Genomic DNA, 144,179 nt, shown 5'->3' with positions numbered 1-144,179 from the left:
CAGGAGTCCAAAAAATTTTCAATGAACTTATGAACTTTCAGAAGGTTAAGGTCTCTATTCCTGTTTCTCAGGGAGTCTTTCTATAGCTTTAACAAACTCAGTAAAAGTTACACCCATCAAATATGTTGGCATTTACAAGACAACTGTGCCTACAAGAAACTAGGCCTATATTTTCACTTGTCTAACTGGAGTTTGACATTATAAAACAGTGATTCAAATTTTTCTATCAAATAATGCTGCTAGTTTATTTATAAGAGTGAGAGACTTGATTCCAAAATCACAGCAATTTGGAGAATTTCCTTTTTCAAACATCAGGACCTCAAAGTATGAATACATTAGAGCTTATACAGTGACAGAACTTCCTTCATAAACTGTCTTCTTTTCATTAAGACTTTGTGATAATTATGTCAAATTAAGTACCAAAGAATGTTTCTTTCCAAAAAGTTGTATCTAAAATGTAAACTGAGTCATCTAACTTTTTTGAAGGAGTGAGCCTAATTAGCTGAGGGCCATCCTAATGATGTAGTAAAATTTTTGTCTGATTTATTGCTTGTATTTTTATTGGGTCTTTTTAGAGATGCAATACAACATAAATCTTCAGATGGCCCCAAATTCCATGAAGACACATGAAACAAGTGATCATCTTACTGCCTCCTAAAGGGAGAAAGGACAAAAAACTTCCCAATGTACTGCAAACACTCTCCAAAACTCTCTCCTCAGAAATCCCCTTCTCTTTCTTTCAGGGTTTTTTCTCTTTAGCCTTCAAAACCAGTGTTGCTTCATTAGAGCTTAGATTAAACCTAAGAAATTCTGGCTTGGCTGTCTTTATGGCAATGTAGATGTCCAGGCTGTTGCTGGAGAGGGGCCCATCATCTCCATGGTACACATGTTAAAAGGAAGTCTCTTCCTCCCAGGAACCTAAGAAATGCTATCTGATACCTAATTACTCTTCCACATTCTTTTGTCCTGCAGCCCAGGGAAGAGTATAATCTATAACTGTTCTGGAGCTGGAGGATTCAGTCATTCCAGGGATCTCCCCTCTCAGGCAATGGAGAGAGATGGGTTCGGTAGGAAGGACTGGGCTCTTCCACATCAACCATTGAAACCATGACCAGTTTATGATCAATTTTACGCTTGCACTTCACTGACCACCAGTCCAAAACACTCTCCAAGGGAAGATAATAAAAGAAAAAAGAGGCAAAGGATTATGGCTGGAAGTGGAAGGTTTTCCAGCTCCTTTGGTATATAGAGCAGTGAAGTCTCAACGATTCTTCAAGCAAATCAGTACAACAGAGAAGTAAAGTAACAAAACCCGAAAAGAATGGGAGCATATCAGATAAAGGGAGCATGTTCTTCAGCCTGTGAGGCCATTACACTACCTCTAAAATCACAAGGGGTGATTTGTTTGTAAAGTGTGACACAATAAATTGTCAAAGTCACCTGAAAACATACCCAATTCTATCTCTGATTCTGATGTCTTCAATTGTGATCAAAATTGAAGCTATCTTCCTTGAATAATCATTCTTTCCACATTGCAGTTTACACAAGGCAAGAGTGTGTTTATAAACTTCTTAATATTGTCAAACGGAAAAACATAGAATAACTCAGTTAGCAGTCTCTGTAATTTTGTGAGCTAGTTATAAAAAGAGAACATTGATTTTTATTTCTTATGTACTTGGCACAAGTTAAAATGATGTGGCATAAGTTCAGCATCTAAGTCTGGAGTTTTCCCCAAATTTATCAACACTGACCTCCTTCCATTGGTCTGCTGCTCCTCCCTCCATTCAACCTCTGATACCTCAAATCCAGTGTTTCTCAAACTTCAGAAGTGCACTAATCCCTTTCAGTGGAAAAAAATTATCTTTGAGGCTTTCTGGTGTTGACAAATTATTTTTATTATGATGGTGGTTAAATATGTATAAACACAAAACTAAGCATAAACTCCTTATGCTTAGAGCTTTAATTCTACAACCAAAATGAGTTAACAATGTATACAAACAAAATTATGAAAGCAATAAAATTCAAATTAACAACATTAATTTAATTGTGAAACATGAAGTTATTATACTGTAATGAAATGTAAATATAATACTTAACTGCTTCAGTAAAGGTTTGTCACCTTATTTCAGAATGCTTATACTATCCTGTGATATCTGATGACTCAAGTGTTCTAAGATTTTTCTCTATTAAAACCATTGTGAGCCCCACCTCCCATGATTCAGGCCCCTTCAACTGAGCCCTAAATTCCTCAGAGCTAGAGCAAAGGATCCTAACAAATCAGCTCCTCTTTCTTCCAGAAATATGATGGGGAGAGAAGACAAGATGGTGGAGTAAAAGACCTTGAGTTCACCTTCTCCCACAAGAACACCAATATCACAACTAACTGCTGAACAACCAACAATAAAAAATACTGGAAACTATCAAAAAAGATATTCTACATCCAAAGACAAAGAAGAAATCACAACAAGACAGCAGGAGGGGTGCACTTGTGACATAATCAAATCCCATACCCCCATTTTGTGGGTGACCCACAAAATGGAGAATAATTATATTGCAGAAGTTCTCCCATGCATGGGAGTGAGAGTTCTGAGCCCCACGTCAGGCTCCCCAGCTTGGGGGTCTGGCATCGGGTGCAGGAGCCCCCAGAATACTTGGCTTTGAAGGCAAGTGGGTCCTGATCGTAGGAGCACCACAGGACTTGGGGAAACAGAGACTCCACTCCTGGAGGATGTACACAATTTTTAGCAGTGACATTGAATTAGTAATTTAGAAAACTCCCAGCTAATAATAGTCCAGGACCAGATGGCTTCACAGGGGAATTCTACCAAACATATAAAGAAGAGCTAATACCTATTCTAAAAAATTGAAGGGGACAGAACACTCCCGAATCCATTCTACAAGGATGGATTACCATCATTACCCTCATATCAAAATCAGAAAAAGACTGCAACAGAAGAAAATTACAGGCCAATATCTTTGCTGCATAGAGATGCAAAAATTCTCAACAAAATATTAGAAAATTGAATCCAACTATATATAAAAAGAATCATACACCATGGTGAAGTTGGATTTATTCCAGGAACACAAGGATGGTTCAATATTTACAAATCAATCAATGTAATACATAACATTAGCAAAAGGAAGGATAAAAAATCACATGATCTTCTCAATACAGGCAGACAAAGAATTTGACAAAATTCAACATCAATTCATGATAAAAACTGTCATCATAGTGGGTATAGAGGGAAATATCTCAACATAATAAAAGTCATTTATGACAAACCCACAGCCAACATAATTCTCCATGGTGAAAAGCTGAAAGCCTTTCCTCTAAAATCAGGAACAAGACAAAGATGTCCACTCTTGCCTCTTCTATTTAGCCTAGTATTGGAAGTTCTAGCCACAGCAATCAGACAATAAAAAGAAATAAAAGGAATCCAAATTTTAAGGAAAGAGGTAAGTAAGACTTACCTTGTCACTCATTGCAGATGGCATAATACTTTACATAGAAAACCCTAAAGTCCTCACCCAAAAACTATTAGAAATAATAAATGAATTCAGCAAAGTTGCAGGATATAAGATTAATATACAGAAATCTGTTGTTTTTCTATACATTAATAATGAACTATCAGAAAAAGAAAGTTTAAAAATTCCTGTTTAAAATCACATAAAAAGTAATAAAATACCTAGGAATAAACTTAACCAAGAAGGTGAAAGACCTATACTCTGAAAACTATAAAACATTGATGAAGGGAATTGAAGATGATTCAAAGAAATGGAAAGATAACCCATGCTCTTGGATTGAAAGAACTAAAATTATTAAATTGACCATACTACCCAGAGCAATCTACAGATTTAATGCAATTCCAACCAAAATACCCATGACATTTTTCACAGAACTAGAACAAATAATCCTAAAATTCATATGGAACCACAAAAGACTGATTTCCAAAGCTATCTTGTGGAAAAAGAACAAAACTGGAGAAATCACCCTCCCAGACTTCAGACTATATTACAAAGCTTCACTCATCAAAACAGCATGGTACTGGCACAAAACAGACACATAGATCAATGGAACAAAATAGAGAGCCCAGAAATAAATCCATGCACCTATGGTCAATTAATCTATGACAAAGAGGTAAGAATATGCAATGGAGAAAAGATGGTGTCTTCAATAAGTGGTGCTGGGAAAACTGGAAAGCTACACATAAAAAAATGATACTAGAACATTTCCTCACATCACATACAAAAATAAACTCAAAATGGTTTAAAGACCTAAGTGTAAGACCTGAAACCATAAAACTCCAAGGAGAGAATATAGGCAAAACACTCTCTGACAAAACAAATAGCAATTTTTTTGGATCTGTCTCTTAAGGCAAAATAAATGAAAGCAAATATAAACAAACAGGACCTAATTAAACTTAAAAGCTTTTGCACATCAAAGGAAACCATCAACAAAAGGAAAAGACAATCTACTGAATGGGAGAAAATATTCTCCCTGAAAACATTCAGGGAGGCCTGAATAGACATTTTTCCAAAGAAGACATACAGTTGGCTAACAGGCACATGAAAAGATGCTCAACATTATTCATTGTTAATCATCAGAGGATGCAAATCAAAACCACAGTGAGATATCACCTCACATATGCCAGAATGCTATTGTCAAAAAGTCACCCCTCTGTTTCCCATAAGAATATGGGAGTAAAATCTCTAAGTGGGGAATGAAACAGGAGGGAAGGGGCAGGGCACAACCTCTAAAAGAATGATATAGCCCTTGAGGATATGACATAAACTGGTTAGAACCAACAAGGTCCAAGATGTTGAAAGATTAGACTTCTAGGGAACCTCATTATAGCCTCATTATACACTCACTGTAATACATTAGCATCTAAATGATACACCCACAGGTGCCATGATACAGTCTGAGGCTAAACATAAAAGGTCAAAAAGTGGGCAGTGGCCCAATTCCTGGAAATCTCCTCCCCTTCCCCAAAATAGTTGGAATAATCCTCCCCCTTCTTAACCTATGAAATTATCCAGCCTATAAAAACTAAATACTCCATATTTTGGGGACAGTCTCCTTCTGAGATGGCCCACACTCTGTCTGTGGAGTGTGTTTCTCCCAGGGCATTCATTCTTGCCTTTTGAGACAGACTGTATTCTGTCTATAGAATGTGTATCTAAATAAATCCACTTCTAACCTAAAAAAAAAAAAAAAATGTCTACAATAACAAGTGTTGGCAAGGATGTAGAGAAAAAGGAACACTTTTACACTGTTGGTGGTAATGTAAATTGTTGCAGCCACTATGGAAAACAGTATGGAGTTTCCTCAAAAAACTAAAAATAGAACTACCATATGATGCAACAATTCCAATCCTGGGTATAAATCCAGAAAAAAACAGAAACACTCATTCAAAAAGATATATGCACCACAATGTTCAATAGCAACACTATTTACCATAGCCAAGATATGGACGCAATCCATGTGTCCATCAACAGACAAATGGATAAAGAAGATGTGGTGTATATATATACATACACACAATGGAATATTATTCAGCCTTAAAAATGAATGAAATTCTGCCAGTTGCCACAATGTGGATGGACCTAGAGGATATTATGCTCAGTGAAATAAATCAGACAAAGACAACATATATCAGTGATATGTGGAATCTAAAAAATAAAGTATATAGCAAAACAGAAACAAACTCACAGATAGAAAACAATATAGTGGTTACCAGTGGGGAGAGGGAAGGGAGGAAGGGCAAGATAGGGGTATGGGATTAAGAGGCACAAACTACTATGTATAAAATAGATGAGCAATGTTGAAAAACCCACCCAAGGTAAAAGCAAACTGCCAACTGTCACATCTTGTTTCAGGTTATAAGTTGTCCTCTGGATGACCCAAAATAATTTCCTTACATAATATTATAAAATTCCCACCAAGCTCTAGGACTTACGATTCTTGACCTATTTGTATTTTAGCCTGTATATTTATACACGTATAGAATTACTCTAAAATGTCAGTAAATAGAATCACCATCAGAAAATATTTGCCGGTTACCTAATTGACTATGATACCATACAAAAGACACATAAAATTTACTGCAGAATCAATGTTGTATTGTAACCTAAGATCTGGATATATGCTCCCACAAAGCAGTAATGAGAATGAGATAGTCTGTAAACTGGCATCAGTTTAAACTAATTAGTTTAAAATGACATAGCAATTTAGAATCAAATACCATCCTCGGTCTACTATAAAAACATTTATTGTACACCTGTTATGTGGCATGATTTTTTTTTAATTTATTTAATTTATTTATTTTTGGCTGCATTGGGTCTTCGTTGCTATGCTTGGGCTTTCTCTAGTTGTGGCGAGTGGGGGCTACTCTTCGTTGCGGTGCGTGGGCTTCTCATTGCGGTGGCTTCTCTTGTTGCAGAGCACGGGCTCTAGGCACACGGATTTCAGTAGCTGTGGCACGTGGGCTTAGTAGTTGTGGCTCGCGGGCTCTAGAGCACAGGCACAGTAGTTGTGGTGCACAGGCTTAGTTGCTCCACAGCATGTGGGATCTTCCTGGACCAGGACTCGAACCCGTGTCCCCTGCATTGGCAGGTGGATTCTTAACCACTGTGTCACCAGTGAAGCCCTGGCATGATCTTTATAAAGTTCCATCTCGGGTTAAGTACAATGTGTGCTTTTTCTCCCTACCAGTATACAGGTTTAATGGGCTCCAGCCAGATTCTCTGGAAAGTAAACTTTTGCCAAGAGTGAAGAAACAAGAATGATTTTAAAGCCAAATTCTAGTTTGCTACAACAGAAAATTAAGTTTCAAAATAGTTCACATTTCAGTTTCTTTTTAACCTCTTCTAGCTAGTTCCTGCAAATGTGGATCATCTTTAATGTATGCACTTGTACATTCACCTTTCTCTAAGAGGCAGTATTGATTAAGACACCAACCTAGAATCAAGTTTTCCTTTGACTCCATATTGTGTTGAAAACTAGTTGTGTTGCCTTGGGCAAATTATCTATCCTCCCTATAACCCGTTTCCTCATTTGCACAATAGAGATAAAAATAATAGTTCTATTAGCTTTTTGATGGGTAAATGAGGTAATATGGAGAGAGCTTAGAGCAATACCTGGCACTTGGTAAGTTCTCAGTTAGTTTTTGCTATAATTATTTGACACATTATAATGAGGAAAAATTAAACGATTATAAAAAACAACAGATGAAGATTATTGAAGCCACATTTTTAAAACATTACTGGATATTTGAAATGAGAGGCATTATTCTGCCAGAAGTAAACCATTTTCTTAATTCTCTCTTGGCAATAATTCAGCTGAAAATATGCCCATTTATTATTTTTTAATACATTTTTTTCCATTAATTTAAACAAACACTCACTGAGCACATGCTATGATCCAGAGCCAATGGAGTCAAGGGTAGAAATTCAAAGATAAATAAGGCAGAGGCTGTGCCCTCAAAAAGTTACTGGTCTAAAGAAAAATTGATATTGGCACAGAACCGAATTACACATCAAAAAATTGCTTTAGCCCACTATCTGATTCACAGGCTTACTTTAAAAATGTGTCAGTGAATAGCCCATAGTCAATGACAATGCAGAGAAAACAAAGAGCAAAATAATTGTATTTTTCACACATTTGTCTGTCAAGAACTCTCTTTATGAAGAGAGATGTTGATAATAGACCAGGGGAAATCATTGCAAGCTTCCTCTATGGGTTCATAACACACACACACACACACACACACACACACACACACACACTACACTTAAAACGTACAGTATTTTTCTTTTAATCCTCACCTAATGTACAATGAAATACTTGGCAAAGTTTCACTTCAGTAAGGATGCCAGTGAAATAGGTGATGGAAATCCACCCCAGTACAGAAAAGACAAAACAGAGGACTGAAATTTTAAGCCTTGCATTTAGAACACTCTAGCTATTTGCTTGATTCCCCACAGGTTTGTGAATGAGGCTTGGTCTGCAAATAGTCTGTATTTATAGTCCTACCTACCTCCTGTAATGCTAGGCTTTGTGTGCTAAGAATCTCAAAAGGAATAACATTGTGGAGAGGTGAAAATGATAAAGTAGATCTCTGTGTAGAAGGCTAAGAGCCTAAAACTTTAACTAAAAGAAAAACAGCGACAACAACAAAACATGCAATTATCCTATTATAATATTTCTTGGCGGAATATTTCTACCTACAGCTTTCAAGTCATTATCCTTGCTTCTGTTATATTTATAATAACAGTAACAAGGCTGTATGACTTTTGGAAAAAAAGAAACATTTTGGTATCATCACTGATAAATAGTTAAGGATGGTCCACTTTTTAGTGTCATTTGATTCTAAATATAATAGGAAATCAACCTCTTGTATCTGTTAAGAACTGTGAAGGGTTTGAGATTTTTACCCTACTTGCAAGCTTACAAGTTAGCCTGCCATAGTTTCACGGGCAGAGTTTCAAGACACTATGCTCCTGAGTCAGAAACAAAGCACAATTTGTTACTCATAGTACTAGCAGTAGCCAGAATATCATTATTTTTGCTCCAGTTCTCTGAGCCCAAATTTCCATGAGTCACTGCAAAGAGGGCTGCGTATACCTGTACACAGAGCAGGGTACATTACAGGAAAGGAACTCTGGAATTAGGAAACCCAAATATCTTGTAATGGGCAGTAAACCTGCTTGAACTTTGCCCCAGAAGCAGATGTTATCTTTATTATAGTGAACAGTAAACCAACCTGCCCTTTGCTCTGGAGCAAGACATTGTTCTCCTTTTCCAAGGATGTTTGCTATACAAACATCCTTAAACAGATAGTCTAAGATAAGGCAGACAGTGACTTGTTTCATAAGACATTTAGAAATGCATGAGACCCATAGAAAATTGTTGAAATAAAAAATGTGAAGCATCCAAACCCAAACTGAGCTAAGCTATGACTATAGTTCATGTTTCTTTGAGGACAATTCAACCACAAATATTCATTCCCATTCATTAATTGAAATCATAAAAAACTTCAACAGGGGCTTCCCTGGTGGCACAGTGGTTGAGAGTCCGCCTGCCGATGCAGGGGACGCAGGTTCATGCCCCGGTCCAGGAAGATCCCACATGCCACGGAGCGGCTGGGCCCGTGAGCTATGGCCGCTGAGCCTGTGCGTCCGGAGCCTATGCTTCACAATGGGAGAGGCCACAACAGTGGCCCGCATACCACAAAAAAAAAAAAAAAAACTTGAACGGATGTTTCCTTTATTTCCAGTAGATCTTATTTTGACTTGTGTAGTACCTAGGATTTTATACATCCTTTAGTTGAATTTGTTGTTGGGAGGAAGAACATACATTCTTCTTTTCATATTCCTTCCCACTCCAATGATAATGCTAGAACGGAAATAGCTTTGGTCAAAAGCATACATATACACACATATACATACATATATACATATTACATATATACACATATACATAGATACATATAAGCATATACATGCATATATATACGTATAAGCATACATATATATAAATGTGTGTATATATATATATACATATATATAAAGCCATTTTTGTATGGGTTTATGTGTGTATGTGTGTGTGAGATAAGGAATAAAAGCTCTGAAATACTGAAAACTATCAGAACTCAAAACTCGTCCCTACCCAGAGAGACTAACTTATTTTCCACACAGTCCACTATGCAAGAATTAATTATTGCATTTCTATCATCCTGAAGTCCACTACAGAGTAAGTACCTAATGTCATGCAATAGGAAGCTAGTCAAGGAAGAACTCAAAGATTCTTCTTGAGAAAAACTAAATGGATTTCCAATTTCTAATTAAGTATTACCTTTCCTAGACAACCAGGACTTCATTTTCTTTCTCTTTGTATTTCAAGTTCCTAACAAAAAAATTGAAATATAAGTGCTCAAGGCAGTGTTGTTGAATAAAATGAAATTTAAAAGATACCCTGTAAATATTTACATGACCGTGTTGACATAAGTCCAAGTGACTTAACATATTAATAAAAATGCTTTTTTACCTGGGATAACAGTTGCACTATTGAGATAGATTTCACACTACTTTGATCCTATTAAATGACAAAAAGGTGGTGATACTGTGTAGAGGCTGCATGGATTCAAAATTGAGAGATTCAGTCCATGCCTTCCAACAACTAGCATGGCAGAAGGCTGGGAAGAATATAGCAAGTATACACAAACCATAATAGAAGGGAGAAAAAGAGAACTATTGTACAATAAGAGATAAATAAAGTTTTATATAAAGCATCAATTTCATCAAATTAGAGCAGGCTGATTTTAGTAAATGTCTGCTTCATGGACTTTGTTAAAGATTAATGATTGATTTTCTGCTCCATAACGGCTAACGGACACAAAAACTTACTTATGCACCCTCCTAAAATCCTCAAAAGTATGGAAAAATATAAAACTAAGGTCATGTAGCAAGGAACTTGAGTCCGAGTAGTCAGAATACAATTTTGATCTATTGTTATTCTTCTTCAAAATAGGCTGCCATTTGAAAGATTCTAGCCACTTCTATTCTACCAGTGCAGACAATAAATCATCTTAAATCAGGGAAAAAACATTTGACTATAAGCAATGACAAAAGTAGCACCTGACAGTACTGACAAAATTAGAAATTTCTCTTCTTTTCAGCCCAGACCTTAGAATATTTTTTTTTCTTTTACAGTAAGTTGGAAAATTCAGGGTAACAAAAGATAGAGAGGAGACACACAAAAGAACTTATACTATACATTTATTTCCTATCCAAGGCAATGCCAAGGAACATTCTGTCTATTCTTTCTGCTGCCATCTTTCTTCTAAAGTTGTGAGTTTTCAACCAGAGTTATCTAGGACTCTTAACTTGCCTAGCTCACTGGGGTCATAGGAGCAACACAGAGGTCTGCCAACAACCCCTAGCCGGGCTCTATGTTCAAGTTCAGTGGCTGCTTTAAAAGTAGAAAGTATTTCCAAACGTTTTTATTAACACCCTGGCAGAGATTGCATGATCTTGGTGACAATTCAATTATAGCCCTCTTAAATCGTTTCAGGTAGGTTCAATGGTCTTACCTCATTTAGAACACCGAGGGGAAAGACCATGTCTCTTCTATAACAGAAATTAAATAGCAAGCTGGCATAACTTCTGCACAATAAAATACTTCTCAAAAAATTTTACAAACATTACTTGTTAAATCCTCTTGTTGCAGTACGTATAATAATTCCATCTCTGGAAAGATACATAGCAGGTTTTACCCAGGAAAGATAGTATGGTAAATTCATTTGTTTCCTATGAAAAAAATGAACTGACATGTCATATTGTTAAAGAGCCCAGAGATTTTTCTGAAGCCCTCATATAGAGCTATAGACCATTACAAATATTATGCAAGATATTAATTTGCTGAAGAACACAGTGAAGGAGAAACAGTTCTTCATTCCTATTCCAGCTGCCCAGTTCAGGCCATAAAGCTTCATGATTGTGCAATCTCAATAGCCTCCAAACTAGGCTGATGGCTTTCAATTATTCTTCACAGGCCAGTAATCACCCACACTATTGCCACCATCTTATTTTTAAAAATGCAGCTCTAGGAATATTATTAATCCACTTAGATTTTTTTCAACTACTCCCTACTACTTATGGGATGAATTTCAACTCCTTAGCATGATACTTCAGACCCTTCTATGACCTAGGTCTAATTCACCATTCCAGTTACATTCTCTTTCATTCTCCACCAACCTTGTCAAGCTGAACAACTCACACTTCTCCAAAAAAAAAAAATCCATTTTCAAGTCTCTATTCCTTTTATAATACTCTTACTTGGAAATTATGGGGTTTGTGCTAGAGATAATTTATCAAATCATGTGACTTTTGGCCACAAAATAAGTCTAGAATGCAGGTACAAACAAATAATATGTATGGATATTGACAGACCAGGAACACCAAAAGTTTATAAGAGTGAGAGAATATGATCCAGTTGCTAGAAGAGTCTATGTTGAATAGACACAGGTGAAATCTAGAAATGCCTGGAGGACTAGATTAGTAATGCAGTGAAGCAACTGATGGTCAGGCCAAGGAAAAGAAAAAGTTCTGTGGCAGAAATAAAAGAATGAACGTTTGAGATCAAAGACATGAGATCTTTCAAGTTGAGCAGTTGTAGGTGATGAAAAGTTTCAAATGTTGAGTGGGAATTGATGAACTTGATCAGATTTCTAAGATTTTTAAACTAAAGTCAAATGACCATAAGGCTAGGGTTTTGAGAAGGTGAAACATATCAAATGACCCAAGCAAAGGCAGAGGACAGAATGAAAAGGAAAATCTTGTCTTGACTGCCAAAATCTTTCTTGAATATGGAGGAATGTCCTGAAGGAGGTGAGGATGATGGTTTTGAAAAAGAATAAATTATGATATAAGTACATGACATGGACCTCAGCTCACTGAACGACCTGAAACCAATCTGAAATTTATCTAATTTAATTCCTTTAAATAAAATATAGCTTAAGATAATTACTATCCAAAAACAATTCCTCAGAAGTGTACTCACAGAGTTAATTTGTATTTTTATTGGGGTTTTTTTGTGGAATCTTTTTATTTATTTTTTAACATCTTTATTGGAGTATAATTGCTTTACAATGGTGTGTTAGTTTCTGCTTTATAACAAAGTGAATAGGCTATATATAAACATACATCCTCATATCTCCTCCCTCTTGCATCTCCCTCCCACCCCTCTAGGTGGTCACAAAGCACTCAGCTGATGTCCCTGTGCTATGCGGCTGCTTCCCACTAGCTATCTATTTTACAGTTGGTAGTATATATATATGTCAATGCTACCCTCTCACTTCGTACCAGCTTCCCCTTCCCCCCACCCCGTGTCCTCAAGTCCATTCTCTACGTCTGCGTCTTTACTCCTGTCCAGCCACTAGGTTCATCAAAACCTTTTTTTTTTTTTTTTGTAGATTCCATATATATGTGTTAGCATACAGTATTTGTTATTCGTTTTCTGACTTACTTCACTCTGTATGACAGACTCTAGATCCATCCACGTCACTACAAATAACTCAATTTCATTTCTTTTTATGGCTGAGTAATATTCCATTGTATATATGTGCCACATCTACTTTATCCATTTATCTGTTGTTGGATACTAAGTGTCCAACAACAGATAAATGGATAAAGTAGATGTGGCACATATATACAATGGAATATTACTTCCATGTCCTGGCTATTGTAAATATTACTTCCATGTCCTGGCTATTGTAAATACTGCTGCAATGAACATTGCGGTACATGTCTCTTTTTGAATTATGGTTTCCTCAGGGTATATACCCAGTAGTGGGATTGCTGTGTCATATGGTAATTCCATTTTTAGTTTTTTAAGAAACCTCCATACTGTTCTCCATAGTGGCTGTATCAATTTTCATTCCCACCAATAGTGCAAGAGGGTGTTCTTTTCTCCACACCCTCTCCAGCATTTATTATTTGTAGATGATGGCCATTCTGACTGGTGTGAGGTGACACCTCACTCTAGTTTTGATTTACATTCTCTAATGATTAGTGATGTTGAGCATCCTTTCATGTATTTGTTGGCAATCTGTATATCTTCTTTGGAGAAATGTCTATTTAGGTCTTCTGCCCATTTGTGGATTGGGTTGTTTGTTTTTTTGATATTGAGCTGCATGTTCTGCTTGCATATTTTGGAGATTAATCTTCTGTCAGTTGCTTCAGTTGCAAATATTTTCTCCCATTCTGAATGTTGTCTTTCATCTTGCTTATGGATTCCTTCGCTGTGCAAAAGCTTTTAAGTTTCATTAGGTCCCATTTGTTTATTTTTGTTCTCATTTCTATTTCTCTAGCAGGTGGGTCAAAATGGATCTTGCTGGGATTTATGTCATAGAGTGTTCTGCCTGTTTTCGTCTAAGAGTTTTATAGTGCCTGGTCTTATATTTAGGTCTTTTATTCATTTTAGTTTATTTTTGTATAGGGTGTTAGGGAGTGTTTTAATTTCATTCTTTTACATGTAGCTGTCCAGTTTTCACAGCACTACTTATTGAAGAGGCTGTCTTTTCTCCATTGTATATTCTTGCCTCCTTAATCAAAGATAAGGTGACCATATGTGCATGGGTTGATGTCTGGCCTTTCTATCCTGTTCCATTTATCTATATTTCTGTTTTTGTACCAGTACCATTCTGTCTTGATTACTGTAGCTTTGTACTATAGTCTGAAGTTAGGGAGCCTGATTCCTGCAGCTCTGTTTTCTTTCTCAAGATTGCTTTGGCTATTTGGGTTCTTTTGTGTTTCCATACAAATTGTGAAATTTTTCGTTCTAGTTCTGTGAAAAAGACCATTGGTAATTTGATAGGGATGGCATTGAATCTGTAGATTTCTTTGGGTAGTACAGTCATTTTCACAATGTTGATTCTTCTAATCCAAGAACATGGTATATCTCTCCATCTGTTTCTATCATCTCTAATTTCTTTCATCAGTGTCTTACAATTTTCTGTATACAGGTCTTTTGTCTCCTTAGGTAGGTTTATCCCTAGGTATTACATTCTTTTTGTTGCAATGGTACATGGGAGTGTTTCCTTAATTTCTCTTTCAGATATTTCATCGTTGGTGTATAGGAATGCAAGAGATTTCTGTGAACTAATTTTGTATCCTGCTACTTTACCAAATTCATTGATTAGCCCTAGTAGTTTTCTGGTAGCATCTTTAGGATTCTCTATGTATAGTATCTTGTCATCTGCAAACAGTGACAGTTTTACTTCTTCTTTTCTGATTTGGATTCCTTTTATTTCTTTTTCTTGTCTGACTGCTGTGGCTAAAACTTCCAAAACTATATTGAATAATAGTGGTGAGAGTGGGCAACCTTGTCTTTTTCTTGATCTTAGAGGAAATGGTTTCAGTTTTTCACCATTGAGAATGATGTTGGCTGTGGGTTTGTCATATATGGCCTTTATTATTTTGAGGTAGGTTCCCTCTATGCCTACTTTCTGGAGACTTTTTTTTTTTTTTGCGGTATGCGGGCCTCTCACTGTTGTGGCCTCTCCTGTTACGGAGCACAGGCTCCGGACACGCAGGCCCAGCGGCCATGGCTCACGGGCCTAGCCGCTCCGCGGCATGTGGGATCTTCCCAGACCGGGACACAAACCCGTGTTACTGCATCAGCAGGCGGACTCTCAACCACTGGGCCACCAGCGAAGCCCCCGGAGACTTTTCATCATAAATTCGTGTTGAATTTTGTCGAAAGCTTTTTCTGCATCTATTGAGATGATCATATGCTTTTTACCCTTCAATTTGTTAAAATAGTGTATCGCATTGATTGATTTGTGTATATTGAAGAATCCTTGCATTCTTTGGATAAACCCCACTTGACCATGGTGTATGATCCTTTTAATATGCTGTTGGATTCTGTTTGCTAGTATTTTGTTGAGGATTTTTGCATCTATGTTCATCATTGATATTGGCCTGTAGTATTCTTTCTTTGTGACATCCTTGCCTGGTTTTGGTATCAGGGTGATGGTGGCCTCGTAGAATGAGTTTGGGAGTGTTCCTCCCTCTGCTATATTTTGGAAGAGTTTGAGAAGGATAGATGTTAGCTCTTCTCTAAATGTTTGATGGAATTCCCCTGTGAAGCCATCTGGTCCTGAGCTTCTGTTTGTTGGAAGGTTTTTAATTTAAAAATCTTAAATCAGTTTCAATTTAAGTGCTTGTGATTGGTCTGTGTTTAGTTTTCTATTTCTTCCTGGTTCAGTCTCGGAAGGTTGTACTTTGCTAAGAATTTTTCCATTTCTTCCACGTTACCCATTTTTTTGGCATATAGTTGCTCGTAGTAATCTCTCCGAATCCTTTGTATTTCTGCAGTGTCAGTTACTTCTCCTTTTTCATTTCTAATTCTGTTGATTTGAAAGTTCTCCCTTTTTTTCTTAATGAGTCTAGCTAATGATTTATCAATTGTGTTTATCTTCTAAAGGAACCAGGTTTTAGTTTTATTGATCTTTTCTGTCATTTCCTTCATTTCTTTTTCATTTATTTCTGATCTCATGCAATTTTTATTTGTACTTTAAGAGGTAGTATGATTATCCACAGATGATTAGCGTCCCCTTTGTGCATGAGGTTTATCTTATTACTGCTTCACAATAACCCTCAGAGAAAGACATGAGACATGAAACAAATTTCTGGTCTTAGAGGGAATCATGAAAAAAAAGCAGTGGATCCACCACTCATTGTGAAATTTAGGGCAAGGGTCTTAAACTCTCAGGGACTCTGTTAGTTTTTTGTAATGCTTACCTCCTACTTTTGTGAATAGTAAATGAAATAAAGTTTGTTAAAAATTAAAGTGCTAGTGTCTGACTTTGAGAAAGTGCCCAATAAATGACAGTTTATATTACTGTTATTATATAAATAAAACTAACAAGTGAGACAGGATGGGTGGAAATGGACATAAAATAGAATGTATCAGGGATAAGTGTCAGCAATAGATATAAGAAGTGTTGCAGGAGTTCATGGTAGGGAGACAAGCCAGTAACAAGGCAATTCCCCAGAGATGTTTTCCTTGAGATCTTGCTGTTTGGTTGGGTTTCAAAGGCGGAGGAAAACTCACAATACAGACGAGGGATGGAGGTTCACCAGACATGATGAAGGTTCCTGGAGCACGGGTATATGGTGTGTTTGGGAACCCCCTTAGTGTGGCGAGAAGAATTCTCTTGAGGAATATTTTGGGACCTGCAATCGAAGCACAATGTAGATATAAGATAGGAGGAAGCTGTAAATGTCGAAACAAGGAGTTCGGATATATTCATCCAATGAGAAGTGAATGAAGTTTCCTAAAGTCAGAATTTTTGTACAGGTGTATTTATGAACACTGCTAAGTTAATTTATACAGATTGCCAAAAGTTATTTAGTGAGATTTCTCAGATTGGTTCTATATTAAAAGTTGAAAATATAAGAAAACTCCTACCCTTCCTGGCTCTTAAACTAGCAATTAATGTAGTCCACAAAGCCCAGCACATAGTAAATATTCAATACATGGTTCTTAAATTTTAAATGAATTTTGGTTATTGATAATAATGGAAAATAAGTATTTATGCATAAAATTTTATCTTATAACCCTAAGCATTATGTTGTCCAAAGGTTTAACCTTCCCTTATTCTAGTAGCCAACAAGGATGAATGGTTAGAATTCATCTTCTTTTTCTTCTTCTATGGGGCATACTAATGAGCAGAGAAATAGCAAAAAAGTGGGATGATGAGCCAGAGGAGAAGTCAGTAAATGACAAAGAAGCAAGTCACAAGAATGGATAATCACTCCCTTAGTAATATAAGTTGATTATTCAGTATTATGGATAAGTATACTTTCAAAAGCATTTTAACAGTGAAAATCATTTGCAACCAGCTACCACTTGCATAGTCCTAAGGGCTCACATCCTAACTGCCCCTAATTGTACTTGTTACTGCCAAACTAATGCATGTATTACACAGGGCTGGGGTCTTCCATTAATGTCAAGGATATGACTGGGGCACATGACAGTCCATCTAGTGTTAAATACTATTGGGAGGCATAAAAAGTGGATAAATGTATAGACACAGGAGCCAGACATCCTGCCTCAAAGCATGACTCTACCAGTGACTAGCTGTCTGAACTTAGGCAGAGTTTCTTAACCACTCTTGCCTGTGTTTCTCATCTGTAAAATTTGGATAATCATAATGCCTTCCCATAAAGTGTACATAAATTTATACATGTTAAACACTTGTGGGAGTATCAAAAACATGATAAAATCAACAAAAGTTAACAATTAGAATTAGCTGTCTTAACAGATGATAAAGGATTTCCAGAACAGGAAGTAATCACCTCTCTGTATAGCAAGGGGTGGGAGTCAGGAAAAACTTGGAAGCAGATATAATGGTTAGGTCTGAAGTTATCCTATTAAATAAAATGGAGAAAGGGCAATTCAGGAAGGGAAAAGCAGAACAAATAAGATCATGGTACATGAAGGTGCCTGGTGTACTCCAAGGGTGGGGAGTAGACCTGTCATGGTGCAGAATGAACCCAGAAACTCGGAGGTTGGGATTCAGATGAGTAAGGACCTCAAACGCCACCAAACTTCAGACAGTTTGAGCTCTTGGAGGTTTTTTTAAGTTTGAGAGAGACTTGGATAGACATATTATATAGAAAGAACGTGGGCAGCATTATAAAGGCTACTCAAGGTAAAGATGAGATAATTGTAGCAGCCAAATTCATTGAAAGATGGTAAGTGTACTTACACAGCTATCATTGCTAGCCATTTAAGGCATATTATGTATCAAACACTGAGCTAGGAACTTTATACAAAACAGTTCTAAATTTCCTAGCATGAGTAATGAGCTTCTGAATGAAAGAAGGGTGTTTAATGAGAAAGATAACGAGAAAGTCAGTTTGGAGATTTGGTGGGTCTGAAGTGCATATGAGACATACATTTGGAAAGATCCAACTGGCGTGTAGAAATAGAGCTTGAAGCTTAGCAAAGCGATTAACCTGAAGAGAGACTTTTGAGATATCAAGCTTTGAGTGACAGTTGAGCATAAGGAAAGAAAGGTTTGCACAGGGAAAACATGTAAAGGAGTAAGAGAAAGAGAAGGAAGAGCTTCTGTTAGAGATATTGGATTAAGTCTTTAGTCCTTGAAAAAACAACAGTTTTAATCCATGTAACAGTTACTCTACTGTGCCAACTACTGTAGTGTCATAATATCCATTAATGACAGACATTTTTCAGTCTTTGACTATATTCTCAGTAGTGAAATGCATTGAAAACATGCAAAGCATTGTGTAAATTTACCAAACACCCTCTTAAAGAATTCTTTGATCATCAAAATCTCTTTAAGAAAAAGGAAAGAATAGCAATACCAGCCATAGATTAAAAGTTTGTGATGCAAAATAGGAGCTCTGCAAAGTTACTGATAAAGCTGAACATAGATTCAGCTCTCTTGATTCTCACTCCAGAGCATTAGTCAGTGAAGTGACTGCCTCTGTCGACACAGTGAGCATCTGCCTCTCCTTGGGACTGAATAGAAACCACATCAGTTCACACTGTTGTCTTAATAGCTCTAAAATTATAATTGCTATTTAATCACTACTAAATTGGACTTGGCCTTGATTTCCTGGCAAGTTTTATTTAATTAGCAATTAAATAAATTTCTTTCTTTTTTTCTTACCTTTTACCAAACATCTCTTTCTAAAATGACAACATGCAAAGTATCATTTTCTTTAATAAAATTATGACTACAGCATAAGGCAAATAAGATTATGGTTAAGTACCTTTTTAAAAAAATTTTATTGGAGTATAGTTGCTTTAAAATGTTGTGTTAGTTTCTACTGTACAGCAAAGTGAGTCAGCTATACATATACACATATCCCCTCTTTTTTGGATTTCCTTCCCATTTAGGTCACCACAGAGCACTGAGTGGAGTTCCCTGTTAAGTACTTTTTTCATTTAACTAAAAGAATGCTATCATTAAGTATCATAAACATATAAGTCAAGTGTAATACTAGTGAAAGTCTTTTCCAAGCACAAATTCCCTTTTGTATGGCAAACCAACTTCACTAATATATAATATGTAAATTATGAAACTAAAATTTATCTCACATTTGTGCTTAAATTATATAAAATTTCTGCTTTAAAAAACACATTATGTTGCTTCCTTGGTAATTACATTCTTATACCAGGTGTAGAGAAAGCATTGCCAATAGTCTGATAACAAAAAATAAAAATTGTGGTTTGATTGTGCTTTTTTATACTTATTTAGGAATAGTGAATCATGCATGCATATTAATTTATTTCAGAATAAAGAGAGTTTTTAATGTCATTAAAGCATAAAGAATTAAACTGTAATCTTGACTGAATCACTCCAACTTCTAGCCCTCAATTTTCTCAACTATAAAATGAGTTACTCTAAAATAATTTTGAAGCCCTTTCTAAATCTAATATTTCAATATGACATAGCAGTGCCAAGGCCTAGAATAGGAGAAGCTTTAAACCAAATTTGCAATAGGACTCAAGACTACTCCCAAATGAACTGACCAGTGAAGTAAAAACGGTGGTCTACTATGCAAGTGCAATATGATGCCAAGTTATAACACACCCACCCAGCAAGATTGCTGGCCCCAGGCTTCTCTGATGTAGACATTCTAGAGCTGAACTGCTCACACTCTATTCTTTAGTTCCAATAATTATTATATATATTGATTGACAAAACTTGTACCAGAACAAGTATTTGTCGATCAAGGAATATTTTAAAGCACACTTTCCTAATTATAAAAGGTAAAAGAGCATTTTATCTTCTTTTCTATATTCTGAGACAACTAAAAGAAATGTTATAATTTTCTTTCCACTATGCACATTTTGGATTTTCTTCACTCCAAGACTATACCCACAGCTGTGGTTTAAAAGTTTTTGGTATGTTTCCCAGGAGGAGACGAGTTCTGCTAATAAAACTTTCCTTTCAAGGTCACTAACACACGCAATTGAAGCACTTGGGAGATAATTCTGTGTTTGATTTAAGAGACAGAAGTTGAACTAAAATAAGCATGTTAAGAAGCACTAGATGCTAAATTCGCTCAGGTTCTGTAACCAGAAAACTGGAATTAGCTGTTGCCCTGGGCACTGATACATCAAAGTTTTGATATAAAAATTCTGCTTATGACTTTGCCCTGATGACTTCTTGTCACTCATATGCCAAAAAAGGCCATATGGCAAAGCACACCATGGTCATGGGCAGTAAGTAATTAACTGCACCTCACTTAAAATCTTTTATCATACAAGGCAGAAGCTCTGTCTCCCAATGACATTAACTTACTTAAAATGAATAATACATGGCAAGGAATGGGTCCCTAAAGTTCAGAAAGGGGATTTGACTCTCTTTTAGTGCATTGTGCAGACAAGGCAAGAGCAATTCTCATTAAAGTGCTGAGCACAGTCATAGATCGATGAGGCACAGAATAATTACACATAATTCCCAAAAGACAAAGGACATTAATAATGTTACCTCATACATACCTCAAGGAACAGTACTGAAAGAAGTGATTACAGCATATAGCAATTGTCTCTAAATGTTCCTGCCATGGATATGATTAAATTTTTATGATATTCTGCAAGATTCTTTCCATTCATATATTTGGAGAAAATACTGACTATATAATGGGCTTCTGGGAAGATGAAAATAAAGGGGGGAATAATATTTATTCCTTTCTATTAAATAATTCCATTGATTTATTAAGTATATAATATATTTATTTCATCATTAAATATCTAATATATTCACTTAAATAATATCAAGATATATATTTTAATGGGAAGCTACTAAACAAAATCAAACTGAATACTAATTTCAGTTACAAGGTAACCGATCTGTTTCCTTTGAATACTGCATTGGCAAATTTAAGCATATCTTAGACAAGGTGTTAAAGATTTCTGCTGTGAATATTTTATAATGCTCACTTTGGTGTTTTAGTATATCTAAATGGTTTACAACATAACTGTTTTTCACTGGGGTTTTGAACAATTATGAGCAGTTAAAATAGATCTTGTATTCAAAGCAGCCATTTATTATAAATTCACATATATTTTAACAGGAAAAATATTTTTCTGTTTTGGATAATGTTCTAATATAAAAATTAATGTACATGAAAAAATAATGAAAAGAAATCCACAGGAATATATTTTTAATTCAAATATTATTTTAACGAAAAAACTTTAAGTATTCTTTGTTGTTTTACTGTCTTTTCTTAAAGAGGATTATCTGAAATTTGTCATAACAGTAATATATCATTTAGTCAATAATCTCAATGAGATACCTAAAACTTCAAAATATAACTTTATTACTTTTTATGAAATCAAAAGTGATTAAAGCATAAATTTTTCATACAACCTCCGAGGGCAAAGACTTCCTACAGTTCTCCATAGCAGTTATACAAGTAAAGATATTCAATGTCAATTTGTAATATGAATGGCTACATTTTTTAAGAGATGAGATTTTAGTTTTTATAAAAAATATATTTTACAAAAGGAACCAAGGGCTCTAATTTAAGTAAATATGTAGGTAGACATAGGTGTATGTGTTTGTGCATGTTGTGGGTTTTAAATCTACAGTATAGAAGTTTCTTCCTTGTGTGCTTGAATTAAATTACTTTTATTAAATTATTTTTACTTTTTTTTCCAATCCAGAGACCAAATGAAGGGGTTGCTAAACCAAATGCAGAAAATTACTTTAGCACATTCTGTAAATTGCTGGTCAAGGCATTCATGTTCACCTAACCACACCTCCTAGCTACCTTCTTACCCTCATGTATAAGCTAAGCTCAATGCAGAAGAGAAGACTTTCTCTCTCAGCTTCATACCATCCAGTGCTTCAAGGACAGTTCAACCCAGGTGGTTATAGAATAAACAAGTTAACAGTATTTATAGATAGAATGAATTTATTACATTAGTTTGTCCTGGAGAATGGTATTCTAGCACAGGACATGAGACAGCGGAGAGGGAACCCAGGTATGTGGTCTACAGAGCAGCTTGTTGATATCACACAGCACCCAGCACCCAGGTTAATAGCTGTTAGTTTGTCATCACTGGAAACTACCATCAGAAATTCTAATATTTACTTAGAAAACTGTTTTCTTGTTTCCTTTTTAAATTTCAAAGGAAAAACAGAGAGAATGGTTGTGCTTTCCTGTCATCAGGTATATTGTTTGAATGTAAAAATATTGAAGCACTGGTAGACAACTCATTAAGCACCAATATGTGAAAAGAAACCTTGATTAGTTATTAGAAAGAGATATGTTTTGTGTGATCATATTCCCCCACTCTAAACTGGCATTGTTTTAATAGAGACTGAGAAATGACAAATGATAATTGTTTCCTTTTGAACATCTGGACATATATCACATCCAGCTTTTGATTCATTATCACTGAGTTTTAGTACAACTACCTAATTCATTTTCTCCTTTATCTGAAAAAAAAGGTACAGAATGAGGCTTTAGTCAACCAAAACAGTTTGGGGTTAGATAAACAATTTCCATTTTTAATTGGATCAATGAAATGCCTGAAAAGGTCTTACTCTGATAAGCTCAGTTGTACAGATATCTGCACAGGTGTTGAAATACTCGTCTATCTTTAGAGACAGCTATCTTACATCTCAGGTAAGATACTCTCCTTTCTCTGTACAAAAAGCATGTTGAGTGTATCTTTATGCAGCTTTGAACATTAGGTAAAGCCAGTCTGGTGTATTACCAGCAGAGGGTTAATCTAAAAAATTTAATCTTAAAGAGATTAATCTCAAATAGCTAAAACTCTCCTAGAGAGCTGGTTACAAGGACAGTTTTCTGGGTTTTACCCTGAGAGATTCTGATTCAGTAGATGTGGGGTTGGATTCAGGAATTTGCTTTTTTTTTTTTTTTTTTGCGGTACGCGGGCCTCTCACTGCTGTGGCCTCTCCTGTTGCGAAGCACAGGCTCCGGACGCACAGGCTCAGTGGCCATGGCTCACGGGCCCAGCTGCTCCGCGGCATGTGGGATCCTCCCCGACCGGGGCACGAACACATGTACCCTGCATCGGCAGACGGACTCTCAACCACTGTGCCACCAGGGAAGCCCAGGAATTTGCTTTTAATAAGTCCTTCAAGTTGCTGTTGACTTGGGGGTCATACTTTGAGAAGTACTTTTATAAAAAGCTGGAATCAACACCTGGATAACTCATACAATATCAATCTATTTATATTACTCACACAATTGCTTAGATTAAGACTTTTTGAAGTATATTAAAATTATGAAAAACTTTTGTAGAAAGCATGATAACCTATTCAATGTTTACTGTCAAATTGATTAGTTTGTCAGAGGCTTCAGGCTTTCTTTCTTGTTTCTCTCTCTTCCTATGTGTGTGTGAGTGTGTGTGTGTGAGCACACTATTTATTTGTTAGTTTATTTATTTATTATTCCATTTAAAATGTTTGAAAATCATAAGTCACAACTTTCAAAATTACTGACATGGGGATTTGTGCTGTAAGAGGAGCAGCTGGCTTTGTGAGGTATTTGAGTAGCTGACTTCCTTTCTATTAATCCCAACTGAAGTAAACCAGAAAGTATAAAATGTAACAATATGCATTGGAAAGTAGGAAAAAGTACTTACCAAATCTGAAAACTTCAAAAAGCCTTTATTAGATAGTGGGAAGATGGAAACAGGCAAAGGATTTTATGTCCAAAACATGACAATTTAAGTGAAATGAATAAATTCATGGAAATAGAACTTACAAAGATTGGCTTAAGAAAAAAATAGAAATTCTAAATAGTCCTATATCTATCAAAAAATTGTATAATTAAACACTTTAAACAAAGAAAATTTCAGGCACAAAATACATTACCAATTAATTCTAAGAAATATTTTAAGAAGAAATCAAATATATTTTATGCAATTACTTTCAGAACAGAAAATGAGACTGCTTGGATTCACAATACTAGCATAACTTTGATAGCAATCATTGAAAGCTACATCAAAAAAAGAAATTTATAGGCAAGTCTCTCCCAAGAACACAGGTACAAACTTCTTAAACAGTGTATTAGCAAACTGATTCTAGTAAGATATAAAATGGGGGAAAAAATGACAATGTTGCATTTATTTCAGGAATGCAAGGTTATTTTAATTTGAAAATCAATGTTTTTCACAACATTAATATTCTAAAGGGAAAATATTACATCATGATCCTAATTTAATACCCATTCGTAATAAAAATTAGTGAAATTAAGAGGAGAAAGATCATTGTTAATATAATGAGAATCCTTTGTAAAAAAAAAAAATCTACACTGTACTTAAAGGGAAAATATTGAAAACTTTCCCTCATGAAATTGGCAATGAGTGTGATTATAATTCTTTCTAGACTGTAATGAAGATCCCAGCCAGTGCCACAAGATAAGAAAAATAAGATGATTGGAAAAGGATTAATCTGTAGTGGTTCACAGATAGATCCAAAAGATGATTGTGCACATAGAAAATCTAAAAGAACTCACAGAACAACTATGAGGCGTAATATGTAAATTTATTGTGGCTATGGATTAGAAGGTCAATGTTCAAAAAATTAATTTATTTCTGAATAATGACAACAAACAATGAAAATTTTTTTAATTTTTAAAATGTTACTTTTACAGTAACATCAAAAATAACAAATATCTATGAACAAATCTAACAAAATATGAACCATATCTCTATAAAGCATTAATGAGAGAAAATAAAGAAGACCTAAATAAATGGAGCAATATATCAAATTAATGAATTCAGACTTAATATTGTAAAGATTTCGGTTTTCTCCAAATTGAGGTATAGATTAAATTCTGCCCTCATAAAACTCCCAATAAAATTTTTGTGGAAATATTACAAGCTTATTTTAAATTCTACACAAATATGCAAGGAACCATAAGTAGCTCTCCAGGATTTCTCAACCAGAGTTTTAAGAGAGGATTAAACTCTAATGCCCTAAAAGTTCCATTTCATGAGTTAACGTCTCTCCTGTGCATCTAGAATGGTGGCATACTTGAAAGAATTGAGAAAATTATCACTCAAGTCATTTTTTTATTTCCTCTGTTCAGATGAGAACATCAATTGAGAAAGGCTGGCAGAAAATTTTGAAGAAACAGAACAAAGAATGATATCACCAGATAATAAGATTAGTTATGAAACCACAGTAATTAAGTCAGGGGGTTATTGCAGGGAGAGACTAAACAGACTAATAGAATGAAACAGAATGCCGTGAAACAAGCTTGCACATTTATTGACCATTAATGTATGACAAAGATGACATTGCAGAATAGTAAGAAAGAATAATCTTCAATAAATTCCACTGGGTTAATTGGATGTCTATCTATGTCTTGTCTAAGGATAGTTATAGAAAGAAAGATGGTGATGAGAAGGAGGATGAGGATGATGATGGATAGATGGATGACAGATGGATAGATAGATAATTTCACCCCTATTTTTCTCTATTGACCAAAATCAATTCCACATGGTGTGTAGATCTAAATGTAAAAGATCAAATAATAGTAAGTAACTTTAAGAGCATACCATAATTAACTTGGAACAGACAGTTTTTAACAGAACTCATAATTAACATGAATGAAAATTTTAATAAATTAAGCTATATTAAAATTAGATACTCATGTTCATCAAAAAATACCACTAAAAGTGTGAAAATACTGAGAGGATAAGATATCTGCAATATATATAACTACAAAAGGGTTCTGTAACACATGCAGAGATGTATATCCCCTTTAAGAAAGGACTCACCTCACTACTAGGAGTATGGTTAGCTGTCAGCCTCCAGCTATTAACACTTTCAGAGTCTCCTTCAGCTTTTGAGCTAAAGTCATGCTATTTTTAGGGTGATACCTACCAAGAAAGTAGTAGCCCAGGTCACATTCTTCTTGGTGAGGCTCCTACCTAGTGACTTTACAAAGTGTTACTCCTTAATAAAATTGTACATTTTTCACTCTCAGTATCTGCTTCCCTAGAACATAAGCTGTGACAGATTCATGTACAAAACTACACAAGGAACTTCTAAAACTCAATAAGAAAAGGACAACTCATTTTTTAATGGGCAAAACTCATTTTTAAATGGGCAAAAACATGAATAGGCATTTCATGGAGTGGAGAAAAGGAACCCTTGCACACTGCTTGGTGGGAATGTAAATTGGTACAGCCACTGTGAAAAACAGTATGGAGGTTTCTCAAAAAACTAAAAATAGAACTACCATATGACCCAACAATTCCACTCCTGGGTATTAATCTAAAAAAACCAAAAACACTAATTCAAAAAGATACATGCACCCCCATGTTCATGGCAGCATTATTTGCAATTGCCAAGATATGGAAGCAACCTAAGTGTCCATCAGCAGATGAATGGATAAAAAAGTGGTATATATATATATATATATATATATATATATACACATATATATATACATATATATATATACATATATATATATACATACAATGGAATACCTCTCCACCACACACACACACACACAAAAAAAAAATTTTGCCACTTGCAGCAACATGGATGAACTTGGAGAGTATTATGCTAAGTGAAATAAATCAGACAGAGAAAGGCAAATACTGTATTATTACCACTAATATGTGGAGTCTAAAAAATACAACAAACTAGTGAATATAACAAAAAAGAAGACGACTCATAAATATAGAGAGCAAACTAGTGGTTACCAGTGTCTGGCGGGTGATATGAGGGTAGAGGAGTTGGGGGTACAAATTATTAGGTATAAGATAGGCTACAAGGATGTATTGTACAGCATGGGGAATACAGTTAATATTTTGTAATAACTGTAAATGGAGTGTAACCTTTAAAACTGTATAAAAATAGAAATAAATAAATAGAAATAAAAAGAGCAAATGTGATCAGAAAACTAGTTTGACTGTAAAATTATTTTAAAGCATGAAAATGGCAACTTACACATGTAAGTAAAATTTTTTAAAATATTTTCATTGGTGTTGACCAATTATCAGTGCCTACTCCTTCATGGTCATCCTCCTCAATAGTCAACCATAGAATTATTTCATTTTCTTCTAAAGGATTTTGATCAGCATGAGTAATAGGGGAAAAAAGCAACTTTATGATTATAAGGAATCAAAAAAATCTGGATTTCAGTGCCATCTTTTACAATAGAAAAAAAAAATGTGACCTCAAGCAATTTACTAGCCTCCTAAAGTATTCATATTTCTCATCTGTAAAAATGTGGTCTAAACTATACTTTGTTAAATGCTAATATTTCTAGGTTTTAAAACACTCTATCTGAATCATTAGTAATGATTAACGAAATCATATCTTACCTAAAGAATCTTCTATAGTCTGTACGAGATAAACCAGCTATTAATAATCCCTGATAATAGAGAAACTAGAAGAGAAATAAATGAAATAGAAATTATCAGAAAAATGAGTTTACTGCTTAATAGATTCATTTGAACCTCTCAGAAATTTAATTTTTGTCAAATTTCCTAAGGATTCTGTAAATAACTTGAAAATCCAGGCATTTATACCATTTACTGATAACATTATTTATTCTGATATAGTATCATACCTAGCAAAGCTGTAGCGACTTTAACATAGCTTGCAAAGACTGCCCCAATTTTGTTTTACAGCTTTTTAAACTAGAGGTTTCATAAATACTAGATAATAAATACTTTTTTTTTTTTTTTGCTGTACGCGGGCCTCTCACTGTTCTGGCCTCTCCCGTTGCAGAGCACAGGCTCCGGACGCGCAGGCTCCGCGGCCATGGCTCACGGGCCCAGCCGCTCCGCGGCACGCGGGATCCTCCCGGACCAGGGCACGAACCCGTGTCGCCTGCACCGGCAGGCGGACTCCCAACCACTGCACCACCAGGGGACCCCGATAATAAATACTTTTGATGAGAATCTACTCTTCCTTAATAAAACAAGATACTATAGTAAAATAATACTATGCTGTACATTTTAATGTTACACAAAATTAAATTAAAAGATTTTTTTCTTCCAATTACATAGGAATAATCTGACATTATCAACAACAAAATTTAAATAAAGGGTAAACATATGCATTTTTGAAGTTGAAAGTCATATTTCACTAGGTCATTTGAAATGTTTCAATTCCTTAGAAATAAAGGAGGAAAATGTCTGTCAGATTTACATGCAAATATAGAACATTATGTTTGAAAGATCCCTGAACATCCTCCTACCACTGCTGTACTCCTTACAAAAATACTAGAAGATAAATATATACACCTCTCTTCCATTAGCATCAATTAAATTCCCAGGCTATTTAGTTGACAGCTTAAGAAATGTCAGAATTGTTGAAAATAGAAAACCCAGGAAAAGTAAATTTTGAAAATCAATAAGTCTGACAATATAAACATCTAGTTATCCTGGGCCAGGAGGAAGTGGTATATAATTATGTCAATAAAGTTATAATCAGAGATTATATTATATTACATATATAATTACACATTATATATTACATAATATATATAGTGATATTTAAGAGACTAGGATTTTCCAAAGAATCAAGAAGAGGTTGGCATTCTAGACCAAGGAAAAATATGTGCAAATATATGGTATACTCTAGAAAATCTATGCAATCCCAGATTGCTGCATTAAGTCTGGGATGGTATTTGGTTTTTCTAGGAAGAAGTAAGTACAGTGCTGGTGAAAGAGCTGTTCATGTGTTTAACTGTGAGTGCCGGACTGGCTAGGAAAACAATGGACATCAGAAAAGAGCTGTTGAAGTGTGAGATAATGGACAACTTGATACTGAATCTGAGACTTAACGTATCAGGTTTAGGTCTGGTTGAATCTGAAGAAATAAATTAATATTAGCTTAAACAAAGTAGAGTTCTTTCCTTCTCTCATGTAAAGCAAGTCTAGAAATACATAGCCCAGAGCTGATAAGAGCACTCTATAGAATCAGGGAACCAGTCTCCTTCTTTCTTGTCCTTTACCATCTTCAGCTCATGCTTTCCTTCTCATGGTTCAAAATGGCTACTGGAGCTCCAGGCATCACATTTGTTGTCAAGCCAACAAGAAGTAGGAAACAGGGCAATCTCTTGCCCCAACCCCCTTTAAGGACAGTTTTACACAAATTTTTGCTTATGTCTTATTGACCAGAACTAAGTAATTTGGCTAAGACTAGCTGTAAGAGAACCTGGAAAACATATATATATATTTTCTGGATAGTCATGTTTACCACAAAGCATGGGTTTTATGCTTAAGGTGAAGGAGAAAAAATATTGAACATAGGTAACTAGCAACCTTCACCACAGTTCTGTTCGTATTTAGCATTTTAGAGATAGAGCAGTTCTGGATGATGATAATGTTCAGGCGTATTAATCTGCTAAAGTGTAGAGAACATAAAAGACTGAGGAGTTTGGAAATACTTGAGGTGAGGAAGTTGGATGGATTATGCACATGGACATTGAAAGTACTTAGGATAATAGTAGGATTTGCAAAGAATGGATACTGAACCCATTTCAATATCCTCACTGAATTTTGGGAGAAAATTGAAAGTCAATCAATAACTATATAATCATAGACTGTGAATATTCCTTGGTAGAGTGATTTTGTGACAGTATGAGAGAATCATGGTATAAAGTTAGCAGACTTTTAACTTCACCCCTCCAAGTCAGGGATGCAGAAGTTAAGGGTGAATTAAGAGCTGTGAGCAATACTCGTAGTGAAAGAGCATAGTTCCACAGATTTGGGGTTTAATTACAACTTTGTCATTCACAAGTTTTGTGATTATTGGCAAGGAACAAAACCAGCTTGTTTCCCCATTTATGAATTGAGAATAATTCCTAACTCAAAAGTGTATGGTAAAGCTTAAACAAAATAACATTAAAACATTGCTGAACTTAGTAGATTCTCAAAAATATTTAACCACATGCTCTCCTCCATCTTACATTCTCCAATCTTTCTGTAACAAAAGTTTTTTTTATTTTTGAGATTATAGTCTTTTCTAGAAAAATTTTGGACAGAAAAAAAGAGTACCACGGATTAAAAAATGCATTAAATAACCTTCAATTATAAAGGTTCATATTAGACATAATTTAGGATGAATGCGGACCCTGTGTTAGGTCATAAATACAGCCACTTGTTTTTCTTAGTACTCTCTACGAGACATTAGGAGAGAGGGTGCTGAGAGTCTCAATGCCACGTACGAAGAGTAAGCAAATATCCTCCCAGGGTGCCACTTTGCTAAAAGCCTACCATATGTCCACAAAACAGTGAAGCATTAACAGCACATCTCATTTTATATCCCCACTTGACAAGCACAGTGTAAAAGCAAGGATGAGCTTGCACTACATGTGCTTATCTAATTCACATTACTGCTAATTATGTGCACACAGCAGGAAGACCACAGCTCTTCAGAATATGACTTACTTTTTAAGAGAGAGATTATGAAAGTCAGTAAACTTTCAAAATAGTAAATGATTTCTTACATTTATTAGCACTTTATGTAACCGTGGATATATTATTTTATAAACTTAACTCTTACTCAGCTCTGTCCGTATAACCCATACGTACTTTCAAAAAACAACATCATCTTTAATCTATTGCCTGGCAAGACCTGGAGACAATTTGTCTTCATAAAGAAACCTCCATTTTCTGAATTTCAGGGTAGAAAAATTGTCTCAAGGCTAAGATGCACCAGTGAAAGGAATGAAATACATAAAAATAAAAACCATTCTATATGTTTTTATTTGAATTCTACTAAACTAGAGCGTTTCATTTTTAAAAGGAGATAAGGAACCTTTAAACAGATTTCCAGGTGATTTTCTATTCTGATCTTTCTGTTTATACAAGGAAGTATTTATGAAATTCTTCAGCCATAACAGCACAATACATGACATTATAGGGTACACTACAAACACATTTCTCTGTGCAATTTCCCCCAGGAATTTATAATGCAAACAAGAGGATCTAACAATTTTTTCCAGGCCTTCACCCTGGATTACATACTTTTAAAGTGTTTAAGAGTTTAGAACACTGGAGAAAAAGTGTATTTTGATAAGATGTGAGAACACATTTTCAAAACTGCAGAGCTTCACATCATCCCTATAAACTGAGCATATTCTTGCACCAAAATCTGTCTATATTTTAAAGAAACCCATTTTCCTGTGGAATATCCAATAGTAAAATAAAATTTCTTCCCACACCGCAATACAGAGAGCAAAATAAGCCAAAATCCAATACTTGGAGATACATGGAATTTACATTTACCTCTTTACCCCTAGTTGACTGAATACATCATTTTATTGTTATCCAAGTCCCAATTCAACTCGCAATCTCTGAAAATTGCTTAACGGTACAATGCCTCTTGCCAAATGATCTTTCAGCAGATTTCTAGTCCATGGAAATTCTTGAAGTTTCATGTTTTGAGCCTATCCTTTTTAAATTGTATCATCAGGAGTGTTTGAAGGATTTTAATGGAAGGAAAACTCTGTCTGCCAAATGTTGCCTTTAAAGTAAATTTTCATAAGGGTGTGTCCTCAATCAAGTGAAGCAGCGTGATTACTACACTCAGTTCACAGAGAAGGTAAATAAGTGCCGCAGGGGAAAGAGGAGAGACACAAGTTCAAGTTCATGCACAGTATGGATTGAACAACTTTTCTTTTTAACCTTGTCCTATTCTCTTCAAATTATACATGATTTCATCTCTGTCGTCCTCAAAATGGAAAAATAGCAAAGACAAAAACACATGCTTTGTCTTATTTAGCTGGTTAAGTCTTTCTACTGCTGTCAACAAGCGACAGTACGGAAATCTCAATTCAAAAGTAGGTTTACTATGAATATAAAACTGACCCCCAAACTCCAATTAATTATAGCAGTTGTACTTTTTCTTTGAAAGATTCAGAAGATGCACTCCTAAATACTGAGAGAGCATCAATGATTATTTGGCCCCCCATGTCCACCCCAAGTGAGCTCCAGAAGCTGCTCCAAGCTAAAACGAAAATAATTTAATTTTCTATGGGACAGACACATAGATATCTTGGAAATAAGAAAAAAGTGTATTTTCTGGATCAGCATTAGGACTATTCCTAAAACTGATCAGCAGAGCATTTTCCCATCCAATAGCCTAGAGTCAATTCACTAAGCTGCTTCCACAGTTGAAGATAAAATGTGAATGCAGAATGAGTGAAAATGTTGAGTTTCTCCATACTGCAGGGTAAGCAGAATAAGAGTCCAAGAATGAACAAATAAAAAGCAATTGTGGACTAGCAAGACATTCTTCTTAAATTGTATAAGTGCAAAATAAAAATTTTTTTAAAGAGGACTGGAATTGGTTCAACCTGGCTGGTTATTCCATACAAAATTGGGATTAGTTGATGTTTCTTTTTAAATGAATTAAATAAACACTTATTAATTGTTGGGTTTACAAATTAAGCTTCTGGAAAGAGAGTAAACAAGCCACTATAAATGTGCGTGAAGATGTCCCTCATTAAAGGGACAGCCAAGCTATCTGGCTCTACCCTAGCCTTTTGACTCATATTATTGAACCATCTGCCAGTCTCTCCCTGGAGGATAGCCATTAGGCTGCTGGCTAAGTGGCAGGAATTACAATATAAACAACTTTTTCTACGTATTTCTTCCCTGTCTCTTTAACAACCCTAGAGTGCCAATAGTTTTGGGAAACAAGAAAAAAAGGGAAAAAGGTTAAAAAATTAATGTGATTTCTAAACAAAGATAATTTATATTCCATTCATATAAGCAGATTTGCAGAAAAAAACTAGACTTTCCCCTCCTTACATTTGTTATTAATTGAAATTTGTCACAGGAATTTACTCATTCTATCTACGTGTTAGATGTTACTGTTTCCTTTAAAAAAAAAAAAAAAGAGCATTTACTAGCTGAAGTTCACAAACTCCATTCGTGTCTCAGCAAAAATTCATCCTTTTTTGTGTGCCCCATAATTCTGATTCTGGCATCAAACAACTATCGAAATTCAAAACCTGGAAGTCACTTTTTTTGCCATTCCATTCACACTTACATCTAACCTCAACCTTCCTTCCTTTTCCACTGGAGTTACTCTCATTCACCTGAGAGCACTGTGGCTCTCAGGTCCAGTAACACCTCCAACTGCAACTCTGATTCTCATAAATGCATTGTGCATATTCATAAAAGAGTACCCTTTTCATGTCCTGCTTCTGGTTATACTCCCTGCTCAAATGACTTCAACAATTCCTGAACACCTACAAAATAAAGTCCAAGTACCTTGGTAAGTATTCAGTGACGGCATTCAAGTACACACTCAGATCTGACCCTAACTTCTCCCATAATTTTTTCCCACTGCTTCCTTCAAATCATGCTATGATCCCAACAGTTAAATGCTCTCTTGGATCTGTCCTGCAAACTTCTCCTTCTCTTGCTGAGTCCACTGTATATACTGCCCAAGATTCTTTTCCTGTGGTTGGCCTCCTCAACAATACCATAAACTAACCCCTTGCTAATTCCACTTATCCTCCTTTAGGTCTCTGCTCAGATTCATCTCCCCAGGAAAGACTTTGTTAAAAACCCAGAGTAGGTTAGGTCTTCTGTTTCATACTCTCCTGACAATGTGTTTCTCCTTTGTATTGTTCATAGCATGTATGATTAAATATTTGACTAATTACTTGTCTACTTCTGTTTCTGCTACAAAACAGTAAGCTCCATAAAGGCAAAGACTGGTATCTATTTTTTCTCTGTATTACCAGAACCTGTAGCAATTATTCCCCCTTCTTACCTCCTATGTGCAAAGTTTCTAGAGGAGTTCTCAAACAGAATGTGCACTGCAGTAATATGAAATGATGATGTGTGTACGCATCTTATCTGCAGCCTTCTTGTTCTGTTCACCTTTGTCTCTCTGACAGCACCTTGCACAAATCTGTGCAGCTAGTGTTCAGTAAATCTTTGTTCAATCTAATTGAGTGGAAAAATCATTAAATGAATGCTTTTTACACACTGTAAAACCCACATGTAGGAACTGACCTTTGCAAGGTCAATTGACCTTTGGAAGGACCTTTGGGATTATTAGCTCTGACTTCAGATAATCAGTATAAATGCTTGTCTAAGTGAGAATAAATGAAGTTTACATTTTCTGCCATTTCATTAAAGTGAAGGTCTTAAACCCTAACTTAATCATTTCTAGATAAATTCATTTTGATTTTATTGTGTTTACCCTGCAAATAGAGTTTATTTCACATTTGTATAGTTCAAGTTCCTTTCAAAGTCTGTTAAACTTTTTCGCATGTAAATATACTAACTTCTTCACATAGAAATACGTCAGTTTGCTAAAAGGCCAATTTTTTTTCAGCAACATGAAATATTTGCTAGATATGTGGCTCTCCTCATGTCAAATCAGTCCAACCAGCTTTTCTTGAGGGCTGACAATGTAACAGCGGCTCTAGAATTTCCACAGAAGCTCACAAATTTCTATATGGAAGTATAACAACATGGTTGAATATAACTACAGGACTTGTCTTAAAGGTATGATTTCATAATAAGTGTGTTATTTTTATTTAAACTCTATGTCCCTTTGGAGTGGCTTGGATGGAAGCTGATGTAGATTGTGGGGAACATACTCTCATACCAACAACTGATGGCACCGCCAGTCAGGTCAGGAAAGATGTAGTGTTACTATATTTAGGGACAATTTTTCACATTGCTTTAGAAGCAAAAATTAGGCAATCATTTTTCCCCAACTTTATTCAGGAATAATTCACAGATATAATTGTACATATTTAAAATAGACGGCATGGTGATTTGATATACATTGTGGAATGACTACCCATATTGAGATAATTAACACATTTAGCACTTCACATAGTTAACTTGTGTGTGTGTGTGTGTGTGTGTGTCTGTGTGTGTGTGTGTGTGTGTGTGTGTGTGTGGTGAGAATGCTTAAGATCTACTCTCAGCAACTCTCAAGTATACAATACCATATTATTAACTATAGTCACCATGCTATACATTAGATCCTCAGAACTTATTCTTATAATTGGAAGTTTGTACGCTTTGACTACATCTCCCCTTTTCACCCTCCTCCCAGCTTCTGGCAGCTACCATTCTATTCTCTGTTTTTATGAAGACTAGCTTTCTTTTTTTAAGATTACACATATAAGTGATACCATACAGTATTATTTGTCTCTGTCTGTCTTATTTCAATTAGCATAATGCCCTCCAAGTTCATCCATATTATCAAAAATGATGGCACAATTTTCTTCTTTATAATGGCTTGCTAATATTCCATTATTTTTATATATATATATATATATATATATATATATATATATATATATACATCACATTCCTTTTACCCATTCATCTGTCGAAGGACATTTAGGTTGTATCCATATACTGACTACTGTGAACAGTGCTGCAATGAACATGCATGTGCAGATATTTCTTCAAGATACTGATTTCATTTCCTTCAGAGGCAATCATTCTTCATTCTTGTAAAGGGGGTAGTATATTTACTAATAAGGAATTGGTTGCTCTACTACACCTTGGGTCAAACTGCTTATACAAAGTTCAAATTTAAAATAATTTTTATTAACAACAATTGTTTGAGAACTATCCAAGTGTGAAACGGGATCTATTGCAGGTACAATTTCGTGATAACTGTCTTCTCTTACAAATAAATGAAAGCCTACTTCTTTTATTTGGAGAGGCAGTGCTTTCCTGATCTGCATCAACAAATAATATATAGGAAATCATCTTACAAAATGCATGGTTTCTCTCATTCTTATCCACCTAATAAAATCCTTTGTAAAAGAAAAAGGAAACTTAATCAGTGCTGTTTCCATTCACTAATGACTACTGAACCAAATTTAAATAAAAGAGAGAAGAGAGCTGTGCAGAGCTGTAGGGCGTGTTGCGCCCCTAGTGATTATCTTTCCAGTCCTTCCATCCTTCACAACCAATTGCCCAAAGAAGTGTTTCCCAATTAGGGTATATGAGTTCTATTCAAGTTAATTTTTAAATTTGATATGTTTATTCTGCTAATAATCTAAAATTTTATACATACGCATATTCTGGATATCTGCCTTATACTTGAGTGCAGCTGTATTATTTCAGCACCTGTTGAATTTTCTGTACTATCAAAATGAAACTAAACAGTTTGCTTTATTTGTTGAAGCTAATGACAAAAGCACAGATGTGAACTTAATATACAAATAATATTTTCATGCCAAATGAAGGTTAGATGGATATCACTAAACACTCTCAAAACAATGGTTATGAAGCTGTTTCAATGAAGAAAAGTGAAGGAAATTTTGAGGTATCCGTGAGCATATGGTGATATAGGCAGGTCAAATTTAATAGAACCTGCCTGTGTAGCAGCTGGTTTCATATTTATATTATGAGCAATGATTCTGTTTCAGCAAACAACATCATCTGTCATAATAAAACAATGTTTTTAAATACAATTTTATGTTCTCTTTTAGTTCTGTTTGCATTTGATTGGTAAGATTATTTTGAAGATTATGTGGAAGAGTTGTATGGAGATTGTGGGGAACTACTCTCCACCCTCGGCTACCAGTTGACAGCCGCATTGGGTAGAAAACTAGAAACACAGTATTACTGTACTATTACATGTAATTTTCCATGTTGTTTTAAACCAAGAAACAAAAAATAGTGATCATGTTTCTATTCTTCCCCATTCAACAAACTTATAAAAGAAGGTAGTATATTTCTTAATAAGCACAAAATGCTTGAACTTTTTAAAATATTGAAAATAGTGATGAATAAAAATAATTTTAAACTACACTGAGGAGGGCTGTGATCATTTCTTTTTCATTTAAAAGAGGCCATGCATGTCTCAACTTTGAGGAACACTGTTCTTAGATACCCAGCATCTTTTATCCTACCTTTAGTAATAGCATCCCACTCTTCCCTTGGAAAACTATTCCTCTATTACATGTGGTTCTAGTAGAACTATAAATCATGCTGCTACTTTTTCCCTTATCCAAGGTATGGACACATAACTCACATTAGAACAATCAAAATTCTCTCTCCTAGGAATGTGACTATTGGATGGAGCCATATAAAAAGTGGAAGACAGACAGAACTGAGTTATGTCCAAGAAAAATGATTATGGGTCCTCACTACTGAGATCCCTGGAGCAACAGTGGGTTTCTGTTCTTTCGCCTATGTTGTTGAACCTACCATTTTCTATTATGAGTAATACATTAGGCTTCCTTTAAATTCCTTTTTTCTTTTTTGCTTAAGTTAATCAAAGTCAGTTTCTATTGGTCACCGCCAAGAATCCTGATACACTAACCTAAACAAAACAAGTCCAAACACACAAACATCAAAGGAGAAGACCAAAAAGCACTCAAGAGTTGAGAAAAGGATAGAAAAGAGTAAAACAAGACTGTGCATAACATTTTATTCCTTTCTCTGACTTTGGATTCACTTACTAATACATTTTAAAATTGGCATGTATTCATCTCTATAATATATCACACATGACTAAAGGTTTCTTGAAAGCAAGAATGAAATTTTAGTCATATGGTATCTCTAGCCTCTCACAAAATGCTTGGCATACATAGCAGGTAGTCAATAAATATGTTTTGAACTGACAAATATTCACAGATATAAGAATATGTCAACAAACAAAGACCTTTTAAAATTCATTGAGTTCGTTGAAAAGAGAGATACAGGTGAATTTTCCAGTTATTGGAGAATGTTCTTTAGAAAAGTAATTATTGCTATCATGAACATCCTTCACTCTATAGTAAGCTCCTTTAAGTAAGCTCCTTTATAGTAAGCTCCAAAAATAGAAAACCATTTCTACTTTTGTATTTCCAGAACTCTAAAAGTGTCCAGTACATAGCTGTCATTCAATAACTATTTGTTTAGTAAATTAATGTATATTGAAAGTAGATACAGCACCCTAGAATTTTCATGATATAAATTAATGTGACTTGATTTTGTAGACACTCTTTGTATCCTACTCTAGTTCACACCTAACGTTCTGCCCAAACTATCTTTATTACTTGCCAAATTTTCTCATTAAGGCTATCACATATGTCATACAGTAGCACAAGTTCTTCCAATTCTCTAACAATATACTAGGTCTGTTGAGGTCTAAGGTGAGAACCATGGAGCACTGAATATTAAATTAATTAGTAGCACTGATTTCTGTCAGAAGTACTGCCATTATCAACAGCTTTATTAAGATATTCTCAGTCCTTTTTGCTGAAGCACATGATCCAGAAATCACTATAACATATGTAAAATTTCTGTGACCTAGGTTATTCTTTCACAGAGCTTTAAGAACCAGCTAGCCTTACACTTACCTCTACTCCATCCCTATCTCACCATCCTGAGCCAAATGGATCACTTTCACGAGACGCTCAGCAGAGTTGAGGCTTAGTCTTATGTATATTACGTTTCACTTAAAAATGGATGTTGGTATCACTAATTATTAGAGAAATGCAAACCAAAACTACAATGAGGTATCACCTCACACCAAGCAGAATGACCATCATCAAAAAGTTTACAAATAATAAATGCTGGAGAGGGTGTGAAGAAAAGGGAACCCTCCTACACTGTTGGTGGGAATGTAAATTGGTACAGCCGCTATGGAGAACAATATGGAGGTTGCTTAAAAAACTAAAAATAAAGTTACCATATGACCCAGCAATCCCACTCCTGGGCATATATCTGGAGAAAACTATAATTTGGGAAGATACATGCACCCCAATGTACATTGTAGCACTATTTACAATAGCCAAAATGTGGAAGCAACCTAAGTGTCCATTGACAGAGGAATGGATAAAGAAGATGTGGTACATATATACAATGGAATATTACCCAGCCATAAAAAAGAATGAAATAATGGCATTTGTAGCCACATGGATGGACCTAGAGATTATCATACTGAGTGAAGTAAGCCAGACAGAGAAAAACAAATATCATATAACATCTCTTATATGTGGAATCTAAAAAAATGATACAAATGGACTTATTTACAAAACAGAAATAGACACACATAGAAAATAAACGTATAGCTACCAAAAGGGAAGAGGATGGAGGGATAAATTAGGAGTTTGGGTTAACATATACACACTACTATATATAAAGTAGATAACCAACAAAGACCTGCTGTATAGCATAGGAAACTCTACTCTGCATCTTATAATAATTTTAAGGGAAAAGAATCTGGAAAAGAATATATACATATATACAACTGAATCACTTTGTTGTACACCTGAAACACACACCATTGTAAATCAACTACACTTCAACTTAAAAAAGAAGAAAAAAAGTTAAAAAGTAGTTAGTAGTAATAACAAAAAAAAGAAAAAAAAAAGAAGGTTGATTAGTGTTTGCTTAGGCCTGAGGGGAATGGGAGGGATAGGGGAGTGATAGCTAAAAGGGATGTGGTTTCTATTTGAGGTAATGAAAGTGTTTTAAAATTGACTGTAGAGACAGTTGTACATACATGTGACTACATTAAAAACCATCAAATTGTACATATGAAATAGGTGAATTCTATATATGTGAATTATATCTCAATAAAACTGTCATTTAGAAAATGGATGTTGGTGAGAAAGTTCTAAAGGAAGTGGTCCCCATAACTGAACAAAGATGTGGCAAGTATACTGTACTTCTGAACTTAGTGAAGTCACTCTACCCCTTGGAGCTGTGGGATTTGAAATCCAAAGCAGAAATTAAAGACTCCATGGGGCTTCCCTGGTGGTGCAGTGGTTAAGAATCTGCCTGCCAATGCAGGGGACATGGGTTCGAGCCATTGTCCAGGAATATCCCACATGCCATGGAGCCACTAAGCCCATGCACCACAATTACTGAGCCTGCGTGCCACAGCTACTGAAGCCCATGCGCCTAGAGCCCATGCTCCGCAACAAGAGAAGCCACCGCAATGAGAAGCCCGCGCACCACAACAAAGAGTAGCCCCCGCTTTACCACAACTAGAGAAAGCCCGCGTGCAGCAACAAAGACCCAACGCAGCCAAAAAAAATAAAATAAAAATAAATAAAATAAACAGTTTCTGTTAAAAAAAAAGAAATTAAAGACTCCTTACCCTGAGGCATCTGATTATCAAGACAAACAAAAAAACTTTGTTCTATATGTATATGTGTAACTGATTCACTTTGTTATCAAGCAGAAACTAACACACCATTGTAAAGCAATTATACCCCAATAAAGATGTTAAAAAAAAAAAAAAAACCTCAAAGTAGTGGGTGGGGGATTAGGGCACAAGGAGGGTTTTCACTATACCTGTTATTTCATTGTTATATATTGAGAATATAATCATGTATTACTTGTATAATGGAAAATAAGTTTAAATTGTCTCTTACTGATTTTAAAGAGGTCCTGCCAAATTTAATTTTTAAAATAAACACAGAATTTCAATCATAAAAAAAATCTTTGTTCTAGTTCTTTCTTTGCCATTAACTATATTTATGACCTTGATCAAGTTATTTAATATCTCTGAAATTCAGCTGCCATGCCTATCCACTTTGGCCATATCATGTTTTCTCTGGCCTTCATACTTCTGTACATGCTGAAAATGTTCTTGCCTCCTGATGATTGCCTTGCTAATTTTTTATTTAATTAGCCCACATTCAATCAACACTCATCCTAGAAGCCTCCCAGACTGCCTTAGTTCCCCTTGCCATGCTCCCATAGCATCCTGGACATGTCTCTCTCACAACTCTTATCATACTACATCATCAGTGCTCTTGTTGATCTATCCATCTCTTCTTTTGGATTAAGAGCTCTTTGAGTGTCTGGACTGTGTCTTATTCCTAATGCTATTCTTATTAATTTACACAGTGCCTGTACATATTAGAAGCTCAATATGTGAATTAATGAATGGACAGATGGATGAATGGATGGATGGATGAATAAAATAACAGATTGTTCTAATACTGGTGGCTTTTTAATGACCAAATGGCATATTTGATAAATAGTATTCTACAGATATAAAAACCCCTGGAATAATACTTGGTCTCATTACAATACAAAATGTAAGTGAAGGAAAGAAATCCAGCTGCATCCCTTCCTGACAAAAGAGGACTACACGCAGGATCTATTGTTTCTGTGGTCCTTAGATCAGCTTAATTATAATGGAGGTATTTACATAAACATGATTATGCTATCTGCAGTCAATTCACTATAAATACTTTCTTTTGATGAATGCAGAAGTTAACAGAAAAAATGAATATCATCATAGCAATTTTTATAATGAGTTTTGAATAATAAATTAGCAGTGTACAACAGTAAAATTTAAGAGCCATTTACAAGGAATATTGTTTCATATTTTTTCATTGTTTTATCAATAAAAACAGTGTTTAATGTCACATAACAGAAAAATGCCAATGTTAACAATATCACTAACATTTTAGTTTTGGAACATATTTTAATAGAATTCCATTTCAAGTTTTCTTTAGTATAAATGTAGTAAAATCAAGTATATCTTATTTGAAGCCTAAAAAGAAATCACTTACTAAAGTTTCAAATATTTGTTATTGGTTGGAATTTTACCACAACAAATAAGGCATACCATTCACGTTGATGTTTGTTTTTATCATTCCTCTATATTTTACTATTGGAAGAAAATATGCTTCATGGTCTAAGCCTGCATTGCATTGTTTCCAATATCTCAAAAACTTACGTATCTGGAAACCAAGAGTGTGTTGACAAGATGCTATTTTATTTTTGACAATGGTTATAAATAGAAGAAAAAGAATAGCTGAAAATTTGAGAATCAAAAATTTTTCTTCCTTATCAAAGCAGCAAACGTGGTGCCCACTGTCCTAAAATTTCAGTAGATTTTATAAATTTCCAAAAGAGCAATGCAAAAGCAGAAAACAAGGGAGAAGATACACAACCAAAAAGCTTATTTCTTACAGTCATTACAGTTTTTCTGGAAAAGCTGAGTAATAATATAGATGCTTTTGGAAAACTTCTAAAAGGCAGTCAACGTAAAGAAGTTTTCAATTACAATTTATTCTTTGGCCTTGTATATTGTTCATATTTGTGTTTATTTTCGATTTTCATATTTGTTTCTTAAAATGTATCAGCAAATGAGTTGATTTAGGGATTACATATATTTTTCTCTAACACTTGGGACAGCTCGGAGCAACTATAAGTTTGAGGAGAGGTGTGAAGGCAGCAAATCTGATTGTACAGATTATACAAAAAGAAAATGTCATGAATGAACAAGTAAGAGTACAGTGAGTCACTACTTTATACAGAATTTAATTGACAATTGCAGTTCAAAACGACACTGGGTTCTTACCTAAAGAAATTCATGGCCATTGACTTAAAAATAAAAATTTTTACCTCTTCTCAACAATCATCAAAGGATATTGATAAGTCATAAAAATTACATTGTCACCATTTGGCTTTCACAGTTCTGATAGTTATCCTCTTGGCTCCCCACAAGGAGAGTTTGTTTACATGATAATTGCATGTTTTAGACAGATTGCTAATGAAGTCTTTTTCAATATGGTAATAATAATCTTAACCAGAAATCGCTCTTTAATTACTTACATACAAATTTTATGTTTTCTTGAATCATGTCATCAGTTTTAGTTTACTTCATTTTAACTATTTATTCTTAAATTATTATTTAAAATAGTAGCTTTTTGTGGAGTGCTTACTCTGTCCCTAGGACTATACCAAGAATTTTTTGCAGATTCTCTCATTTAATCTCTACAAAAAACAGATCAAACAGGTGCTCTTATTAACTTCATTTTAAAGATGAGATAACTCAGGCTTAGAAAGGATTTCTTGATCTGGTTAGCGGCAGAAACTGAGCCTGTCCCAGATCTGTCTGATTTCTGAACTTAGGCTCTTAGTCACAAACTCAACTGCTTGAACAGAGAACATGATCGTACCGTTCAAAGTCTCATTTTAGTCACTTGTTATTCATAAAATGTTCGTTTTAAGTTAGACTATAAACAGGATTTTATTTTAAGTTAGACTATAAACAGTAAAATGAAATTCTGAAATGCAGAAAGAAGACGGAGCAAAACTGCTGTTAAATCTTGATCTTTTCAGAGTATTAAAGTTAGCAATTTATACCAGATTCATAAACATCGTGTACCACAGGTCAGAGCAAGTTTTTCAGTTCAACTCAGCTTATTCCATAGAAATAGATGCTTTATTAAAATACACATGCCTAATAATTACTAAACATTAATTTCTAAATTACAGACACCAATACATTATTTAGAGCAGAAGAGAGAATCTCAATCTCATAAGATCAAATCTCAACAAAAACACATTTCAAACATTACATAGTTCTGCATAGTATTCTCTAAACTTGATAACGTCTAATACATCCTAAATCTCTTAAATCGTACACAATATATCCCATGGGCTTCCCTTGATGCTCTAATTTACAATTTTTTTAATCTGCTTTACATTAAAAGCGTTTTCAGTTATCTTCCTGAGAACTTCTGAATGCTATCTAACTATATACTTAGAACTTACCAAAGAATACAACCTCAGTTATTTGTACAGTATCTACACCTAACCTAACTCTTTCCAAATCCACAAAAATGGAAAATTAAGAAGCACCATGAAAATCTAGCTCTTATGGAAACCGCATGATGGTCTATTGTTTCCTTATCAATATTGTAGATGGTTATTTTCCCCATTTTGAGAAGCTTCATCTCCTTTTTTCCTGACTCTTACTTTTGCCGACAAACAGTTAACATGCCACTACTGTTAGCAGGCAAGATTTTGTGGTCAGGATTTCCACAAAGATAATATATATTTTTGTGGGACCATTCTCCACTTGTCCAGATCATAATACCTTAAATTATATTTTAATGTAACATACATTTTTTAAAACAGAAATTTAAAGTAGTTTATCTATATTTGTCTAAGACCTCCTTACACTGAAACCTGTGCTTCAGACTGGTTGATCCTTTTACCAGATTTTAGTATCCCCACGTTTGCCAGACACAAAGATGGCAGAGTTGTATAGCACTATACTCAGAGGCTAGAGATATACCTAAACAAATTGATTCCCTCATAATGTAATAATGCATAATATAATAGAGTCATTCCCAAAATGTGCTATACTTAATACTAAGTACTTGATATGGTTTAGCTAGTACACAGATAAACATTTTTAATTTGAATTGTAATGTGTTTATTAAATATATATATCAAACCATATTACTAATACATCAAAACTGTCATACTATTATAAGGAAAAGGCTAAAACATTACTTAGGTTTTATTTTCTTTTTAAGAGAGTCATTTTAACAGAACATATTAAGCAAATAATAGGAGAGGAGGTAAATGGACAAGTCAAAACTTATGAAAACTCTATAAGAATTACCTAAGTTTGAAAAACAGATATAATGTTTAAATAATTGAAAGTTGACTATGGTCTCAAAAGAAGCATCAAAATTAGGCCAACCTAAATTACTGTAACTAATTCATAGTTGTTATTGAAGTTTAAAAAAAAAAGAATAATTTGGTTCCATATTAGAGGGTAATATCTTCAGGCATATCTCAAAGCCAATGTTTTATTCAATGTGACATTGTAAGCATTAACTTTTACGAACCAAGCAAAGAAATAAAATCTGCAGCTTTTTAAATAATGTATAATATTTACAGATTTTTCTCCCACTCAAATGTGTGCTTTATTCTGTAAAGACAAAAATACCAAGGGCCCGAAAAGATTTATAAATGCTTTTTAAAAGGCTTTGTAGAAATTTATTTGAGACAGAAATATGAGGAACCATGTAAAATAAAGGAAAACTAGGAGTAAAGTAGATTCCATTCCTGATGCTACATTGTAATACGAATGTGAGAAAAAGCAGGTTCCATTTAATAGGTACAAAGGTGAAAGTGGTACAAATAATTTCTGTAAATCAGATTAGGTAAAGTTTTGATTCTATCCACTCTTAGCTCTCTCAAGTTGTGTGAATTTGTGGCTTTTTTATTTAGTAGAGGGAAATTAAATAAAATTAATTCTCAAAAATAAAATTTTTAAAATGTGAATTATTTCTCTTGTTTTACTTTTGGATATAAGCTTCCACTTTGAGCCATTCTTTTTAGGGGAAAAATGTTAAATTATACATACTATGAATATTAAGTAAATACAGACTACATTAAATTATTCCAGATACAAGTGCTTCAATACCAAAAGTCAACAGTATCATAATTCAGAAGCAAATAACACATACATGATTCTACACATAAAATTTGTATAGCTTACTGTATGTAATGATACTTCAATAAATAAAACTGACTGAGAAAAATTATAGAAAGATATGTAGTAAAACTGAAAGGAGAATTAGCCAACTCCTGGTAATGGTGAGCACTGACTAAAAATTATTTCATGGAAGTAATCCAAAAATGACAAATTATACTTTAAAAGCCTTTGTCATAAAAATTGTGACAGACAGTAGCTGAGGGGAAAATTAGAGAGCTGAGCCTCAGGCACACTGGTCTGTTTGTAAGATTAGTCAAATATATGTCCAGTGAGACAAATGTATACATTTTCAATACAGCAAAGGGATAGGCAAAGCCACTAAGGCTAATTGTTAGAGAAACACAACATGTACACACAACAGTCATCAGCAGAAATCCATCACCTTGATCTCTCTGCCACTATTCCCAGAGGAGGGGCCAGTTAGAGGGACTGAACACCAAAGTTCTGTAGGCTTCAATTTATTTATTTTTGATCAAAGTACAGTTGATTTATAATATATTAGTTTCAGGTGTACAACAGAATGATTAGATATTTTTACAAATAATACTCCATTTGAAGTTATTATAAACTACTGGCTATATTCCCTGTGCTGTACAATATATCCTTGTAACATTGTAGTTTATTTATTTTATACATAGTAGTTTGTGCCTCAATCCCCTACCCCTATATCTAGCCCCTCCCTCCTCCTTTTCCCCACTGGTAACCAGTAGTTTGTTCTCTTTATATATAAAGCTGTTTCTGTTTTGTTATATTCATTCACATGTGTTATACTTTATATTCCACATATAAGCAATAACATACAGTATTTGTCTTCTCTGTCTGAATTATTTCACTAAGGATAATACCCTCTAGATCCATCCATATTTTTGCAACTGGCACCGTTTCATTCTTTTTTTATGGCCGAGTAATATTCCATTGTGTATATATACCACATCCTCTTATCCATTCATCTCTTGATGGACACTTAGGTTGTTTCCATATCTCAGCTATTATAAATAGTGCTGCATGAACATTGGGGTGTTTGTATATTTTCAAATTAGTGTTTTCATTTTCTTTGGAAGTATACCCAGGAGTGGAATTGCTGGATGATATGGCTGTTCTATTTTTAGTATTTTGGGTAAACTTTATACTGTTTTCCACAAGACTGCACAAATTTACATTGCTGCCAACAGTGTACAGGGTTACTTTTCTCCACATCCTTGACAACTTCTATTATTTGTAGACTTTTAGATGATAGCCTTTCTGAGAGATGTGAGGTAATAACTCATTCTAGTCTTGATTTGCATTTCTCTGATGATTAACAATGTTGAGCATCTTTTCAGGTGCCTGTCGGCCATCTGTATGTCTTCTTCAGAAAAATACCTATTCAGGTCTTCCGCCCATTTTTTAATAGGTTATTTTTAAATTGAGTTGTATGGAATGTTTTTATATTTGGGATATTAACCCCTTATCCATCATATCATTTGCAAATATTTTTACCCATTCAGTAGTTTGTCTTTTCATTTTTGTCAATGGTTTCCTTTGCTGTGCAAAAGCTTATAAGTTTAATTAGGTATCATTACTTTATTTATTTATTAATTTATTTTTACATGTTTATTGGAGTATAATTGCTTCACAATATTGTGTTAGTTTCTGCTATAAAACAAAGCGAATCAGCTATATGTATACATATATTCTCTCCCTCTTGAGCCTCCCGCCCACTCTCCCTATCCCACCCCTCTAGGTGGTCACAAAGCATGGAACTGCTCTCCCTGTGCTGTGCAGCTGCTTCCCACTAGCTATCTATTTTACATTTGGTAGTGTATATATGTCAATGCCACTCCCTCCCTTCGTCCCAGCTTACACTTTGCCCTCCTCATGTCCTCAAGTCCATTCACTATGTCTGCATCTTTATTCCTGTCCTGCCCCTAGGTTCTTCAGAACAATTTTTTTATTTTTGATTCCATATATTTGTGTTAGCATATGGTATTTGTTTTTCTCTTTCTGACTTACTGCACTCTGTATGACAGACTCTAGGTCCATCCACTTCACTACAAATAACTCAATTTCATTTCTCTTTATGACTGAGTAATATTCCATTGTTTATATGTGCCACTTCTTCTTCATCCATTCATCTGTCGATGGACACGTAGGTTGCATCCATGTCCTGGCTATTGTAAGTAGTGCTGCAATGAACACTGTGGTACATGTCTCTTTTTTTTTTTTTTTTTTTTTTTAACATCTTTATTGGAGTACAATTGCTTTACAATGGTATGTTAGTTTCAGCTTCAAAACAAAATGAATCAGTTATATATATACATATATTCCCATATCTCTTCCCGCTTGCGTCTCCCTCCCTCACACCCTCCCTATCCCACCCCTCCAGGCGGTCACAAAGCACCGAGCTGATCTCCCTGTGCTATGCGGCTGCTTCCCACTAGCTATCTACCTTACGTTTGGTAGTGTATATATGTCCATGCCTCTTTATCGCTTTGTCACCGTTTACACTTCCCCCTCCCCATAGCCTCAAGTCCATTCTCTAGTAAGTCTGTGTCTTTATTCCTGTTTCACCCCTAGGTTTTTCATGACATTTTTTTTTTTAAATTCCATATATATGTGTTAGCATACGGTATTTGTCTCTCTCTTTCTGACTTACTTCACTCTGTATGACAGACTCTAGGTCTATCCACCTCTTTACAAATAGCTCAATTTCGTCTCTTTTTATGGCTGAGTAATATTCCATTGTATATATGTGCCACATCTTCTTTATCCATTCATCCGATGATGGACACTTAGGTTGTTTCCATCTCTGGGCTATTGTAAATAGAGCTGCAATGAACATTTTGGTACATGACTCTTTTTGAATTATGGTTTTCTCAGGGTATACGCCCAGTAGTGGGATTGCTGGGTCATATGGTAGTTCTATTTGTAGCTTTTTAAGGAACCTCCATACTGTTCTCCACAGTGGCTGTATCAATTTACATTCCCACCAACAGTGTAAGAGGGTTCCCTTTTCTCCACACCCTCTCCAGCATTTATTGTTTCTAGATTTTTTGATGATAGCCATTCTGACTGGTGTGAGATGATATCTCATTGTAGTTTTGATTTGCATTTCTCTCATGATTAGTGGTGTTGAGCATTCTTTCATGTGTTTGTTGGCACTCTGTATATCTTCTTTGGAGAAATGTCTATTTAGGTCTTCTGCCCATTTTTGGATTGGGTTGTTTGTTTTTTTGTTATTAAGCTGCATGAGCTGCTTATAAATTTTGGAGATCAATCCTTTGTCAGTTGCTTCATTTGCAAATATTTTCTCCCATTCTGAGGGTTGTCTTTTGGTCTTCTTTATGGTTTCCTTTGCTGCACAAAAGCTTTTAAGTTTCATTAGGTCCCATTTGTTTACTCTTGTTTTTATTTCCATTACTCTAGGAGGTGGGTCAGAAAGAATCTTGCTGTGATTTATGTCATAGAGTGTTCTGCCTATGTTTTCCTCTAAGAGTTTGATAGTTTCTGGCCTTACATTTAGGTCTTTAATCCATTTTGAGCTTATTTTTGTGTATGGTGTTAGGGAGTGATCTAACTTCATACTTTTACATGTAGCTGTCCAGTTTTCCCAGCACCACTTATTGAATAGGCTGTCCTTCCTCCACGGTACATTTCTGCCTCCTTTGTCAAAGATAAGGTGACCATATGTGCGTGGGTTTATCTCTGGGCTTTCTATCCTGTTCCATTGATCTATCTTTCTGTTTTTGTGCCAGTACCATACCGTTTTGATAACTGTAGCTTTGTAGTATAGTCTGAAGTCTGGGAGCCTGATTCCTCCAGTTCCTTCTTTCGTTCTCAAGATTGCTTTGGCTATTCGGGGTCTTTTGTGTTTCCATACAAATTGTAAAATTTTTTGTTCTAGTTCTGTAAAAAATGCCAGTGGTAGTTTGATAGGGACTGCATTGAATCTATAGATTGCTTTCGGTAGTAGAGTCATTTTCACAATGTTGATTCTTCCAATCCAAGAACATGGTATATCTCTCTATCTATTTGTATCATCTTTAATTTCTTTCATCAGTGTCTTATAATTTTCTGCATACAGATCTTTTGTCTCCTTAGGTAGGTTTATTCCTAGATATTTTATTCTTTTTGTTGCAATGGTAAATGGGAGTGTTTTCTTGATTTCACTTTCAGATTTTTCATCATTAGTATATAGGAATGCCAGAGATTTCTGTGCATTAATTTTGTATCCTGCCACTTTACCAAATTCATTGATTAGCTCTAGTAGTTTTCTGGTAGCATCTTTAGGGTTCTCTATGTATAGGATCATGTCATCTGCAAACAGTGACAGCTTTACTTCTTCTTTTCCGATTTGGATTCCTTTTATTTCCTTTTCTTCTCTGATTGCTGTGGCTAAAACTTCCAAAACTATGTTGAATAAGAGTGGTGAGAGTGGGCAACCTTGTCTTGTTCCTGATCTTAGTGGAAATGCTTTCAGTTTTTCACTATTGAGGATGATGTTTGCTGTGGGCTTGTCATATATGGCCTTTATTATGTTGAGGAAAGTTCCCTCTATGCCTACTTTCTGCAGGGTTTTTATCATAAATGGGTGTTGAATTTTGTCAAAAGCTTTCTCTGCATCTATTGAGATGATCATATGGTTTTTCTCCTTCAGTTTGTTAATATGGTTTATCACATTGATAGATTTGCGTATATTGAAGAATCCTTGCATTCCTGGAATAAACCCCACTTGATCATGGTGTATGATCCTTTTAATGTGCTGTTGGATTCTGTTTGCTAGTATTTTGTTGAGGATTTTTGCATCTATGTTCATCAGTGATATTGGCCTGTAGTTTTCTTTCTTTGTGACATCCTTGTCTGGTTTTCGTATCAAGGTGATGGTGGCCTCGTAGAAGGAGTTTGGGAGTGTTCCTCCCTCTGCTATATTTTGGAAGAGTTTGAGAAGGATAGGTGTTAGCTCTTCTCTAAATGTTTGATAGAATTCGCCTGTGAAGCCATCTGGTCCTGGGCTTTTCTTTGTTGGAAGATTTTTAATCACAGTTTCAATTTCAGTGCTTGTGATTGGTCTGTTCATATTTTCTATTTCTTCCTGATTCAGTCTTGGCAGGTTGTGCATTTCTAAGAATTTGTCCATTTCTTCCAGATTGTCCATTTTATTGGCATAGAGTTGCTTGTAGTAATCTCTCATGATCTCTTTTATTTCTGCAGTGTCAGTTGTTACCTCTCCTTTTTCATTTCTAATTCTATTGATTTGAGTCTTCTCCCTTTTTTTCTTAATGAGTCTGGCTAGTGGTTTATCTATTTTGTTTATCTTCTCAAAGAACCAGCTTTTAGTTTTATTGATCTTTGCTATTGTTTCCTTCATTTCTTTTTCATTTATTTCTGATCTGATTTTTATGATTTCTTTCCTTCTGCTAGCTTTGGGGTTTTTTTGTTCTTCTTTCTCTAATTGCTTGAGGTGCAAGGTTAGGTTGTTTATTCGAGATGTTTCCTGCTTCTTAAGGTGGGCTTGTATTGCTATAAACTTCCCCCTTAGAACTGCTTTTGCTGCATCCCACAGGTTTTGGGTCGTTGTGTCTCCATTGTCATTTGTTTCTAGGTATTTTTTGATTTCCTCTTTGATTTCTTCAGTGATCACTTCATTATTAAGTAGTGTATTGTTTAGCCTCCATGTGTTTGTATTTTTTACAGATCTTTTCCTGTAATTGATATCTAGTCTCATGGCATTGTGGTCAGAAAAGATACTTGATACAATTTCAATTTTCTTAAATTTACCAAGGCTTGATTTGTGACCCAAGATATGATCTATCCTGGAGAATGTTCCATGAGCACTTGAGAAAAATGTGTATTCTGTTGTTTTTGGATGGAATGTCCTATAAATATCAATTAACTCCATCTCGTTTAATGTATCATTTAAAGCTTGTGTTTCCTTATTTATTTTCATTTTGGATGATCTGTCCATTGGTGAAAGTGGGGTGTTAAAGTCCCCTACTATGAATGTGTTACTGTCGATTTCCCCTTTTATGGTTGTCAGTATTTGCCTTATGTATTGAGGTGCACCTATGTTGGGTGCATGTCTCTTTTTGAATTATGGTTTTCTCAGAGTATATGCCCAGTAGTGGGAATGTTGGGTCATATGATAGTTATATTTTTAGTTTTTTAAGGAACCTCCATACTGTTCTCCATAGTGGCTGTATTAATTTATATTCCCACCAACAGTGCAAGACTGTTCCCTTTTCTGCACACTCTCTCCAGCATTTATTGTTTGTAGATTTTTTGATGATGGCCATTCTGACTGGTGTGAGGTGACACCTCATTGTAGTTTTGATTTGCATTTCCCTAATGATTAGTGATGTTGAGCATCCTTTCATGTGTTTGTTGATATCTTCAACAATCTGTATATCTTCTTTGGAGAAATGTCTATTTAGGTTTTCTACCCATTTTTGGATAGGTTGTTTGCTTTTTTGATACTGAGCTGCATGAACTGCTTGTATAGTTTAGAGATTAATCAGTTGCTTCATTTGCAAACATTTTCTCCAATTCTGAGCATTGTTTTTTCATCTTGTTTATGGTTTCCTTTGCTGTGCAAAAGCTTTTAAGTTTTATTAGGTCCCATTTGTTTATTTTTGTTTTTATTTCCATTTCTCTAGGAGGCAGGTCAAAAAGGATCTTGCTGTGATTTATGTCATAGAGTGTTCTGCCTATGTTTTCCTCTAAGAGTTTTATAGTGCCTGGCCTTACATTTAGGTCTTTAATCCATTTTGAGTTTATTTTTGTGTATGGTGTTAGGGAGTGTTCTAATTTCATTCTTTTACATGTAGCTGTCCAGTTTTCCCAGCACTACTTATTGAAGAGGCTGTCTTTTCTCCATTGTATATTCTTGCCTCCTTTATCAAAGGTAAGGTAACCATATGTACATGGGTTGATCTCTGGGCTCTCTATCCTCTTCCACTGATCTATGTTTCTGTTTTTGTGCCAGTACCATACTGTCTTGATTACTGTAGCTTTGTAGTATAGTCTGAAGTTAGGGAGCCTGATTCCTCCAGCTCCATTTTTCTTGCTTAAGATTGCTTTGGCTATTTGGGGTCTTTTGTGTTTCCATACAAACTGTGAAATTTTTTGTTTTTCTGTGAAAAATGCCAGTGGTAGTTTGATCGGGATTGCATTGAATCTGTAGATTGCTTTGGGTAGTATAGTCATTTTAAATTGAAATCATGTCTAGTATCTTTTCCAACTACAATGCAATGAGACTAGATATCAATTACAGGAAAAAATCTATAAAACATACAAACACATGGAGGCTAAACAATATACTACTAAATAACCAATAGGTCACTGAAGAAATCAAAGAGGTAATCAAAAAATACCTAGAAACAAATGACAATGAAAACACAATGACCCAAATCTATGGAATGCAGAAAAAGCACTTTTAAGAGGGAAGTTTATAGCAATACAATCTTATCTCAGGAAACAAGAAAAATTTCAATTAACAACTGAAACTTACACCTAAAGCAATTACAGAAAGAACAAAAAAAACCCAAAGTTAGCAGAAGGAAATCATAAAGATCAGATCAGAAATAAATGTAAAAGAAATGAAGGAAACAGTAGCAAAGATCAATAAAACTAAAAGCTGGTTCTCTGAGAAGATAAACAAAATTGATAAACCATTAGCCAGACTCATCAAGAAAAAAAGAGAGAAGACTCAAATCAATAGAATTAGAAATGAAAAAGGAGAAGTAACAACTGACACTGCAGAAAGACAAAAGATCATGAGCGATTACTACAAGCAACTCTATGCCAATAAAATGGACAACCTGGAAGAAATGGACAAATTGTTAGAAATGCACAACCTGCCAGGACTAAACCAGGAAGAAATAGAAAATATGAACAGACCAATCACAAGCACTGAAATTGAAACTGTGATTAAAAATCTTCCAACAAACAAAAGCCCTGGACCAGATGGCTTCATAGGTGAATTCTATAAAACATTTAGAGAAGAGTTAACACCTATCCTTCTCAAACTCTTCCAAAATATAGCAGAGGGAGGAACACTCCCAAACTCATTCTACAAGGCCACCATCACCCTGATACCAAAACCAGAGAAAGATGTCATGAAAAAAGAATACTACAGCCCAGTATCACTGATGAACATAGATGCAAAAATCCTCAATAAAATACTAGCAAACAGAATCCAGCAGCACATTAGTTTATTCTTGTGTTTTTTTCTTTTGCTTTAGGAAGCACAAACAAACAAAAAAAAGCTTGCTACAATTTATGTCAGAGTGTTTTGCCTATGTTCTCTTCTACGAATTTTATGGTTTCAGGTTTTACATTTAGGTCTTTAATCAATTTTGATTTTATTTTTGTATAAGGCATGAGCAAATGTTCTAAATTCATTCTTTTACATCAGGTTGTCCAGTTTTCCCAGCACCATTTATTGAAGTGACTGTCTTTTCTTCATTGTATATTCTTGCTTCCTTTGTCATAGATCAATTGACCATAAGTGTGTGGGTTTATTTCTGGGCTCTCTATCCTGTTCCATTGATCTATGAGTCTATTTTTGTGCCTGTACCATGCTGTTATGATTACAGTAGTTTGGTAGTATAGTCTGAGGTTACAGAGCATGATTCCTCCAGCTCTGTTCTTTCTCAAAATTGTTTTGACTATTTGAAATCCTTTGTGTTTCCATACAAATTTTAGAATTATTTATTCTAGTTCTATGAAAAATTATATTGGTATTTTGATAGGGATTGTATTGAATCTGTAGATTGACTTTTGTAGTATGGTAATTTTACACTTTAACTCTTCCAATCCATGAACTCAGTATATCTTTCCATCTGTTTGTGTCACCTTCAGTTTCTTTCATCAGTGTTTTTTTTTGTTTTGTTTTGTTTTGTTTTGTTTTGTTTTTGCGGTACGCGGGCCTCTTGCTGCTGTGGCCTCTCCCGTTGCGGAGCACAGGCTCCGGACGCGCAGGCTCAGCGGCCATGGCTCACGGGCCTAGCCGCTCCGTGGCATGTGGGATCCTCCCTGACCGGGGCACGAACCCGTGTCCCCTGCATCGGCAGGCGGACTCTCAACCACCGCGCCACCAGGGAAGCCCTCATCAGTGTTTTATAGTTTTCTGCATACAGGTCTTTTACCTACTTAGCTAGATTTATTACTAGGTATTTAATTCTTTTTGACGCAATTGTAAATGGGATTTTTCTCTTAATTTCTCATTTGGATTGTTCATTATTAGTGTATAAAAAAGCAACAGATTTCTGTGTATTAATTTTGTATCCTGCAAATTTACCAAATTCTTTGATGAGCTTCAGTAGTTTTTTGGTGGCATCTTTAGGATTTTCTATGTATAATATCATGTCATCTGCAAACAGCAACAATTTTACTATTTTCTTCTCAATTTGGATTCCTTTTAGTTCTCTTTCTTCTCTGATTTCTGTGGCTAGGACTTCCAATACTATTTTGAATTGAAGTGGTGAGAGTGGACATTCTTGTCTTGTTCCTGATCTTGGAGGCAATAATTTCAGCCTTGCACCATTGGGTATGAAATTAGCTGTCGGATGATCATAAATGGACTTTATTATGTTGAGATATCATCCCTCTATACCCACACATGAGAGTTTTTTTTAATCATAAATGGATGTTGAATTTTGGCAGAATTGGCCTGTGAAACCCTCTGATCCTGGGCTTTTGTTGGTTGAAAGTTTTTTGATTACTGATTCAGTTTCATTTCTAGTTATTGGTCTGTTTAGGTTTTCTATTTCTTCCCGATTCAGTCTTGGAAGATTGTATGTTCCTACAAATTTATCCTTTTCTTCTAGGTTGTCCAATTTGTTGGTGCATAATTGGTCATGGTAATCTCATAGTTTTTTTTATTTCTGTGGTATTGGTTGTAACTTCTCTTCTTTCATTTCTGATTTTCTTTATTTGAGTCCTTTCTCTATTTTTCTTAATGAATCTGGTTAAAGGTCTGTAAATTTTCTTTATCTTTTCAAAGAACTAGCTCTTGGTTTCATTGATTTTTTTTGGTCTCTATCTTATTTAATTCTACTCTGATCTTTATTATGTCCTTCCTTCTACTAATTATAGGCTTAAAAAAAATCTATTTCTAGTTTCTGTAAGTGTAAAGTTAGATTGTTTATTTGAGATTTTTCTTTTTTTGTTTTGTTTTGTCTTTTTTTTTGTTTTGTTTGAAGTACGTGGGTCTCTCACTGTTGTGGCCTCTCCCGTTGTGGAGCACAGGCTCTGGACGCGCAGGCCCAGTGGCCATGGCTCACGGGCCCAGCCGCTCCACGGCATGTGGGATCTTCCCAGACCGGGGCATGAACCTGTGTCCCCTGCATTGGCAGGCAGACTCTCAACTACTGTGCCACCAGGGAAGGCCCAAGAGATTTTTCTTATTTTTTGAAGTAGGCCTGCATTGCTATGAACTTCTCTCTTAGAACTGCTTTTGCTACATCCCATAAATTTTGGAAAGTTGTTTGTCCATTTTCATTTGTCTCAAGGTAGTTTTTGATTTCTGTTTTGATTTCTTCATTGACCCATTGGCTATTTAGTAGCATGTTGTTCAGTCTCCACATATTTGTGATTTTTCTCCAGTTTTCTACTTGTAATAGATTTCTAGTTTCATACTGTTGAGATTAGAAAAGATGCTTGATATGATCTCCATATTCTTAAATTTACTGAGACTTGATTTATGGCCTAACATGTGAGCTATTGTGGACAATGTTCCATGTACACTTCAAAAAATGTGTATTCTGCCTTTTTTTTTTTTTAGATGAAATGTCCTATAGATATTCATTAAGTCCAATTGATCTATTGTTTTATTTTAGACCCCTGTTAACTTTTGATTTTGTCTGGATGATCTGTCAATTGATATAAGAGGGGTGTTAAAGTCCGTTACCATTATTGTATTACTGTCAATTTTCCCCTTTATGTCTGAAAGTATTTGCTTTATATATTTAGGTGTTCCTTTATTGAGTGCGTATATGTTAATGAGTGTTATATTCTCTTCTTTTATTGATCCCTTTATCACTATTTAATTCCCTTCTTTGTCTTTTTTATAGTTTTGTCTGATATGAGTATTGCTATCTTCCCTTTCTTGTCGTTTCCATTCACATTACTATCTTTCTCCATCTCTTTACTTTCAGTCTGTGTGTTTCTTTGTAAAGTGAGTCTCTTTTAAGCAGCATATAAATGAGTTCTGTTTTTTTTTTGTTTGTTTTTTTTATGCAATCAGCCACCCTCTGTTTTTTGATTAGAGGATTTAGTATATTGACATTTAAAGTAATTATTGATAAGTATGTACTTATTGCCATTTTAGTACTTATTTTCCAGCTGTTTTTAAAGTTCTTTTCTGTTCTCTTCATCTAATTTTTGTTTCTTTCTGTGTGGTTTGATAATTTTCTCTAGTCTTATGCTTGCATTCCTTTCTCTCTAGCTTTTGCCCGTCTATTGTATGATAGGTTTGTGATTTGTGGTTAACATGGGGTTCTTAAATGTTGACCTATAACTATATCTACTTGTTTTAAGTAGGTTTTCCTTTAAGTTCAAATTCATTCTAAAAGCTCTACATTTTCATTCCTCTCCTCCACATTTTGGTTTTTGATGTCATATTTTAAATCTTCATGTTTATTCCTTAACTGTTTATTGTAGTCATTGTTGCTTTTACAAGTTTTTGTCTTTTAATCTTCATACTAGCTTATTTAAGTGGTTTATCCTCTGCATTTACTATATATTTACCTTTACTAGTGGGATTTTTCCTTTCCTCTAGTTTCTTACCTCTTTTTATTGCCTTCTATTTTCCACTTCGAGAAGATCCATTATCATTTCTTTTAGGTTTAGTACTGATGAACTCTTTTAGTTTTTCCTTGTCTAAGAAGTTCCTTATCTCTCCTTCAATTCTAAATATAATCCTGGGTAGAGTATCCTATGTTGCAGGTTTTTCTCTTTCAGCAGTTTGAATATATTATACCATTCCCTTCTGACCTGCAAAGTTTCTGCAGAGAAATTAGCTTGTAGCCTTATAGGGAGTCCCTTGCATATGACTGTTTTTTTCTTGCTGCCTTTAGAGTTCTCTTTACCCTTAACTTTTGTCTAATTATGATATATCTTGATGTGGGTCTGTGTTCATCTTGTCTGGGACCCTCTGCTTCTTGTACCTGGATATCTGTTTCTTTCTTCAGGTTTGGTAAGATTTTAGTCATAATTTTATCAAATACATTTTCAACCCTCTCCTCTCCCTCTTCTTCTTCTGGTACCCTTATAATGGGAATGTTGGTATGCTTGAAGTTATCCCAGAGATCCTTTAAACTTTTTTTATTATTTTTTTTCTTTTTTCTCTTCTGATTAGGTGATTTTCATTATTTTATCTTCCAGATCATTTATGTGTTCTTATGTATTACCTAGTCTGCTATTAATTCCTCCTAGTGTGTTTTTTCTTTTCAGTAATTTTACTCTTCAGTTTTGACTGCTTTTTAAATATTTTCTAGTTTCTTATTAAAATTTTCACTATTTTCATCTATTTTTTCCTAATTCAGTTAGCATTCTTATTACTAATGCTTTGAATTCTTTATCTGGTAAATTATTTCTTTCTGTTTCATTAGCTGTTTTTTCAGGGATTTTCTCTTGTTCTTTCTATTGAAAGAAACCTTCTTCCTACCTATTGAAAGAAATTCCTTTGTCTTGTCATTTTGCTTAACCTTTTCTGTATCTATGAAATTAAGTGAAACAGTTATCTCTGGTGGTCTTGAATGGCTTCCTCATATGGGAGCATCCCTGTATAGTCTGCATATGCCCAGTGCTTTGGTGGGAGAACTGGAATTGATGTGAACACAAGTCGCATCTTTTCTCTGGATGTGCTGCCAGCTATCACTTGGTGAGAGGTGGGGCTGGAAATGGAGGGACTAACACTGGAGCTAGCTATGAGCTGGGGCTACCCATCAGATCCATGGCTGTCACCACCTTATCAGGGGCAGAGGCAGGTCCCAACTTGCATGAGTAGAAGCCCTGAGGATCATGTCCAACCTGGCTCCATTCTCTTTAGTTGTGTGCTCTCCCCCCTCCTAGCACCTGCATCCTCATCCAGAAGGAGAACAGTGCTGTAGCAAAAGTGTGTGGTGTGGTCATTTGGTGTGTGTCCAGGCACAGGCTGCAGCAGTCCAGCCTGGATCTAGATCTGGACTACTTCTGATGCACTGCTTTTGTAAGTGCCAGTAATGGCTGCCCCACCCTGCTGAGATGCAGCTTTGGCTCTGAGCTGCCTCTGTGTCTCACAGCCAAGCCCTTGCCCCAGTGTGGAGTTGTTTCGTGAAGCTTCAGGCTGGACCATTCGCTTGGCTCAGGCTGTAGCACACACTAGGACAAACATAGGTAATTTTCCAGCCACTGGTGCAGTTTTCAATCCAACCTCTCTGCCCTGTTTTGGGAGCAAGAAAATGTGTCCTCCTTACGAGCAGAGTTCCGGCTTCCCACAGCCCTCCTGCTAGTCTCATCAGCCTTCCAAACAACGAAGGGGGCTTGTATTCCCTGTGTTGGGCCCCAGAGCTTGGACACCCAATATGTGGCTTGAACCACCCACTTCCCAGGGAGGATCTCCACCTGTGTAATCTCCCTTTTCCTCTGAGTCCCCTCACAGGGGCAAAGGTCCCGACCTGATTGCTTCTCTTCTCTTCCTACCCAAATCCACATGGATCTTTCTTACAGCCTTGGTTGTACAGGAGTCTTTCTGCAAGTCTCCTGTTAGTTTTCAGTGAGAATTGTTCCACATATAGATGTACTTTTCATGTGATCCTGGAGGGAGGTGAGTTTCACATCCTCCTACTCTGCCATCTTAATCTCCTCCAGAACATTCCATCTTCCCAGTTTCTAGAGGCTACCTGAATTTCTTGGTACCTAGTACCCTTCTTCCCACTCTTATAATCTTAACATTTGCCATTTTAATTATGGTATATCTTGATGTGGATCTCTTTGGGTTCATCTTGTTTGGGACTTTCTGTTCTTCCTACACCTAGATATCTGTTTCCTTCCCCAGATTAGGGAAGTTTTCAGCCATTATTTATTTAAATATTTTTTCTGCCCCTTTCTCTCTCTCTCTTCTTCTGGGACCCCTATAATGCAAATGTTGATATGCTTCATGTTATCCCAGAGCTCCCTTAAACTATCCTCATTTTTTAAAATTCTTTTTTCTTTTTGCTGTTATGATTGGGTGATTTCCATTATTCTGTCTTCTAGATCGCTTATCTGTTCTTATCATCTAATCTGCTGTTGATTCCTTCTCGTGTATTTTTCATTCAGTTATAGTCTTCATCTCTGATTAGTTCTTTCTCATATTTTCTAATGTTTTGTTGACATTCTCACTGTGTTCCTCCATTCTTCTCCTGTGTTCGATAAGCTTCTTTATGATCATTACCTTGAACTCTCAATCAGATAAATTACTTATCTCCATTTCATCAGTGATTTTTCTGTCATCATATCTTGTTCTTTTGTTTTGAATGTATTCTTATGTCTATTTTGTTTGACTTTCTGTGTTTGTTTCTATGAATTAAGCAAAACAGGTACCTCACCTGGTCTTAAAGACTGGGCTTAGAGTAAGAACATCCCATGTGTAGTCTGCATGTACCAAGAAGCTTTGGCAGGCCAGCTGGGGCTGGAGCAAGTGTGGGTCAAGGGGGTCCCAGGGCATGCTGCACCAGAGCCAACCCAGTGGGACAGCTTGAGCTGGAGCAGGTGTGTGCCAGGAGGTCCTGCAGCCTTGTGCTCCAAGGCCACCCTGGTGGGATGGCTGTAGCTGGAGCAGGCACAGGATGAGTGTGTCCCAGGGTGCTCTGCACCAAGGCCACCTCAGGATGACTGGGGTTGGAGCAGGCATGGGCTGGGGTGGCCTTGGGTTGTGGGGATGTGGCTGGAGCTGCTGTAAGCAGGGGGCCTGGGATGTGATGGGGCAGTTCTAGCAGGCTGGCTAGAGTGCATGGACCATGTTCCTAGCTGCACTATCAAGGTGGATGGGGAGTGCAAAAAATGGCACTCTTGGTGCCTCAGACCCTGGCGAGAGTTCCAATAATTCCTGGCCCATTTGGAAGACTCTCTAGGGTCAGTTAATGGATTTCCTTCAAGTGTAGTTTGGTACCCTTTAAACCACTGTTTTTTTCACTGTACCCCAGAACAGGCAAGTCTGCATGTAGGCCCCTTACTATTACCTCCTCTTACTGCAGGTCACTACATCAGGAGTGGGGGTTCCCATCAATTCCATGTTTCCATCTCTTCTATCTGTCTCTATGTGGTCCCTCTATCATTTGTTCAGAAGCTGTTCAATCAGCCTTCATTTACTCTTTATGAGGAATTGCTTTATATGTAGGTGTAGATTAGGTGTGTCCATAGGAAGAAGTGAGTTGAGGGTCTTCCTATATGATCATCTTTGATACCAGATAAAAAATTAAATATTCTTAAATGTTTATTTTAAAAATGCTTAAAACACCCTAGTAGAAACACTTCTGCCTTTCTTCCCAGGACAGGAGAAAAAATAAACAATTGTACTGAAAACAACAATATTGACGGGAGAGAGACACACATGCAAAAGTAAATCCTAGAATCCTAATCCAGGAAACAGTTCAAACTCTCACAGAAAAGATATGATAAAAACAGTAGTCCACATGATTATTAAAATAACCTCCTAACAGGCATAGATTCTTTGCAGTTTTTCTTCAGCTCGTATAAAGAAGACCTTTGCCTGTGAAATACTGATCAACCAGGAAATAATTATTTCTGACTCAAACGTTATTCTTAAAAAGATATAATAACAAATTATCTGATGTCAATAATAAAAGCTAAGGGTGTCTTCTGAGTTTAGACTAAGTTTTTAACTGTCTTTTTAAAAATCTTTAAAGCCAGAACCCCTTTTCTGCTCTACATTAATTTATCATTTTAAGCTTGGCTACTTCTAACAATACAGTCATACTGTATATGATACTATGATTGAAATAAGGACTCTAGTGATGTTGTATTTTCTTTTATTTTAATAGAAAGAATTGAGTAGAAATAAAATTGTACTCAACTTACACAGCTAAATTGAAACCACCACTTACCTGAGTCTTTCAAACACTCATTTAATCAATGTGCGTTTTTAATTGTAACAGTTACATGCTTACTGAGAGAGCTTAATTAAGAAATACAATGATGAAATTAGTAAAGGTACTAAAGGAAGCCATCTGGACATTTAGTCTCTCATCCCACAGACTATCTGTAATCATTTTATGTTTTAAAAATGCATTTAGGAACAATTTAGTGAGCATATAGCAATACCAGATGTACGTGAGAAGCTGATTATGAAGCAGATGGTTTTACGATCACACTTGTGTTTTGAAAGGTGTTATTCTATTATATAAGGTTCACATTTATGACACATGCTTCTTGTTTAGTATTGTGGATGGTGTCATCCTGTCAGAGCATCTCACACATTTCTCTTTCTTTGCATCTGTTCTGTAAGTATGCTTACTGATTCCCTTAGCAGGAGGGATAAATCATCCAATTACATTGTTGAAAGTATGGTATATTGCACAGTCTTAATTTTCTGATTAACATGATGACATCAGTATAACTTACACTATAGGCAACCATGGAAAATCAACAAGATGTATGAAGCCAAGTCAGATTGCAACCTGTTTATTAAATGCCTGATCCATGTAACCTAAGAAGATTTGATGTAAACATTTTATTCGTTAATGGTGTCTTTCTGCTATATATGATATAGTCTTGCTTAACCAAGCTCAAAGGTAAAAAGCAGTCTGGAAGTAATTCTATATTAAGAGGCTATAACTATAATTATTCTAGACATACTAATCTAATAATAAAAATATTACTCTCTACTTAGCCATAATAGAAAGTAAATGTGATGACAGTGATAAGCATGGCTTTCTGAAGAAAGCAATTAAGCATTATGCCTTTTGTTCATGCAATAAATTTCAATTTTGTCACTTCTTCAGGATGTAATGAAATGTAAGAAAAGCGGTTCAAGAAAGAGCCCAACTTGTCTATGAACTCAGTCTTAAGTGTCCTGATATCTTGGCAATGTTCTCTGCCTGATTTGTCAAGATAACCTAATTCTGGATTTGAGTGATCCAGTGGGATTTATCCTATTATCTTAACTGACTAGATTGGTATTACTGTGAGGAGAGACCTTCATTCATTCAACTAGCATTTATTTACCACCTACTAAATTTTCCTGTGCTAGCCAATACAAATATAAGTGGATCATTGTGCATTCCCTCAGGGAGATCACAGTTCAGTGGTAAAGCAGGAGCAGGATGCAAATAATTACGTGTGTGTGTGAATCACTATTATTGTAAACAAATATTAAACTATAGTTAATGATATTTATTCTAAGGTACTAAAGTAGTTTTACTCATGTCTGCAATTTACTTTGAAATGCACTTAAAATAAGATGAAATAATGACAGAGAGAGGGATGAATAGATAGATAGATAGATAATGTTGTATACCAAATACAGTAAAATGTTAATGATAGAATCTAGGTGGTGGGTATACAGATATTTACTGTAAAAATTCTTTCAACTTTTCTGTATGTTTGAAAACTTTTTATAATAAAACGCTGGAAAGGAAAAGAAAGCAGTATACTTAAACATGAAATGATGGATGAAGAAGTACAATTGTTGGTTATGACTAGTTTAGAGTAAGAACATGAGAGTTGCCTGTTTTAAGATGAAAAATATGGTTAATAAAGGAAAGTCAAAGAATTGAGAAACCAGGACAAGGAAGTGGAAGGTCCATCTACTTGAATCTATGTGGATACTGAAATCATCAAATTTTGTGTTTGTTGTACTGGAGTGTGACAGTGAACCAGTACTTAAGTATTCAAGAAATGGGAGAGACTGGCCTGTGTGTAGCTAACAGAAATAATAATGAGTGACACAGTCTGATGTCAGAAGCTTCAATGCTGGAGGCTTTTTGGAAAGAGGGAAAGACAGTGTTCTGAATATAACAGAGAGAAACAAAAAGGCCATTTATTTCAATTTCAGGCTCAGAGTCACAAGGGCCATAGGAGAAGAAAAATAACCGGTATCTGAAAAACATACATGAAAAACAGTGTGGTGGTTATGAGAGTCTGGGGCTTCCAGCGGGGACTGGAATACACAAAAATCAAAGTTGCGGTGGGAATAGTCTTGGTGGTCTCAGAGATGAACTGAGCTGATAAAGTTCTGAATGATGGAAGGGGAGAAGGAGTTGTAGGCATATTGCCAAAAAGCATGTAGAAAGAGTAGATATTTATTAGGCAGACGGGTGAGGAAGGGATTTCCAAGCAGTGGGAACAGCCTGAGCAAAGACTCAGAGCTTTGTGAGTCTCAGATGTTCCAGGGATTACAATTAGTTGAGCATTTGTGGTATATTACAAGTGCACAGGTGGGAGTCCTAAAAGTTAAAGCTGCAGAGAAAGGCAAGATGTTATATGCTATGTGGAAAGGATTTAAAATTTATTCTGTAAGCAGTGGGGAACCACTGAAAAATTGTACAGAGGGAAGTGATATGATAACATATCCTCACTACAAAGATTACTCTGGATGCATGATAGAGCTTTGGTTTGGATGGCTTTATTCCAGAAACAGAAAGGCCAGCTAAGAGGATTGTTTCAAGGGGATGGAGAAGCATGGAGAGAAATGAGATGTGTTTAAGTAAAAGGACAAACAGGCTGCAGCAACTGATGCAAAAAGCAAGATAAATAGAAAAATTCACGACAGTTTCAGGTTTCTGGGATGATCCTGGAGCCAGTCACTATTCAGAAAGTAATGAAAGTTGAGGATTTAATGGAAGTTGAGACGGCTTGGAATAAGGGAAATATAATGGATTGCTTTTGTAACATGAGGCTGAATACAAATGTAAACTTGTATGGTGACAATTTGGATTTTAGAATCAGGGAATGTGTGTGGATTGCTAAGTAGCTTTTAAATATTGAACTAAAATCTGATCATTCCCTGCCTGTCTACTGCTAGCCCAAACATTAAAATCAAAGAATGCAAATTACCAGGAGGGAAGCATGGAAATCAAGAGAGATATACAAGATTAATACATTATAAGACACTCACTTGAAAAAAATGTAGTATTCAATAATAAGTTAAAATATTCAAATAGCTAGAAAAGAATAGTTCTGATGTATTATCTCAATATTTTTGATTAATAATTTTAAGAGCCATAACATTGTAATTATGAGCCTATTACTATTATGTACTCTGATATATTATGGAGTCAACAAAACTGGAAGCAAAGTCTTCACTTTCTTAGAATAGCTGCAGAGTTGAACTGAACAAAACTTAATGTTATTCCAATACCTTTGCTTGCATTAACCTAGGTACTCACATGGCTCCTTTACTCTACAAGCAGTGATGACCCAATTTTTTTGGCTATGGCATCGGAGGGGTGCTATCCTAAAAACCTCAATGCAAAGCCAATGAAGAATGGGCTTAAGCCCTAGTAAATATACTAAATATGCCTGACCATAGGAAACTGTTGCTCAAATAAAAAATTAAGAACCATTTCATAAATGCGTTTTTATTTTGGGTATCATGTTCCAATACATTTAGGGTATAAAATTTCTCTGATCAGTGGATCCATGCAGAGATAACTTTTCATTAAGAATATAAAATCATACAACACTGCAATTGATTCGTACATTTAAAAATATTAATATTATGAGGTTTTCTTGTTTAAAGTATGAAAAATGAAAATTTAAAGTTCACTTCTTGAAAACTGAAAAAAAAAGTCACATTTTTCCTAAAGGGAAATGTCATTTCTTTACTTTGTTATGAAAGCTATCTTGCAAAAATCTTAACTACAAGGTAAAATCAAAATCTATAACTATAGCTTTGAGCTTTTTTTTTTGACACAAAAATATTACGGATGAATGATTCATCATTCTGCCAAGTTCATGAGTCCGTTTTTCCCATTTCTGTTTAGATACAGTATTCTATGCTGGATGGACATAAAATCATTTAAGGCTAGAAAATTGTCAAAATTCTAATCAAAATTGACATGTTTTAAACTACTTCTGTCAGTACTTAGATTTGACCTACTACTAGCAGCAGACACATTTAGCATTCTCACATAAAATAAAATTTATTTTAAAACCTTTGCATGATTCTTAATTATCTAGTTTTGTTCAAACTTGCTGACCTGTCTCCACTGAAAGAACACTATTTATACTATTGCTCTTTAAGATAATCAAATAATTGAAAAGGAAAAAGTTTCTCTTTATAGAAGTAAGAAAACTCCTAAATAAACAAACGATGGAATTAAAATATCACCATTTTGTAGCCATTAAGAAATGAATTGAGCTAAACAATGATTACAATAGCTACATTAAGTCACAGGAGTCAAATATCCATGCCTTCTCATGGAGGTACACATTATTACAAATGAAGTGTCTTTATTTTTTAAAAAAAATCAAAATCCTATTTAGCCTCCAGATCTAAGTACTACATCACAAAAAATATAGGGGTTAGGGGACAGATTAAATGATACTATGGTATTTAGAGGTGGTTTTAGTACTTAAAAAAACAATAAAATAATTTTAAAACTCAAAATATTCATAACATAAAATGTATCTTGTTTAGAAGTATAATTAATACTGACTGAGAGCATAGAAGAATATCTCTTTTTTTAATTTTCGAATTTTATTTATTTTTTTATACAGCAGGTTCTTATTAGTTATCCAATTTTTTTTTTTTTTTTTTTGCGGTACGTGGGCCTCTCACTGTTGCGGCCTCTCCCATTGTAGAGCACAGGCTCAGCACGCGCAGGCTCAGCGGCCATGGCTCAGGGGCCTAGTCGCTCTGCGGCATCTGGGATCTTCCCAGACCGGGGCACGAACCTGTGTCCCCTGCATTGGCAGGCGGATTCTCAACCACTGCGCCACCAGGGAAGCCCTAGTTATCCATTTTATACATATTTGTGTATACATGTCAATCCCAATCTCCCAATTCATCACACCACCACCCCCCCAGCCACTTTCCCCCCTTGGTGCCCATATGTCTGTTCTCTACATCTCTGTCTCAATTTCTGCCCTGCAAACTGGTTCAACTGTACCATTTTTCTAGGTTCCACATATATGCGTTAAAATACAATATTTGTTTTTCTCTTTCTGACTTACTTCACTCTGTATGACACTCTCTGGATTCACCCATGTCTCTACAAATGACCCAATTTCATTCCTTTTTATGGCTGAGTAATATTCCATTGTAGAAGAACATCTTAAATAGGTCTATATTCATTTGTTTGCTTTCTTTCAGTGATTACAGGCCTGTGCTGCCTATTGTCCAATTCCATATATTTCCATACATTTCATACAGTTTTCTAGTTGTTTACAGCAGAAAGTAATCCCAGATCATGTTAGTCTCTCAAGGTTGGGAGATGAACCACCCTGCCCTCCACTTTTTTTTTTAACTTGATCTTCAATATTTTGAAACAACACTTTGGTAAATCAAAACTTTGGATACCCTCCAGTTGTAGAACACAAAATATAAGCATTCTTTTAAGGACAGATAAATAGTAAACAACAGGAAAAATGACAGTGTTGACTATACAAATTTTCACAATGTCTTCATTGACATGATGGCTTCAGGGAGGAGGATATAGTTGAGGTTGGTTCTCTGTGATCTTAGTATCAGTGTTAATTATCCTTCTAAACAATGAGAATATGTTATGTTATGGACTTTTAAAGCATCAAAATTACTGTATTTCTCCCTGTATATTAGCACTATAATTTTAGATTTTAACTCATGGCTCATCCCTAAAAAACATATAGGACCTTGTGGCATCCATTTTGTATATTAACCTTTGTTCTGCTTCCATCTTATTTTCCTGCCTAGAGGCAAGGTTTCTTTTCATATTAAAAATCGAACCTCAGGGTCCAGGTCTCTCATATACATTTGTAGAGGCTTTCAATCGTCCTGAGCCATCAGAAAGAGGGCTGCCTTTAAAGGATGTATTGGATGGAGATGTGACACTGGCACAGTCAAGTTTTAATTGAAACCTAATATTCCATAGGCAAAAGCTAGCTTTTGGTAATCAAGAAATACAGTTTTCTGAAACTTCAGCAGAGGTTCTTAGTTTCTCCAGCACATTCTCTTTTACCCCATGGTTCTCTCAACTTTTTCCCTCCTCTGCCCGTGCACTCTACTCAGTTTATCTAAGCAAGAATATTAACATGGGGTGTGCATATTCTAAGATTTCTAAATTCTGCTTTGGCCAGTGGCTGTTTTTTTTAATTCTTCTGTTTGTTTGTTTGTTTGTTTTCTTAATACTTTCTGTAGCCTTTATGCTTTTCTCTGGGTAATTTTTGTCCTTTTGACTGGGAAGGGAAGAAGCTTTCAGGGTTCAGATGAAAGTATTATGGGAGGCGGGGAAAGGAGGCAGATATTCTTTTTTTTATATTATGTAATTTTGATTTTTTATAATATTATCCCACCACACTGCGTTGAGTTCTTTTGAATAGATAGATAATTGTATGGGAAGGAAAGTGACAAATGGGTAGCTAAATCAAACGAAATTTTTAAAAATACAGTTACCATTATTATTATATCAGAGGAAATTAAGTTCACCCCAATGTTTCAAAACATCCAAATTTAAGTGGCTCAAGCACACAAGTTTTGTCTTATATTTCTTTTCACCCAAGGAATAGCCCAGTCTTGGTATGACCGTTCAATGAAGTAATCAGGGACCCAAACTCCTTCCAAATTTTGACTTCATCATTATTTTATGTAGCCTTCATCTGTATGTTCTTAAATATTGCTGGAGCTCCTACCATTATGTCAACATTCCAGCCAGTAGTAAGGAGGCACAGCAAGAGGCACATTCACTTTAACATAAGCTACCAACCACTTTCATTTATAACCCTTTGGTCAGAAATTGATAAGGTGGCTAGCTTATCTGTAAAGGAGGCTAACACAGAATCTATACCCTGGGTGGCTGAATATATTTTTAGTTGTCCCAGCTTTAAAAAAATCAATGATTCTTTTACAATATCAGATGAGGAAAAGAAGTAATAGAAGAAACTCTTAATCTCTGTCACAGTTATTATAGAATTAGTAATAAATAATTTCAATAAATATTTACTGAATGAATTTTAGGGCACAGACCATACATGATGACAGGACTAGATGTGAAGTGAGATCTAAAGTTAAGATATACCAAATTGTCAAGGGCCTTAAATAGCAGCATAGGTACTTATACCATGCATAAGAAAATGTATAGACAAACTGAGCTATTTAAGGTTGTGAAATGGAGGAAGGACATGATCTTATTTATGTTTCGGGAAGTAAACCTTTGATAATAGTGAGAGGATAACATGATTAGCTATAAAACTAGAATCAGGAACATCTGTTTGCTAGCAATTGCAACTCTTCAGGTAAGAGATAATTAGGGCCTGAATCTAGATATTGAGATAAGAGATGCAGGAATAATTTTGAAAGGCATTTCATGGATAATTAGGAGTAAAATTGGTGATTAATAATCCTCTAAAATGTCAGGAGTACGAGAGATGAGAGATGAATGTTAACCATATGCTTCTTATTTGGATGACTAAGGTTGTGCCAGTAAATAATACAAAACAAAGAACAAGTACTGTAATGGATCTAAGAAAGGACAAAACAGCTCTTGATATTGGAGACCTGTTCTAATACACACCTATTCTCAATGTTATTACAAGTCCTTCTGATGCTAAAAGTTAAGCCATGTTGTTCTGCTCTTGGACATAAACAACCTCATCAAACATGAATATCAAATACAATAACTCTGTAACCATGACTAAATAAGACAAAAAGATGAATTGGGAAATTCACAAAATACTAAATATTCCCCTCCCTCAGCTAAAATAAATGACTGCTACTTCTTTACCAATTACAGCTTTATTCTCACTCTAGCCAGCCCTCCTAAACATAAAATGTATTGAGATATTCAATAATAGAGCTGCTCTCTGTTTCTGATAGCACCCAATCTAGAGCTAGTCCCTGCTTCCTTAGATCCTCTCCAAAATTACTCAAACTAAACTAAAATCTCACAGTAAGTTCTTTCTAACATCCTCTTTGTGAGACACCCCGCATTTTGCTATGTTGTGCATTTTCCCTCACTGTAACCAGTAATAAATTCAACTTGTTTAACTATAAGTGTATGTTGGTGGTCTTTGGCTTCAGGTCACTGATACAGCAACAGGCCTAATATTGGACTATATAATCTTGAAGTACTTCTGGGTATGTAAGAGACAGTTGGAAATTCACTCTTGGAGTTCACATGACAGGAGGGACTGGATACATACATTGGAAGTTATCAACTTTTATGCCAATATTTCCCAAACTAGTATACACAGTTTCAGGAGATTTGATAAATGCACCATGATGTGATCTATACTCCAATGGTATTGGAAAGGATTAGTTTAAACATGGTTGAGAAGGATTATTACTTCAGAATTATCATAGGATTTAGTTTACATTATGAATGTTACATTACATCATGAATCACACAGAAAATTCTAAATGTATTTAAATATAGAACTATTTTTCTAGCTAGACCTAATGCCGTGAGATATTGCATAGAACATTACTTGGGAAATGTTTCAAAAGAAAGGTGAAACATTAGGGGTAGATGAGATTCCTCAAAGAGTAAACATACACCAAAAGAGGAAAAAAAACCAAGAATATAATCTGTTGCAAAACATAACCATTATTGGAACTTCCCCGCTGGCACAGTGGTTAAGAATCCGCCGGCCAATGAAGGGGACATGGGTTTGATCCCTGGTCCAGGAAGATCCCACATGCCACATAGCAACTAAGCCCGTGCGCTCTAGAGCCTGCAAGCCATGACTACTGGGTCCGTGCACCTAGAGCCGGTGCTCTGCAACAAGAGAAGCCACTGCAGTGAGAAGCTCACACACCGCAACTAGAGAAAGCCCACGTGCAGCAATGAAGACCCAATGCAGCCAAAAATAAATAAATTTTTAAAAACCATTATTAAAATTTATCTAAATTTATAATTAAACAACATTAGAAACAAAGGTAATAGATACTCAAAACTCATCCCTTCCTAATTTTTTTTTTACTACATCATACTTCTTTTTTAAAATTTATTTATTTATTTATTTATTTTTGTCTATGTTGGGCCTTTGTTGCTGCACACGGGCTTTCTCTGGTTGCAGCAAGCGGGGGCTAATCTTCGTTGCAGTGCACAGGCTTCTCACTGTGATGGCTTCTCTTGTTGCAGGGCATGGGCTCCAGGCATGCAGGCTTCAGTTGTTGTGGCACATGGGCTCAGTAGTTGTGGCTCACGGGCTCTAGAACGCAGGCTCAGTAGTTGTGGTGAAATGGCTTAGCTGCTCCGCAGCACGTGGGATCTTCCTGGACCAGGGATTGAAGCTGTGTCCCCTGCATTGGCAGGCGGAGTCTTAACTACTGCACCACCAGGGAAGTCCAAACATCACACAATTATCTATGTTTTTGAGCTTCTGACTGTTTGATCCGTATGGTGGAATGTGAAGATTTTAAAACAGAATTAGGTAATACACATTTTGTAAAGACACCTGCCCCCTCAAAAAAGATACATATTAAATACAATAGAATAGTTACTTACCAGGGTGAAGGGTGGAAATAGGAGTGGATAGAGGAAATACATAACTAAAATAAGAAAGGAATATTGTCCTTACCAATGATGAAAATGTATATGAACTGAGAAATATGACTAAACCTAACCTGAGATTACACCAGTTTCTGGTGGGAAAATGGCATCAGAGTTAAGTAATCCAGACTGATAAATATAGAAGTAGATAAATGGACCCCTGGGCAAGCGTGAGGAGTGAAATGTTAAGTGTTTTGGGCCAAGAATCCATATCTACAATGACATATCTAACAGAAAATGTTAAAAGAGATGAAAATTTGGGGGTACATTTTATAACTATAAAGTTTTAGCAGGGAATATACCTGTAGATGTCATCACGGACCAAATCATAAAGAGTCTGATATACCATACCAAGAAGTTTGGTTTTTATACTAAAAGCAATGAAAACCCAGTGAAAGTTTTATGGAGGGAATGATGTGATTAGTTATCTAGAAAACATCCCTGGCAATGTGAGGAATGGATAGATAGTGGTAAATGTGAAGGCAGGGAGCCAACTTGGGAAACTACGACATAATCCACGAGAGAAAAGGGTAGGGCCTAACTGAAATCAGCAGCTGTGTGGACAGAAATGAAGAGATTCAGGAGAGAGATGAAAGAAGGAGAAGCTAAACAATGTTATTATTGACTATTTATGTGGGAGTGAGGACTGAATGAAGGAAGAAGTCAAGGATGATGGTGTGAATGATAATGCCCTTTACTGGAATTAGGAGTTCTTATTGTTTGCTTTTTAAACATGACTTCATGAAGGGTAAGTAGTGAATTTATCAATAGTTTCAGACATATCAACTTCAAGTACCTCTCAGATATTAGAACATCAATGGCATAACCTATTGTACATCCAGAACAAATTATATTACTATTCTCTATACAAAAAAATTATTTTCAGAAAAAGTTGTAAAAAGAAACAACAAATAATGGCCAGAAGAGAAAGCACACAGTGAAATTATTTTTTATTGAATTTTGTATATAAAATCATTTAGTAAAAAAACTTTAAACTGAAAAGATTAATTAAATGCTGGAATATAAAAATATAAAAGAAAACATACTAATGATTTTTAACTATATTTGAACACATTTTTGACCAGAGACACATTGCAGGCATTAGTTTCTGCAAAAATCCCCTGGTCAATAATGTCTTAAAAAGGTAAAATTTATTCCTACATATTGGTCTGTCACAGCATTCAATAATAACATAATTGTTTTTGTTTTCAAGCCCAAACTTCTGCATATGTGTCAAAAACTTCAACAAAAATTGCTCTTCTTCACATATTCATATTTACAAGATAGTATAGCCAGATTTGTCAACTTCTCTTCACTTAGAATTGAAGAGCACTTTTTTTTTTTTTTTTGCGGTACGCAGGCCTCTCACTGCTGTGGCCTCTCCCATTGCAGAGCACAGGCTCCGGACGCGCAGGCTCAGCGGCCATGGCCCACGGGCCCAGCCGCCCCACAGCATGCGGGATCCTCCCGAATTGGGGCACGAACCCGTGTCTCCTGCAACGGCAGGCGGACTCCCAACCACTGCACCACCAGGGAAGCCCGAAGAGCACTTTTAACTAATTTTAACATTTATGTTTCTTTCACACGAAGCAACATATATACAACTAGTGAAAAAAAAACTTAAACTTTATAATAATCTGATTCACAATAAATTCCAAAGATTGTTATACTATCCATGTCTTTGTTTCTTCAGAATGTATGCTGGTGGTTTCAAATGGCTCTTCAGTCAAAAATACTTCCACTACAATATTTTCACCATAAAATGCATCATAAATTTCTATAACACTGGTTATAACTACAAATTTTTTCTTCTTTTGCAAAAGTGAAAGAAAATGGCCGAATGATAACATGGACATTATTTGATCCATTGCTTTAGAACAAGTGTCCATTCTTCATGGAAACAATTAAGGCATTCACATGTTGCTATTTTTAATGGCAATGTAATACTAGCATCTTCTGTTGTTTCTCCTGGCATTCTTGTCTGAAATTTGACTCTTTTTTCTCTATGAATGTCCATTTTCTTACTTTGTTGGTCATTGTTGTTAAATAGTTAATATCCTTTCCCACATTTTCTGTACGCCTCTCTTTAAGAAATGATTTTAAAGCTTGGTGTTTCACTGTACAGTGCTCCAGGATAATTCCAGCTGTTTGTGATTTTTCTTTTTTGGTCAGATTAACCTCATCTAAAACCTCACACTAGAAAAAGCAAGATAACTCAAAAAAAAAAATCACACACAGCTATCATTGTTTATTTTGAATCAATGTTAAATGCAGGAATTTGTCCTATCACAGAGATTGCAAATGAACTGTGTCAAAAAGTGAGCTCAGTTGATTCCAAACAATTACAAACTCATTACTGAATAGGTGTCCCTAGGTCTACATGTGTCAGGGGCCTACTGCATAACTGGCAGTGCTCCAAACTTACTTTCATATAGAATACAATGTTTATTAAAGTTAATAAAACTTTACTAATTTTGAAGCCTACATATATAATTTTAAAACTTAACAGTAAAACTGAACTAGTTATTTATACTTAGACTGATAAAATATTTGTTCAGGGAGGAGAATTTTTATCACTGAATTTTTTTTTAGAATTTCTAATGCATGGTGATAATAAAACCAGATTGACTTTTAGTCAGAATTATAACTGGTTTAAAATTCTACACAGGGACTTACCTGGCGGTCCAGTCATTAAGACTTCACCTTCTAATGCAGGGGATGTGGGTTTGATCCCTGGTCAGGGAGCTAACATCCCACATGCCTCATGGCCAATAAACCAAAAAAACATAAACCAGAAGCAATATTGTACCAAATTCAGTAAAGACTTTAAAAATGGTCCACATCAAAAAAAATTCTAGGGCTTCCCTGGTGGTGCAGTGGTTGAGAGTCCGGCTGCCGATGCAGGGGACACGGGTTCGAGCCCGTGTCCGGGAAGATCCCACATGCCGCGGAGCGGCTGGGCCTGTGAGCCATGGCCGCTGAGCCTGCGCGTCCGGAGCCTCTGCTCCGCAACGGGAGAGGCCACAACAGTGAGAGGTCCGCGTACCGGAAAAAAAAAAAAAAAAAATTCTACACAGACCAATCCCTGCACCCTCCCTCATTTCTTGTACACAGATCTGACCTCTCCCACAGCCTGGCCCTTGGTACTTCACTGCACTATAAAATGGATTGTTACAGACATGAACATAGATTAGCAGCTCTCAATCTCAGCACTAGTGACATTTGGGTTGGGTAATTCTTTGTTGAATCATTAGTGTTCATATGGCTAGGGTCAGGCATAAAAAGGTCTGGTATGAAATGCCACTACATAGGTAAACCTATCTGGCAAGATTTCTAGCTTGGACAATGATACATGTGGGGAGATGAAAGAGGAAAGGAGTCACTGGCTCAGCCAACACATTCAGGTGAGTCAATGCTGGCAAAGAAAAGAGGTGATATCTTGTACCCCAAGGTCAGTTGAGTACCTGGGAGGTTACTGGTGACTCTGACCAGCAGATCTTCAGTGGGGTTTTAAAAGGGGATTCCAAAACTATGCAACAGCTAAAAACTGAAGAAGCAGAGACAGCACTTTCAAGAACCTTGAGTAAGAGTTGGGGAAAATAATGGAATTTCTTTTTTTAACCTTAATCCTTGCCAGAGAAAAGGCATTGAATTCCTTCAAGGAGAAGCTATACGACCTGCTAAATTTAACTCCCAAGCTACGTATTTTCTCTCTGTCTTGGTCTTGATGGACATGCAACCAGAAATATTTGCTATAAATTCCTTGCTCTTGATGGTATGTTCAATTAAAAATGTTTTCTCTGAACTGGCTTTTACACCATTCACTTCATTCTATCTCGAATTTCCATCTTTATGTTTAAATATAACTGCAGCAAAATTCCCTTTAAATATTACTCATTTACAAATCTGAAAATTCCCAGGTATTTTAAAACCCACCTCTTCCAGTCTATTATGATTCATGAAGTTTGGTTTTTGCCTCAAAAGATTTTGCTTCAGTTTTTAAAAATTTCAATAACTTAAGAGAGCATCCTTTTTCAGAGGTATGTGCAGGGGAGATATATTTAAGAAATTTAAAAGGTTTTAATTTCTACGTCTTTCTAACAATGTTTTTGGAAACTTTAAATAAGAGTATATAAAAAAACTTTTAGATGCTTTACTTTATTTATGAAATAGAGTGCCTTTTATTACCTTGCTTTTATTTAACTAATTTCTTCTGCTGAGGAATTTTCTCCCTATTCTACAGCTGCCTATTGAAGTCCCACCCTTCTTTCAAAATAGAACTCAAAACCCACCTCCTCTAGGAAGCCTTCTAATCAAATTGCTCTCACTTCCCTGTAATATTCTTTCTCTGGCACTTAATATATTGAGTTGGCCTTGGTGTTAGAATTATTAAAGTTATTACTCTGTAAGTCTATGGTGAACGTGGACAAGGACAATGTCTTAATCATTTTTCAAAATCTCCTACTGAACCTAGCACCATGCTTTGCAAAACAGATGGTCAAAAATGTTGATTTAAGTGAATCAAAGCCAATCACTTTATTGAAAATGAATCCGAACTGGGCTTTAATAATGTTTTCTGAACTTAGCTTTAAAATATTATAGGCTTTGTTGCATAATCTTGAGTCTATCTTGGGATAATTGGAAAATAATTAAAAAAAATAAATCATATATATGTTAAGATTTATAGTTTATAAAGTGCCTTAGCTCATTAATTGCTGAAAAAATCAATAAATAATTAGGTGAATGGGAAAGAATAGTGGTCATAAATTATTAATGTAATTTACACATTCATATCATAGAGTTGTTGTAAAACTGCCACCAGTGATTTTATGTCAAGATACTTGGATTGCCCTCTTATTACCTCTGTGACCTCAGGCATATTTGTTATTCGTAAGACATGCATCCTTCATATGTACCATGCCTATCTCCCAAAGTTACTGTCAAGATCAAATTAGACAATGGAAAATAATAGCAGATTAAATTATTGAGAGGTAAATATTCAAGAACTCTACATCGTGTTTTCATTTTACCATTCCCATTTTTATAAAAAAAAAAGAAGTCTTGTCACAGAGAGTTAATATAATTTGCCCAAGGGCACATAGTTATTAAAAGATAGAATTAGAATTTGATATCCATCTGATTCCAGAGCCAAAGCTCTAGGCCAAAATGCTAAATTGCTAAGTGTCGGCTCCATTCCTTCAGATTTTATAAAACTTGACTATGTAATATTAACTAGCTATTTCAAAATTTTTAAGATCTAAAATTCCTACAGTAGAAACTTTTCTTTAAATTTCCTAGAGATATAAAGTAACAAATCTAACCAAAACACTCCATAAACATTGACATGAAATTTAGGCAAAAAATAATCTGTTAGAAGATTGATTTAGGAAACATATTAGCCTAGTAAGTTGCCAACTACTTGTCTCCTATACAGTAACTAGTTACACCCTTCGGTACGTTATATATATAAAACTTTGAATCTTACATAAATCCATTAGTAGCTCAATTAGAGGGTTTATTATTGTTTAGGAATTCACTTCAAGTCAAAAATTGAAACCTGAGAAGTTAATCTTAGACATTAAAAATATAAAGTCTGTACACTGATGTGTATAAAATTGATGACTAATAAGAACCTGCTGTATAAAAAAATAAAAAGATAAAATTCAAAAAAAAAACTAATACTAAATTTTCTTTGGGTTATTTGTATGGAAATATGTTAATATAAATGTTTCAGACATTACATGAAATTCCTAAAAATCTTATATGTTCTGGTGTAATAAGTCATAATTCTAGTTATTACTTTAAAATGTATATCTCAGAAATAACTAAATTTCCTTGTCAATTGCATTATTATGAACTTTCATCAAATCTTTAACCGTGGTCATTTACAAGTCTTTTGTCATTTACAGAGAGTTCTGGGTGTACTCTGATGCTTTTGCAAAAATGTTCCTATAAAAGGGCTTCATTTTCAAGGAATTCATGGAAAAGACTCTGACAAGTACTGGTTTCTGGTTTCTGACTATACTGCTGAACTGAATGAATAAGCATTTTCAGAACTCTAATGGAAAACTGATGAATTCATAAAGTGCTAACAAAAGATCAAGATGAAAAAAAAATTAATTACATGGGACTGAGTGAACTGATGAGGATGATTATAATTTTTGTGACTTTCTGTTTGAATAAAATATATATATATAAAGTCTGATAGATCCATCTATTTTCCTTCTAATTCAAAAACGCTATCGTAAGCCATTCATTCACATTGATTTCTTTAAGATGCCAAGTTTCAACTGTAATGTGAAATGTGGAGAAGACTGCCATCCAGGGGATAGAGGATTGAAAATGCAGAGCCAATGTATGGACACCAAGTAGGGAAAGGGGTGGGGTGGGGGGTGGGGGGCAGGCGGGGAGTGATGAATTGGGAGATTGGGACTGACATATATACAATAATATGTATAAAATGGATAACTAATAAGAAACTGCTGTATAAAAATATAAAATTCAAAAAAGTATATATATAATTTAAAAAAAAATGCAGAGCCAGAATAACGGAGAAACTTAATGCAGTGGTTGTAAGCTGGGATTGAAACAGTTGTGTTGGAATCTGTTGTGAGGTGAATTACTAATAATAGCTCAAGTACTAAAGATTGTAAATGATATGCTGAAAAAATGACAGGTTTGCCAATAATAATTTCTCTTTACCACTTATTCAAGTAAGAGAAAGGTGTAACATTTGTGTTTTTAAACCCCATAGCTTTTTTTTAAAAAGAAAAAAACATTTTATTGTGGTAAAATTGACATACAAAAAGGTGTAAATAATTAATATTTTCAACTTGATGACTTTGGAGATAAGCATACACCATGAAACCATCACCACAATCTGTGCCATTAGCATATCCATCACCTCCAAAAGTTTCTTCCTGCCCCCTCTATCATTATTTGTGTGACGATAAAAACACTTAAATGTTTTTAAGATTTGTCCTCTCAGCAAATTTTTAAGTATACAATAAAGTATGGTTAACTGAGAACTATGCTGTACAGTAAATCCACAGCACTTACTTATTTTGTATAACTAAAACTTTGTGCCTTTTGACTAATAACTTTCCCATTTTCCCCTCCCTCAGGCCTCTGACAACCACCATTCTATTCTTTGCTTCTATGAGTTTGACAGCTTTTGATTCCTGCTATAAGTGGTATCATGTAGTATTTATCTGTCTGTGTCTGGCTTATTTCACTTAACATAATGTCCTTCAGGTTCATTCATGTAGTTACAAATGGCAGAATTTCCTTCTTTTTAAAAGTTGAATAACAATCTATTGTTTGTGTATAACACATTTTCTTTATCCAGTCATCCACAGATGAACATTTAGATTGCTTCCATGTCTTGGATACTGTGAATGCTGCTGCAGTGGGCTCAGTTACCAGGTGATCCTACCATTCTATATTCCCACAAATGATGCTTGAGAGTTCCAGTTGTTCCACATTGTCACTAGCACTTGTTATGATCACTTTTTAACTATTCTATTAGGTGTGTAATTGTATCATATTGTGGTTTTAACTTGCTTTTCCCTGATGATGTTGAACATACTTTCATGTGCTTATTTGCTATCTACATATCTTTTTTTTAATATACCATTTTAGCCATTTTAAACAATTTATTTATTTATTTATATTTGGCTGCATTGGGTCTTCATTGCTGCATGCAGGGTATCTCTAGTTGCGGTGAGCAGGGGCTACTCTTTGTTGTGGTACACGGGCTTCTCATTGCAGTGGCTCCTCTTGTTGTGGAGCACAGGCTCTAGGTGTGCGGGTTTCAGTAGTTGTGGCATGCAGGCTCCGTAGTTGTGGCTCACAGGCTCTAGAGTTCAGGCTCAGTAGTTGTGGTGCACGGACTTAGTTGCTCCACGGTATGTGGGATCTTCCTGGACCAGAGCTCGAACCCTTGTCCCCTGCATTGGCAGGCAGATTCTTAACCATTGCACCACCAGGGAAGTCCCACATATCTTTTAAAGTGTATTTTCTGTCTGGATCTTTTGGCCACTTATTTTATTGGGTTCTTTTTATCCTTATTGAGTTTGGAGAGTTCTTTACATATTCTAGATAAAAGTCCTTTATAAAATATGTTAGTTGCAAAATTTTCTTCTACATGTAGAGCTTATCTTTTTACTATCTTAACAGTGCATTTTGAAGAGAAGTTTTAATGTTGATTCAGTCCAGTTTATCAGTGCATTTTTATATGGATTCTGCATTTGTTCTGATATCCAAGAAATCTTTGCCTAACCCTAGGTCACAACGTCTTTGTCCTATCTTTTATTCTAGAAGTTTTACAGTTTTGTGCTTTACATTTAGGTGTATAATACATTTTAAGCTTTTTGTTTTGTATTTGGTGTGAGATGTGGGTCAAAGTTAGTTAATTTTTTATATGAGTATCCAATTGTTTCAGTACAATTTTTGAAAAGGCTACCTTTCCTCCACTGAATTATCTTTACAACTTTGTTGAAAATCAGTTGTCCATATATGCATGGGTCTATTCCTCAATTCTATTCTGAATGCTAAACATCCATGAGTTTAGTTGTAATCTAGAAATGTGTGATTATAATTTTTGAAAGTGCAAAATGATAGAAATGTCAGTCATCAGGCATGTTAGTCAGTCATCAGGCATGTTAGAATATTACTTTTGAGGTAATTTCCTTTTTTCAAAGAACGTGGGTGTTACAGACTGAATTATGTCTCCATATATTGAAACTCTAATCCCCAATATAATGAGGTTTGGAGATATAGTCTTTAGGGAGTCAATTAAGGTGAAACAAGCTCATAAGGGTGGAGCCCTAATACAATAGGATTGGCATCCTTATAAGAAGAGGGAAAGACATCAGAGAAGGCTCTTCCGGCTATGCACATTGGAAAGGCCATGTGAGGACACAGCAAGAAGGCTGTTTCTGCAAGCCAGGAAGAGAACTCTCAGGAGAAACAACCATGATAGCACCTTGATCTTGGACTTCTGGCCTCCAGAACTGTATGAAAATAAATTTCTGTTGTTTAAGCCACCCATTCTGTGGTATTTTGTTGTAGCCTGAGTAGACAAGTACAGTGGGATTTGAGAAAGTCTTAAGAAGTTTGAATTTGGAAAACTTGAGTCCCTATTGTATATGCTTGCGAATCCTTACTTCCACTAAATGTAACACTGCAATAAAGAGGAAAAAGATCTTATACCAGTTGTTTTTAATGATAGTAGTTTTGTTGTTTCATATCTCTGACAGCATTTAAATGATCCAGGACCAGCCCTTCAGGAATAAAAGGGGCAGGTGTTGCTTTCTAGAGAAACTTGTAGCCTGATGAACACAAATGCATTATTATTCCTAGAGGACATGTGTATAGCTTAATGAAAGCAGATTAGTTAGTAGAATCACCTCTGTAAAGAATCAAAATGATTTTTGAGGTTGTAACATCAAAAGACAGAGATGCATTGATATTTAAGTGATATATCAGGTACAATGAAAAACTACGAGTCACTTTAAAAATGAATATCTAAAGTTGTTGAGAGCTTATCATGTAAAAGAGTAAACAGTACATAAGAAATTTCAAATTAAAGCAGAATATTGTAAATAATATAAGAATGAACTGCTGATGAGAAAAATTAACTTCTGTTGGGGGCTATGAAGACCATTCTTAAAAAAGGATGTATAGAATGTGAACCTGTCTTGAAAAGTAGCACTTGAGAAAGCCGATCTGGCAGAGGGAGCATCATAAGCAAAGGAGAGAGCTTCTGCTGAGAAAAGGTAGAAAACAAATGCTGAGCCTGAAGAGACTGTGCTGGCTAGAGAAATGAGATGTTGGAGAACAAGAGGAGTGGTGAAGAGAAAACATTACAGAGACTTTAAGAGCTATAGACAAACTTCATTTTAATACATTTTTTGAAGCATTATGGAATCATACTAACACCTTTCTCCTAAATTAGAAGACACATTTTCCATAAAGCTCTACATTTATCTTTAAAACAACCTTTCCTGAGTATTTATGTATGAAGTGCCTACTAGCCACCTGGGGTGAAAAACCCCTGCACTCCAGGAGATCAGTTTTAATGAGGAGAAGTAGCTGAATAAGGAGACAATTAAAATTCAGCGTATGATTTATGAATGCAAAAACTACCTTTATGCAACGCTAGTCAAACAGGAAGTCACGCATTAATCCAATTCTGCCCAAATCACACACTGAAGAATACCAATCCAAACACAAGACTGAGTTATTGTAAATTGAGTACAGAATCAGGAGTCAAGAGCATTGGCCCTGCACAGGACTGTCTTCCTGGACAGAAGCTCAGAAGTGGGCCTGGCTTAAATTTACTTTCCACACAGTCTTGAAATACTTAATAAGTTTATCTGTGAATTTGAGTTTTGTAAGTGAAATCCAGTGGGACAATGAAACATATGTCAACAGCTTAGTCTCAGCTCAAGTGCGGTCTTACCTGCTACATACTTCCATTTGGGTTCTCTGGCTTCCTACTTCCCTGTCTCTGCCCAGCAACTACTGCCATCTTGGTCCAGTACAGGCACTCCTCCCTGAGTCCTCAAGCATGGGTTCCAGGCACCTGTGAAGATGTGCACTAGCCCCATGGCATCCCTGTGCTTGAGGGAGCATCACACTAAATACCAAATAGAAAGCACATGACAGGTCAAAAGACACCACGGAAGAAAAGAAGAAACTTTTTCCTACTTTTTGAATGGGGGGGTGTCCTGCATTTTCATTTTGCACTGGGCCCCTTAGATTATGTAACCAGCCCTGGAATCCTGTAGCAGTGGTCGGCTCCAGCTGGGCAACTCTGGACAAGACACTTGGTCCCTCGAAAGTTAGTTTCCAAACCTGTAAAATAAGAATAATATTTCCTATCTCATTGGATTTGACTATTTTGGAGATAATTCACGCAAAGTGTTTGTCCCAGAACTTGACCCATTTTAAAGCTCTATACTACCAGGTGTTAACTATTAATATGTTATTTAACTCCGACTCAGTCCCTCATGTGTCCTCTACACGCAGCCTAATACTTCAAAACAGCCAATCTCACAGGCAGCATGAAATGTGCATCCTGGTTCTGTTTTATAAGCTCATTAGACCTTCTTACAGTGTGCAGAAAAATATGTCCATGCTTGAGCTATAAAGTGAGGCTGGTAAAAAAGCTGAATCTAACAGATGTGTTTGTTAGAAGCGCAAAAATCTTCACAAACGCTAGATAAAAATTCGGGGCAAAATTGGTCGCTCAAGTGATCATTTCATAAAGGCTTTCACTCCCATTGAGACACGAAAAACAAGGTCCTTACACAGCTGGACCCACTCTGCGAACGAATATAAGAAAATTAGCATCTTGCAAAACTTCTAAACAAGGCAACGGCTTCTGGAGCGCCCTCTTTGCCACCGGCCCCTACCTAGTTTCCATAGGAACGCGCAAATCAGACGGGGAGCACCCCACGCAGGAAGTTGTTATTCGTCACTTCCGTCCTTCACCTCAGAGTCGGTGTACCTTTTACTCGCGCTTCGGCTGAAGCAGTGGCGGATGAATTTTGGGCCAACGAGGCCGCCGTTGGAGGGGCGTGGCAACGCACCCGCGTTCCGGCCGATGCAGTTCACGTGCGGGCAGCCGGGGAACTTCTTAGAGCTACCATGGACCAGCCGGGGACTTTGAACCTCAATAACGAGGTGAGCACCGGGGTCTAGAAACCTGTGGGACTGACCTTTAGGGCCCTCAGAACAGCTTTGCTGCGTCATTTTGAGGGGCTTGGGCGAGGCGGGAGTCAGGTGAGTTTTCCGGAACTCAGAGACTGACAACCGTAACTCCCCACCCCCACCCTCCTACCCCCTGGTTTCTAGGTGAAGTGTCTCTGGCCCTCAGTCCTCATGAGTTTTTATTTGTGGTACTTTGGAAAGATCATTTAATCTCTTTATTCAGTGTCCATCTGTAAAACGAAGCTCATGATAGTACCTTTCCCAACAAGGCTGGAGTGAGAATTAAATTAACTGGAGTATGTAGTGTTTGCACAGTGCCTGACAGTAAACTCTCAGTATATATTTCCTGCCTTTTGTTGACTGCAGAAAATGAAAGGGAGAGATTGAGAGCTGTAGCTTTTCCTAAGAAATTGTTCATCTTGAATGAGACCGTATCATTTATAAGGATGTACGCTCGCTCATTACCTCATTTCTTCTTTCCGCTATTGTCCTATTTCTGTGCTTCCATTTACAGCAAAACTTTAATACTTGCTGTCCACAAGTTTTCATCTCTCCTTTTCTCTTAAATCCAGTCTCATCAGACGTTTGCCCTCATCACCACCTCCACCATTACATGTCATCAGGTTACCATTTATGTCATTTTCTCCTTTATAGTTTCTGCTTCTATTCAAGGAAGTCATAGTCATCAAAGACTTAAAGTAAGCTGGAAAAGCGGGAATCAAATGAGGACCTCACAACTACAGCAAAGGAAATTATTTGCCATTTTTATTCAGTGGATAATGAGTTTGCTGTGAGCAAGCCACTGTTCATATTACACAGTTCTGTAAGCAACCTGTTCTGAGGTAGGAAAGGTTAAGCACCATTCATCAATGGTACGGGATAATGCTCACAGAAAAAAGTTACGTAGTGCAGAAAAGTTTCCAAAGAGGGCAAGATGAAATGAGTGATACTTGTTCTTGGTCTTTAAGGGTCCTACACAGGATTGCATTCAGGAATTCAATGATGGAGAAAGAAGGTGTTCTAACCAGAGGGACCAGTATAAGTGAGGAAAGAATGGGAGTGGGAATCCCCTTGGATTGTATAGTAGTAGATAACTCTCTACTGATGAGAACTTGTGGGATAAAGTAGGAAATAAAGCTGAAATGTATTATTGCCTTATTACCAGGTTAGTAAGTCTGGGTTTCGCTTGACAGTGGAGAACAGGGTATACTGAAGAGGAGAACTCTTGAAGGTGTTTATATTGATAAACATATATTAAGCTTGTGCTAGTTACAGAAAGCATTTGGTGGTCTATTTTTCCATTAGATTCCCTAGGAGGTATAAAAGATCTTAATTGGAGTGATGTCCTTGGAAATTCACTGGAAATACTAGTGAACTTCCTGTTCAATTTCGAAATTACTGTGAAAGGAGTGGTGACAGTCATTTACCCCACTCTTCACTTAAGGCTCTTTCTTTTTCCACTTAGTTTCCAGGCCTCTTCAAAACAGTTAAAATTTGGCCTTTAGGAAGTCTTCACTAATTCACCGCAGTCTGGGCTAGGTGTCTATTCTTTATGCAACCAGAATGCTTTCTACTCTGAAAACACTTGTTTACCTGTTTCTCTCTTTTGGTGTGTATGTCTGTCACCTGCAACATATGTGGTCTGTAACTGTTTGCTGGATGATTGAATGAACTTATCCAATTAGGAAGTTTGTACATCCCACACTGAAGTAAACCTTACATGTTCTAATATGAAGGTAGGAAAAAAAGAATAGAAGAAAGTGGAGATGGTGGAAGAAAAGTGTTATAATTTAAAATTAATGGGAGAAACACTACTAAGGGAAAAACAGTTGTTTACATAAAAATTGAAAAACAAAGGGGGAAAAACGGGACAACCAATTAGAAAAAAAATACAGCAAATATGACAGATAAATGGCTAATGTATTACTATAAAATAGCTCATGGAACTTAAGAAAAGTCATCTCATAGAAAATTGGTAAAAGAAATGAATTAAAACTTCTTCATGGAAGAAATATATATGAAAAAGAGTTTAAATTCACTGTTATCTTTCTATCTTTCCATTACTTTTCCATCATCACCCCTATCTTAGTCCAAGTTATATCTCCCAGCAGAACTACTATCCTAGCCTCCCAGCTACTTTGACTTGTTTTCTCATCTCATCTCTCTAGTATAGCTGGAGTGCTCTCTTCAAAACAAATCTAATCATGTGTTTGCTTGCTTAGAACTGATTTGGTGGCTTCCTGTTGCTTTTGGTCAAGACCAATCTACACAAAGCCAGTCTCCACTGTTATACCACTACCCTCACCGCCCTCAGGCTGTGTACTTCAGCCACACTGGCTTTCCTCCACTATCTAGCATAGCCTTCTCCAGATCTTTTGCACTTGCTGTTCCTTTTACCCACAGCTCCTTTTCCTCTCAGTACATTTTATACTTCTACTTAGTCACTTTCTCAGGGAAATGCTTCTTCACTTTCATTTACTCCTTTTGTAAGCTTTTGTAGCACTATTTACTTCTTTTTAGCATGTGTAAGAATTGCTTAATGTGTGGGGCATGTGAATGTGAGAGAGATTTCTTATGCCCTCAACCTGACTAAATTTTCGCTCACCATCATATCCTCAGTGCCTGTCTGTTAAATGAGAAACTTGAGGCATCATTTTTACGATCCTTAATAACTTAAATTAGGTCTCCTTAACTGAGATTCAGGAATGAATTTCAGGGATCGTGTAACTGCCTGAAATTATGTGTAATTTGTTGTATTTAGCCTGTCTCTGGGGGAGGGCGAAATATTTCATAGGTTTTATCACATTTGCAAAAATTTGTAAATCTCTGGTATTATCTTTGGAATATTGGTACTCACATCTGTGATGAATTTGATTGGAATCCTTTTTCCATAATTTTTAATTATAGTCTTTTCTTTTAAAAAGTTATGTGGCCAGCTAATTTACAGTATATTTAATTTCCCAAAATGTCTTTTGTGAAGATAAAAGCCAGCTTGCAGACACAACTATTATATTATGCTAACTTTCAATGTCTTCAGCTCTAATTCTGTTTTTTTAAATAATTTTCCAGGGCTAAAGGCTGACATTTATAACACACTTCCTGGCTCTAGGTTCTTAAAATACATGTATTCTTCTGAAATAATGTAAAATTGTACCTTTACTTTTTTTAAAAATAAAGTATTACTTTTTACTTTATCTTATGATTATTTATTGCATATTTTATCTTCACAAGCACTCATGTGGACTTTGAAGAGAGAATATTTAATTGATTTATTATAGCAGCTTCCCTAATGTTTAACATAGTACCTTGTGTATAATAAGTACCATATACTTGCTGGGCAGGTAAAAGTATGGATAACTCAACTTGAATCACCTTATGTTAAGATGAGGGGGAGAAATCTGCTAAATGAAGACTTTTTTCTCCCTTTCCATTAGAACCAGAGAAGGGATGCACAATTGAAAACAACAGTAAGCATTTAATGAGTAAAGAATTTGGAAAACTAGAGCTGGGTTTCCTTCAGTCATTTGTTTCTTTAGGCAGCAGTGATATATAAAATCAGAATTAGGAGGTGAAACATTGTAATCTGGTACTCTAATTCCACAGTAGGGCCAAAGGCTTCTGTATGAAACTGACATTATTTTATTCTTGATAGCAAATTATTAAGAAGCTCATTAGAAAATTGCTTTCCATGTCCTGCAAGATAGTAAAGGTAGAAACTAAAATGCCAGAGAACAAAATGATTTGCCTTTACTTATTTGTAAAAGATAAGAATTGTGTTTGTACGTGCTTCTGAAGTTGCAAAGCTCCAGTTTCATAATTAAATATATGATACTTTTTAATAATTCTTTACTGAAGTAGTAAACTAGGGTCCATCCTTCAGAAGAGAACCATTTTCTGTTTGGTTGTTAAACAATTCTGGGAAGTTTTGCTAGGTGGCAGCATATGCTCAAGTTGTAGATAATCACCAAGCACTCTAGAATTTTAAAATTGTTGCTCATCAGAAATAAAAAGTATAATTCAGTAGTAAATTATCATCCAAATGGCCAAATTAGAAGTCCTCTGTATAAACCTGTAATTAATATTGTTAACTATGAAATAGTTCAAACATATGGAAAATGATAAAACAAATGTCCTTATAATCTGTTTTCTGTATTTAGCAAGTGTCAATATTTTGCCATATTGTAATGCTTAATTCCACCCAGCTTCTTTTACACCTTAGAAGTATTACTCATTCAGTGTGTTTTCTCATATGTATTTTTTATAATTTTCATATTCATACCCAGTGTATAGTATTGTGTTGTATATTTTTACACTTTGCATGTGTGGTATCATACTGGATAAATGCAGTATCATATGTATAGTTCAAAAAGTTATTTTTTTCACCCAACAGTGTTTATCCATAATACATGCAGATTTCCTGCATTGATCTAAAATGGTACATTGCTTATGCTTTATTTATATGCAATATTTTATCTCTTATGCAACATTTTGTAAAAATGCTGCATTGAATAGTCTTGTGCATAGCCTTTTGCTATAGCTGGAGGTATGTCTTCTGGACAGATTTCTAGAAGTAGAATTTTTGTTAGGTGTTGCCAGAGTTTCCTCCAGAAGGAGTATACCAATTTGCATTCCTACCAGCAATGTATGAGAGTGCCTGTTTCCTCACAGTCTCACAAACAGAATGTGTTGTCATATTGTTTTGTATTTGCCAGTCTGACAGGTGGGTAATGAATAAGCAGAAGTTTTAATATATTCTAAGAAACAGAGATACACTCAGATTTTTCTTAGCACTGCAGGCTTCTCTAGAGCAACTAGCTCTTAGAATAATTGTTTTCTAATAACCATGGGTTTTTGTTATAAGTTAATTCATATGTGTAGCAAAGTTAGTACATTACCAAAAGAGGTTGGCTAATTGACTGGCTAGCAGATAGCCAACTACGACTCATTTCAAGGTAACATTTATGTTTACTTTTGTCTGTGAACCAAAGTTTGCTCTCAGCTTTGTAGATCAGAAACTTGCTATTGTTGTCACCCCAAAAGTATTCTCAAAAAAGTATTCTCTCAAAAGCAAATTCATATCAACCATAAACTTTTAAGAGACCATATACATAACAAAACTAGTTTATTGAGAAATATATCTAATGTGGCTACTAATGCTCACATTGTAAGACACATTCTTTTCCTGTCTACTGATCCACAGGAGCTACTTGAAGTACAGAGCCACAAAAAGGGTTTCAGGTGCATGATTCAGTGTTGGGCTGTGATACATCTGTCCCCATAATTGAGTTATTCCAGTACAAATTGGAGTTCCCAGGTCTTTGAGCTGGGGAACCTTTCTTTGGAATCTTCTTGATTCAGACACTGCCAGCTTTTGCTCTTTGTGGTTCCCTTTCCTGTGTTTTAAGTTGACTCTTGCCCATATGTTCACATGTTCTTTTCCCAGTCAGGTATATTAGCTTTTTATTTATTTATGATTGTATTTTTGTACTGTCTACCTAAGAGTTGATCCAGGTTGCATTACTGTGTTCAGATTTCGCCAGGTTAACTGAGGGCATCTCTATGCCTAGGTTTTAGGCGACACCTCATTTTCAGTGCATGTATTTTGTGTGGGTGTGGATGTGTGTGTCTTACCTCTTTTTCTTGTCCTCTTATAGATTATTAAATGCATTCTTTTGCAGCTTGGAAGCACTCAGCTTGGGCTTATCAGTCTTGCTAATGATGACCTACAGAGTTTTGTCCTTCTATTTTTGACTTCAAACTCTTCCCTTCCACTTCTTTTTCATTTTGTCTCTTCTCTTTCAGCACATTTCATTATTCTGCCTGTTTTGTCCTTGCTTACTTTATTTCTCTTTCCTTCTTTTCCTCCTGAACAATATTATACTCTTTTCACATTTCTAACAATGACAGTTCTATTTGCTTTTGGTTGAAGAATTCACCAAAGCATGTTGCCCTTAAGCAGTACATTGGCCTTCTGGCAATACTGAGTGTTTTAGGCCTATTTGTTTACATCTGGGTTATCTGTCAACCAGCTTCATAATTCCTGGGTAACAAATGAATTGGCAACCTTTTAAATCCTAACTAAAAGGCTACTGGTAGCTGTTTGTCAGTTTTACAAAAATAAATTTAAATGCTTGGAGAAAGCTAGGTGTTTGGGGCAGGCAGTGTGAGGAAAATAAAAGTAATAGTTTCATTTTTACATTAAGTGAATATACTTATTTTTTTAGTATATTAAGCTTAACAAATACTGGAAAAGTTAATAAGCTAGAAAAGCATTTTTTGGCATTGGCATGAAACTAAATACATGAAGCATTCCCTTTGCTTTTCAGAATTCCCTTATGCAGTAATGACAAACATAGTACTTCTTAAATTGGAATTTTAAAATTGGAGTCTAGCTTTCCCAAGATTGAAATGTAACTGAGGACCAGTTCTGCCCACTGCAATTTATTAATCAAGTTTGGTTAAGAGCAGTTAGCAAATAGTATATAATCATGTCATGCACCTACAGGTTACAGCAATTAGAAATATTTGTTACTATATTTTAATGCATAATTTATTACTTGCTATTTTATGAATGACTTAACTTTCAAAAAATGTATCATAACCCCCTATTATGCCGCTTATGAAATGTAGCAATTCATTTTTCCACTTAAACCTTGTCTAAATGGCTTTTGTTTATGCAAGTATGATTTTTTTCCTAAGTAGATCTAACTTTGAAACAAATTTCAAAGAGGTTAACATATCTAGTGGAAATCTGATTACTCTACATTCTGTTATTATATTACTCTTTTGAAACAGTGAATGAACAAGTGAGTATTGCTCCCTTTCTGGTCATTTGCTTAACAAATATTTATTGAACACACTTATTGTATGCCATCTACTATGCTGGGTGTTAAGATGCAATGTTGAATAAAACCAGATATTTGACCTTCGTGGAGTTTATAACCTAGTGGGAGAAAGACACATTAAGCATAATCAGATTAAAAGTAAAATATTAAACTTAAAATAAGTGTCATGATAATTCTAGAAGCACTTTTTGACCCCTGAGGGAGGCCAGGAGACACTTTATTGAGAAATGACAGTTGGGCCAAAATCAGAAAGATAAGATGTTAAGCTAACATGGAGAGAAAGCAGTCCTATCAGAGAAAACAGCAGGTGTAAAGATTTGGTGGTAGTTATAAGCATGGTGAGGATGGAGTAAAAGATGGCCCATGTGGCCATTCTAAGAGCAATTGGATCTAAGTGTTAAAAAATGTATTCTGATTGAGTTGTGGGTACCTGATTGGAGAAGGGCAGGAATGGATATTGAGAAAACAGTTGCCAGTAACTCAGCCAAGAGAGCCAAGAAGTCAAGATAGAAGAAAAATGGTACAATTTGAGAGGTAATTAGGAAATAAAATTATCAGGACTTGATAATAGATTCATTGTGAGGGATTTAGAAAAGAAAGCTACCTATAATGAGCCTAGGTTTATAACTGAAAGGATTGTTCTATTCCCTTAAATATGAAACACCAAAAAAGGGATCCAGTTGGGAGTGAAGAACGTGGGTTCAGGTGTGAGTTGGAGGTGATTTTTTAAGCATACTTGAAATGTCAAGTAGGTAGTTACACATTTAGGTCTGGAGCTAAAGTGGAGATCTCATGTAAAGGTAGGAATTTTCAAGTCATCTTTGTTTAGGTGGCAAATTAAAACTGTATACACACATAAGATCACTTAGGGCTAAAAAGTATATCTTGAAAAGAAGAGCTGGCCTAATCAGTTCAAGACTGATTAGAGGTGGATGTGCCTTCATAGAAGACCAAAGTGAAGTAGCTAGAGAAAAAGCAGGAAAACCAGGATAGTATTCTGTTACGGAAACCAAAAGGAGAGTATTTCAAGAAGGAGAAAGTGTTCAACAGTATCAAATGCTGCTGAGACTTCAAGCAAAATGAAGTCTGAAAAATTCTTGTTGGATTCAGGGACTTGTAGACATCATTGGTGACTTCTAGAAATCATTTTGACAGCTTTTAGTAGACTGATGGGAATTTTTATGTGGCATGCAGATAAGGAGATGGTGAGTTTGAACATCTCCAAAAGCTTGACTCTGGGGCAGTTGAGAGAGGGTGCTTCTAGTGAACTTTGTACTGAGATGTTTTGTTTGTCTTTTCTTTAATGAAAATGACTCAAACATGATTAAAGATTAGTGGAAAACATCCATTTAAGAGATTGACAATGCTAGAGTAAATGGATAGTTTGTAGTAAGGGTTATAGGAAGGCAGAAGAGGATGGGATCCAAAATACAGTTAAAAGATTAACCTCAGAAAAGTTCAGGGATATTTCTTATATTGTAACTTTATTAATAGAGGAGGATGGGTGATGCAAGTAAATTTACATTCATAGTAGTAGAAAGACGATGTTTCCCATCTGATGTTTATTTTCTCCATGAAATTGAAAAAGAGAGAAGAGAAAGGTTAGATGTTTTAGGAAAGCAGACACAGATTTAAAATAGTCATTATAAAGTGAATTGACCAAAATATATATGTATAATAGGATTGCTAGGAAGTGTAAGGACCCATTTGAGGTTAGTTATGATGAATATCTAGTAGATAGAATGCCTCAGATATTTCCTGGCTCTTGGGGTACTGTGATAAAAGAACTCAGAATGTTGTTTTTATCCAGGGTTCACTAGAGGGATTGCTAACCAGAGGGATGAGTTTAAGGTATTGGCAAGTGTTGATTATGTACCTAAACTGGATAAGAGAAGGAAAATTAAAAAGAAAAGGACTAATCATTTGAGAGAATGTATAGGGGTCAGTGAACTAGTGGTTCCAGTAAACTCGAAGACCATTATGGTGGGTGGGGTTGAACAAGCAAGCTGAAAGAAGTTGTGATCTCAGTGCAGAGTATTTGAATTGATGGTTTTAGAAATGGAATAGTTATGAGCAATGACTAGAACTACGTGTGACCATGGAAGTGGGTGGCTATGATAGAATAGATTAGGTCATTAGAAAGGAGGAAGTCAAGAAGTGAGGATATAATATTGGGGTGGGTTATTCAAGTAGACACCTACATCACCCAGAATAATGGCAAAACTTAGGGTGGAGAGAAATTGTAAGTTGGTTGCCAATATTGTCAATGATAAGGGGGTGAAAGATATTAATGAAGGGTAAGAGGTAACAGCTAAATACAAGAGCCTTGTAAAAACAGAATGATGGTGATACTGTTATTTTGGCAAGAGGAATTTGAGGATTATGTGTGCTAAGCACTCTTGCCAGGCACAGAAAACATGTAAATATTGCAAGGCCCCTACCCTTCAGGAGATTTTAGACAGTAGAAAAAGACAGCCTCATGAGCAGTTAGTGACAGTACAGTGGTAGGTGCTACCTACAGGTATAGTGGGAACTCCAAGGATGGAATGGTTATCTAACTGAAGAAGTCATTGAAGGTTTCACCGGAGCGATTATCTCTGAACTGAATTTCATGTAGTTCCTGAAGTGGAGGAGGGGTGAAGGATATTACAGGAGGAATTATAAGATGTATGCCTCGTAACAGTGATAGATAAAAGGTAAACTCAATAGCATCCCATTGCACTAAGTACTATTGTAACATGTGGTTCTTTATCATTGGAATATTTGTATCTCTTGGCCAGTAATTCTGTTTTTTTGTTCTTAGACCTCAGCATTGTTCTGTAATGGGGCGATTTAAAGTGTGTGTGTGTGTGTGTGTGTGCGCGCGCGCGTGTGCACGCGCGCACCTGCGTGTGTGCCCTTGTGTTTTTTGAGTTATGCTTGAAATAATTTGTTACTGAATATAAATAAAAGGGGTGTGCTAAAAACAAGTAACATAAAATCACTTTCATGCATTTGCTTTTGTTAATACAAATGCCCATTCAGTAAATTAAATTCCTACAATTACGGGTGAAGCTTTGTTTTAAACCACAAGGATTCAAAGATAAATGTGGTGGTCTCTGATGTCAGGGAGCTCACAATTTATTATGTTCCAAGCCCAACAAGATATAAGTGTAATTTAAAATACTAGCCACTGGGAATGCTGTGATTTTTTTTTTTTTTTAATAAGTTGTTTCTCCTAAATCCTCAGACGCATATTTAGAATGTTGATTTCTTATTCCTTCACTGTTTATGGAAGAAGTTTGATTTCAGCAAACTATGAATATAGTTAAATAAAGCTTTGATTAAAGTGGTAGACTTATTCTATAATATTGATACTCAAAGTAAGGTATGTTTCTTCTTGAATTAAGAATCTCTCTAATTTTGGCTTTATTCCTTGAAGGTTGTGAAGATGAGAAAAGAAGTGAAGAGAATCCGAGTTTTGGTTATCCGAAAACTTGTCAGGAGTGTTGGCAGACTGAAGTCAAAAAAGTTAGTCATTTAAAGTCATGGTCCTATGACTAATAAAATGTCAAAAGTTGTCTTTATTCAGTATTTACAAACTTTGAGGGTAGGACCTAGAGGAGTAATTAAATGTCTTACTCATACAGCACTTTGTTTTATATGTAGATGGGATCTGAGTGAGAGAAAATGTGCTCTGTCAGCATGTCCTTACATAGTTTGGACCATATTCAATTAAAATATATGATAAATTCTGTTTTCTCAAAACTCTTCTTGTGGCTTTTTCAAAGTGAAAATCCTTTGGGGTTATTCATGTATTTTATGTTATTAGTAGTTATTTTTTTAAGATGTTGATATAGTTTAACAAATCAAGTGATACCTTTAATCAGTTATAAAGATTTCATATCACCTTATTCCTTGAATTGATAATTAATTTGAAATCTTTAGGACCTTTTGGAAGTGTTTATCAAAACATTGTGTTCCATTTAATTTTTTTGAAAAAATAATGTTTTGTATTTTTGGTATCACTAGTATTAGAGAAAATGTATGTTATTTATAGTTCTTATGCTTTAAGCATGAGTACTTACAAAGTCTTCAAATGTGTTTTGTTTCTGATTAATTTCTTGTTTTTTCTTTTGTAAATGTTTCATAAGATAGCCGTTCTCTCTGATATAATCGTGTATTTAACATCTTTATGTATTTATTTAATTCCAGAGAACAGTTTTCATTTAATAAAATTATATCCAACCTTGTAGCTTATGAAACTTAACTGTAGCTTATAAAACTTACATGAAATACAATGTGCTATTAATCAATTGATTAGAAAGTATTATTTGGCTTTCCCATTAAGGAATTAGAAGGCAAACTGTCTATCAGTGGTAATAGTCATAATATAATACCTGGACAGTGCTTATTTTTGCCAAAAGCTTGGGTTTGTTGATGGAATTGGGGTATGTGTCGGATGCGGGAGAGCTCAGTGCAGGATAACAGAATGTTTGTTACTTAGAGAGTTATTAAGCTCTTCTAAAAGAAATGGAGAGACTTTTCATTATGATACTAGTCTAAAATAAATGGTTTTTCTGGCCACATATTATAATGTGTCTTTTGCAGGGGTACCGAAGATGCACTGTTGAAAAACCAAAGACGAGCACAACGATTGCTCGAAGAAATTCATGCCATGAAGGTAAGAAATTGTGTGGATGTGTATATATGTGTGTTTCCATGTCTCCTGTCAGCCTGCATTCTGTGTGTGTTTGGTGTTACTTATTTGAATATAATTGTGAGTTGACCAAGACTTACTTGTGTGGGTCTGTTTGGTGAAGAATGTAGCATGTTTAGAAAATTGTAATATGTTTGTTTGCATTATTCTATGTTTTTTACTGAAGTTCTTAAAGTACTAGACTAATTTGAGTCAAAACTATGCCAAACTAAACTCATCTATGTTTAATAATGCTTCATACCTAAGATTTTTATTTTTACTGTAACTTTAGGCATGAAGTCTAAGTTAAGATCAAATCTAAGTTAAGTTCATGCTGTTTGGTAATGTGGATGGTGATATTGGTGGCTGACATCATGCTTTGCCTATTGCCAACTCAATAAATTTTTGTGTGGTGGTGTCAGCATTTTATTCAGCTCTGTAGTAACTTGAAATAAAATTAGTATTGGACCAAAATGATCCATATTTTTGTTTTATTTCAGCCAAACTCTTCACTAGCATAATTTTTAGGTCTTCTCTCTGTTCTTACTTTGTGGAAACTTTCATTTACCAAATGACATACTATTAAATGTCTGGGAGACTGTTTTATTGCAGTACTGAAAAACAACATTTGGTACCAGCAATTACCTTAATTGCAGGGTCATTTTGCATGTATGTTTGACTATTACATTTTGGTAGAACTTCTAAGTTTTGAGATAGATAAAAGAGCAAGAGAAATCTCTAACAATATTTTAATTGAGTTAGATTATCAAAGCTTCTCACAATTTTTTCCTTTTGAAGGATGATAAAGTGTCCTATAAGACAGAGTTATCATAGTTAATCTGAATAGAAACCGATGTAGGACATGATTCTTTGGTGTGAGGTATGGTTTTTGTGGGGGGTTTTAAAGTTTATTTTCACAGGACTGTAAAATTCATGGAATCCATTTGATATCTCATAAGTTTTAATACCCTTGTTGTCCAGTCATTCATTCAAAATACTCTGTATTTGACTCTTAATTATTATTTGTATCACTTTGTATTACACATCATTTAGACTTTTTCTTTTTTTTCCATAAAATTCCTGTGAGAAATAAAATATTTAGAGATTTTTGTTTTTGAGGATAACACTAAGGTAGGAAGTTATGGTTTATGCCGTTGTTTTTCACTTCTCTTAACCAAGCTCCTTACTAAATTACATTCCTTACCTAAATTTTTCCCTGTAATTTCTTCTGAATAGTCATTTTTGTAGTCCTAAATTATTCAGAGGCTTTGAGCTACCATATAATTGCTGATTTTATTTTACCATGGAAAGGATGGCTTATAATATAATAAGCCTATGTACAGTATATCAGGAGTTTGGGAAGAAAAGGTATTCATTAATCTTTAAAATACTTCCCTTCCATAACTCTCAATAATGAATTTAATTTAGTTAATTAGAAAGAAAAGTTGTCCTATTTTATCTATATGTGAAACTTATTTTCTGTAATTCTTAAACCTCATCAGCAGTAGAAAATCAGACTCAGTGATAATTAAAGTTCATAGGTTTACAAGATTACTATGTCATGATCATTGTTTTTGTTTGTTTTGTTTCTGTTTTTCCTTGTGTTTATAAAAGACCACTATGGAACTGTTGCCTCATATAAAGCTAAAATTCCTAGCCTGGTATAGTCCTTGAATTCATAAAATTAATAGTATATATATTCCTTGAGTTATTGTCAGTGGTTAGCGTGGTTTATTTGGATACTCTGCCTTCAACTCCTTTTGTAATGGTATTTAAAAACTGGATTAAATCTAAGTATAAAAACCAGAAAAAGAGTAAGTCTATATGTTTGCTTTCCTTACATGTCAAATTTCATTCTTCATCCGTGGTTCTTTTACAAAATTGGTCTACTTTTCTAAAAGAAGCAAGTACATAAAGCACTTTTTTAAATTGAAAGGTCATTTGTAATTTCTTAAGGGAGTGTTTATTGTGTACATGGGAGTATCAAAGAAATAGTCACAAAACAGAAAGCTCACAGTCTCAATTAAATTTGGAGAAAAACCTCTTCTTACTCATTTTTCCAAATGAATTTTTTCCTTGGCTTATATACCATTACATTTTTAGTCTTGTTCATGACATACTGTCCTATACTTGCTTTATATGATAATAGGGTATTTTGTTGCAAGAAGACTTCCTTAAGAAGAAAACCTGATATATTTTTAGAAATGGGAGTTTGTTTTTTCTGGCCAAGGGAAAAAAAATGGCCCGATCTTTATGATACTATAAAATGAAAGATTCCAGTTTTATAGACTGTAATGTATAAATACGAAAGAAATCTTTGCTACCTTTTCTAATAGTATTCACACTTTTAACTTTGATACTAGTATATACCCTGCCTTTTGAAACAGTTCCTTTTTCTTTGGATATTAAAGTAGCTTATTGACTTTTACAGATCCCTAAGTTATTTAGCTAGAGAAAGAGATGGTAAAATTAAAGCATACAGTGAAATTAATCAAAATGTCCAAGAAATCTTTTTCTCAACAATAAAGGTAATATAACTAGCTTTTATTATTTACTACGTGCCAGGCACTATATTGTATGTTTTATATTCACTATCTCATGAAATAGATATTATTATCCCTATCTTACAGAATAGGAAACTGAGGCTTAGAGAAGTTCAGCAGCTTGTTCAAAGTCAAATGGTTGTTAGGTGGTGGACTAACTGTAACTAATTATAAAGCTGATACTGTTAGCTATTTCACGGTGCTGCTTCATTAAGATGAGAACTTCTGAAATATATCTAGTCTCTACTTTCTTAAAGATTGGATTAAGTAATATAATAAGCATGAAACTTGCCCACTAGGAAAAAAAGGCCCAAAGATGTGTAACAAGTTTTCAGATTCTTTAATTCCTTACAGCTAAATATACCCAGTTACCTCTTTTTTGTTTTTTTTTACTTTGTCCTCTCTGAGACCATTAATTTTCCTTATGCTGAATATTCCTATGCAATGATAAGTTGTATATCATGTGAGATCTTGCTCTGCCTGCTACCTTTTACTTCTCTATTTTAAACCTCTTTCACCTTTTGTTGCATTTTTTTTTCTATTTTTACATCTTCTACTCTCTATTATTAAAAGCATCCTTTGAGCTTTATCAGCTGTTAGGATTGCCTTATCTCATGCTCCATCATGGCCTGTTTCTAAATGGTTGTCATTAGTGGATCACAGATAGGAAAATGGTGTAGATTATGATCTTTAGAAGCATTATATAAAATAAAGTAAAGTAATACATTATCAAAATAATATAACTACAGTTGACCCTTGAACACATGGGGTTTGGGGCTCTGACCCTCTGTACAGTTGAAAATCTGGGTAATAGTTGGGTATAAATTAGTGTGGGACCTCAGTATCTGTGGTTCTGCATCTGCAGATTCAACCAACCTTGGATTGTGTAGTACTATTGTATTTACTCTTGAAAAAAATCCTCGTGTATGTGGACTCATGCAGTTCAAACCCATTTTGTTCAAGGGTCGACTCTATATCATATCATTTGAACTTCACAACTCTAAAGTAGGCAAAGTCTTAACTTAAAGGACATATTTAGACGTGTTCTAGACTGCACACACCCCTTGGTTGCATGTTTGTCATATATAGTCATATATTAATTAGAATTTTATGGTATTTCAGGTTATATATGCTTTTCAAAAATTTATTGAGATTTTTCTCTGTAATTTCACATACTATGATTTTGTTAAGTTTTTTCTATTATGAATGCTTAAAAAGAAATTTGCCACAGGGTAAAAGATGCCTTATTTGTCCTGAAAGTATACTGTGTTAATTATTTGTGTCAAATTAACATTTAATTCACTTATTCTACTAAAGTAATAGTATTAATACTATTGTTATTCTAAGATTGTAATTATTTTTGATAGTTTCATCTTTTATTTGTAAGCCAATCCAAAGAATCATATCATCAACTCAGACTCATATATTAGAGATCTTACCTAGAATCCAGCTTTACTAATAGTTTCAAAGATAGATGCAATCAGAAGGCATAGGTGAACATAGGAGAGATTTAGGACTCTCCATGATTCCATAGGTCCTTCCTTTCTGCATCAGACATGTACTTTCTGGCACAGAGTAGATGAGATCTTTAAATGAGGAAGTTTAGGTATTACCTAATAGCAGCGAGCATTTAGATTTTGAAACTTATGCATTCTATACCCCAAGGTTGTGTAGCTTACATGATATTCTCCTATGTGCTATCCCTCATAAATTCATAGATTCCGGGTTAGTTTACTGTAAGCATCCTTAACAACAGGACATCCCACTGAGAGCATTCATTAGCTAAGGACTTTCCTCCTAACAAAAATCATTAGCATAATTACCAGGAGAACCAGTTATCAGCATATTAACAAGTAGATTAAACTCCATCACCTACTTCTCCCTCAGTTTCTTCCTGGTAAGGGACATGAATAGATCCCAAGACAGCTGTTTTAATTCTTCCCCTCTCTGATTTATAATAGTATGCCTTTTGGCATTTTTTCCTTTTGTTTGTATTTCCCTCTAACTTTTTGGAATATATTTCAAACCTATAGAAAAATTGTAATGTTACAGTACAGTAATAATACATTGTATCACATACATGTTTGTCCCTTTACTGGTAATGGTGAGTTCCAGTTACTTGGTTTAGATGTTGTCTGCCAGATTCCTCCCTTTTAAAGTTACCTTTTTCTGTTTGCATTTGTTAAGTAATCTGTGAGATGATAACTTTGAGACTATGTGAATATCCTGTGGTCTTTTCACCCAGTGACTAATGTTCTTTGGCTGAATCAGTTAACAGTTTTTTATTGTTTCTGTTTCTCTGCTGGGATTTTTTATTTCTCTGATAAGATTTTAATCCATTGAGAGGAATTTTTTTTTTTAATATCATGGAGGATAGTGATAATAGCCATTTGTGCTTGTGGAGAAGAAAAGATATTTCTTTTTCTTGGTTCTTCATCTGCTGGGTAATTTTGTTTGTTTTTTTGTTTGGGGCCATGCCGCGCAGCATGCGGGATCTTAATTATTCCTCAACCAGAGATCAAACCTGTGCCCCCTGCACTGGAAACACTGAATCCTAACCACTGGACTGCCAGGGAATTCCCATATGCTGGGTAATTTTGAATTGTGCTCTGGACATTATGAAGATTAAGCAGAGATTCTGTGTTTGGTTATTTTTCTCCAGTGAGTGGTGGCTTTATCAGTTAACTTTTGGAATAGGCTTTAATTTCAAACAGTGTTTCTTGGACACCACCTCTAGCCTCAGTTCAGATCTTTTGCCTTTTAGTGAGATGCTTTGGATCTGTTCCTTGGATGAGTTATTTAAGTTTAGGGATTCCTTGTGTGGTTCTTTCCCTTCTGGGTTTCCCCTGCTCTCTAAGTGGATAATGTACCCAGGCTTCACTGTTCCATGTGTTCCTCAGCCACTGCTCCTGAACCATGCAGACTGCAGTTAGTCTTAGGTTGCACTCTGAAGAGATGATGTCTTATTTATATAGCTTCCCATCTTTACCCTAGTTTGTTTAGACTCTACATCAGAGCCTGTCTTCTTTCATTTACTCTGCTTTACCTTCAGGTAGGTTTTTTTGTACTGTGTCCAGGTTTCATGTTTTGCTTTATTTTGTTTTTTGGAGGAAGGGTTAATCATATTATCTGTTAGTACCTTAGTCTGTTATACCCAGAAATGGAAGTAGCGAAAGTTAAAAGTAATTGTAAATAGCTGAAAAAGAGGACTGAGCACCCACGACACTGATACTGTAAATTTAGGTCTTAGAGAGATGGAATAAGTAAAAGAGACTGAGAAAGTGTAGGCAGACAAAGAGAACCAAGAGAGTATGGTATCTAGGAAACCAAGTGAAGAGACTATTTCAAGAGAACAGAGTGATGAATTAGGTGTTTATGTTGATATTGTTGTTCTTGTTTTCAAAATTAGCAATATTATTTTTAAAGTGTAAGCTCATTTATTAGATCCTAATTATTGATGAATTTTTCAAGTTGTTGTTCTTCTGTGGTCTAGAATACTTTGCAGAACTGTGCTGATAGAATTAGAAAGGGTTTTGTTCTTGCTCATGTGATCCTAAGCATGCCTTCTCTCCTTCTTCCCCTTCCGTGTCCTATTTCTTTCTGTTAAAGTATATTTAAATCTCAAAAGTCTGAAATTGTTTCCACATTCATATTTTCTTCCTTTCGTCTGAAACCTAAAAGCTGCAAACACTGTTCCAAGTATGGAAGAGGCATAATGTTTCTCTTTCTTGTTTGCTTCCCCATACTCATTGAGCATACCCACATTATGGTCTTTTATAGCTTCAAGATCAGCACTATATAACCTAGAATTCTCTTTTATATATCTGTACTTTTAATTTAGAGTATTTTTCTCTAATGCATTATAGAAATCAAGTAATAAAGAATTTCTTTAAACCTTTAGGGTAACTTTAAAGACCCTCAATAAAAATTTTCAACTTAGGGTAGTATGTTTTGTTTGTTGGTTTTAATGTTAATTATCAGAAACAGAAGAATGAATAGGCTCTCCATTTTATAGCCAGCTTAGCCGGTGCTCTAAGAGTGGTTAACTTCTAATTCAGTTTTCTTTAAGGGAGAACTTTTATTGCTCTGAAGGCAAAGCAAGATGCCCTGATTTAATATCCTTCTGTACTCAACTTGTGACATTTGAAATGATAAACAGGAAGTCATAGTGGTGTTTGAAAAGGGTAAGGGGTCAGTATATACCGCTCTCTTCACACTCACGCAACAGTGTTTAGAAACAGATCATCACATTGGAATTCTAGTTTGCTTTCCTGGCATGTGGTTTCTGCAGCTTTAAGCCAGTATTTTGAATAGCTCATAATCCTAAAATCCTTAGCAGTGTTGCATTTTTAATGTGTAGGGGTCACAATTTTCATTGTAAGCTGTGTTGATATAAAGATGTTATATCAAGTCTATGGTGACCTTAAAATATTTTTGTCTTTTAAATAAGAGCAGTGGTAGCAAATAAAAGTGGTATCCATTCTCTGCTTTTTAACCTTATTGCTTCTATTTGAAAACAAAGGAAAAGGTACAGGTCCTTGTTGGTAAAAGTGATGAAGTGCTCTTACCATTTACTGAGTCATTATATACATTTAATTTTAAAATAAAAAACTGACTTTGGAATTGCTTCAGTCCAGATAAGCCTAGTTCAAAGGCTACTGAGTGTGTAAACAGGATTTAGGGGTAAGAAGGAAGGAGTATCACATGAGCCTTTTTTCCAAAATTTTTTTTTCTTATTTCTGTTTGTTTTGATTTGATTTTTTAAGTTTTGTAATTTTGGAAATTTGAACTTACAATCTTGGCAGGACATTCCTACTAACTGTGAAAGTATCCAAAGCCCTTTTCAACTTTTAATTTTAAAAAATTTGGACAACTAATACTACTATCCTAATTCCAATATGGAATAATGTGGTGATTAAGAAAAGGGGCAAATATTACAACATATTTTGTTGGAAACACACAGTGGGAGACAAAGGGCCCCAAAGAAAAGCAGCAATAAGAATAGTAAATAACTTTTTTTAAATGGGATTTTCTTTTTATTCAACTGCGATGTCACCTGAATTTTGGGTTAAATGGAGATAGATTATTTTTAAACATTTACACTCCTTAATTTGAACATATGTTTTATGTTGTTAGATTTCTGTTGTAATGGAAACTCTGTATTCTTTATGTTTTATGTTATGAACATAAACATTCTATATGTTAGAATAACTCATGTTAGTGTTTTGCTACTCAGTATTTTGTGACGAGAAAAACTCAGTAAATGTTCTGTTTTTTTTCTTGGCTGTGAAGAATTTTATTTTTTTCTCTACCTGCCACTAAATTATATAAACTATGTAGTCTTCTAAGAAATAAAAATAATCCCAAGGGTAGTGATTGCTCCAATTAAAAGTGCTTTTTTAGCAATTTACATTGAAAATGTGTAGTTCTTTTATTCTCCCCTTCTATAAGAACTAAACTCTTTACAAGGCATATTAATTTTATGTATGGGTGAGGTAGGGAGAGAAATTCTCACTTTTTTAATTCTTGATTTTTGTTGAAACTCAGTATATTAAAGTAGAACTTATGAGTTTCGGTGGTAGTCAATCAGTAACTACAGTTATTCTTCTGTTCATCACAATCTAAGATAGCCTCCTAGTTTATTAATGATCATATATCTTCTAAGACTCATAAAATTTGCAACCAAAAATGAAAAATGTACAAATAAAAAGATGATTAAGAATTTACAGTACAGCTATTATAAATCATATCATATACTCAGGTTAGTTAAATACGTTTTAAATTAGAACCTATTATGTATGTAGATTAATAGGTTTCTGCTGTCAGGGAACATACTATTCTGTGGGAAACAAGTGTATGAGTCTCTGTATGATATATACCATACCGTGTTACAATCAAAGATTTGTAGGAACCTAGAGAAGGGATCAATTTATTTCATTACTTACAGAATTTAGGGAGGATCTTACAGAATGTGTGGCACTGAGTTGGAACTTGAAGAATAAGTATGATTCTGTTTTAGAAAAGGTAGTCTAGGTAAATAGAGCACAAGAACAGAGCATATAGGTCTGCAAGTACACTGTGTGATTTGGAAGGGCTGCTTAGGACTCTTTGGCTATAATAGTATTCATTTAGCACATTGAACTGTAATTATTTCTTTATATGACTTTTTTACGGATAGAATATTTCTGTATCCAGTGCTTAGTGCACTAATTGACATAAAACACATTCAGCAAGTATTTCCTTAATGAATTAATGTTGTGGCTGGAATATAGATTGAGAGGAAGAACAAATAGCTGAAGATAGTGGCTAGATGGAAGATGTGATTACAACTGAAAGCCTTTTGGGAAATGTGGGTAATCAAAGGTTTTTGAATAATCATATGTGTTTTCTAGAAAGAGAAATTTGGAGGAGAGTGGAAGATTGATTAAAAGGAAACAAGATTGGAGGTGAGATCCCTGATTAGAAAGCAATTACTGGCTTAATTTTTTCATTCATTAAGGAGACATTTATCAAGGTTATCTTTATGGAAGCTAATATGCTATGTGATTCATTGATCCTGCTCTGCAAAAATCATATACTATCAGAGAAAGGAGCTGGTATGCACAGTTTTAAAAACTGGGTAAGTTATGATAGGGTCTTTGAAAATCTTAAAAGAGCAAAAGGTTGCTTCTAGCTAGTAATTAGGGAAGGTTTCTTGGAAAAGTTTAATAAAAAATTTTAATTTTTAAAATTTAAATTTTACTGATTTATCAAATTGATATGATTTCCTTGATAGTATTTAATTGAATCCCAATTATATAGCAAGGATACTGTGTCATGTAACAACTTTACTTCCCAGACTTAAATATTATTTATAGCACTAGGAAGCTCAATTTCAGATATAAGAACACTGCTCATAAATAACTTAATAATAATTTCAGTTTTTATTGAGCACCTACTCTATGTCGTGTTCTTTGCTACAGCCTACATATATGATCTCTAATCTTCATAGTGGCTCTTCACAGTTCCTAATTAGCCCCGTTTTACTGAAGTGGAAACTGGGGATTTAAGCGTTAATTGCCTTGCTCAGAGTTACACTACTAGAGCATGGCAAAGCCAGGATTCAGTCCAAATCTATCTGAATCAATAACCCATGTTCTTCAGAGTGCCAACAAACACATGAAAGAATGCTCAACATCATTAATCATTAGAGAAATGCAAATCAAAACTACAATGAGATATCATCTCACACCAGTCAGAATGGCCATCATCAAAAAATCTAGAAACAATAAATGCTGGAGAGGGTGTGGAGAAAAGGGAACCCTCTTACACTGTTGGTGGGAATGCAAATTGATACAGCCACTGTGGAGAACAGTATGGAGGTTCCTTAAAAAGCTACAAATAGAACTACCATATGACCCAGCAATCCCACTACTGGGCATATACCCTGAGAAAACCATAATTCAGAAAGAGGCATGTACCAAAATGTTCATTGCAGCTCTATTTACAATAGCCCAGAGATGGAAACAACCTAAGTGTCTATCATCGGATGAATGGATAAAGAAGATGTGGCACATATATACAATGGAATATTACTCAGCCATAAAAAGAGACAAAATTGAGCTATTTGTAATGAGGTGGATAGACCTAGAGTCTGTCATACAGAGTGAAGTAGGTCAGAAGGAGAGAGACAAATACCGTATGCTACCACATGTATATGGAATTAAAAAAAAAAAAATGACATGAAAAACCTAGGGGTGAAACAGGAATGGGGACACAGACTTACTAGAGAATGGACTTGAGGCTATGGGGAGGGGGAAGGGTAAACGGTGACAAAGCGATAAAGAGGCATGGACATATATACACTACCAAACGTAAGGTGGATGGCTAGTGGGAAGCAGCCGCATGGCGCAGGGAGATCGGCTCGGTGCTTTGTGACCGCCTGGAGGGGTGGGGTAGGGAGGGTGGGAGGGAGGGAGACGCAAGCGGGAGGAGATATGGGAATATATGTATATATATAACTGATTCATTTTGTTGTGAAGCTGAAACTAACATACCATTGTAAAGCAATTGTACTCCAATAAAGATGTTAAAAAAAAAAAAAAAAGAAACTACAATGTTCCCTTCTGTTGTATAGGCAAGTTTCAAGAAGCATATGTCCGTTTTTATATAGAAAAATAGACCTCATGATGCCATCAATATTGTCATATATGCTTGTTGAAATAACAAAAATAATCTGGACACTTATTTGTTAGCTTATTGACTTGTGGGCAAATGATATACTACAAAGTTTTTTTTTAATCTTTCAACCATCTGTTTTTGCAAAGTTTTAGGATAATACATTTCTTTGTAGGATTATAAAAAAAAAAGAAAAAAAAATAACCCATGTTCTTAACACTCTACTAACCTAACCTCTCTTAAGAATTAAGTGCATAATTTTATCAAGAATAATTAGGTGTGATCAGTGTGCTTTTGCATTGTGCTTTTAATGATCACTATTAATTGAAAAGTGAAAACAATAGTGAAATAATATATCATCATTGCCCCTTTTGGAAAAAAATAGGATTTATTATTAATTTGATATAATTAGAATAGTTGGGCCTCCCTAAAGATACAGTGTCTTGTTATCCATAAAGGATTTTGTGTGTGCATTTAACATTTAGAAATAACATCTGGAAGCTAAATACCAAAATAATCAATTCCCTTGGGACTGTGCATTGGTAACTGATTATATTTCAAAACATTTTTTTTCCTTACTCAGTTTGGCACTATATTTTAAAAACATTTGAATGTAACATTCTAGAATTACTTGATGCAGGTTCTTTAAATTATTAACACATAGAAATATATTTAAGAAATAAGTATGTATTTTATTATCATATATGCCCTTGAAAAAGATTACTGAAAACTTGAAGGTTCTAGAGAAAATACTTTGAAGGAATTAGAACTTATAATAACAAATAGTTTGACTTTCTTGAGACTTTGAATGATTGTTCCTTATTCTTTCAGTTAAAGACTGCTCTCTTTTAACACATACCTGTACCCTTTAGAGTACCTCCCTATATCTTAGTCATAATTCTAAAATTAAAGGGAAAATCTGCCTCAGTCACCTAATACAATTTTCCTAAGGCCTTTTGATGCATTTCCTAGGTGCTACACTCTTGGGGGGAAAATGTGCTATGAGTTTATGTAATTGTTCATTAAATTTGAGATTTTGTTTCTTTTTTTTTTGTTTCCTTAACTCTTTGTGGTTTGGTAAGGAAACCTAAACTTGCATGGGTATGTAGATTTAAAAAATTCAGGAGTAAAAAGGTGAATATAATATATTCATACCAAGTTGTAATTTTGTCATTTTTTTTGATATACTAAATAATAAAAAATAATACCTATATATATCTCACCTTTTCTAAGTATTCTTATTCTTAACATTTTATTCTAAATAAAGTGGTTTTAAGTATTTTATTTACTCCTTATAAATTTGCCACGAAATAATGCCCTTTTAAACAAATGTTTGGATTCCACTTCAAAATGGTTAACTTTTATCCCCAAAGCCAGCCATTTTGTTAGAAGAGAATCTCTAGAATGATGAAAGAATCTGTCCACTCTGACTTATTCCTTAGAGTGCAGAAGTGTTCTATATAGAATCTTTGGGCTGATATAATTGCTCTGTCTCATTTTCTCTGCCTGCCTCTTTGAACATGACAGAAGTGGGTCATTTTATGTGCCAAGAACAGTTTAGATCAGGGGAGGGGAGGATAAAAATGTTTTGTTCGGGCTTCCCTGGTGGCGCACCGCAAAAAAAAAAAAAAATTTTTCTGTTTTCTAAAAGTATTTCTGTTGTGAGAGATAGGAGTATATCGTGACAAGGTGGCTTTGGAGCTTCATTTGACCAAATTATTTGACGACATTTATGCTTACTTAATATCTATTTTTAAGTGAAATGCAAATCTTTGGACTATTGAATTATGCAAGTTGTTTTTAGCACACTGAAATGGTAATTATTTTTGTGTCAGTAATTATTTTCATATCTTGATGAAAATAATTTATAGTTAAAAGATGAATTCCGTTTAGTTTTTAGAATATGAAGATTTAACTTTAAACATGAAAGTCAAGTTGGAAGTAAAATGAAACTGTATAGTAGTCCCTTGTCTGTAGGCATGCCAAGACCCTCAGTGGGTGCATAAAATGGCAGATAGTACTCAATCCTATAAGTACTATGTTTTATCCTAAAAGTAAATACCTGTGATAAAGTTTAATTTATAAATTAGGCACAATAAGAGATTAATAATAAAATGGAACAATTTTAACAATATACTGTAATAAAAGTTATGTGAATGTGGTCTCTCTGTTTAATCAACCCCTTTAACTCTGCCAAAAATGTGGCAGAGGTTTCGTCATTGGCAAATGCAGCTTTTCCAGTAATTTTTATATCTTTCAGTCCAAACCTATTACTGAATCTGTGTAGTCATCCCTTACTTGCAGTAAAGCTAATGTCACTTGTTTCAGTGGATACCTGGCTGCAGTCTTCCTATAGGCTCAGTGCTTTCTGGTGCAGCACATGGCCGTCAGTTGGAACATGTTTTGTGTTCATGTCTTCCATCCACAGATTTAATGCCTTTTTTAACTGAGCACTTATCCGTGATTTTTGCAGTTTGAGGTGCAGCAGCAAAACTAGCCTGAATTTCTTTTTCTTCTTCACCATTTCATGGATTGAAGATTTGTTCTTACTGTGAATCTTAGCACCCTCAGCTTAGGATTTTTTTCTTACTAAGTCGAGAACTTCCACCTTTTCACTTAAAGAAAGCACTTTATCGCTTCTTTTTGGCATAATCGAATAGCCAGTGTCACTACTCCGAGGCTCTGTGATGCCTCAACAGTCAATTTGGTAGGAGATGGCTTCTGAGTGACTAATGGGCAAGAAACCTGGACAAAGGGATGATTGATGTACCAGGCAGGACAGGTCAAAATGGCACAAGATTTCATCGCACTACCCAGAACGGTGGTGCACAATTTAAAACTTATGAATTGTTTATTTCTGGAATTTTTTATTTTCGATCTGCTGTTTACCATGGGTAACTGAAACCACAGAAAGCAAAACTGCAGATAAGGGGAGACTACTGTACTATTTGTTGATATTTAGTAATTCTTTTAACTGGCTGCCAGCAAAAACCTGACACTGGTAAAATTTCCTATTATATCATCCTCATAATCAGCAACCTAAGTTAGCTTTTCCTGTTGTCTACCAGACCAGTTCTGATTCCTTGTGGGTATTAAAAGCTTTTTTATCAGTTGGCCTCTCTCTTCCTGACCATTTCTGTCTACATGTTTCAATCAATATTATATCCCCTCCACATACTTTGTGCATTCCTGTTGTTAAGTTTCTGTAGCTTTATCTGATAACAAGGCAGAATTCACCGCCTCGTACATGCTCTTAACAAAACCAGAGCGAATCATTTTCACAGCCTTCACCATCCTCTGAAACAGTGATTTTGTTGGGGGAGGCAGAGGATAAATGGTCGAAGATGCATGCCTGGGGACATACATCATAATGAATGGGATGTTTGTGCGATTTGAGAAAGGTCCCGCAGTGATTCTGGGTATCGTTTTATTTTTTCCGCCATTGAGAGCGACAGCACTGAGGAGAAATTGCCTTGCTACTTCATCTTCATATGTATAGTACTTGGGTGATCAGTTTTTAACAGTCTATTGCAGTGCTTGCTCCTTTGTGTTATGTCAGGTCATTTGCATGTTATTTTGAAAATTAAACTCTACTCTTTCTGGTTATTTGTATTTTTAAACAATGCCTGATATTCTGCACAATAGAAGACTCTCAGTAACATATTTCAAATATTAATGTGCACATCTATTATAAATAGATATTTAAAATAGATATTTAAAGAGGTTATAGCAAAGTACCGTTAAATTTTTCTAATCAAAATGAAGATAAATCTCTATCAAAGTTGTTTGGTAATTTTTTTGTTTCTTTTTCTTATACTCCATCTAATACTAATGCTAGAGACTTTATTGTTAGTTCATTTTTAATTTCAGGTTTAAGAATTTGAGTTTCAAACAGTGAGTTTTTTGAACTAAAATCAACAGTATGTTGATAACTTTTAAGATGAGGAAGGGTATAATTACAACAGCAAAGAAGAATAAAGCCATTTGTGTTATTTCCTGAAATTTTTAACAAGTTGGGTTGATATTGTTTTCGTACCATTAACTAATTGTGTGTCATTGAGTCTGTTTCTTCATTTTAAAACTGGAAATAATTCATGTCTGACTTCTTTGCTGTGGGGATTAAATAAAATATGCAATATCAGTGTTCCTAGTATAGTACTCTTTTAATAAACTTTTTAAGATTTTGAATCTCTGTAGTCTTTCACTCCATATAAATAGCATAGATGAAATATTATTCAAGATAGCCATTGCCTTCAATACCATTTTTTTTAAGGTAGGCCAAAACTATTCAATGACAGAGTTCTTGAACAGAGATCTTTTGGAGATGTACTATACCACACAGTCCATCATCATTGTCCGTGTTGCATTGTGAATTTAGACCAGTGTTGAAATCATCCTTATTATTTTAGTTTGTACTGTAGGATACAAAAAATGAAAGTTTTACCTGATATTGTTTAGTTCTGTACTTTGCCGGAAAAGTTTGCACATTTTTATAATGTCATTTCAGAACCATCCTCATGTCCAAAGTACTTTATTTCAGCTCAGCAAAAATATACTAGGTCTGTACTTCGTATGCCAAATACTGTGCTAGTTTATAGATATATAGAAATTAATATGGTGTTTGCCCTTGAGAAGCTTATAGTCTAATGAGAGACATGGACATGTAAACAGTTTCACTACAGTGTACAGAACACTGATAGATGTATTGGAGGAGCACCACTTAGTACTGCTTTGAGGATTCAAGGAAAACTTCCTGTAGCATGAAGCTGAGTCTTAAAAAGTGACTGACTGTAACAAGGTAAGAATGGAGACTTAAATTTATATCGCTTTATCGTGTTTGTTTTGTAAAGGAAATACTTGCAGGATCAAGAGATACAAAGTTTTTAGATTATTTTACTAGTTTACCTAAATGAAGTTATGTGTTAGGTGTGATAGCAATTTAGATTCACATATCAACCTGGTCAAATAATAAACTTGGATGAAAGACATAGTTATTAAATGTACTCTCTTGTAGTTCATTCAGCTCCTGAACAGGAGCAGTGTTTACTGGCAGGTCTGATTTATGCTATACCCAATACTGAGATAACTGAGATACTCAGTTTAACAATTTATAATGTCTAACAAGTAAAAATAACTTCAGTATCTATTCTGTTAACAAGTATTTTTGAACATTTACCAAATGACATGTTCTTTTTAGGCACTTATGATACACCTGAGGGGGGAAAAATAGAATTTCCTGGTCTTTTGTAATTTATTTTTCTGGGGGATTGGGGAAGATGACATAATAAATAAGCTACTTATGTATTATGTTAGTGGATGATATGCTGTGGAAAAAATAGAGCAGGGTACGAAGGGTTAGGAGAGATGATATGAAGTAGTTTGATATATAAGTCTGGAGTGCAGAAGAGAGGTTTCGGCTGGAAAGAGACTTCTGGGAGTTGTTGACATGTATGTGATCTTTAAAGTCATGAAACTGGATGAAATCACTAAATCTTAGATAATAGTGAAGAGAAGAATAACAAGGACAGAATCTTGGTCTACTGTTAAGGTATTTAGTTAGAGGAAGAGCTAGCAAAGAAAGCTAAGAAAGAACAACCAATAGCATGGGTCCTGTAAGTCAAATAAAGAAAGTATATCAAGGAAAAAGGAGCAGTTAACTTACTGAAAGTTGGTAATAGGCCAAGGAAGGTAAGAGTCAGATGCTGTGGATATGTCGAGTAAGAGGAGCACTGAGGTCTGCTCATTAGATTTAGCAACGTGAAGATTGGTCAGTTTAACAAGAATAGCATTGGTGGGGTAAAAGCCTGCTTGAAGTGGCTGTAAGAGAAAATAAAGAGAATCTGGAGGTAGCAAGAATTGTCAAGTGTTATAATTAGGGTGACCATATGACTAGATTTCCTTGGTGTTCTGGTAATCATCACTTGTCCCAACATTATTTTTAAAAGAGCCTCATTTCACTCTCAAATGGGTCCTGGTTTGAACAACAAATGATATGGTCAGTGTGGTTATAATTTGCTGTCATTACTCTGTTGGACACCCAAATTTGACCAGTAGTATCCTTTCTAAGCCAGCTTTTATGACTTTTTGAGAGAACTCAATTAGTTCTTCCTTTTCTGGCATAACAAAATTTTGCAGGGATTATACTTTTTCTGCCTCAGATCCATAATCAGCCATTTCTCTAAGAAGCCTTGTTTCATTTTAGTGACATTCAGAAACCAAGAATTGAATAGATCTTGATTGGGGAGAAAGGGAGTGAGAAAGGTAGGTGACCAGTTAGAGAAAGGCATTTCACGATAAAAATTTTAAAAGCAGATGGCCAGCCAAAGATACTGAGGTGGGAGAATAGGAAATTTATTCAGGGAATTCTGTGTAAAACTGAATGAATGGCATATGAGACTCCTAGAAAATGTGTATTATGTAATATTAGAAAGAGGCATTGAGACCAGGTAATGAAAGACCAGACTTAAGTTCTTTGGCTTCATTCTGTATTCAAGACAGTGACATAATGGGCCTTGGAGTTAACTGGTTCTGGAAGCAGGAAACCCAGTTATGCTATTATAATCCACACAATCGATAATGAAGTTCTGAGCCTGTGGGTAGGATAATGGTAATCCAAAGGAGGGAACTAAATTCAACAGACACTACAGCAGAGAAAGTGGAAAGGGGGATGGGAGCATAACAGAAGCATGCCGAAGAGGCCCACAGTGTCAGATGACTCTGAGCTGTCTAACCTGAGTAGCAGAGGCTGGAGATGCCATTAATTACCATAGATAACACAGGAATAGGTGAAGGAGGAAGACAAAGATATTTTATTTGGAAAAATCCCTTGGCAATATGATGACAGAGTATAACCTTATTGAAGTTACATCTGGTACTGTATTTAGGAGACAGTAGAACAATATTTAGGAAATAAGGTTTTTGTTGTCACTGAAGGGTAACCATAATGAGATTCCCATCTGTGGAAAAGCATGAATTTGGATGTCAATAGGTCTCTCACGAGTTATTTCAGTTTCTTTATTTCAGAGAAGTGCATTTCTTGCCTCATTTCCAAATAGACAAGAAAAACCTCCAAGAATCCAGACTTTTCTTGGCACCTTGTAATTCCCTGGTATTGGGATTAACCCCTCATAATCTAAATATCATGTTCCAATTTTAATCACATTTTGGAAACTACAAACATGTTTTATATTTTACTGCGTTAAAAGCCCAATCTTAGAGCCAGTTGGAATTAATGTCAGCTTGATTACTGCCTCCAAGTTACTTTTTGTCTTTACCCAGTGTCCCTCCCCACTGCCTGATATAGAATAGTTTGGTTGCAAACATACTTTCCCCACTCAGCCAGAGACAACATTACACTGGTTATATAGCTATGAGTCAGTATATTCATTTGTTCAAACGAAAGCCTCTGGAGAGAAGGAGACAGCCAAATATTCAAAATTGGGATTAACTAATTTCAATTAAATTTGCTCTTTTGAATATAAGCAAAGCAATAGCATCTGGCACAGTGTGAAATAAAGGAACCGAGATATATTCTGATGGATCTGGTTATTAGTGAATGGCTATCTTTAATGCAGGAAACTTGAGCAATGTTAGTTTAACGTGATGAAGAAGGAATTTCTACTTTATCACCACTGACAGCAGGTTATGGCAAAAAGCAAACTGTGGGGATTCTAGTTTGAGCCCTATTGTAATACCTTGAATGAGTCTCTTAAACTTTATTAGGTTATCATTTTCTCTTCTTTAAAGTTGAGTGGTTGAGGGTCCCCAAGGTTAAGTGATTAACTAGAAGGATTCACAGGGCTCAAGGAAAAAAAAAAACTTTTATACTCAGAGCAACAGTTTATTTCTGTTCAAGGATACAGATTAAAATCGGCAAAAGGAAAAGGCACATGGGGGGAAGTCCAGGAGAAATCAAGCATAAGCTTGTAGATGCCCTCTCCCAGTATAGTCGCATGGACACACTCCTAGCAGTGATGTGTGACAATACTTGCAGAGTGTTGCCTACCAGGGAAGCTCAGTTGAGCTTTGGTGTCAGGGTTTTTTTCGGGAGCCAGTCACATAGCCATGAATCACCTGCGTGACTCACCATAACTACTTAGACTCCAGCTCCCCAGAGTAGAGACATGATCACCATAAATCACATTGTTAGGGTAAACTGCCTCATCAACTTGGTAAGCCTGTGGCCCAAGGGCTCAGAACTTATTTCCTAGGAACTGGCCAAAGGCCAGTCCTGAAGATAGGCCTTCTCAGGACTGTGCAGAGTTTGAGCAGCCCAGGCCTGCTGAGTTAACCCTTTCCTACACAGGTATAGAATTATGTGAGAGCTGAAGTCCCCTATAATTCTGATGTTTATGAATGGATTAGTAACTCATAGCGTATATATTGTAAAGAAATTAATGCTTTATTTCATCTTTGAGATGGATTGGATAGTTATAAATTTGAAACCTTAAATAAAAGAAACGAGTTATACTGATGCTAGAAATAAAGCTGGATTGAATGTCTAAAATAAAAGAATGTATGTCTTATGCAAGTCAACACGGAGCCCTGCCTCACTGATGAATAAGCTTGCAAGTGGGAAGATGAAGATTTTCAGACTTGAGTTATTTTAAGGAAATCTAAGGGAAAAAAACTACTTAAGCTCAGTTTCAGAGCATTTGTTATCATTAGCATTTGATTGGTGGCAAATTAGTTATTTTTAATTTCCCTTTGATGATAAATTTAAACATCTTTTTTTATGAAAAATCTTTGCAGCATTTTTGTAAAGTAGCTCAAGTTTTACTTGTCCAGTTTAATGTGTCTCTCTTACACTCATTTTAAAGTTGTTTAGTGCAGTATTCCATATTTAGCATTTGTTACATAACTCAGGTATCTTCATTTTCCCATTGTTTTTTCTTGATCCATGGTTTTCTAATTGAGAATGGTTTTGTGTTTTTACTTTTGTCATTTTACTTTCTGTCAAACTTTAAAAGTGTTTAGAATTTTCTTTTTTAAGTTGAAATCTAGGTAGGTGTTTTTTTCCAAAGTCCATAACGTATGACTTTGGTATAAAATTTGCAAATTACCATATGGAATAATGCATCTTATTCTGCATTTGAAATTGCAGAATTATTTGAAATGGTTAAATTCAATTTAAAGTACAGAAAACTCTAAAATTTAAGAGAAATATTTTATCTGAAAAAAGGCACTGGAATTAGTTTCGTATAAAAGAAAGCCAAGTGTTCCTGTCTTAGTCACTTTACTTAGAATTAACCCTATATACTAGGAATGGCATAGTGTAAAATTATCATATAAGCACTGAACTGGTGTCTTTTCTTTCACATTTTTATTGGTATTTTCTTAACCATGTTTAAGTCTACCCTTCTGCATTGAATATGTTTAATGTCTTTGGAATAGGAACAGAGCTGCTGTGTAAAAATGTCTTTTGCTGGGTCTAGAAATGGATCTTAGTTTTCCAGTTCGTAATGAAATCTTTTCTCAGAAAGAGCAGTCTTGTCTTTTATGGCACCTGCCTGGCTTGTTAGCTAATGCAGTTTCCCAGCCATTCACAATATAATATCTACGTTTCAGTGAGTTCTTAAGTAGTATTTGGCCGTCTCCCACTATGAATAAAAATTATGGTAATGTAGAATACTTTTGAGCAGTAAGTCTTCTGTTTTGCAACACTCTAGTAGTCCTAGCTATTTTTTCTAGTATTTTATCTCTTCATCTTTGCTTTTCTAAAGAAAAAACCCACATTGGCAACTAAAAATTCTTTGGAAATTCTGAATTTGACTTGTCTATTGGTAAGAGACTTTACTGACCTCTCACTAAGAAATAGGCATTTAAAATTTTTTCACTCTGGTCCATTTCTGTTGAACAAATGTATTGATATCATTATACTAGGATCAAATAGTCAAAGGTGGATAAGAGACCATTCTCACCCTTGAAGAACTTACACTCTGGGCTCTTCATTCCATTTTCCCATAAAGAAAGTGAAAGATTAAGCTTAGTATAAGCATAAATTATTCTCTGACTGTTTTATGTAGTTCCTCAGACCTTTTGACCAGATGGCTTACTACCTAACCATGTTCAAGCTAGCTTAAGCAGAAGTGTTCCCAACAAGCTGGTTCCAACTACTTCCTCTTCTGAGTAGTTAGCCAGAAACCTGGCATTGTTGCAACTCTTTCATGTCCAAGCCTCTAAATACCATTTGTCTTTTAGAGTTCTCTACGTTTTACCTAAATGAGGGCTTTTTGGAGTTTTATCCACAAAGCTTGCAATCTTACGTGCTTTTCAAACTCTTGTGGGAAGCCATTCATTTATAACGAAGAGAGTAGATGTATTGTCAGGTAAGGTACCGCAGCCGCAAATCCAGTAAAACATCCATCATCCAAGGCATTCTTTGAAAACTGTGAATTACTTCAGATCTTTAAAAAAAAAATAAATTCCCACTATCCCCTGCAGTTTATATTACTGATCTATTAGACCCTAGTGAATTTTGCTGTAGCAACCGGCTTTCATAATCAGTTTGAAGGGTAATTTATTCTTAAAATATGAGTAAATGAAATTTTGTGGCTAAATTATAACCTATCATGAGAACTACTAAGTCCAATCCAAGAATAATGAGAATAGTTGTTTAAGACTTCTTCCTTTAAATGTGTATTAGATATTCTGAGTCAGAATGTATATAAATTTAGAATTTGGAGCAATTAAGAGATGATTTGAAAGTCCTGGCAGTTTACCATGAACTTGTCAAGTAGACTGCATAGCAGACTCTTAGAAGGATTGAGAAAGGCTGTGGGTTAAATTTCGTCTTACATGCTGAAGGGAATACTAACATTTGAGGTGCTGTCTATCCATTTGGAATAACACATCAAAGAGTCTTATTCTGAAAGGCAGTTCCTGATCTCTTCTGAATAAAAGTGTAGGGAGGGAAGAATAACTTCATAATATATATTTTATTGCAATTTTTGCATTGTCTGATAAACTGCTTGATTTATTAAATTCCTCAGTGTCTAATTAGGATAGTTCTGAACCAAAATTCTAGTTATGGCACAGCATTCCTGTCCATACAATTTTGTTATTTAAGCACCATTTAAAAATTTTATATGAACTATGTCATAGGAGATAGCATTCCCTTTTAATGACACATATGTTTATATTTAAAATTAAGGTAAAAATGAATTGACCCAAAATACTGTAGTATGAGTGGGGTGATAAGGAAAGTTTAAGCCATCCAAATGCATCTAGATTTTACTTTTATGGTTTTAAGGTAAGTATCTAATTCTGGGCATTATTTATGGTATATGGTGCTTGTTCAAATAATATGGTGTAATGAATTATTTTATAATATAAAGATTGGTGGGAGATAAAACGTATGTATATTAGTTTTCTAGTGCTGTTGTAACAAGTTAACACAAATTTAGCAGCTAAAAACAACACAGATTTATTATCTTACAGTTCTGGGAGTCAGAAGTTTTAAACCAAGATGTCGACAGAATTGTATCCCTTGTGGAGACTCTTTCAGGTTTTAGAGGTCACCTGTGTTCGTTGACTCATGGCCCCTTCCTCCGTCTTCAAGGCCAACAGCACAGCATCTTTAGTTCTCAGTACCTCAGTATCTCTCCCTTTTTCTCCTCTTTCTCTAACTCATACCCTTCTGCTTCCCTCTTAGGAGGAGCCTTGTGGTTACGTTAGGCCCACTCTGGGTAATCCAGGATCCCCATTTTAGGATCCTTAACTTAAATACATAATAAAGTCTCTTTGGCCATGTAAGGTAACTTATTCACAGGCTCTGAGCATGAGGACAAAGTTTATGTGTTATTCTTTCTCCTGTGCCCCCACATTTCTTTTAATTCTAGCTCTGCAGATACATACTCACCATCAGTTCTTTTACCAAAATTATCTCTTGCTGGCTGAACTCCTCCTCTAGAAGATTCCTCTGGACAAACACGTGTACTGTATTTCCTGAATTTTTGCAAGTTCAAAACTAATTTTTCTAGACCTGATTCTTTAGAGCTATTTGACTGTAAAATTCTTGGCTTACACTTGCTTATACTGAAAATGCTGCTCCATACTTATTTTTATTTTGTTCTTGATATCTGACACCAGCTCAGTTTTTTCACCCTTATAACTAAATTGATCTTTTTGGCCACGAGCGCTGAAGATTTTTTTCCTTTGTCTTTAAAGTCTAATAGTTTTACCAGAATAGGGTTTCATTATTGATTGTTCCAGGTCTCTTTAAGCTAGGTACATAGTAAACCCTTTTGTTAAATTCTTTGGTTGTTTTTTTCCAGAAAGTTGTTTTAGGACTATAGTTTTAAGTACTGGCTTTTGTCTATTGTTTTTCTCCTTCAGAGACTCCAATTACATGTATGTGGGATTATCCTTTGCCATTTTCTTTCTGTCCTTTTTCTTTATCTTTTTTTCATTTTCTTGTCTTTCTTCAATGTTTTCTTGCCTTTCTTCAGTGTTCCTTATTGAATTTTTCTTTAAATCTGTTCTCTCTTTCTGAGATAGGTTTTCTTTTCTTGCATTTTATTTCCTAAGCTTTATCAACTGTTGATGCACTTCTGTGTTTTACCTGTTTCTCTTCTACAGTGTTTTAATTTCTCATTTTGCAAGTTTTTTTGTTATAGGCCCCAACTACTTGTTTGAGGCTCCCTAATGAAGTTTGCAGGGTTATGTTACAGTTGTCTTTTTGATGTTTAGTTTTTAGGAGAGAATCAGATAAAATATTTTGATTTACGTTTTCTTTTTTCTTCTTAAATTAATTTTATATGAATTTGACTTTTTTTTCTTTTCTGAACTGTAGACCTTTCTTATACAGGGCCCACCTTATGTCAGTATGGCAAAGTGACATTTTTTTAGCGGATAAAGAGAAGGAGGACTTGGTTTACATGTATTTTCTTTTGTCTCTGTAGGGTCCTTAATTTCTCTTTCTTTCCTTTACCTACACTGTTATCCCTAAAGGGAAGTGCACGACCCCTATTTATCTAATTCTCCTCAAAGCAGTGCTTCTTGAGGCTGTCGCCTTCAAAATCACTCACTTTCAAGCCCGCCCTTCTCTGTAGTGCTGTGAATTACCAAGTCTGAGACTTGTGTTCAACACTTTGACCTTTTGTAGTACTTTTTGCTTTCTTGTGGAGCTTTTTGTCTGTCATTAATGCATGTCCTTCACTCCACTCTCTTCTTTTCCTCCTAGTGTCTTAGTCTTTCATTCTCTGGCTCTGTAAATTCATAAGCTTATAGCAGCAGTGAGAGCTGTTGAATTTGGTGTTAGTTTCTCTGCTTATAGGTATTTATCTACTAATAATGCTGAGGGCACGGTTCATGTTTGGTTTTATTTGTACTCCTTGTTGAATTTATTGTTTTGGAGGGAATATGTGGGTGGGTTGAGATTTAGGTAGTATCATTACCATCTGCACTTACTTAAGTTCATTTTAGCAATAAAATTTAACCAATTCACTCTTTAGGCTGATTTTTGTCTTACAGAGTAAAGAAAGGTGCTTATAGCCAGTCATTGACAAACGTGGGGCAAGTCTTAAAATCTGGATTTTTAACTATAATTTAAATAGCTTTATTAACTTGAAACTGCTTAAGGGAGGCCATCTCCTAAATTAGCTCATCAAACTTAAAGACATTTTCAGCCAAAATATGTCACATAATGAATTTTTTTATATATACACACATATACAATTTTAAAATGAGTCCATCATTTATGTACTTTTTATATGGATTTGTTCTACGTACACATTTTTCACATTTATATTAGTGTACACAAAATGAAATTGAGTTTTTACTCTCAGAAACAGTGCTTTCTGATCTTTTTGACATTGGATCATCATTATCAATATTTGATATTTTTTTCCCATTCTACTCTTCTTCCAAAACTCCAATATAGCTCTTTAATATAGAATCTGTGGTAATTTTTCAGAAGGAGTTACACAAACCAGTATGTACAAGGATAGTCATCACATTCTTATTTATAAAAAGATCAAAACTCAGAAAATGTATTAATGTCCAGTAATAAGAATTTGATTAAATAAATAAGAGCAAAAAAACCAAAAATAGACATTTGCCCTGTTATTAAATAAAGCTAGTTTACAAAATACTATGGTCCTGTTTTTGTTTAAAGTATAATTTAAATATCATTTTCATTTAATGTTTGCAGTTTTGTCACATCACATATCCACCTTACTGTCACTCAGTGTTGTTTTAAAATCAACTGATTTTTCTATTTAGCTTTCTTCTAGACAATAATTAAAAAAGTTCATTTTTTTATGCGTATTAGAATAACTTGATAACTATTAATGTAGAAAAATTGCATTTTCATATGATCTAAAGTCATCCTTCATTCCCTTAGTGGAATGCATATCAAACTTAAATTCTTTTAAAGAAGCTTGTAGAAGGGTGTATAATAAAATTATAACCATGTAAACATTACTGGTAATTTTACTTATTTTTCTTTGTTTTTCTGTGTTTTTTAACTTTCTAAAATAAATGTGGATTAATTCCTTCCATAATAGAAAAGTGTTTTGTGAGTTAGATTTTTTTTTTTTTTTTTCGGTACACGGGCCTCTCAGTGTTGTGGCCTCTCCCGGTACGGAGCAGAGGCTCCGGACGTGCAGGCTCAGCGGCCATGGCTCACGGGCCCAGCCACTCCACGGCATGTGGGATCTTCCCGGACCGGGACACGAACCCGTGTCCCCTGCATCGGCAGGCGGACTCTCAACCACCGCGCCACCAGGGAAGCCCAGATTTGCCGTGGAGCAGCTGGGCCCGTGAGCCATGGCCGCTGAGCCTGCACGTCCGGAGCCTCTGCTCCGTACCGGGAGAGGCCACAACACTGAGAGGCCCGCGTACCGAAAAATATATATATATATATAAGTGTTTCTCTGTAAATCTCTACATTTCTTTTTAAATTGATAGAATTGCCAATGTCCTGAAATGTCATTAAAATAAGTAGTAGTTTCTTTAAATAATGGATTTCTTAAAAGCACAACATGGGAAGGAATTTCTCATATAATAATGACAGTTTAAAATAAGGCTCATAACTAAAATTAGTTTGTTTTATTCTTTTACAGGAGTTGAAACCTGATATAGTAACTAAATCTGCTCTTGGTGATGATATCAACTTTGAAAAAATCTGCAAAAAGGTACTTCTGCCAGGGGTTGTATTTCTTTTAGGAAAAGTTCCTTATTTGTATTGTTGACCTACTTTTTTCCTTTCACTGTTTTCCTTGAAGAGAAAACTTACCAAAAGCCAGTTACTAAAAAATCAATCAATCAGTCAATCAGTCACCTGCCAGTTACTATTAGTGTACAATGATTTTTCCCCATTTGAGCTCTACTACTGCCACCAAAAATTATTTTTATGGTAATTTGTGAATTTTGCTTTGCTGTGATACCACACCCTCAAGGACCTTAAAGGTATGTTGAAGTTAATGTGGCATTTGTGTGTTAGATAGCAGTTAGTCTGTTAATCTTACAAATTAGAATAAAGACTTTATTTTTATTCTTTCTAAATAGTTTTTATGAATATTTTATTTAATCCCTGCATTTACCCTATGAAAATTATTTTTACCCCCTTTTTGTAAGTAAGGAAACTGAAGCTCAGAAAGAATAAAGTGAGCTAATTAAGGGTATGCCACTCTTAGGGTGCACAGTTAGGACTTTTACCCAGATCTTCTGCTCCTTGCATTTGCGTCACTTGCTTCATCCTTAGTATTTCCTCTTTTTTATTTCTACCCACTTTGCTAAAGGCTATGTGACAGTTCCACCAGAGAACAGATTTTTGGATTAATTAATTTTTATAACTCTATTACATTTCTTTTTTCACTTTTATTCACATTTGCTCTAATCTGTATTATTTCTTCCTCTTGAATTTGTGCTTACTTTGCTCTTTCTCTAGTTTCTTAACGTGGAAGCTTAAATTACTGATTTAGACCTTTCTTTTTTCCTAATATAAGCATTTAATGCTATAAATATCCCTCTAAGCACTGCTTTAGCTACATCTTATAAATATGATATATTTTATTTTCTTTGAGTTTAAAATGTTTTAAATTTCCCTTGAAATTTCACCTTTAACCTATGGTTTAATTAGAAGTACGTTGTTTAATTTCTGAACAATTGGGGGTTTCCAGGTATCTTTTCATTAGTTTTCTTTATGATCCATATGCATACTCTTTATGATTTTTATTCTGTTAACTTTATTATTTGTCTAGAGTATGGCTTATCTTGGTGAATATTTCATGTGCACCTGAAAACAATATTATTATTTTGGGATCAGTGTCCTATAAATGTTATTTAGGTCCAACTGATTGATGGTGTTGTTCAGGTGATTTACATCTTTACTGACTTTCTACCTACTTGTTTTATTGTTGACTAAGAGACGTGTGTTGGAATCTCCAACTGTAAATGTCAATTTTCCTATTCCAGCCTTAAGGAAAAAAATACTCTGATTCTACATTTATGTACACTAGCACTCACCTCTCTGCAATTCACTGATTTTAGCCATGTTAAATTTTAAAGCATTTTATTGTAAGAAGGCCAGAACATGAAAGTTTTTGTATGTTTCAGGGGAGGGAAGATTTGTTGTCACAGTCCTTGTCAGGAAGGCAACACCAAAGTCATGAGCATAATTTTACAAACAGCTTCCTTATTTTATACTAACATGATTTTACAGTAAATATTCTTATTTTATAGCATTCATTCATAGAGAGGAAAAAATTTTAGTTCTGATATAGTTTTTAACTTGTGTCTTGGTCTGTCTATATTTCTGACAAAATAATGATGTTAAATACAATAGTGGTAGTTGTATAAAAATATGGTAGAACATATTTGTTTTCTCTTGAGAGTTTAAAAAAAATAATAATTTAAGGTTTTTACCAGAAAAAATTTTTTGAATTTTCTGGTTGCTGCATTCTAAAAGTATTTCAATAATATTTAATTTGTGATGAGAATAAAAAGCAATTTATTTTTAGTTGGCTAATACTATGTTTCCATTTAAATTTCAACACTAAAACTTGACAATATTATTTAATTTTAACTTGAAATATCCAAAATAAAATATCCTTTGTCTTTTTTTTTTTTTTAACTTTTCAGTCAGATTTTTTTCACTTTGGAAGGTTACTATTAGTTGATGTGTATGTAATATTTGTAGCATCAGGTTTTTTTAGGGTATCTTCTTTCATTTACAACCCTTTGTTAAACCTTCCATTGTGTAAAATGTCATCCTAAAAATGGGGAAATGTGTCTATATTTGCTTATCCATTTTTATTTTGTAATAGTAAATTCATTTGCATATTACTATATTTGTAGTCATGAGATTTATAATATTCACATAGAAAGTTTAGGATCTAACTGAAATATTGTCAAGCAAAACCTGATTGCATTTCTGCCCTTTTGGTATCTTCCTCCAAACAGAAGGAAGGAAAGGGAGGTGGAGAAGGAGAAAAGGAAAACAGTTCTGTTTCATCAGAGTTCTTGATGGAACCCTTGAGGATTTAGAGCCAAGGGAAATTGCCTTGCTTAAAATGATTTCAGATTCCTCCCAAGCTATTTGATTTCAACTACTTTGCTACTGTTTTATGTCATTTGTGGTATTCTTTGATTGGATTCATGTTCTGTATCAAAATATGTTAATAAATTAAACCTCTGGAATAAAAATGAGGCAAGTAGCAGTGTCATGGAGAGAAGACTGATTAGTTTGCCATAGGAAGGGTGGTTAGTGAAAGATGACCAAAGAGGAAATAAGGCTATTATATAGAGCTCTGTACATTTGAAGCTGTCTGACCATCAGAATAGAGCAGAACAAACTAATTTGTGTAACTTCTTAGAGCTTGCACAGTTCTTCCATATACATTATTACCTCAATTATATACATTATTACCTCAATTGATCTTACAACAATGATCTCATATGAAAACATTCATGTGTGCACATGCATGTGTGTACATGTGTGTGTAGTAATACTAGTAGTGTCTTCATTTTCCAAATTTAGAAAGGGGTTAGAAAGATTAAGTAGCCAGTTAATATTTGTACGAGAGTTTTAAAGCTAGAGAGTTTGGGGACTAGAACTGTGACATTTCCAGACAATTATTGCCAGAATTTCAAGGGCTTCTCAATTCAAAACATCTGTTATATGCAGAGCAATCAGCTAAGCACTATGGAAAAAAGGAAGGAAATAGAACACAGTTATATTAAACAGCTACAGGATGAGAGGAAGCAAATTAATATTTGTTAACATCTACCAGTTGCCTGACTTGTTAGATGCTTTATACACGTTAGCTTTCTCAGGGAAGATGATGATAATCTCATTTAACAGATGAGACAACGGGCCCAGAAAGGTAAAATATACCGATGGTCATAGGTAGTCAGTAGGAAATGTCAGATCCAAGTTCTAAACCCAGGTCTCTGCCTACAAAATGAAAGTTTAGGACAAAAGGATGGAATAAGTTCCATATGTGTAAGACTGCATTTTGGAAACCATGGTGTTGTAGGGATTTTAAGAGTTCATTGAATACAGAAAAGTCTCCCATTCTCTTATAAATGTGGACTCTAAGCCATATTTTGCTTTGTTTGCCACAGTTCTTCTGATCCAGCTGAATAGACTGTTTCTTATTATATCTCTGAATGTTTTTAATAAATACAAATATGAATGTGTTGGTTTATATCATTAGGTAAAACCTGGAATTGAATTTAAGTCCAGTTAATGATAAAAGTATCCTACTAGCATTCTACCTGTACTAGTTCATTTAGCGTCAGTTTGTTTTAAGGCAACATTTCAAAGGAATGAACATGGTGTGTAAGAGAGCTTTTTCATTTTTAGACCCTTGTTTATATTTACATGTACATTCTCAAAATTCTTTTCAAAATTGAACACCAAATACTTTGTGTTCACAGTAAATACCCATATGCCAAAATAAAATGTGTCCATTAAAAAGTGAGGTGTTTTCCTTTTTTAATTTAATTTATTTGAAATGGAAGAAACTGGAGGTGTATGAAAACCACAGTTTCCTGAGAATTTTCCAAGGCAAACCCTGTGTCAACTTCAAGTAATGAAAGCTGTGGTTTCCTTCATATCCCCCAGTATTGTGAAGATTGTTTCATGCATGTGTAAAAACTATTTGTTAATAGCGATTACTTAGCCTTTTAAGCTTCAAAATAATTTTATTTAAATTTAAGAAGTATGGCTGTATTTGAATTCTTTTATAAACCTCCACATTTTCAGTCTCTCCTATGAAGTTTATCACATTCTACCTTGGGTTAGTTATTTGTGCATTTGTTGTAACCTTTTAAATTAGTGCAAGATCATGAACCTCAAAAGATGGTGTTTGTGTCCTTATGTGTAAGACTGTGCCTTCACATAATGCATATTTATGTAAATATAAATATCTGTAAATATAAAGAGGGAGAAACTAAGTGAGGAAGGAAGATGGACAGGAAAGAAGTAAGGAAGGATAAAGAATTTTTTTACGCTGGCCTCTCATTGCTGTGGCCTCTCCCATTGCGGAGCACAGGCTCCGGACGTGCAGGCTCAGCGGCCATGGCTCACGGGCCCAGCCGCTCCATGGCATGTGGGATCTTCCTGGACCGGGGCACGAACCCATGTCCCCTGCATCGGCAGGCGGACTCTAACCACTGTGCCACCAGGGAAGCCCAAGGATAAAGAATTTGAAGTCCCTCATGATAGGGACTGTTGTACTGACTCTTGTGAGTTCCTACACTTAAGCTCAGTGGCTTAAGCAAAATGTAGACATCTCGCATTGCAGCAGAGACCCAAAACACTGCCAGCGGTAAAAACCTGAGCCCTCTTGATTAACAAGCCTCTTTTCTTATGTTTATATTTAATTTCTTTACAAAAAGATTTGAGGGAGGCTTGGAGTTGGGTCACAAAATGAGGGAAAGTTATCTTGAATAGTTTAGAAGAAAACTTGTTGAGAATACTAGACTGAATTCAGAAACCTGACTTTGAATTCTAGCTTGTTCCTAACTGGCTAAGTGGTCTTGAAATCAAGTCAATACTGTTAGTCTAATTGTTAGATAAAATCTTTGGTCTATATTCCCTTTACCTCTAACCTCTTGTTAAAATTTGAACTTAAAAAATTAAATGAATGATTTCTAATTGCTTTCTTAAGAATAAAATTAAAGAAAGGTTTAAAGTGTTAAATTTGACAAATTTTTATTAGAGAAATTTAAACATTTATTTAAATGATTGCTGTAATTTATAAAATTTGGTATTTTTAACTAAAACTTTTTCCAAATCAAACATTTTAAGAACTACAGGCATACCTCAGAGATAACGGGGGCTCAATTTCAGACCACCTCAGTAAATCAAATAACCGCAATAAAGCAAGTGACAAATTTTTGGTTTCTCAGTGCATATAAAAGTTATGTTTACGCTGTACTGTAGACTATTAAGTGTGCAATAGCATTATGTCTAAAAAAATATACGTACCTTAATTTAAAAATACTTCATTGCCAAGAAGTGCTAACCATCATGAGTCTTCAGCAAGTTGTATTCTTTTTGCTGCTGGAGGGTTTTGCCTTGAAGTTGATGGCTGCTGACTGATCAGGGTGGTGGTTGCTGAAGTTTGGGTGGCTGTGGTGATTTCTTAAAATAAGACAACAGTGAAGTGTGCTGCATCGATTGCCTCTTCCTTTCAGAAACAATTTCTCTGTAGCAGGCAGTGCTGTTTGATAGCATTTTACCCACAATAGAACTTCTTTCAAAATTGGTGTCAGTCCTCTCAAACACTGCTGCTGTTTTATCAACTAAGTTTATATAATATTCTAAGTCCTTTGTGGTCATTTCAGCAGTCTTCACAGCATCTGCACCAGGAGTAGATTCCATCTCAGGAACCACTTTCTTTGCTCATCCATAAGAAGCAATCCCCATATATTCAACTTTTATCATGAGATTGCAACAATTCAGTCACATCTTCACTTCCAATTCTAGTTCTCTTGGTGGTTTCACCACATCTGCAGTTACTTCCTTCACTGAAGTCTTGAACCTCTCAAAGTCATTCATGAGGGTTAGAATCAACTTCTTCCAAACTCCTGTTACTGCTGCTATTTTGACCTTTTCCCATGAATCATGAATGTTTTTAATGGCATGTAGAATGGTGAATCCTTTCCAGAAGGTTTTCAACTTACTTTGCCTAGTTCCATAGGAGGAATCGCTAGCTATGGCAACTATAGCCTTATGAAGTGTATTTCTTAAAGAAGACTTGAAAGGTGAAACGACTCTTCGATCCATGGGGCTGCAGAATGTGTGTTGTGATAGGAGGCATGAGAACAACATGAATCTCGTCATACCCCTCCATCAGAGCCCTGATGACCAGGTGCATTGTCAATGAGCAGTAATATTTTGAAAGGAATCTTTTTCTCTGAGCAGTAAGTCTCAACAATGAGCTTAAAATATTCAATTCATTAAGCCCTGTAATAAACAGATGGGCTGTCTCCAGACTTTACTGTTCCATTTAGAGAGCCTGGGCAGAGTAGATTTAGCATAATTCTCAAGGGCCCTAGGATTTTCGGAGTGGTAAATGAACACTGGTTTTAGCTGCGTTGGCTTCTAACAAGAGTTGTCAGCCTGTCCTTTGAAAACAGGCATTAACTTCTCCTTTCTAGGTATAAAAGGCATCTTCTTCCGAAAAAGGCTGTTTCTACGTTGAAAATCTGTTGTTTAGTGTGGCCACCTGCATTGTTTATCTTAGCCAAATCTTCTGGATAATATGCTACAGCTTCTACATCAGCACTTGCTTCTTTACCTTGCACTTTGATGTTGTGGAGACAGCTTCTGTCCTTAAACCTCATGAACCAAACTCTGCTAGCTTTCCTTCTGCAGCTTCCTCACCTCTTTCAGCCTTCAAAGAGCTGAAGAGAGTTAGGGTCTTGCTCTGGATTAGGTTTTGGTTTAAGGAAATGTTGTGGCTTGGTTTAATCTTCTATCTAGACCACTAAAGCTTTCTGTGTTATCAGCAGTGAGGCTGTTTTGCTTTCTAATCATTTGTGTGTTCACTGGAGTAGCCCTTTTAGTTTCCTTCAAGAACTTTTCCTTTGCATTTACATCTTGGCTAACTGTCTGGGGCAAAAGGCCTAGCATTCAGCCTGTCTTGGCTTTCAGCATACCTTCCCCACTAAGCTTAGTCCTTTCTAGCTTTTGATTTAAAGTTAGAGACATGTGACTCTTCCATTCACATGAATACTTACAGGCCATTGTAGGGTTATTAACTGGCCTAATTTCAATATTGTTTCGTCTCAGAGAATAGGAAGGCCCAAAGAGAGAGAGAGACAGGGGAACATCTCAGTGTTCAGTGGAGCAGTCAGAACATCAGTTGTTTGTTTTCTTATATTAGCATGGTTTTTGGCATCCCAAACAATTACAGTAGTAACATCAAAGATCAGTGGTCACAGATTGCCATAACAAATATAATAATAATGAAAAAGTTGAAATATTGCAGGAATTACCAAAATGTGATACAGAGACATAAAGTGAGCAAATGCTATTGGAAGAATGGTGCCAATAGACTTGATAGACACAGGGTTGCTACAAACGTTCATTTTGTAAAAAAAAACATAATATCTGTGAAGTGCAATAAAACAAAGCACAATAAAACAAGGTATGCATGTACATGTATAACATCTTTTATTCATCTTAAAGAATGAAAATTTAAACCCTGAGTATTTATAAAGCATATTACTAATGTGTATGTCATTAACAGTTTTTCCATTTGCACTGTTTTTTCCCCATTAGAATATTTTTTCTACTCCCCAAATCATGAGCTACTCAGATTTGCAAGTCAGTAACAGACCATCAAGAACAGATATGAATTAATTAAATACAGCTAGCAAATAATTAATTAATTAATTATATCTGCAGTGACCTTGTTTCCAAGTAGGATCACATTCTCAGTTTCTGGTTGGATATAAAATTCGGGGAGGATACCATGTGACCCAGGACAGAAGGTAATTAGGCAGCAAGTCATCCTGGCACAGGATTTGCACCAGGTCTAATTTAAAGGAGTTGTTCTCTGAGGGACTCTACCTAGATAAGTTCTCCAAACAATAGATTTCAAACTGTTATCATCTTGCTTTTACTTAGGTACTCATAAGTGTTTATTACTGGGAAGGAAAAGGCCTTATTGGGCTGTTAACAATGAAGGGTAAAGATGTTTAAAGCTGATAACTCTACTTTCACACACTAGTGAAATTTTTACTTGCTTCATGGAATATTTATTGAATGCCAACTATTATCAGTTATTGTCCTAGGCACTAGGTCTACAGGAATGTGGAAGACATAAGTCCCTGCCTCACAGATATGAAAATATCTGCACTGGCGTGCTGTGTTGAGTGATGTGAAGTAAATAGTGATGGAAAGTGTTTTAGTTCAGATAACATTTGAGCAGAGACCTGAATACAATGAGATGATCAGCCCGTGTGTATTTGGGAGTAGAGTATTCCAAGTAGAGAAGAGCTTGCAAAGGAAGAGCCTAAGCATCAGAAGGCAGTAAAGCTTTAAAAAGAACAGATAGGGAAATAGCATGATCTGGTTTTGTTTAAAAGCTTGCTGTGACTGCTATATGGAAATTGACTGTGAGAGAACAAGAGGCAATGGAGAATGACCAGGTGTGAGCTTATTACATTGGTCCAGGTGAGAGGTATTGGTGATTTGGTCAAAGGTAATAAGTAGAAATGGTGTAAGTGACTGGTTCTGGATAGATTTTGCAGATGAAACCACAGGATTTGCTGAAGGATTTATTGTGAGCTGTGAAGAAAGGAGAAATGTAATGGAAGAATCATTTGAGTTTTAGGCCTGAGCAACCAGAAAAATTAAAATTACCTACAATAAGATGGGAAAGACTATAGTAGAAGTAGGTTTAAGAAGAAAGTCACAGCATTCTCTTTTAACATGTCAAGTAGGTGGTTGGATATGTGAGTCTGGAACTCAAGTTAGAGCTTGAGGTAGAAATTTGGAAGTTTTCAGCCTACAGGTGATACTTAAAGCAGTTAGTCTGAATTATGAATTTTCTAAATGTATAAATACTAATGTATGTATGTGTATATATATATGTATATATATATATATATATATAGGTATATAGTCCCATTCAGTCATCATCAAACATCTATAAAGTGTTGGCTATAAGCCAGGCACTGGTGGAAGGTTGTGAGAATACAGTAATGTACTAGTCATTCCAAATAAAAATATATAGCATTTGATAATTTTTAGGTCTCTAGTAAATGGAACTTCAAGCATTATAGTAGTCATGGATTATATCACCCAGCTTAGTACTAATATGTTACTTGATTCTTTCATATTATTTTAGTCTTCTTAACTAGATCTTTTAAACTCTTTGAATACAGGAGCTATATTACTTTTTTTTTTAATATCACACACGATGCCTACCACAATTCTGGGAAGATATTAAGTACCCAAAGAATATTTATTCATTGATTACATGATAATTTTAACTGTTAAGAACAGTAGTATTTTTGTCACTGTGTTATCTTTAGCATGGATTACAGGTGAGTTGTCTAAGTAGAATATTAACAGATTCCTGTTCCCTAACTCTTAACTTTTAAAAATTACAATGGATTGCATTTTATTCACTTCTTAGTAGTGTTACATAGTTTTTATTCGCATGTGCTTGTTATTTCAATTTGCAGCCTGATTCTACTGCAACTGAAAGAGCAGTTGCCAGACTAGCAGTGCACCCTCTTCTGAAGAAAAAAATAGATGTGCTAAAAGGTATGAATTAAATGACTTTTAAGCCGTTTATGGTACATGATTTGAATAAACAGCCATTCATTTATTTACTTTTAGGGTGCTTTTCTCCTTTTGAGGATCTTTTGTATTATAAATGTCTCTTTCAAATATTTCCAAATGTGGGAAGCTACCTGAAAATATGGAAGTTATCTGATGTCTGAAAAAATTTTTTATTTTTTCTAAATTCCTATTTCCTAAATTTCTAAAATATATATTCATGATAATATTGAATACAATTGATTTTCTAAATATTGGTATAATTCATATTATTACTTATGATGTTGCCACTTAGTCACATAATTTCTATTTATGTATGTACATTTTAAAATGTATTGAAAGGGGCTTCCCTGGTGGCGCAGTGGTTGAGAGTCCACCTGCCGATGCAGGGGACACGGGTTCGTGCCCCGGTCCGGGAGGATCCCACATGCCGCGGAGCGGCCGGGCCCGTGGGCCATGGCCACTGAACCTGCGCGTCTGGAGCCTGTGCTCCTCAACGGGAGAGGCCACAACAGTGAGAGGCCCGCGTACCATGAAAAAAATGTATTAAAAGAATTAAATGTTTCTGTCACAGATTAGAAGATACTTATTTTTATGTCTGAAAGCACAATTTATGGTATTTACAGTTGTATTAATACATTATTATTACAGAAATTAAAGTTGTCATTTTAGTCTTTTTATTTGTATTTAGTGAAGTTTTTACTGTTCTTCTTAACATCCATACATGAAGGAATAAATTTTCTTTTAATTTTAGATATTTAAAATGGATACCTCTGAGCATTTTGTATATGTTTGGTTTTGTAAAAGTCAATAGATTTTTTTGTAAATTCATACCCATTATATATATGTAATGTAAATTCCAATCATTCTCTTAAGTATTTCCAAATAATTTAAGAAATACTGTACTAAAACAGTAACGTTTTGTAATACTGTACTAAAACAGTAACGTTTTGTATTATTTGTTTCAATGCTGAAACAAGTCATATCCTGTTTCTCTTGCAGCTGCTGTCAAAGCCTTTAAAGATGCAAGACAAAATGTTGTTGAAGTTAAGTCATCAAAGAATGCTTCAGAAGAAAATCATTCCAAGGACACTATGTGTTCAAATGACGATGCCAGTAAGTTACAGCATGAAGGAACTATTATCAGTGAGCAAGAAGAGAAAGAAGCCAAAATATTGGCAAAGAAACCAATAAATAATTCAAAAGAAAAAATAGCCAAGATGGAGCATGGACCCAAAACAGTGGACATTCCAAATTCTCTATCAAAGCCTTCTGAAAAAGATTCTGCAGTACCCTCTGAACCCCAGAAGACACCTACTGACCCCAAAATGAAAACATTTAGTCAAACCAAAAAAGAGAAAGAGTCCAGTAGCTCACTTGGTGTTAACAGTGATGGAGAAGAATTACATGAAGAAGAGAAGGAATATTTTGATGATAGCACAGAAGAAAGGTTTTACCAACAGTCTTCCATGTCTGAGGATAGTGATAGTGGTGATGACTTCTTCATTGGGAAAGTCAAACGGACACGGAAGAAGGAAAGTAGTTGTCATTTTTCAGTTAAGGAACAAAACCCCCCCAAAAAATTGTTGCCTGAAGAAGATATACTTGAAACCCATCAGGATATGAGAAGTGATAAAAACAAGCCACGTACAGAAGCAAGGAGGTTTGAATCAGTGTTTTTCCATTCTTTATCTGGATCTAAAAGCTCTGGAAGGTAAGGGTATTTTTTCATCCTGAAAGAATTATTAGTTCTTAATTTTTCGAAAGATATGAAATAACCACACATCCTAACATTGAGATACTATCTCACATACATAATTCTAGTTTGTACAATACATCCTGTGTTTAGACTTGGCCCTCTCCAACTTTATATTGGATAATATATACAAATACACATATGATAATGCTACATTTTTCCAACCTCATCAGAAAATGAGACAATATAGATAAATTTGTCTAATTTAATTGTCTAGCTAATTTAAGTTTATTCCTTTGATTATCAAAGTTTTGAAACTTTGAGTTAGCTTTTGGTGAAAACTTTTGAAAATTTCTTACATATCTCACTTTTTAAACAGAACTTTCTGAAAAGAATGTGTTTTTTTTTTTTTTTTTCTCTTGTTGACCCAGGGCATTATTGTAAAACTCAATTGTTTTATGTTTTTCTGTTTCAGTAGATAAGGCTGCTTGCCCTAACACTGAGTTTCTCCAGACTGCTTTATATTTGGTGATGCTGTCATCCTTATCCCTTCTGTTAATCACTACTTTTCACAGCTGTTTTGTTATAAATCAATAAGTTTAATTTCATTTGTAATTCTAATCTGGTAGGGGATATCTTCACATTATAGAATAAAAATCATGAATAGCTATTTTCTTCAGTAAACTTTTTCTATAATTTATAGGTCAGGCATAATTTTTAGTAGAATAGAAAAATGTGATGTTGAAATTTTCCAAAAAAGTCAGAGTATGGAAAAGACACACAAACCATCTTTGGAGCCTTGAAAATTATTACATTATTTCATATATCTCCCAACTGTGCCTAAAAAAGCTACAGTTTTTCCCTCACTTGAAAATTAAGCACCACTATCCCTTCCCTCTCCCAAAAAAATGTTAATCTTAGTTATATGTGATTGTTATATGTGACTCATTCCCCCTGTAAGATTTTTGAAATTCTTTGTCTAGATAGTTCTCAAAGGTACAAGGTAACCAAGACAGGATATTTTATGGCCAGAAATCCCTATACAGGTCGTGAGAGGAAAATTCCTACATTTTTCTATAGTAATATTGGGGTCTAACAAACCTTTGATGTAGCTAAAACATGGGGTTTTCATAATTTTTTTATTCATTTCTGGGGGGGTAAAGGAGTATGATAGTTTTATTTAATGAGTTTTATCAACATTTTTATTATGTTATCTTCTTAAAGTCAGAGGATTTGTTTATCTTTTAAATGTCCTAATGGTGTTTTTCTTCTTTTAGAAATTACAGAGAACAGGCTCCAAGAAGCAAAACCCCAGGTATGTATTAATGACTGCCTGACTTCCATATGCAGTTGAGCAATGCTTTGCCAAAGAGGAAAGATGAAAAATTCTGGTTGCTTAGTAGCCTGAATCAATTATGTACCCACAGAAATGGAAATAGAGCATCTTATAATTATCAGAATAATTTTTAAATTTAAATTTTTTTTTTTTACCCTCTATGTCCTGCCAATAGGAAATATGTTAGATAAAAGTTATCAGGAAATATTGGGTCTATTTAATTTATCTTGAACTAATCAACATATTCTTTAAGTAAATTGCTATGTAAGTTCCATCTTAGTCAACGCCATGCCATTAAACATTCAGTAATAAGTATGTTACTTCCAGGGTTAAGAGTGAAACCAGATTTTCAGATTAATTTGTAACAAATCAATTTAATATACTTGGGTGGTCTGACTTCTCTACATAATCCCAAACTCTCAAACTGATTTAAAATAATAAAAATTTATTTCTTACATTACAGTCTACTATGAATCAGCACAGGGGCTGTGTTTCACATAGTCATTCAAGGATCAGGCTCCTTCCATCTTTTGCCTCCTTTCTACTCCTGTTCCCAGGTATTCTCCATTTGACCAACAAAAGGGAATAGAGTACATGGAGAATTTTGTAAGAAGTTTTCATGGGCCAGGCCTGAAAGTGTTAAGGATCAGTTCTGCTCACATTTCATTAGCCAGAATTTAGTTACATGACCCCATCCTAGGCAAAAGGGAGCTAAGAAATGCAGTCTAACTATGCGGCTAGGTGGAAAAAGAAAGTGGAATTTCTTGAACACATAACTGTCTGCTGCTGACCATCCTTTTGATCATCAGATGGTAATTTCACTGGTAATTTTCTCTGGTAATTTCTCAACACACAGAGCACACTATGTGCTTCCTTCCTGAGAAAGCCAACCCAAAGTCCCATCCAGTCATTGTATCCAATTGAAAGCCTAGAATCCCTGAGTAATGATGCAGTGCTTTCCATCAGATCTCATGATGTGACTGCTCAAAATTTGGTGACCTGTGCACTAAAAAGACAGACTGCCTGCCCACAACTCAGACCGGATATTTAGTGGCAGAGCAGGAACAAGGTAACCACAATAAAAACTCTCAGTCAGTTTAGGGAAACATGGGAGGTGTGCAACATGTCTACTACCTGAGCAAAGATTGTGAAGAATCTATGAGGAATTTTCTTATCTACTGTTCTCCATGGTCTCTGACTGTGTTCTTGGGAGGGTCTTTGTTCCGTGGCCACAGCTGAAGTAGACAGTTAGTATGATCTTCTTGGGAGTTGCCCCAAGTGATTAGTAAAAATATATGATCGTGAAGATGGTTTAAAGTCTTAACAGTCAGGTTTTTTCCAGCCTAGGTTTGTGATTTCTTTCACAATAAAAATTCCCTCCAAAACTTCCTGGATTTCTGACCTCTTTATTTCCAGTCAGTCCATCAATGAGCTAGCCACCACACCAAAAATTCTTTCCTAGAGCTATTTTTCAAACTTGCCTTATTTATGTTAGTGGGTCGTTCCCCACCCCCTCCCTCCGCCAATCACTGTCCCAATCATTCAGTGTCTGTTGCATTCAGATTCTCAGGTTTGGTTGAGATGGCCATACCTTTACTCTTATCTCTGCTCCAGAGCTAAATCTCTTTGGACCTTTACTGCTTAAAATCTTTCTCAGTGTTATCTCTTACTGTTAGGAGTCCAAAGGCTTTTCTAAACCTTAAGGTCCCAGATATCTGAACCCTCTCTTCCCTTTTGATTCTGCTTGTGAGCTGGCCGGTTCTTTCCTGAACTTTTCTCTTTTTTTGTGTAATACTTTGCCAAAGAGCCATCGGTACACTAATCTTTTTATTCTTTCCAGCCACTTACCCTTGTGCTGCAATTCCATAGGCATGTAGCCTACTTCCCAAGTTTTCACTGGCAACAGTTCTATCTTTTCCTTAACATATACATAGGATGCTCACTTTTCAGCCTCAGGTATCCGTTTCCTTACTACCCTCCACTGAACTGCAAAGCCCATGCCAAATTTTTATGTTATTTTAATGGCTGTATTAAAATACTAGGTTTGACAAATACATGGCCTTATATTCACAAATACAGAATAACTAGAAATTTAAGACACTCCCACATTTTCCCGATGAGGAAACCCAAGTAAAACATGTTTTTGTTTTTAGTTTATAAATTTATAATACTTAATTTATTCATTTGTTTGCTCATGCAAATATGCTTTACATAATTATGTAAAATATATATCAGTTTATAAATAGTGCCTTATTCAAATGTTAGTTTACATGAAACAGTTTCATTTAACATTTAAATTCATCACTCTTTATCACTAGAGGCATTCTTTGAGTATTATAGATTTCTAGAGCACATGTGATTTGTACAAGTATGGGACATTTTGAATCTGTGTGCAGTGATGTTTTGGAAATGTTATCCCAACTGTACACTTGCTTGTATAACATTATGACATTTGCTTTTTTAAGATCTTTAAAAGGCTTCTGACAATGATGGCTAACTTGCAGTGGAGAAATTATACACCCCTAGTACTGATTAATAAATCTGTATTAAATTTTTTGCCTCTCTTTTTCTTTCTGATTCTATAAATATGCATTGATTCAGTCTTTTCAGGCTAGCAAGTCTCCCAGTACTTTGTTCAAAATAATATAATTGAAGTTTCTCATAATAAAAGAGGTTGTAAGGACTAGAATACAAGTTGCCACCCTCATATCTGGTGGATAACTTTATGGTTAAAAAAGAACTTAGTCTTAAATTTGAGCAGATACGGCAGTTTACCTTGCAATCATAACTTTTTGTTCAATAACAAGGGAGTGGAATCAGTTAACAGCCCTTTAAAAAGCTCACCCATCAACACTGTTGGATTCAATATTTTAGTTAAAACATGTGAATTTTCTGGCTACATTGCTCCACACACAGGTGTCATATGATAATGAATCATATTCCTTTCAAAATACAAAATGTCCTTCCTTTTTAAATTTTTTTGCCTTATATGTTGTCTGGACTGAGGTATTCCATTTAAGTAAAACTAAATTTCTTCCTTAAACACTGATTTGAGAAGATAAAATGTATTTGTTTTCTATGCTATTTATGTATAGACTTAGTTTTCATTAATTTTGCTTTCTCCTCCAGATTTTCAGCAAATTGAACCTCAGATCAATAATCAGTTTAATAAGAGTGCACGAAGAGGACCTGAAAATACAAAACAGAAATCACAGCTGCCTCTTCATCCTTCATGGGAAGCAAGCCGGAGGCGAAAAGAACAGCAATCCAAAATTGCTGTGTTTCAGGGGAAAAAAATTACCTTTGAGGATTGATTAGTACTATTTTTTTGTGAACTTCTCTATCGAAAATTTGTTTTTCTTTTTTTAACCTTTTTTTTTTAACCAGCCCATTATTTAAATATGTATTTGAATAAGTCTCTTTGAATGGGTTATAGAAATGAGTTTGGTTTTGTCTTTTTTTTTTTAAGTGTGTTCAAGTTATGTTTAAGCTTCCACAAATAAAGTGCATACTTAAATTAATTTTAAATATGTCAAGACTATTCCCTCTATAAAAGAATATTGAGATATTGGCTGTCCCAGATTTTCTCATTTGTGCTAATCATGAAGTATATTTCACTAGTTTAGCTCTGTTTCTTTACTTTTAAAATAATAATGGAAAAATATGAGGAAATTGTAGCTATCTAAAATAGATCATTTTTGCTGAAAATTGCTCTTAGCAAAACTAAGGTGGTAACTTTTATTATGGGTATACAGATAATAAGTTATATAAGTAAATATTAACTTTTGTTATAGTTTTAATTATTTGTAATTTTTTAGTTTTTAACTGTTTTAAAACAGGTTCCCAGGAAAATTTTGGATTTCTGAATTATGCTTCACTTAGTTGAACAACATTCATGTTTAAATGTAGCAACACAACCAAAAATGCATTTTGTATTTTACTGCATGTAAAATTTCTGTCAAATCAAGAATGTGTAATATCTTGACCATGTGTTCTTATTTTTTTTTCAGGCAGGGCTTTATTGGGGTCCCTGCAGCAGCAGGGGGCAGTGAGAACCAACAACAGGTTTCCTTGCTTGCTCTCTCCCATGTGTTCTTATAGAAACAGTTTTTGAGGAATCATAGATTGGAATTTGTAAGAACAAATTCTGAAGGAGATGTGATTGAAGGAGGATTTGTACTGATAGCTGAGCAGAGGTTATGAGATAACTCACTGAAGAAGGGACTGTTTTATACTTCATAGTACTGTTATTTAAAAGGAAAACAGGATTTTAAAAATCCCTTCAAATATTTCACTTTTTGCTGCTCTGAGAAATTAAGGTTCTTGGTTAACTAAGTAACACTAACTAAATTCTGTTTTCTATGCATTGGTGCTGTTAATGACAGAAAAACTTCTGGTTAACAGGCATTCAGAAGCTCTGGAAAGTCATTTTTATCTTTTTCAAGAGCTTAAGAATTTAGATAACTAGAGCAATAGAATTCAAGAGATCATAGAGAAAGAAAATTATTTTTGCTGTATTAAATGCAAAATTTGTTTTTTTCTCCTTTTTTAAATTTTTATTTTTACATAATTCCAATTATGTCAAATTGAAATTAATTTCAATTGAAATTTTAATTATAAAGAATTACTACAGGAAAAGTTAAAAAATAATGTCTCTATCCCTACCCAGATTTAGCCAAACTGTGAGGTTGAGAGCACTGTCTGTCAGCCCAAGACATCTAACCCCAACTTCAAGGAATTACGGTTTGCCTACAAAGTTAGAAGAAAGAACCCATACAAGACCACTCTCAACTTCTGACACCTGCTGCAGGTTTGGAGATTGCAGGGGAGGGTTCGCCAAATACACTCAGGTTCAAAAATTTGCTTGCAGAACTCACTGAAACCTATTATATTCCCAGTTATAGTTTATTACAGGGAAAGGGTACAGATTATAACCAGCCAAAGGAAGAGGATGCTTAGGGCAAAGTCTGTGAGGGTTCTAAAAGCAAAGTTTCTATTGTCCTCAGGTTGCATTACCATCGTGGCATCAATATGCACAGAGTATTGGCAATCAGAGAAACTCACTTGAGCTTTAGTGTCCTGAATTTTTATTGTGGCTTCGATATGAAGACGTGATCAGTTGACTGCCAGCGTGATTGTTGCAGATGGATTAAGAATACCGAAGTCCCCATCCTAAATTACATGGTAGGTCTTTTTTAGTGCAGCCAGCTCCTGCCCTAAACAAAGACACTTCTATCAGGTATGACATAGAGTGTATCCACGAAGCTGAAGCCAAAGGCACTTTCTCTCTTTGGGCAAGGCCAGGTCCTTTACTACACAATATCCTTCACCCAAATTTCCCAAATATTAACATTTTCCTGTATTTACTTTATCCTTGCCTGTCATCCTCCCTTCTCTCCTCTCCTTTTTTCCTTCCTTTTCCCCTTTCTCTTCTTCCTTTTATCTTTCTTCCTTTCTCTCTTGTCTCTTTTCTTCACTTCATCCCTCTCTCCCTCTCTACCTACTCTCTACCTCTCACCCTTTTATCATTTCCATCTTTGTTCTCTCTCCCCTTTATATTCTCTTTAAAAACAAAGTCATTCTCTATTCTTTTGTATTACCACACTCCAATTATCAAATATTCAGATTTTGCCAATTTCCCAGGGTCTTTTTACAGCAACAGAAAGTGCAACATCATGCCTTACATACAGTTGTCAACATTACATTCACTTGTCATCTCTCTTTGGTTGAGAACAGTACCTCAGTCAGAGGATTTCATGACATTGACATTTTTCAAAAGTACAGATCTATTTTGCAGTGTCCCTTTATTTGGGTTTGTCTAATATTTCCATTATCAAATTCAAGCTCTGCACTTTTGGCAGGAGTGTTAGAGAAGGAATGTTGTATTTGTCCTAGTGCATCATATCTGGAGTTAGGTGACGATGTTGATATGGCTGGCCCACTACTGGTAGTATTAACTTTGCTTACTTGTTTCAAGTGGTATCTATAAGGTTTCTCCACTGCAAAGTTACTGTTTTTCTGTTTATAATTAATAATTATCTTGTGAGGAGATACTTTGAGGCTATGTTTAATTCTGTCCTGAAACTTTCATGCACTAGTTTTAACATTCATTCATAATTCTCACCTGAAACAACTATTGCTATAGTAACTGTAAATGATGATTTTTTTTTATTTCATCTTTTTTCTACACTTTTTAGATGGCTTTTTAGAATAAGGAAGAGTCTTCCATTTTCTCCTGTTTATTGAGTTTTTAAATGTATTTCAGTATTATCTCATGGAGACCTCCTTTTTCTACTTTTCTATTTATTTTTTATTAATAAGGTATTTTTTACTACTTCATTTTATCTATTATTGGCTTATGAAGTTTACTGTAGTGTACATGTTTAATTTATCACAGTGTGACCTCAGGTAGTATTTATACCACTTTACATATGGTCCAAGTACCTTACTACAGTACACTTCAGTTTTTCCCCCCAGCTTTTGTGCTATTGTTTATATACTTTTTGCTTCTACATTTAACCATATAGTACATTGTTATTGATTTTGCTGTAATATTCCACTTGTCTTTGTATCATGTCCATGTTTTTCTCTGCTTCCTGGAACATACAGAACATTCATAGCTGTTTTAATGATCTTGTCTGGAGCAGTTCCCAACTTGGGACAGTTTTTACCCACAAAGTATATTTGGCAATCTCTAGAGATATTTTCAGTGTCACAGCTGGGGAGAAGGATGTTGCATCTAGTGGATATAGGCCAGAGATGCTGCTCAATATTCTACAATATATACAACAAAGAATTCTCGTGCCCAGAATTTCAGTAGTACTAAGGTTGTGAAATCTTGGTCTAGGACTCATTTGGCGCCACTACTGAGGCATTACAATTCTAAGAACTCTGCCTAATTCTTTGTTAGGAAATTTTTCTATTGTGTCTGGTGAGAACACAAACTGTACCTGGACCTGTGTTAGCTCCTAGGATGTTTCCACTAACTCTTTTCTAGTGACTTTTTCCCCCTGGCCTTGTTAGATTCTTTATATACATTGCACAGATCAGTATAATACAGTTGACTTGAGGGGACCATTGTACAGAGCACTTTTACCTCTTCTGTGCATCTCCTTCTCTATTTTTTTTTTTTTTTTTGGTGGTACATGGGCCTCTCACTGCCGTGGCTTCTCCCGTTGCAGAACACAGGCTCTGGACGTGCAGCCTCAGCGGCCATGGCTCACGGGCCCAGCTGCTCTGCGGCATGTGGGATCTTCCCGGACCAGGGCATGAACCCGCGTCCCCTGCATTGGCAGGCGGACTCTCAACCACTGCGCCACCATGGAAGCCCTCCCCTCTATTATTTTACCTCACAAATTCTAGTCACATTAACCTATCTAAACTTTGAACTGTCTCTTCAGAAAGGCCATTGGGCTATTTTGGATTTCCTTCCCCCTGCACTGTAATTTGGAAACTCCTCAAACAGTAAACTGGTGTACTTATAGCACTCAACTCATTTGAGTTCTTTCTCTCAGGTATTAATATCCTGTACTGCTTTTTGTCCATTGTCTGAAACCTTTGTTTCATCCACTTTGTCCAGTTTTCTAGTTGTTTAATATAGAAGAACAAATCTAATCCCTGTTATCTTATAGTGATGGGAAATACAAGTTCTTTATTTTCATGCTCAAATTATCCTTAATTTGGTTAGTGGAAGCCCCCTCAAGCTGTCTCCTCTGTCCTTTTGGCATGTAAATCCTTTCTGTAATAGTGAGGAAGGTGGTTTCTTACTTTCCACAATATATTTACTTATTTTCTCAACCCCAGAGTACGCAGAAGTTAACTTCAGAGTTGCTGACTGATGCCTTTGCAAAATACAAGTCTACTAACCAAACTTTAATTTATGTTTAGAGTTCTTTTTTCTTTAGCCTGAGGGCATATGGTCTCAAAACTAAGTTTGCAAGTTACCTGGGATAATGTCAGCAAAAATGGCTGAGTAAGAACATCCAGAAATTCTTTTTCTCCATTAAAAACAATGAGAAAACTGTCCATATTGTCAGAATCAGTGTTTTCAGAACTGTGGAATTAACCAAAAGTTTACAGCAATCCAGGGAATGTTATTTATTAAAAATGGCTGAATCTTGGTAAGAACAGTATCTTTGTGACATGCTAACTTGTCCTATTTTCATCCCCCACTCCCCAAATCCATGGTGTCTTGAAAATCAACAACCCACAGTAATGATGAAAACCTGCAGCCTGGCAGACACTGGAGGGGCCAGAACAGGGTTGGAGCTTATTCAAAGACACATTCCCCCGAGAATTATCACTATTTGGCCAGTATGGTAGTTCACTGGAAGACCCCATGGCAATTCTGTCTTTATCTAACTTGACTAAGAGCTTTCCCAGTGTGAAAAGCATTTTTCCTCAGATCACTTTTGGAAATCAATTAGAGGCAATTGTTAACATCACAGCTGCCTGAGGCAGTGAATAACAGTTGGGGAAAACAAGAAGTTAATCAAATTAAAAGGAAATCTGGAAACTTCAGTATCTTTAGGGAATTTGATAAGTTTTGACAAATTTCCTGGAATTAAGGAAAAGTCACATGAATGACAGGGCTATGTGCATGTTCAGGAAAGTGCCGAGAAGGCCCTAAACTCTCACTTCTGGTTGACTTTGGGGGCTCTGCATAAGCAGGAAGTGAAGGCTGATGTGGAATTGTCAACTTCCTGGCCAAGTGTTGAAGCTGTACCTCAACACACATACAGACTCTCAGCAAAATGAGAGAAGTATCAATTGCAAGCATTAAGGAAATCTTTGTCCAGTTATTAGTGTACCACTAAGCTAATGAAGCAGAGACTTTAGTAGCCATATACAGCAAAGAATACAGACTTCACAAAAATAGTTCAAAAAAGTCACTAGACAACAACAAAAAATAGCAACAACAACAAGCCCTGAGGAGAAGAGAATATCTGATTTTGGAGTTGCAACATTATATTATTTAAAATGTCTAGTTTTCAACAGAATGTTGTAAGACATACACAGAAATAAATTGTGGCTCATATACAGGGTGGGGAAGCAATCAATAGAAACTGTCCCAAGCAGGTCCAAAGTTTGGATATATTTGACAAAAACTTTAAATAAGCTATTTTAAATGTGTTCAAAGAACAAAAGGAAGCCATATCTAAAAAACTAAGAGAAAGTTTGAGAACAGTGTCTCATCAAATCGAGAATATCAGTAATGAGATAAAAATTATAAAGAAGAAAGAAAAAGAAGTTTAGGAGTTGAAAAGTACATTACTGTGAAACAAAACTTTCAACAGATGGGTTCAACAGTACATTTGAGCAGACAGAAGAAAGATTGGGTAAACCTAACAATTGATCAATTGAGATTATCCAGTTAGAGGGAAAAAAAATAACGAAAATTTCAAAGACTTGTGGGGATACCATCAAATGTACCAACATAGGCATAATGGGAGTCTCATATGACCCCATATTTCCAATCATAGCTGTATACCTGCAAGACAATTGAAAACTTGTTAAAAAAAAAAAAACCTGAATATGAATTTCATAGGAGCATTATCCATAATAGGTAAAAAGAAGAAAGAACCCAAATATCCATCAACTGATGACTAGATAAATAAAAGTGGTATGTACATGCAATGGAATATTATTCAGCCATAAAAAGGAATGAAGTATTGATACATATTGTGATATGGATGAACTTTGAAAACATCATGCTAAGAAAGAAGCCAAACACAAAACAGGGTTCCATTTATATGAAATGTCTAGAATATGTAAATCCATTGAGATCAAAAGCAGGTTAGTGATTGCTGAGGGCTGGGGGAAGGAGGAATAGTGAATGACTGCTAATGGCTGTGGCATTTCTTTTAGGATTGAATGTGTTCTGGAATTGGATTGTAGTTTGGTTGCACAACTTTGTGAATACAAAAATCCACTGAATTGTGCACTTTATAAGGATGCACATTATTGTATGTGAATTGTATCTGTTTTTTAAATAATAATAATAAAAAGTTACCTGGGTTAGTGTTTCTTTTTTTTTCCCCTCTCCTTCCATATAGTACTTCATTTGAAATGCATTTTAATTCATATATTTATGATGATATTTAATTTGAAGCATTTTTTTCTCCATCCTTGGTAATTTGATTTATTTTTTCTTTATGTATGTGAAACGTTAACATTGTTCCATATGTTAGAGCAGCACAAAACAGTATACTCAGAGAAGTGGCAACTCTGCCCTTCCAATTGTTTCTTTCCTTTCCACCCCAATCCCACCCACCCCATGTAGATAGTCAATGTCATTTGTCCTTGGTGTATTCTTCCTGTGTTGCTATTTGCACAGATTAACAAACAGGTATATAGTCTTATTTCCCCTTCTTTCTTACATAAAAATTGACATTTCCTAGATACTTTTATGATCTTTGCTTTCTTCATTTAAAAATGTATTCTGAAAATCACTACAAATCTGTCAATAGAGATCTTTCTTGTTTAAACTAAAACGAATGAATATAACAAAACACAGATAAAGACACAGATAAAGAGAACAAGCTAGTAGTTACCAGAAGGGAGAGGCTTGAGGGGAGGGAATTAAGAGGTACAAACTACTAGGTATAAAAAAGTTATAGGATGTAATATACAGCATAAGGAATATAGCCAATTTTATAACTTTATATGGAGTATAATCTATAAAAATATCAACTCACTATGTTGTACACCTGAAACTAATGTTATAAGTCAACTGTGCTTCAATTAAAAAAAAAAAAATGTGTGTGAGAGGGACTGCACCCGCTATTGCTGGCTTCGAAGATAGAGAAAAAGGATCACAAGCCAAGGAATGCAGGTGGCCTCTAGAAGCCTTCAGTTTACATCCAGTAAGAAAATAGGTATCTCAGGCCTACCCCTTCAAGAAACTGAATTCTGCCAACAACCTGAACAACCCACAAAAAGGATCCTCCCAGAGAGCCTCTAGAGAGGAGCACAGCCCTGCTGACACCCCGATTTTAGCCCAGTGAGACCCGTGTCAGAACTACGTGGGTCTAAACTACAGAACT

General features: G+C 35.2%; 1 protein-coding gene across 3 annotated transcripts; it reads left to right on the top strand.

The window, feature by feature from the left end:
• Nucleotides 1-82,938: 82,938 nt before the first annotated feature.
• SRFBP1 (serum response factor binding protein 1) lies at nt 82,939-143,146 on the top strand. 3 transcript variants are annotated; one of them, XM_049707638.1, is made up of 10 exons: nt 82,939-83,101; nt 93,395-93,483; nt 94,564-94,636; nt 120,417-120,488; nt 130,006-130,087; nt 131,105-131,816; nt 133,076-133,113; nt 136,264-137,944; nt 138,141-138,318; nt 141,347-143,146. In XM_049707638.1, the coding sequence occupies exons 1-8, from the start codon at nt 83,066-83,068 to the stop codon at nt 136,446-136,448; spliced, it is 1,287 nt and encodes a 428-aa protein (XP_049563595.1). In that variant the 5' UTR covers nt 82,939-83,065; the 3' UTR covers nt 136,449-137,944; nt 138,141-138,318; nt 141,347-143,146. The 3 variants fall into 3 exon arrangements, with proteins under 3 accessions (XP_049563595.1, XP_049563594.1, XP_033279626.2); XM_049707637.1 differs by having other exon boundaries at nt 140,316-143,146; XM_033423735.2 differs by having other exon boundaries at nt 83,064-83,200; nt 140,316-143,146.
• Nucleotides 143,147-144,179: the final 1,033 nt, after the last annotated feature.

The sequence above is a fragment of the Orcinus orca genome, chromosome 3, assembly GCF_937001465.1.
Source record: "Orcinus orca chromosome 3, mOrcOrc1.1, whole genome shotgun sequence".
Lineage (NCBI taxonomy): Eukaryota > Metazoa > Chordata > Mammalia > Artiodactyla > Delphinidae > Orcinus > Orcinus orca.
This window is presented reverse-complemented; position numbering and strand designations above follow the sequence as displayed.

Excerpts from the sequence above, each read along its gene's own strand:
- SRFBP1 (XM_049707638.1), top strand. The coding sequence starts at position 83,066 with ATGGACCAGCCGGGGACTTTGAACCTCAATAACGAG. Across the intron at positions 94,637-120,416 it reads AAGAAATTCATGCCATGAAG|GAGTTGAAACCTGATATAGT; the intron begins GTAAGAAATTGT and ends ATTCTTTTACAG. Across the intron at positions 131,817-133,075 it reads GGATCTAAAAGCTCTGGAAG|AAATTACAGAGAACAGGCTC; the intron begins GTAAGGGTATTT and ends TTCTTCTTTTAG.